Source organism: Crocodylus siamensis, unplaced genomic scaffold (genome assembly GCF_052110815.1).
Source record: "Crocodylus siamensis isolate JL-2025a unplaced genomic scaffold, ASM5211081v1 HiC_scaffold_31, whole genome shotgun sequence".
Classification (NCBI taxonomy): Eukaryota; Metazoa; Chordata; order Crocodylia; family Crocodylidae; genus Crocodylus; species Crocodylus siamensis.
The window spans coordinates 1-119,693 of record NW_028324441.1 but is presented as its reverse complement, the minus strand read 5'-3'; the positions used below and the strand labels follow the sequence as shown (position 1 = coordinate 119,693).

The window sequence follows — 119,693 nt, the reverse complement described above, 5'->3', positions numbered from 1 at the left end:
GAATGCCATTCTGTGCTGAAAAATGCTATGTTTTGGCAAAACTGCTACTAGAATATAATTGCCCAAAACTTCTCTACTGAAAATTTCCATTTGTGGGAAATGCTACAGGGTTTACTTTCTTTTCACATTCCCTGCTGCCTGGGAGAATCTGTTGGACTCAATAAGGAGCATGGTCTCCCCATCTGTGGTGAGTTAGGTGCCTCAGGGTAATCCCCAGTACAGCCAGTCTGCCGAGCCTGGCAGAAGGTGGAGCTTACAACCCCTACTCCTTCTGACTGAGTTACATGCCTCATTCTGATGTGTATGTACAACCCTGGATGCAAAACAAAGAAGGAAACATTACTGTGTCAGTTTATGAATCCAGAATACAGCCACATCTGGGGCACTGCATGCAGCTCTGGTCACCACATCACAAGACGCACAGGGTAGAGCTAGAAAGACAGAGGAGGGCAGCAAAGATGATCATAGCAATAGACCTCCTTCAACATAAGGAGAGACCAGGAAGGCTAGGACATTTCTGGTTGGACCTATGATGGATCCTAGTCACCCAGTGATATCATTTTATGGATGACAGAGATCTATAAAAACAAGAATGATATGAGAAAAGTGGATTGGCAAGCGTCCTTCACTGGATGACCCAGGTGCCATTTAGACATTTTTGGCATTTAGTAGTACAGGTCATTCCCCACAGCACTTGAGATACAGTATGGGCACGTCTCTCCAAGCAGGGCATGAATCCGCATTGCCTTTCTCTGTAGCAGGGTAGGCATGGGCCTCTTCCTTGTAGTCTTATCTGTAGTCTTAACCAACTACTTCCTTTCAGTAGTCATGCACCAACAGTGCCCTCATCCCCTGCTTTACCTATAGTAATTTAAAGAGTGTTTTTGATGTTTGGGGCATTAGGTCTGGAGGTTGCGTATTAGGGTTCTTCAAAAACTTTAAGCACTAGCTATACCAAGGGTCAGCAACCTATGGCATGCTTGCCAAATGTGGCACATGGCATGGTTTTTATTGACATGTGGGCTGCTTCCTGCCCCAAGGGGCGGGAAAAGGCATGCCCAAATTGAGCAGCACATGGCTGCCTGGGAGCAGCCTTGTGCTGCTGCCTGACCCTGTGTTAGATAGACTTGCCACCGCCAGTCCTCAGTCCCAGAACACCCTGACCACGCCGCCAACCCCAGCTAAGTAAGAGCCCCTGGCCCCAACCGTAGCCCGGCACCACCACCAGGCCCAGTCCCACGCTGCTGGCCACGTAGTCCTGGCAGGCCCCAGCCGGCACCACTGCCACCACAGGCCCTGTCCCTGGGCCTGGCCACATGCTGCTGGCAGGCCTGGCTCCAGCCGGCACCATCACTGCTGTGGGCCCCAGCCCAGTGCCAGCACTGGGCCGGGGCCGTCGGCAGTGTTGGGATGGGGCTGGGGCCGGGGACACGGACCTGCATGGGCCCTGGCGCCATACAGACAGCCCAGCCACATGCTCCCAGCACTGGCCGGCACCTGCACTGCCACCTCCCACCCCCAGCCCAGCAACGCTGCTGGGCCGGGGCCATCTGCAGAACCAGGATCAGGACCCGGCCCCAGCCACATGCTGCCAGCAGGCCAGGCCCCGGCCATCACCTACACCGCCACCGCCCACCAGGGCCATCTGCAGCACCAGGATGAGGCCGGGGCCCAGGCCCATGGACGTGCACAGTCCCCAGCCCCATTTTGGTGCTCCAGACAGCTCCAGCCATGTGCTGCCGGCTGGCCTGCCCCAACCAGCACCATCGCCACTGCCTGACCCAGCCCAGTGCCGCTGCTTGGTCAGGGCCATCAGCAGCATCAGGATGGGGCCAGGGATGGGGCCCTGCACGGGACCCAGCCCCATCCCAGCGCTGCCAAAGGCCCCAGCCACATGCTGCCAGCACCAGCCAGCACCACCACCGCCATGTGCCCCAGCCCTGCATGGGCCGCACCTCAGCCCAGTGCATGGGCACAACCCCAGCCCAGCGCTAGCAACAGCCCAGCTGCAGCCCCAGGGTCCAGGCAGCACAGAGCTTGCAGCAGCAGGCAGCCTCCCTGTGCAGCCCCTCTGTGCTGCCAATCTGGGTCGCACACACTGCGCTCGGGAGGGCCCAGGGGAGGGCAGCAGGGCCAGAAGTGCAGCATGTGTGAGGGCAGCACAGCAGGGAGCATCGCCAGTATCTGCTGCCTCTCCAGAGCCCAGGGCTGGGTCTGGGAGGCAGCTAGGGCCAGTTTTACCAGAATTGCCCATCACTTTGGGGTATGCTCATTTATTAGGGATACGTTTCTAGGGTCTTGGTAATTCTGTTAATGTACTGCTTGTGTTACTTGTGTTTCTATATGGAGCTGTACCTCTCCCTTCTGCAAGTCCTCACCCCCAATGGAGCTATCTTGCAGAACTTGGTTTCAGTGGGGCTGCGTTCCTCCAGCCACCACATCAGTCAAATACACATGCACAGATTAACGTGACAAGCCTGACCCGGCTGGGTTGATCAGCATGGGCAGGCTGACACTCTTATATGCCAGGAATCAGTTCATTAAGGTAACAATAAAATGCAGTCAGACACAAGCACACAGGTAAACAGAATGCCTCTGAATCCGGGTGGGTGTCCAGATGACACCCTCATGGGCCAGCATTCAGTTCATTAGGGCACGTCTAAGCCAAACTGGGTCAATCAGCCTGTACAAGCTGATCCCCTTATGTGTCTCAAACTCAGCACAACCCAATCTTTTGCCCTAACCATCCTAGTAGTGGTAACCTCTTGAGGAGTGGACCCCACAGTATTTTTGGGCTTCACTGGGATCTTTGGCTTAGGTAAAAGAAGCGTTACTGCAGAGCAAGTGGGGAAGGAGAAGTAGAGAAGGAAAAATACACCCAGTTACTACCAGTTTAACTATAAAAGTTATTTATTGCTAAGTATATGAAATGTATAATGATACTAGTAGTAATAGACATGCATGGGAAAACAAACAAAACAATTATAATATTACCCTGGTTTCACTGAGTATTTCGGGAAACCTAGCTTAAGCTTAACTAATAAAATTCAGGTTCAGAAATCTATGCCTAGAGAGAAAGAGAGAGAGCTGGGATGTCACCGTTGCAATGCACTCGGGTTGTCTGCTGACAGGTAAAGTTCTTAGCATAATTGTTGAAGGTTAAACAGACAACACAAAGAGACAATCTGTCTCTTCCAGCTTCTCGAGAACAGCAGGGGATGGTGTCAGAGATTTTTCCTTCTTGAAGCGCACTGTTTGCTGCTTTTACAGCTTCTTTCACCCTTAGTCTAGTCTCTTCAAAGCATTCTTTTAATTGTGTAAATTAAGAGGGTCCCAAGCCATAATTGACAGGGAAAATCCTGTTATATAAACAGTTTAAATTCAACTGAATTACCTTTTTCAGTGACAAGGGGTTATCTGGTTTGGAACATCTCAAGAAACTTATTAACAACTAGGAAAAACATTAAGTTTTAGGGAGTAACCAGACACCTAGGAGCCAGCTAGTTCTGGTTAGAGAACTGAGGGGTGCGGGGTGTGAGGGGAGGAGGGGGACATAGGAAAAGTGCTTTGTAAGTCCAGCAAACGGGGTGCCAGGTCTCCCTCAGGAACAGAGCTGACAGGTAACACCGGGGCTGGGGCAGGGAGGCAGCAGCTGTTTGCAGCCTCCTGGCTGCAGCTGACCCAGGTTCTGGGTTGCTGCTGATAGCCACAGAGCCCGGGCTGGGAGGCAAGGGGCAGCAGGCCGGGGGGCAGGGGCAGCAGGGGTATGAGCAGGGCTCGGGGGCAGGGGCTTTGAGAGGGGCAAGGGGCACAAGCAGGGCACCCTGCATAGCAAACATAGGATTGGACCTGCAGTTGCGCGGAGGCTGTACCTGGCTCTCTTTCGGTGCTGGGCCCGGCCTGCCCAGCTGTATCCTGGGCCACTGCCATCGGGGCCTGACTGGCTCCTCTCCCTGCTCTTCCATGGCTGCTGGAGGTGCCCTTCTCCAGCCCACAACACATTGCCACCACCTGCCCTTCTTTGTTGCAGCCTCTGCAGGATGGTGGCTGCCCTGCTTCTCCTCAGGCCTCTTGCCACCCTTTTCTGGTCCTGGGGACGTCCTTGCCGTCCTTTTTCTGAGGATCCGCCTCAGCCTCTCCATCCTGACGCAGGAACAGTCAGAAGTGTGGGTTCAAAGCTGTCTCTCCCTAGTTGTCTTCCTGCCCCTTCCCCGAGCTGGGTGACTCCCCCACATCCCATGCTTTCTCCTCCCCATTCCAGCCCAGCTATTGGGTGCCAGAGGTTTGCAAGCTCTTGAAGCAGAGGTACAGCTATATTAATTCACATACAGATTGCTTTCACATTCATTAACAGATGGGTCAACTCTGAGGGGAGGTTTGTACCACTAAGAGGAGTGGAGATGCTATCTTTTTGTCATGCAGTACCAATATGTCAGCAACAAAGTCCAATCTTTTGAGTGGTCATTGGAACTATGTATTGGGTACGGTGCTTGAAAACCCAGTTATTGTTAATAGAGTCTATCAGAAATCTGAAAACAAGCCTCCTTATTTATTAAAAAGAGCTAGGATCGGTTGATATCTGAAGGCTTAACCACCCAGAGGTGAGAGACTACACCTGTTTCTCCTCAGTTCACTTATCGTACTTCAGGATTGATTATTTCCTCATTTCCCAGTCTCTGGTTTCCTGCTTGTTTAGCTGCAGAAATACATAACATGTTAATTTCTGACCCTGCTCCCATTATATATTTATTGCAAAGGTATTTCTTGAAATACAGGATTTTTAGTAATCCTTTGACCAACTACTGCTAAATGATTTCTTTGATCAGCTTCTAAAGGTTTTCTTTCTTCAGCCAATTCCTTTTTTCTCTCGCTTGCGTTTTTCACATTCTGCCATATTCATATTCACTAGATGGACTTCTTTGTGTTGGAGACATTGTAAATGATGTTTTCCAAAATCTTCTTATTCCAAAATTTTCTATTCTAATGACACGCTTATTCTGCCTGTCAGTAATCATTGTGATTGGCTGTTTAGGATTGATAGTCTACTGCAATCTATTACTGGCGGGAACGGTGCATGGGGTGCTGGAAGGCCTCCAAGGCCGAGCTTCCCTGAGCACGCCCGGGCTTTCAGCGCCCCGTGCACCACTGGATCCAGTGGGTGCTGCCTGTGAGCTGGGGCTGCACCAGTGCACCTAGCACCCGGCTGGGTGGCTGCAAGGGAATCGCTGCCACCAAGGGAAGCACCTGGGCCCCCGCAGCACATGTGTTACTTGTTTTGGTGTGGTTTCTTTGGTGTAGTTCTATGACGACATAAAAGGAATCTAGAGTTTTACTTCTGTTCAAATATTGCAGTGAGATCCCCAAGGATGTAAATTAAACTACTAACAATTCAAAACTAGATGAAACCAACAAAAGATTTGCGATTAAATTTTTATTGCAAACTTATTACTTTAAATGCAGGATTTTAGGATATTCACTGACCGAATACTTTAACAGAATGAAAACTTTTCACCCTTGAAAAGGCTACATAAAGCTGTCCATGTGTAAACACAGGCTTAAGAATACACATACATATTTTGTCTGAACTTGTGACTCGGTTATAGTCATAGAATAAGAGGGCCCTTGTACACGTGACTAAGGGCTCTTGTATATGTGAGGAAATCGCCCCTTTGAGAGTTTCATTGCCCTTTTTTAACCATTTAATTGCATAAGAGTGTACAGGTTCGGCGGCATTTTACAATTTAAATGAGTTTTTACATAGCAAAGTAAAACATATCCCGTGTGTATTAGTTTTGCGCATAACAAATTACAGCGCTATTCCTCACGTGTACAAGGGCCCTATCCAGGGAAGGCGATAGGGATGGTACATGAGGTGTTGGAAGCCCAGGCTCTGGCAAAAAAAAAAGGATTGGGCCCCTCACCACTTTATTCCCCCGCTCCCACCCACCTTTGGCGGACCCTGCCCACTTCACGGCACAGGGCCCCAGTCCTTCATTCTGTCTCTGAGTTGCCTACACATCTGTTTGAAGCGGTCTTATTCTGTGTGTCCACAGCACTTTTGGTGTTTCAGTTGCACCACTGTGATTGGCTGCCGAGACAACCAATCAGAGTGCTCCAAACAGACAGAACAAGCCTTTTATGATTATACATGAACATCTTAACATGAGATTGCATTTCAGCTCAAGAGAGTTCACATGATTATAAGTGGCATGACAAGGCAGGTAAGGTATTGGCTAGAAGACTTTAGGGAGAGGCATCAAAGAGTCAGATGTCTGCAATAAATACCTCCAATGATATGACACTATTCGATTAAAAGCTATATAAATTAGATTTTAATATGTCAACATTCAGTCAGTTCCTGGATAAAATTAACCTTCCAAAACGATCACCAACAAGCAACTGAAGTGGAGAAGGAGATCACGTTACAGGAAGTTATGGAAGAGATGCATTCCTCTGGGGCCTGACAGTTTTCCATCTAAATTTTTGAAACCTTTCCTGAAAAGTCTGGCAACAATTATTATAAGCTATGTACAATGAACTAGTTGAAGATGGAATTTTATCTAGAGAAGCAAGAACAGCTTTAGCTATTTTTCTACTCAAGAAGTGAAAGGAAAGCTTAACATGTGGAGCCTACCGCCCAATCTCATTATTGAATGTTGATAACCAGTTTCTCACAACATTATGAGCTCTAAGGCATCATAAGATGATTCCATTCTTGATACATGCTGTTCAGGTAGGTTTTAAAACAGCCCCTGACCCCCTCCCCAAGCACATGTATAGGCATCCTGTGTCTTTAAGCATATATGCTGAGCAGTCTACAAATGGCCTCAGACAGGAAAAAAATACAATAAAATCTATCATTAAGGATGGTAGCCTTGCATCTTGTTTCTACATGTGATATGTTTCAGTTACGTAATGAAAAGGAGAGACTCTACAAAAACAGCGCTCAGGTGAATAAGACATGTAGGACTATATGGAGTAATTTATCATAGGGGATCTGGGTTTTCCATTTGCTATAGAAAAACAGAGAAAAAGTGGATTTCCCTCTTTACTGGCATACCGCATCCACCCAGGAGTGCGCGCAGTGGTGGGGATCTGCCCCCCTCCCCCGACCCCCCTCCTGCCTGAGCACGCAGCAGGCAGCAAGGGGGAGCTGGGCTCTGCTCCACTGCAGCAGCCACTGCCTTCTGTTGGGGCAGGGGCTATGAACCGGGGTCCCTTGCACAGGAGCTCTGGCAGCTGGTGGCCCCTCTGCCAGGGCCAGGGTCAGGGGTTCTGGATGGGGGTGAGGGACACCAGCAGGACAGGGAGTGGGGAGGGGGAGGTTGCAGCGGGGCCTTAAATTTTAATCATGCTTTTGGAGGAGGGTTTATCATAAAATTTGAATTTTTCCCATCAGGGAAAACCAGAATCCCTGTTTGTCTCATCCCTTTCCAATTGTGTATGTGTTATCTTCTAAGGATAATTCTCACTTTCTTGGTAATACATACAAATACATACAAATAATAATAATAAACTTTAATAAAGTATTATATCCAGCAGTTGTTATCATTCAAGAATTCACAGATATTGCTAACAATTGAGAAGTGAGGGTGCGTACAAAAGTGCTCTGCACATTTTACAACACTGTAATTTAAAGCATTTTTATAGCACTCTAAAGTTACAGCGCTCTTAAACATGACAGACGTGCAGTGTTTGGTGATGGGATCCTCTGAGCTTCTCTGCACTTTACAGACTTAGAGGTGGGAGGTGTTCCACAGCCTCCTGGAGCTTTTCTACTGGTCAAATATTTGACATCAGCATACAAAAGTTATTTAAAGCACTGTAGCTTGTTAAATTGCTGTAAAATACAGGGTTTCAAATTCAGTACCCATTTTTAAAGTGCAGTAAAACCACGCACTTCTGTTAAATGACAGCAATAAAGCACGTTAACTGGCAGAAAAGTAACATCTGTCCACACCCTGGGATAGTATCTGGAACCCCCTTTGTAAAACATTTAATTCATTGCCTTAAGGCGCAGACAGAAGTGACAATTCTTGCCAGAGCAGGCCCCTAAAAGTGCTCTACAGCCATGACCAAGCACAAGTGCACAACTGCAGAGCGCTTTCAAATCAGATCCCGTGAAAATCAGAACCTTCATTGCATGAGGGTTAAGATGGAGATGCTCCAAAATGGAACGCCCTCAGTAACTTCTGTCTGCGCTGCCTCCCAGCCCTGCTGCTGTTTTCAGAAGGGGAGGGGGAAATGGAACACAGGGAGTTTGGTATGGGGGTTTTTCAGGCGATGCTAGAGGATGGGGCAGGTGGATCGGAGCCCCCCTGACGTGTGGGGGCTCCATTCCAACCCCCCAGCCTCCAGCACTGGCTGGGAAACCCCCAAATGATCTTCTCCCTTTCCCCACTCACGTTAAGAAAACAATGCCAGGTCTGGAAAGCAGGGAGGAACGTCATGACGGAAGAGTGGCTGAAGGCTCACAGCCAGCCTAAACAACAGCTGGATTCCCCAACCTCTGGGACCCAACAGTAAACTTCTGTTGGGTCTAAGAGATTGTTGTAACTCATGGCACTTCCTGGAAAACGCCATGAGGTAAAACAAGGGGCTGGTCTTCTGTTTGCACCTCATAAGATGTTTGCAGAAAGGATTGGTTGTTTGCAGAAAATTGATTGTTTCAAGGAAATGGTAAACTCCCAGTGCATCTGCATTCTTGGAATAGTTAAAGAACTTCTGCATGTTGCATAAATGGAAAAGATGACATATGCAAATAGACATAACTGTGCTCAGCATGAAGAAATAGGGTGTAACATGAATCTTCTCTTAAGTTTTTAAGTTGATTTCTTTTGTGGTTTGGTATCCCTGAAAAGCTAGATGTATATTTGTTTGTTAGTTGTATATAATGTGAAGCTCTCCCCTTCCTCTAGTCTCTACTAAATTTATAGCCTGTACGCTTCATTATCTATTTTTGTCATGCTTTTGTTTGGCTTTCTTATTATACTTTATTTATTAGTTTATATTATACTGGGGTTCTTTTGGTTTCATTTCATTCTTATAACAGGGAAATTCATCTTATCATTACAAAAGGAAAGCCTGGGCATGCGCAGAGGGGTCAGAGTGTGTGGCAGGAAACGTATGCGCGAGTTGTGAGGCAAAGGTGAGTGACTGGAGTACGTGACAGGTGAATGTAACAAGTGAATATGAAGATGATTGGAACCGCTGTGATTTAAAGTCATTGACAGCCTTTACCTTGGTTTGATTGGCAAAAGTGCTATGATTGGAGTTAATAAAGACCCACTGTTAGGTGCTCTTCGGGTTCAAGGGAGGGGCAAACGTGGGAGTGTGGCTCAAGCATTGGTGTGTGTGTGCAGTTACTGTGTGGTGAGGGTGCGTCTGTGGGACAGCTGTGCCTGGCTGCCTCTGATTCTCTGAGCCTGGTGAGTGTAATTGTCTCTGCTCCCCATGGAGGGTGAGAGGCAATAGTGCTGAATAACCCAGTCCCAGGTGACCTTCCTGCCTTCCAACATATTTGAACCACCTTGGATTGACGGACTGGTTTCATCCTCTAATTTTCTGCCCCTTTCTTAACTCTCTGCTTCCTTGTTGCCATTTGCCATTTTCCTGTTATTTCAACCAGCTCTTCCAATTGATTGTGATATTTAGTAAAGTATTGCATCAGTATTATGTGTGTGCTTCCCATTGTTTACCTGCCATATCATTATCACCCTTTATACTCTCTATTCTCATGTTCCTGTTAATCCTAGAGCAATCCCTTTTCTGTTTTTGAACCGTTAATTTAATTTCAGTGCGTCTCTCTAAAACAAAGTCAGGCTTGTGAGCATCTAGTCTGCTGTCTCACAGGGGTCCGCCTTCTGGACCCTACCCACCCGGTTGTGGGAGCTGGGGTTATTAAGGCGCCCCGACCCGCCTTTCACCAGGGTGGTAACTGGCCTGGCATTTCCTGGGGGCTCCCACGCCACTAGGAGCCCCACCAGGCCACCCATCCCTGGCAGGATGCAGTTTTAGGTCGTGCCCAGGACCAAGAGCCTCCTAGCCATCCCCATAAGCTCTTTCCCTGACCGCCTGGTTGTTCCTGCCGCAGCTCAGCGAGGCGCTGTTTCTGCCTCGGCTGGCAGCGGGAGACTGCGGCCTTTATATACTAAGTTCTCAAAATGACTGCTGCCATGGGGCACTTGCTGGATGCCTGCCCCAGCCCTTCAAGTGGCAGGCACAAGCAGTGCCCTGCCACACGCTGATACCAAGGGCTTATATACACGGCTCCGACCTCCCCTACACCGTGTCCCATGCCTCGCAGATGGCATCCGTGGCCTCACACCCAGCCTTCGCTTGCATCAGGATGGATGGGGCTGCTGCAGAGAGGAGGGGATCCTTGAGGCACTCTCCAGATGACTGTGCCTCTGCAGCTCTTTGGGCAGCTGACGGAAGCATTTCAGGATCAGGAGCTTCCTCAGTACCCTGACGGGAATTTCCTTCTCCTGCAAGGGCACACAAACCAGTCAGGGACTCCAGGGCCACCAGGGACACTCGGGTAATGACACCTGAGTCAGCAGAATCCCAAACCAGCCCAAAGCCATGTCTACCAGACATGCTGTTCCCCGCCAAAAACACACGGTCTTTTGCTTCCCTACCCCGAAATCGCCCTCTCCCCCTGCAGCCTAAGTTCCTAGCCTGCCCCATCATTCCTCGCAGAGAGCTCTCTTTCTCTCACGCATGCAGGGAAGCAGCTCAGGCCCCCATGAACCTCTCACCCACCTCTGTCCTCCCAGGTGGTGCGGGGAGGGGCTGGAACTGAGGGGCTTTGGCAGTCGAGGACTCAAAGCAGGGGTGGCCAAGACGTTCTCTGAGGACCCCCCCTGCCTCATGCTGAAGACAGGAGGAGGCAGCCCTGTGGAATGGGGCTGATCGGCAGCCCAAGCTAGCTAAATGCTCCCCTCTCATGCACAGCAATGACAGGCTGGGGAGCAGCAGTGGACATGCCCCCTTGAGCTGTGGGCTTGGGCTCAGGAAGTCAGTCTTGGTGGCCCATCCCGCCCTCTACTTGCAAGCTGCTATTGGTGCTGATGTGAGGAGGTGGACACTGGGCCAAGTGCAGCAACCTGGGACCCAGTGTCCCATCACGGCACATGGGGCTCCCGTGGTGCAGAGCTCAGTGGGGCGCATGTGACAGAACTTGGCTCCAAGTGAGAGGGTGTGTCCTGCCACTGATCTCCTGAGTCCAACCATGCTGCTCACCTCTGCCCCCGTCAGGTGGCCAGCTTGCCCCAGGATGGCATAGAGCAGAACCACCCCAGCCTGGCTCACGTGCAGCGTGACGTGGTGGATCCCCAGCAGCGCCCTCCCTGCAAACGCTCTCCTCTGGTCTTCGGAGAGAATCTTCCTGAAGGCCTGAAACCCACAGGACACAAGGCATTGGCGCCTGATCCCGGAGCCAGGCTCCCCGTCAAGGAACTGGGAATGCGTTGCCCTTCTGATGGGCTGTGAGGCGAGCGAGAGCCTGGTTGGAGCCATGGCAGGTCACTCTGCTTGAGAGCCTTTCAAATCCTTCAGCGGATGCAAAGTCCAGATAAGCAGAGGCGGACTCAGGTCTCCTGCCCTGGCTTTCCTGCCCTGCCTTTCACACCGGGCTGTCAAGTAGCCTGGGATGGGAGCTCACAATGCCGCCTGCAGAAAGCCAAGGCGATTGCCGGCCACAGCTCAGGGATGCCCAGCTCGGGGCCTCCAGTGTCAGTCAGGGAGGGACGGTGGGATCCTGCGGTAACTCCCCCTCCCAGGGGCTTGTTGTCAGGCCACGTCAGTGTGACACCATGCAAGACGTACAAACCGCTAGGACTTGGACCTACGACCATGCACCCTTGCCCCTCGCTCTCAGTCTGGGGGAGGGTAGAACCTTCCTCCTGAAGGCAGGAGGTAGGTATTGCAGGAAAAGAGCCCCTCCCCCTCCCCCGAGAGCATCCTTACCTCTCCCATGGTGGCCAGATGGATGTAGAGGAGGATTCGGCGGGGCCGGTTCTGGTCCTGGCTGATGTGCCACAGGTCCTGTGCCTCTTGGCTGTCTTGCCCTAGGACAGAGAGAGGCTGGTCAGAGCTGTTGTTTTGGCTTCAGAACTGACAACATGTGAGCGCTCTGATCTGCAGAGCCTGGGTCGGTGCCATGGTACGGGTGATGTCTAAGAGGGGAACTTCCCCATCTCACTGAACCAGGTGATAGCCCAAGGGTTGCATAAGAACCGACAGTCCCTCCCCTGAGCTCTAGGCTACTGGCCCTGCCCTCCCTGAGGCCACTTTGCCTTCACACCTCTGTGAACTCTCGCCCTATGTCACGTTCCCAGCTTGCAGCCCCTGGACAGGCTGATTGTCTCAGGAGATTCCCCCAGCTGGACTCCAGGCTTCCATACCCTGCTGATGCAGCAAGATCTTGTAGAGGTGGGAGAGGCCGTCCTTGGCCTGGCGGCTGATCTCCTCCACTGGGTCGCTGATGCACAGACCCAGCAGGGCCACCAGGTCACCCACCTGGGGCACCTTGGGTGAGTCCTAAGGAAAGGCAGAGGAGAGGGCAGTCCATCTCTGTCTGACGGGCAATCCCCTCCGGCTCTCTGGGCCATGCGCATCTCCTGGAGCCAGACAACTCAATCCCTCTGCCTGTCACGCGGGAGGGAGCCGAGGGTCTAGGAGCGGGGCCCCATAAGGACTCCTTGCACCTGTTGCTCCAGGAGGAGCAGCAGGGCTCCTGACACAGGCACGAATCTGCCTGGAGCATGCTCTTGCAGCTCCTGTGCTCTACTGAGACAGGGGCTCTTAGCCAGGAGCACAAGCCCTTGAATCAAACCCAGCCACTTCCCAGCCCTCACTCTGGCACGCAGGGATCCTCTCTCCAATCCCACCCTTACTGCTGCCACTGCTATCCCACAGTCTTTTTCGCCAGCCCTGCCTCTGCCTGGAGTCAGGCCCTGACACAAGGGTCGTTTACCTCAAACTGTGGGAGGAGGGAGACTGCAAAGCAGAGCAGGGCGGTGGTGATCTTGATGGCGGTGGCTCTGTCCCTCTCGTCTTCCAGCTGGAGCCACAAGGTCAAGTGCTGCGGGAGGAAGAAGTCCATGGCAGTGGACACGTGCCCCTGTTGTACCGATGATCCCCAGCCCTGCCCCCTCCTGAGTGCTGACCCTTTAAGGCCAGGGTAGAACATCAGCCTCAGGGGGCCAAATGCTTTGGGAGGGGATTGTTGCACCCAGCATGGCCCTGCCCCAAACCCCCTTTCCCAGCCCCGACCCCTCCCTCTGCAGCTCAGAGCTGGTTCTTGTCTCTTCAAGCTGGGACCAGATTCTGGCTCAGGGCTGCTCCTTGCCTCCCTGACCGTAGACAGCACGACAGGAAGGAGACAAAATCCCAGACCCCTGCCAGGTTCCAAAGCCAATATCCAAAGCGGCATCTACCCCTCGCTGGCTAATCCCTGAGGGATCGGCATGCTGAACTCGCAGCAGACTCCTGTCTCAAGGAAGGAGCCAGGGATTCTTCTCTGAGGACCAGGTCCTGCAGCGCACAGGCCATTGAAGCTGCCCCCGCCCCAAACCCAGCCTCTCCCCATGGTGCTCACCTGCCCGATGAACTGCAGCCTGGCCAAGCTGGGCGCAGTTGCCAGCAGGCACCTCAGCGTGGCCTCCAGGTAGTCCACGCTGATCTGCTGCATGCCCTGGAAGAGGACAGAGAGCCAAGAGGGTCAGTGCTGGAAAGCCCTGTGCCATGTCTGCCAGGGGATGGCTGGTGGGACTGTGCGGTGAGAAAAGGAGGTACCTGGATGTGCTGGCTGTTGTGCCCTACGGCCATCAGGAAGGTCTTGTGGAGGGCCGTGTAGAGGAGGCGCGATTCCAGGGCAGGCTCCAGGGCTGGCTTCAGTTTGCTGTCAGGAAAGACGAGCTTGTGGGGCTGGGAGTGGCTCTGATGTGGGCAGGTCTCCACAGGGAAATAGGCACCCGGAGGCGAGACCATGAATTGAAACCTCAAGGAAGGCTGAAGTGTGCCAGCACCCAAGGATCAGGGTTGGCCCACTGACCCCTCTGCTGCCCTGCCCACTGATCCTTGACCCTCCTAAAGCATCCCCGCGGACGGCCTTTTGCTCAAGGCCCTTGTGTCATCGCTACAGGGCAACTCAGTACCCAACGCGGGGAAAGGACACATTCCCACGCCATCGGCAAAGCGGAGGAACTAGTTTAGGTGGGGTCGGGCCGGGGAGCATATCTCTGGGGCTGAGCAGTGCTGCGCTTAGGGCAGTTGGGCAAAGGACCAAGTACCTGAGGATGCAAACAGCAGCCATGCTGTAGGGCAGGATGGTGCTGGGCTCTTCTTCGCACTGGGCCAGCTTGTCAATCAGCACCTGAGCGACACATGGGGGAGTGTGAGAAGGAGACCTCACAGTGCTCCTGGTGCACCTGGATCCCACCGCCTACCTGGGCCCCCTCTGCCAGTTCCCCCCCACCCACCGAACACAGCTCTCCTCCTCCCTCCCACATGCTCACAGACACCCTGCTGGCCACCCAGTTTCCCCACCCGCTCCCACATCTGTCCTCCAGCCCTCTCACTCCCCTCCTGCCCTGTACCCATTCACCCCACAATGTCCCCCTTCTCTACTCCCTATCCACACAGCTGCCCTCTCTTCCCTCAAGCCCCCAGTCACACACCACTGGGCCAGGGGAGGCCTTTCCTCTCCTGGCTCCTTAACTTCTGACCCAAAGAGCCAGTGCTCTTTGTAGCTCACCACAATCCTCTCCACAAGTGCCGCTTTGCAGCAGGCCGGCTCCAGGGTGTCCTCGCCCCTCTCCATTGTAGCCAGGCACAGCGTGGGGATGGCACGGAGGAAAGCGAGCCCCGCGTTCACAGTCTACATGCACCATAAGTTGCATTGGGAAAAGGTAGGTTCTTAGTCAGGGACCTGCCTGCCCTCCCAAGGGGAGCGTGGGGCTCAGATCTGTTGGTATGCCCTGTTCTCAATGCACGCCTCGTCCTGGGCAAATGGGGTCTGGCACTGGGGTGGGGTCTCTGTGGGGAGGGGTCCCCAGGTTTTTTGAGACCTAGGCACCCCAGGCGAGGGTCCCAGCCCATGTGGGCTGCACGTGCCCTTCAAAGGCTGTGGCTCCTCCCCAGAGGGCCAGCTGGTGGGAGGGTGGACGGGCTGGTGCTGGTCCAGCTCTGGGATGTTCCTACCTGGTCCGTGCTCTGGAGGTGCCGTAGGATGACTGAGAGGGCGGCTTCCTCCAGGTAGGTGAAGTCCTCCCTCTGCTCTTGCTCTGCCTTGTAGAAGGGCAGGACTGTTGTATCTACAGGGAGAGGGAGAGACACTGATGCCTGCTGCTGCTGAGGGCAAAGAGGGGGGCAATGTGGAGGAGAGGTGTGTCCACGTTCCTGCAGCCCAAGAAATGGCAACATGCCTGCCCGAGTGCTGGATGGCCCCTCTCTATCCAGCGCGTCAGGCCCCGCCTGTCTCAGCACCTCGGGGAGGTGCCTGCCTCTCTGGGAGATTGGGGGACCCTGACGTCCAAGGCTCCCTCTTCCCGCTCCCCACCCAGAACCATGCGTGTGGCCGACACTGGGGGTGCGAGGCCTCCTGTCCCTCAGGCTGTTGCTCTGCCTGGGATCCCCTGGTCCCATCACGGAGCGATTCACTGCCCTCAGGGCTCACTGCCCTGTTTGCACAGCACGTCTGGATGTCACCTCACCCCTGATGGTGGCAGCAGGTTGCTGGGGGCCCACAGCCTCCTGAGAGCTGTCGCTGTCCTCGCTGGAGGAGCTGGAGCCGAGTGTGAAACAGGGCCTGTCCAGCTCCTGCCCTGGGGAGCCTGTCTTCTCCTCCCAGGCCACGTGTGGAGTGGCCTTCTGCTGGGCTTCAGGGCTGGGGTCCTGGCTCCTGCGTGTGGGGCTGGAGCTGCGCGGGGGCTGTGCCTGGCTCTCTTTAGGCCCTGCCTGCCCAGCTGTATTCTGCGCCACCTGCTCTTCCGTGGCTGCTGGAGGTGCCCTTCTCGTCCAGCCCACAAGGCAGTGCCACCACCTGCCCTTTGTTGTTGCAGGCTCTGCGTGGTGGTGGCCGCCCTGCTCCTCCTCTTCAGGCTTCTTGCCATCCTTCTCCCGTCCTGGGGCCACCCTCGCCGTCCTCTGCCTGAAGATCCGCCTCAGCCTCTCCATCCTGACACAGGAACAGTCAGGAGTGTGGGTTCAAAGCTGCCTCTCCCTAGTTGGCTGTCTGCCCCTACCTCGAGCTGGGTGACTCCCCACATCCCATGCTTTCCCCTCCCTATTGAGTGCCAGCTATTGGGTGCCAGAGGTTTGCAAGCTGTTGGCTCATGAACAAAGGCCTTCAGTTAGTTGGGGCTAACAACTCCCTCCTCCTGCCCGTGCCTGCTCTCCTCATTCAAGTCAGGGGGGCTGAACATTGGGACTCAGGATACACCCTGGGCTGGATCCTGGGACCGGGGTCCAAAAGTCCGATGAGAAGTAGGGCACCTTTTCTGGGAGCTGGGAGCGCTCAGCAGCTCCACAGCTTTGGGCTCCCTGGGACACGTGGCCGGGGGAATGGCCCCTGACAAGGGAGGTGTTAGGAACTCCACGCCTTGGGGGTGTTTGCAAACACACTGATGATGGTGCTGGAGAGCCGCAGAGGACATGTCACCACTTCCGGGGTTACGGTTTCCCGCCCACAGCTGCTCCTCCCTGGCCAGAAATGGGAAGGCGGCTGGGACAGGCAGCGGCCCACTCACTCGCCCTGAAAAAGACCGTTGGTTCCCTGCCAGCTTCACAACCACCTGAGCCTGAGGGTGAATTGTCTCATTACCTGATCCTCAGCTGCTTGTGCAGGGGAAAGGTGACAGGAAAGAAATCCTCCTGTGGAACAGGCTCTCCTGGGACTCTGCGACGGTCACCAAGACAATCACTACCAAGAACAAAAGGTGTCTTTCATTCTCATGGATTTGTCCAAAAGAGTTGCATCTCTTGACTGTGGGGCAACTAAGGAAGTGAACCTTCAAGGGGCTCAGTGAAGTGCCGGGATTGAGCGACACCTCTGTGGGTTTCAGTGTTAGGAGCTGTCTACGCTGTTTGCTACTAGTTTGATTGGTGAGTTTGAGGATGCGAGAGGCAAAAGGAGGAAGGAATACAAACGTTTCCCAGACGAAACTGCATCCTTTTGCGCCACAGCCTGGTAATCTGAGGTGTGATCCTAACGTGGCGCTCGTGTTTGGCTGCCCTTTTTTACCACGGGGGGCATGGCCCGCTACGACAGACCTCTCGAGCGTACGTTGACAACATTTCATAGAAGCAGGACATTGAGTGCTGTGCTTCCCCTCTTTCACCTCTGGCAAGGTTCGGGTGTCAGGTATGTGTTGTGGCAGGGGTGGGAGCAGTCTGATACACGGCTCCGCTAATGGTGTGTGTGGGCTGGTGGGAACAGGGAGGATGCTGCCTGAGGAAGGGGGTTGTTGACTCCTCTCTGCAAGCCCTGCTGACCTCATGTCGGGGCAGAAGAGGGGGCAGCTTTCCCCATCCCTCGCTTACCGCGCCTCTCCCGATGGAGGACAGCCGTCAGCACCGCTCCAGCCACTGACTGCAACTGGCTGCGGTTCCCCGGCGCCGGCTCTATGATCCAAACGCTGCCGCGGCAACGCCCAGGCACGAGTTGCGCCAGGCCCCTCCCCCTCCCCCACACCAGTGAGGGCCAGCTTTTTGTCAGACTTTCCGTAAAGCAGCCCCATGCCCTGAGTGCCACTCTTATTCCCATTCCCTGCCTGATCTGCTACTCTGCTTTCTGCTCCCTGCCTAATCTGTCATTGTGCTGCCTCTGCCCTCCCAATGGGCACAGAAAGGTTGCCCATGCCACTCAGGCCATGTGAGCTGCGCCTTTGCCACCACTGGTGGCCTACCATCAGCATCAGGGGTATCAGCAGGCCGGCCCCCACCCACCTAAGTCCTCAAGGGACTTCACCCCAAGAGGTTTGCAATGATACTACTTCTGGCACACCCCAGACCTTATTCTGATGCTTCTTTAGCTCCAGAGCTTGAGAACAGGCCCTGAGCGATGAGCCAAAAGAGGCTCACTGATGTGCTCACAATCAGGTCTGCTAGGCACGGGCACAGCAGGGTAGACCCTCTGCCCGATATGCAGGGAGATAGCAACACTAAGGTACAGACAAGCTCTTCAGCGCCCTGGAATGGGATCCCAAACACTCAGTGATGTGCATTTGAGAGCCCGTCATGAACACTAACCAGCTCAGACTGTAACGAAGTCAGGAAATGGTTGGACAGGATCCTTTGAGAGGTGAGTCTGAGGAGAAAAAAAGTTCAGAAAAGCTGGTGTCAGAGACACACCCAGAGTGGGTACAGGGGTGCAGTCACAGCCTGCTTTCAGGCCATGCCACAGGGGCAGCCTCTGGGGAACTGAAGTCTCCAAGTCAGGCACAAATTCCCCGCTCTTCTCCGTCCATGTTCAGTGGCATATCCCCTCCGCCCCCACTGCCCCTCTCTCCCACCCACCGCTGCTGCTGAAGGCTGAAGCAGAGATGTCTACTGTGCTGCTTGGGACACTGCCACTCATCCTCTCCTTCCCCCAACCACCCCTCTTGAGGAAGAGCCAGGATGTTGAAGCCAGAGGTTTGTCCTTGAGAAGACAGACCAACACTGGGTGAAGGGGGTCCTGCAGGACAGAGACCGCACAAGCCTTTTTGGGGGAAGGCTACAGGCAGAGCTTCCCTGGAAAGAGCAAGTACCAAGACACACCTCTGCTAAAAATTCCCAGCCTCCTCGCTGTCCACATGGGACTTCAATGAAGTAAGGAGCCCAGAGCAGCTTAGACAGAAGATAGGTGCAGACATGCTCCACGCTTTGAAGACTGAGGCTTTTTGGCATTTAGGCACTTGAGGAGCTTTCAGGTCAAACCTGAGGTGCTGGTGGGGTTTAGCAGGTAGCTGAGTAGGCATTTCCAGGATGTCCAGCTTTGTACAGAGGCACCTCAGTGATCCTTTGTCCCACAGCAAGTGCCTCGGCCCTCTTATGGACTGACTCCCTCACTGACCAACTCTCCCATTATATCGTGCAACTTGTTGAGGTTTCTAACTCCTTCCTGCAAATGGTACTTGGTGCCAGGGCTCCCAAGTCATCCCTGTTGCCTTCCTGCCTCAGGCTGCTTGGAAAAAAAATCCACCTTCATACATACAAGCTTAAGTAAAAGCTCAATTTCTGGAGTGCAGGGCTGCTGTCAGTGACCACAGACATCTTGCCAGATATCAGCTTCTACTTGCTGCCCCCTCTCCATAACCAAAGCCTGATTTTCTCACCATGTTCTCATCAGGCAGAGCTTTGAAAAGGGCCTAGCTAGAGAGAAAATAAGACTAGCTTTTCACAACAGTAACTTTCCCCTGCTTTGTTCAGATTCAGAAGTCATAAAACCAGAAAGTTTTCCTTCCATAACACAAGCTAGAGGACTCCCTTGAGCAAGGTCTTCCTCAAATGCCATGAAGCAGAGCACAAACTTACCAGATTTCCAGCTTATGCCAAACTGTGATGGGTGTCATGCACTTCAGAGGACAGAATCGCTATTGCTGGTTCGTTACAGCACCAACTATGCTGACAAGAATGACACTGAGCAGATCAGGACACAAGGCTCTTGGCAGTAGAATTGAGGAGCTTGGAGCACAAGTGTTGCTGTCATCAATCCTCCCCGTGGGAGGCCAGGGCCCAGGCAGGTGCCATTGTTTCTTGGAAGTAAACGTATGTGGAAAATGGTGGTGATGACATGAAGGCTCTGGATTTGTGGACAATGGACAAATGGGCTGCACATGCACATAACTCTGCAAAGAGAAATGAAGGACATGCCCACTCTTACACTCAGTGATTCTCAACCAGGGTACCATAAGCTTCATTTAAGAGAGATGCTCAATATTAGCACTGTGAGGTGTGCAAACACCTAGACATGATTCACAAGAAAAAACAGAGACTTCAACTAGTTTCAGAAACAGAATGACTACAACGGGTCATCACAAGTTTTGCAACTGAATAATTTCTCTATTCTTTATCCATAGCGGAGAAACAAGCTAAACTATTTTTTAATGAGCTGCCACTAAAGTCAGAAAACTCTGGAAGGCACCTTGAATCTAAAATAGTTGAAAACTCTGCTCAACTGTCTGTTAGTTAGGGCACTTCCCAGGGAGCAGGAGCTCTGCTTTCTCATCAGCTCTCATCCCACAGGGGTGTGAACCTGCATCTCCTACTTTTCAGTCCAAAGTTCTTATCACAAGGCCATTGGCTGAAAATATACAAAAGCAGGAGTACATGTGCCATAAGTGTCATGGGGAATAAATTATAAAGAAACAAATAGGCAAGCATCTGGGGGAGAAAAAGCTGATTTCAGCCAGCATGACTGGCCAAACCAGGCCAATCTCTTTCTTAGACAAAGTATCAAACTGAGCAGATGAAGAGAACACAGTAGAGCTAGCGTACTTGGATTTGGTAAAGCTTTTGATAAAGTCCCACATTAACTTCTTTGAAGCATTTTGGAGAAGCATGGGCTCGATACAAATAAAACAATGTGGCTAGATAACTACGTAATAAGCACAAGCCAACATTAACTTAAAATGGGTCAATGCTAGCACAGGAGGAGTTTTCACCACCACAAAGTAGGTGTACCAATGGCAGGTATGTCAATGGTCATGAACTGTGGGACAAAGCCCATGCAATTCCTGGCCAGTCCCAGGAATGACTTCACTTAATGCTTCGTTCTAGTTAATGCACAGCCAGTGCCCCTACTTTGTTGACTAGGGTTTAAATCTCCTATTCCCCAGGGTTTATCTCAGGTATTTAGTCTTGGTGCAACCAAGCCAGCACTTATCTGGGATTTAGCAAGGAACCCCCAGGGCAGCTGGGTGTGGTGGGGCACCAGACTGAGAAGCAGGGTAGGACTCCAACCCGAGGACTAGATGGGACCTGGGGAGTGGCCAGAGAGTAGGTATGAACATATTCTGCATCCTGTGGTGTTGGGCACCTGGCAGTTCTTCACTGTTCAGGCAGATGCTAGCTGAAGCCAGGCCTGACAGCAGTCCCTAGCCCATGTGGACCTGAGCCTGAATGACCAGGTCTTCATACAGCAGTACCAGCTCCCAGTAGACACCAGCTAGCACCTCTGTGACCTTCTCTGAGGCAGCCTGGATGCATCTTATCCCACCAATTCCTGCCTCTCAGTATCCACAAGATCAGTACTTCCCTTGCTTTTCTGAAACTTGGGCTCCTTCCAGAGAGTCAACTATTTCTTGCCCTATATGATCCTAGGCCAGTTTGTAGACATCCTTATCACACACACCCTGGATTGTCTCATCTTCCTGGTTGACCCCAGTACTCTGGGACAGAATGTGTAGGAGTTTCTTGTTTTTGCGCCTGGTGTATTCATACAGACACACATGCACAGACACAAATATATATGCATACTTACATTGGACATACAGCAATCCATCACTGCCATTAAGGAATGGGATTTTCAGGAAGAACCTACAGAAGCTACAGGAGAGACCTACAGAAGGACTTTGGCACTGCAGTGATGCAGACACAGGAGCCAGCCGCTGTACTGTTCCACCCTCTCAGTTCCACCCCCTTAATATTTTCTACTTTCACTTTGTTCACATTCAAGCAGCTGCAGAGAAGTTGTGAGGACAACTGGGGCAAGACAAAGGCCATTGCTTCCCTGCCAGCTTCACAACCACCTGAGCCTCAGGGTGCATTGTCTCATTACCTGATACTCAGCTGCTTGTGCAGGGGAAAGGTGACAGGAAAGAAATCCTGCTCTGGTACAGGCTCTCCTTGCAAAGAAATCTAGTATAGCATGGCTTGATCAGCCCAGAAAAAAAGAAGGCTGTGAGATGCCAGCATTGCTCTACATGTGTATCAGCAGAAGAACAAATGGATTGCAGCAGCCAGGGAAAGATGAGATGGTTTCTAACCATGACAGAAGGGAGTATCAGAACCACCTTCTACTAGGACTATGGAGACAAATCCCTCTCACCTCTGGGTTAGGGCAGCCCCCGGGGAGGTTGCCCAGACACATTCCAGTCCCTGCTCTGCTGCCTCTTTAATTAAAGATACCAAAAGAAGCAGCAGCAACAATGGAGGTTGAACACCTCCATCCCAGACTATCCCATAGTAGCCAGCATGTGTGCAGGCATGGGCCTGGGAAGTAACAGATCCTTTCAGAGGAAAGAGCTAATCCTGATTTCCCACCTCCTACCTGGGTGACTGTTCTAGTCCCTGGCATCTTGCATCAAATGGTGACCCCACTTCTGGCATCAGCATCATTAGGCTAGCCCTGTATTTACTACTTTCTCTCAGCCTCCAATATTCAGGTAACTTCACCAAAACCAGTGAAAACTTTCATGACAGCTGAAACCACATTTATCTGTGAAGATATGGGCCACCAATTTAAACCCCCCAGTTCCTGGGAAAGGAGATTGCCACAGTGGAAGGAAAATCCACCCAGATTGGTGCATCCAACCATCTAAGGGGGACCTCCTCTTCCCCCTGCCTCTCCTGCCGCAGGAACACAGCCAAGGCTCCAGAATAGCCTGGGCCTTGGGGGTTCCAAGAAGAGCTAATTATATTAAAGGGTATTGTGCCTTATGTTTTATGAGTGGGCGCCGAATGTTTTGTGGTTTATATTTCATGTATTATAAGTGTAAGTGGAAAAAGTCTAAAATTATTAACTTATATTGAAACCTTTAATCTGATATTATGAGGCTAAGTATTTGATAGATTTATCAAATATATATTGGTAGATTTATATTTAATATCTAAGTAGATTTCAATTTTGATAAAGTTTAAGGTTATAAAATACTTGTTGAAACTTAGGTTAGAATTTTATTGTAATAGTTAACTGTATCCTGAGAGAGGTATACAACTGTGTAAATATTGCCTATAATCCTTGTTATTATAAATGTTATTGTGTATATGTCTTGTATATTTTATTCTATAATTGTTAATCTGTAGTTTTTCATAAATTCATAGATGTTTGGGTCGGAAGGGACCTCAGCAGATCATTGAGACCGACCCCCTGCCCTGGGCAGCAAAGAGCACTGGGGTCAAATGACCCCAGCCAGGTGCCTGTCTTGCCTCCTCTTAAAGACCCCCAAGGTAGGGGAGAGCACCACCTCCCTTGGAAACCCATTCCAGATTTTGACAACCCTTACCATAAAGAAGTTCTTCCTGATGTCTACCCTAAATCTTCTCTCCGTTAGTTTGTGGCTGTTGTTCCTAGTTACACCAAGGGGTGCCCTGGTAAACAGCATCACCTATTCCTTGCTGTCTTCCCCTGATGAATTTTTAGGCAGCCACATGATCACCGCTCAGCCTTCTCTTGCAGAGGCTGAAGAGATCCAGGGCCCTCAATCTCTTCTCGCAGGGTTTTGCCTGCAGGCCCCTAACCATACAAGTGGCCCTTCTCTGAGCCCTCTCAAGGTTGTCCACATCCCTCTTGAAGTGTGGCACCCAAAACTGGATGCAGTACTCCAACTGCACCCTGATGAGTGCTGCATAAAGGGGAAGTATCACATCCCTGGACCTGTTTATCATGCTAATACATGAGAAAGTGCAGTTGGCCTTACTGATCACTTAGTCACATTGACGACTCATGTTCATCTTGGAGTCAACAGTGACTCCAAGATCCCTTTCTGCTGCTGTACTGCTGAGAAGGTCCTCCCCCAGCCTATAAGCATGCTGGTGATTCCTTCTTCCTAGGTGCAGCACCTTGCATTTGTCCTTGTTAAACTGCACCTATTCTGTTCCGTCCACTTTTCCAACCTGTCCAGATCTGCCTGGATTCATTCCCTACCCTCTGGTGGTGCTAACTTTGCCCCATAATTTGGTATCATCTGCAAATTTGGACAGAGTAGTGCTTTCCACGCCCTCATCCAACTCACTAATAAAGACACTGGACAGCACAGGTCCCAGGACTGAGCCCTGTGGGACTCCACTGCCCACATCTTTCCAGGTCGATACCGACCCATCCATCACCACACTTTGGGTGCAGCCTCCAAGCCAATTTGCCACCCACCTGACTATGTAATCACCTATGTCACAATCGCTCAGTTTATCTATAAGACTATAAGACGATACCATATTGAAGGCCTTTTTAAAATTCAAGTAGATGACATCCACCTCAATTTCTGTGTCTAAGCATTTTGTGACCTGGTCATAAAAAGAAACAAGCTTAGTGAGGCAGGATCTACCTGCTATGAATCCATGCTGGTTGCCCTTTAGCATAGCTTTCCCCGCTGGACTTCCACAAATGTGATCCTTAATAATTTTTTCAAAGGTTTTCCTGAGGATAGAGGTGAGACTAACCAGTCTTTAGTTACCCAGATCCTCCTCCTTCCCCTTCTTGAAAATAGGGACCACATTGGCCCTTTTCCAGTCCTCTGGGACCTGACCTGAGCACCAAAAATGCTCAAACAGCTGTGCCAGTGGCTCTGCTATGACACTGGCCAATTCTTTCAGCACCCTTGGATGAAGATTATTTGGGCCTGCTGACTTAAACACATCCAGCCCCTCCAAGTGTCTCTTCACTTAGTCAGTGCTAACAGCTGGGCTGGTTTCCCCTTTATGCTTGTCAATGATCCAATTGGGAGATTTGTCCTGATCTGAGTTCAGGAATACAGAGGCAAAAAACTCATTGAAGAGCTCAGCTATCTGTCACTAATTGCCAGAGTTTGTCTTGTAGGGGACCTATGCTACCCTTCACTTTCTTTTTGCTCCCTATATGCCTGAAGAAGGGACTTTTTTTGTCTTTAATTTTTGTTGCTAGCTAAGTTCCATTTCTACTTTGGCCTTTCTGACTGCCTCCCTGCAAGTGCAGGCCAAGTAGGTATACTCAACCTTGGTAGCTATCCCCTGCTTCTACAGCCTACATGCCTCTTTTTTTGTCCCTAGTCTTTCCTGGACTTCCCTGTTCAGCCAAGAGGATTTCTTGGCCCTTTTGCTCCCTTTCTTGCACAAAGAGATTGTTTCCTTCTGTGCCCATAGGATTCCTCCTTTTAGGAATGACCACCCTTCCTGGACTCCTATTTCACCAATTCTCCTGTTTCTCAGTGCCTCACTAACTAATCTCCTGAGCACACTGAAGTTAGCCTTTCTGAAGTCTAACACTTCTGCCCTACTGGTTATCATTCCCATCCTATGCCAGATAGTGAATTCAATCAAGTCATGGTCACCGTCCCCTAGGTTACCTTGTGTCAGTAGATCCCCCACATCATCCACTGTAGCCAGGACCAAGTCCAGTAAGGCATTTCCCCTACTGGGACCGTATACCTCCTGTATTAGGTGAAGGTCCTGTATGTAGGTTAAGAACCTACATGAACAGTTGGATCTAGCTGACTGCTCCTCCCAGCAGATGTCCAAGTAGTTTAGGTCACCCATGACAACCATGTCCTCTGACCGTATGGCCTCTGAGAGCTGTCTGGAGAATTCCAGGTCCAACACCTCCTTCTGATGCGGCAGCCTGTAGTAGGCCCCCACTACAAATTCCCTTTCCCCCGACCCCCTTGCATTCTGACCCACAATACCTCAATTTGCCCCTCTTATCCCATTTTGATTATGGAAGATGTATATTGTTCCTTCACAGAGACAGCAACACCTCCTCCTTTTCTCCTTACTCTATTTCATCTGTACAGTCTGTAGCCCTCAATGCTTATTGCCCAGTCGCAGGTAGGGTCCCATCAGGTTTCAATCAGCCCAACTAAATTGAAGTTCCTGTTTGCAAGCAGGAGTGCGAGTTCTGCCTGCTTGTTCCCCATGCTGCTAGCACTAGCGTAGAGACATTTGAGCCCCACCGATGGGTGCCCTTGGTGTCCCCCGTCCTGATGCCCATTGGGCCCCTTAGCACTTACATGGGCTGTTCGGCACATGGCTTGTGGTTTGTTGATCCTAGGTTCTCACTGTTGTCTGCATCCCCATCCCCCAATGAACCTAGTTTAAAGCCCTGTGTAGGAGATCAGTCAACCTGTAAGAGAAAGGACTCTTACCTTCTGAAGAAAGATGAAGGCCATCACATCCCAGGGTGCCTATAACAGCTTGCTATCCCCAGGGGCATTCTAGCAGCCTGTGAAGGCCACCCTTGAAGTCCTTGAATACTTCACTCCTGTATTTTGTCCTGTATCCTGCCTTTACTCGTCTGCCACATCTTGATGTAAATATTGTTTAGCTGTTCTTGCAAATGGGAGACTACCTATTGTATGCCCCGATTACTAGGGCTGTCCTTGAACACTCTGACCACCCCCATATGTGCCCCATGCCTTGCAGTTGTTGTTTGTACTTCTGCGTTGGGGTTCTCAGCCACCACGGGCTTCTCACCCCCATCTTTTTCTAGCTAGGCCTACCAGCCTAAACCCATGAGGTAGGGTTTGACTCTGAGGCTCTAACTGCTTAATACCCTCTGGACCCATGGCCCACCTTTTGTGCTCACTATGGCACCAGGCCTTCTGGCCCACCCCTTTCACACTACACCCCTGGGCACCAAGTTGTTGGGTCTTCTGCTTCAGGCTTGGCCCCTTTCTTATAGCTTGGGCTACTAGCCTCAATCTGCCTGCTAGGACCCAACTTCAAAGTCCCATTTTTCTGCAGCCAGCTCTGGGCCCCTGGCCCTGTACAGCTGCACTCACTAGCACACTGGGCCCTTCGGCCCTTCATGACTGTGCCCCATGGCACTAATGAGGTCTCCTCATCCCCTACAGCCTCAGCCACTAACCACTGGATCTAATCAAACACAAACAATAAGCCTATGGGCTATAACCAAAATAAAATTAAGGAAGGCAGTCTACCAGATCATGTTTTCCATGGCTCTGTGCTTCTGCTTCCCACTGTCTGCTGTGCTTCTTCTCGTGGGGCTGCTGCTGCTTCTCTGGGAGTCATCAGGAGTCCAGCCCCTCTGCAGTCAAACCCCCCTTTAGCCACCTCAGCCCAGAGTTTTTATAGTTCTGGCCTTCCCCTTGCAGTCACCTGATTTGCCGGCAAGACTCAGCTTTTAACCCCTACCCTGCCAGCAGGCTGCACCCGGAAAGTTCTGGTCTTAGGGGGGCTGGCCTACTGTCTGGTAACAGCGCTAGGGTTCCCTGTTACAGTGTCCCTTTCATGGAAGTGTGGATAGTGGTTAAAGAAGCCAAAAACTAACTCTGGAGCTACAGGTTGACTTCTCTAATGCGGGTGTTGTGATGCTGACCATGTCCACTGACTGGGAGAATCGATGCAAAGACCACCTGTGCTCCCATTTTCCTAATCCTGGCCTCCAGAGCCCTGTAGTCACATATGGTTTGGATTACTCCTGGCCACATCATTTGTTCCCACATGAATAAGGACCATGAGATAGTAACTGCAGGGCAGATGAGTTTGGGGACCTTCGCAGTGATGTCCTGGATCTGGGCTCCAGGCAGGCAACACACGTCCTGCACCATGGGATCTGGGTGACAGTGGGTCCCTCTGTTCCTCTCAGGAGGGAGTCACCCATCCAATGTTCCCTCTAAGGAGTAGCAGTCCATAAGCGCGCTGCTTCAGTCCATGAGCGCGCTGCTTCAATCCATGAGCGCGCTGCTTCAATCCCACCTCACCCTTTTGGCACGGTCTAGCAGTAAGTGTCCCAAAGTAAGTGTCCAGGTGGGAGTGGGCAGGGTTTGGGCACTACCCTTCTCCATACTAAATGCAGCCCAGAGCAGCACAGTGGAGTGCTGTGGGGCAGCCATGGGCAGGACACAATCAATTGTAGCTTAACACCTAAAAGCTTAAAATATAAGAATCTATTGTGATCATAACTGAGAAACCTATTTCTGATTTACTAGATGCTGAATATCTTACTACAGTTTTATCAAGGTGATTTTGAATGAAAATTCGAAGCTATTTAAATGCACAACAGTATTTAATTTTTTCATTAATGCCCTTCTGTTTAAACTTTAAATGAAGTAATAATTGATCAGAACTATCTGAATCAAGTAAAATACAGAAAATCTCTCTCTGCACTTGCAAAAGAGGTTAATATTGACAAAAGGTGCTTGAGAACTTCATACAACTCTGGTTCCATATTTTTATCAACAAAGTTTTACCAGTTCAATGGTTTGGTACTTTTTAAATTTTTGGTGAAAGCATTTTATCCAAATGTGCTCCCTGAGGTGAGGCAAGGCAGGCTGGGGGCGGGGGCTGGGGGCTGGTGCGGACTCCGCTGGCTCCAGGGACCTGCTCCACACCCCAGCCCTGATGCCATGTGCCTTCTCACTCCCTGAGGTGATGCAGGGGAGTGAAGCAGTTCCCTGGAACCAGTGGAGCCTGCACCAGCCCCCATCCCTGCCTCGCCTCGCCTCGGGGAGGAGCCGCTGCCTGCCTTGTATGAGGAGTGAGGAGGTTAGCTTCAGTGAGTGTCCCACACCAGCCCCGGTGCCTCCACCGCACTAAGTGCCCAGCTCTTCTTCGGGTGGGTGCATGGCCTTAAAATGTTTGTGCACAGCAGGATTTTTACTTGCGTGTGGCCATGCATGAAAGCAGTTTAGAGGGAACACTGCAACCACCACAATATCTCTTCCTTCGGCTCCCCAGCTGACCCTCATCCTGCATCGTGGTGGCTGTGGCTGTGGCTTCCTCCGTTGCGCTCTCCTCCAGTGCTGCCTGGGCCTCGTATATGTTCCCCAGTTGCACTGGGGAAGCTGTTTCAGAAGCACGATATCTGACTCTGGAGGTGGCCATCTTCCATTCCTCTGCATCAGTTCCCTCCTGTGTAGGCTCTCCACCAGATGACTGATCCTTCAGAGAATGAAAGTACCCATCAATTTCATCCTCTGCAGCCCTAATCCCCTGCGGCATCCTAACTTCTGCCTGGAGTTCCCTCACCTGCCCCTCCAGGGCCTCAAGCAGGGCACATTTGGGACAGGTGAGGGGACTCCTGGCCCTCTCCCATCACCCCCAGGAACCAGAGGCCTGCCAGGCAACCCCTGCAGACAGGAGGCAGAGTGCCAGCGACCCATCCAAGGGCCCTGTCTTGGAGGAGGCTTCAGCGGAGCCCCAAGCCGGAGGCATCACTGGGGCAGGATCCCTGGCTGCATGCCGTGTCATAACCCCCATTGAAAGACTCCTTCTCTTTTACTCACCTGAGGTCTCTGTCCAAAGCTGCAGACTCTTGGAGTTCAGGCCCCTCCTGTACACCCTCCTGCTTGAACTCCTGTACAAACTCCAGCGCACCCCTGAAAAGCGTGCCTGTTTGCCCGGCCTGTTCACACAGCTCCCATCTGGCTCAGCTATATGGGGACAGGAAAGTGGGAAAAAAAAACATTCCTGATCACCTACAGCTGGCTGCTCCCCCTCACTCTTTCCAGCTTACCTAATTGTTGCCTCCACATCTGTCGGTCAGGCCACTCCGCTTCGCTCGGTGTGGTCGGGGGAAGCCAAGAGCACACGTGTGACTGTGTCAGTCTCCAGGCCCAACTGGCACGGTTTGAATTTCCCACGCCAATCAATGGCTGCTCAGATCATTCTGATAGATACATAGATAGATAGGGTTTAAAGTTTAGTATATGTAAAAGATATATTGGTGTTTATGTTTATATTTATCTTTCAATTTCATTGTAAATAAATGTGTACATAGTTAAGTTTATATAGTGTCCTGGCTTGGCTTTCAATAGGGAAAGCAGGGAAACTGCATGTAGCCAGCAGTTGTTCCCCCACAGCACACCTGCCCTGCTGACATTTCTCTTAAATTGGAGAAGGGAGTACATACCTGAGTACACCCGGGTTACACAGCCCACGTCTCATGTGAAATAAGGGATTTCCCTGGAGAGAAGAACTTGGGACTCCAATTAAGCACAGTGTTTACAAATTTTGCAGTAAAAACATTACACAATTCCCTTGGTCTTTCATTTAAAGACCAGCAGCAGCAAAGCAAAGGCTGTTGGACACCCTGCTAATCAAGCCCTTGGTGCTTTGTTCACGAGAAGCCTGAGAGCAGATACACAATCAGTTTCCAGGGAATGACGCACTGAAGCTCAAGGTAAAACCAGCATTTCCATTCCAGCTAATTTTTCATGGTATAGGAGCGCTACATAAATGCAGTCCTGGATATTGTTTTCTTGTACATACCTGTGTCAAGGCAGGGTGTTTCTTTTTTTATTATTGTCTATTTCCACTGCTGTTTTCCTGGATATATTGAATTAGCAAAAAGGCGATCTTCTAAAATTCTATTCAGAAAAAAAGTCTCTCTTTCCTAGAGTGAGTACTGGTTTAAATTAGTCTGGTAATTGCTATGTTGCTATAATAGCTGCCTAAATATATTAATTAGTGGAAAAACAAAAACTTTTATGTATTTGTTTAGAAAAATATCAAAAAAGCATTTTTTTATTCAACATTTTAGCAGCCATTTTTAATCTACATTCTGAGGGTTTTCTTTTCCTCCTTTAACATTTTGCCACTGCTGAAAGGGATGTCAGAATTCGAGAAAGGCAGAGAGGAGAAAACAGAACTAAAAACTGGAAATTGTTGTTTAGCTGTAAAAATAGATATTAAAAAAACCCCATGAAAATGAGGTTATTTGTATCAAGCAACTCAGTTTACCAAGCTCTTTAACATTCAGAAATATAGGAAAAAATTCTTTTCTCTGTTGCTTTTGAATGTCTTAGCAAAGCATCTTCCAAAACTAGCAAGACATGGAATAAAATGCTTAACAGCAGAGTTAGAGCGACAAGGTAATTTTGTGATCTTTTCTAGAAACTACATTCCTAAAAATTACTCAAATTGTCAAAATGTTTAACATTTAAAGTGTTATGAGCTTGATAGAGTAGATTTCCAGAATGACTAGCTACCATTCAGGGGAGCTGCATCCTCAGCAAGAGAGATCCTTCTTAGTCTGACCCATCTCTTGCACCAAGATGTAGGTAACTAAACCGCTTGTAAAAACAGTTTAAAAGAATATAGGTGGAAGAAACAGTGTTTATTCACAGGCTTATGAGTCATAAAGCTTAGCAATAATGACCTCATCTCCAGTCCTTGTTCTGCTACTAGATGCATTGGTTTGAACTCCATGTAACTCCATTGATTCCACTGGAGTTTTCCTTCCTGATTCCCACCCCAGTGATCCAGAGAAGAGTCAACCGTCTTAAATCTCCAGTAGCAAATACTGATTTTCACAGAGCTAAGACAAAGGTAATTCAGACTTGTTAACGCCAGTGAGAATACTCGCAATTTAATCAGGGCTTCATTAGAAAATCCCATTGTTGAAGACAATGGGTGAGACTGTCTTGCAGGGCAGAGGGGTGAGGGGACATAGAACATAGGACAGCCATTGAATTAGAATCCTGAAAAAGCAAGCAATTCCCCCAAATCTTCATGCGCAGCTACCAGGTAAAATACCCAAAGCACCAAAAACATCATGTAACCTGCCAGAGGAAAAAGCAGAGGAGGAGAGAGCACTGCTAATGCCTTAATAATGCAACAGAGAAGTGGTATCTAATGTATGCTTGGCAGATCATGAGAAAATGACTGTGCCCCGTGATACAAAGGAAAGCAGTTTTCTGTCAGTGATTGATCTGTATGGAAATCAAACCATTTTACAAGTCCATTTCTATTTCATTGTTTGTTTTTTTTAATTGAGAAAAGTGAAAATATTTTTTTGAACTGATGATGCTGCAACCTCTCCGTGATGCAGAAACATTTGGCTTTGGTAATGTTCTTATGAGTCATTTCATTTGAACTTTTACAATCTATTAGTGGGACACTATTATATTTTATAAGTATATTGTATTTAGTAACTATAAGTTACAGGAATAAAACAACCCAGCATTTAATTGACTTCATGGAACCAACTCTTTAGGACAGCACAGAAACACATATCAAGAGACCTTTCATTTCACACGAAATTTTGAAAATATCACATTTCATTCTCATAACATCAGTAAAAAATGAAAATATAGGAAGTTTAGAGTGCTCACGTGCTGTAGAGATTCAGTGATACTGCAGCTGACTCCTGAAATAGTGCACAGGCATGAATACTACCCCGCTTCTCAATATTTGTGCTATGATGACTTATTTTAGGCCCACCACATGGCAAACACAGAAATGAGAAATCAAACCGTCGTCACAGAATTTATCCTCCTTGGATTTGGGAATCTACCATTACTGCGCTTTCCGCTCTTCCTGCTGTTTCTCCTGATCTACATTGTGACCATGGCCGGGAACCTCCTCATCATTGTGCTGGTTGTGGCTGATCACCACCTGCACACCCCTATGTACTTCTTCCTGGGGAACTTGTCCTGCCTGGAGACCTGCTACAGCTCGGCCATCCTGCCCAAGATGCTTTCAGGTCTTCTTACCAATAACAAAACCATTTCTTTTCTTGGCTGTTCCCTTCAGTTTTACATCTTTGGGTGCCTGGCCTGCACCGAATGTGTCCTCTTGTCCGTCATGTCCTATGACCGGTATTTAGCAATATGCGATCCACTGCATTATGCAACTGCGATGAACTCAAGTATCTGTGCTAAATTAGCTTCAGGTTCTTGGATAATGGGTCTCCTGGTTCTCACCATGACACTAAGCTTAATGTCAATGTTGACTTTCTGTGGCCCTAATAAAATTGACCATTTCTTCTGTGATCTGACACCCCTCCTACAGCTCTCTTGTACAGACACCCGCTTGGTCCGACTGGTAATTTTTGCCATTACATCCATAGGGTCATTGCTACCATTTCTACTGACTGTAGCATCCTATGCTTGTATCATTGCCACGATCCTGAAAATCCCATCTACCACTGGGAGGAAAAAGGCATTTTCCACCTGCTCCTCCCACCTCATTGTGGTAGCAATTTTCTATGGGACCCTAATCGCTGTGTATCTCACCCCAACGGTGGATACTTGGAGAGCCCTGAACAAAGTCCTGTCTGTCTTCTACACTGTCCTCACCCCAATGATCAACCCCCTCATCTACAGCCTGAGAAACAGGGAGGTAATGAAGGCACTGAGCCGGGCTCTTGGTCCGTGGGGAATTTTCAGAAGGACTCGGGATGCTGCAGGTGTGTTTCAGAGACTTTCATGCTGAGAACGAATGATGATTTTAAGATTCACTTATGAAGACAATAAAAAGGTAGTTTCTTTGGTCATTTATTACAGTTCCTGGCTTTCCTTTCTATTAATTAAAAGGCATAGAAAACCAAACGCAGCATTTCTCAACCCAAAAAGTGGGTCACAAAAATATCTGAAAGGCTTGTGAACCATCTTTAAAAATTGATTCTCCTTTAAAGGAGAAAAACATGGGAAACTGTGAGTTTTCCCTTGCAGGCTAACAGAGCTCCAGGCTGCAATGGGGTGCTTGGGCCCCACCATTCCCCATATACCCACCCCCTGCCCCACACACTGGGGTCTGAGATTGGGGACAGTGGGTTGGGAGTGAGGGGCACTGGCAAGGCCAGGGAGCTGTTTTCGACGAAAACTATTTCCTGGGTTGGGACTGGCCATTAACGCTTACAAATGGGTCCTGCTACAAAAAAGGTTGAGAACCACTGCCCTAGGGTAAAACTGCTTGCAGTGACTACTGGGTCATATGATTTATAGTATTTATTGCCTATATCTAGTGCCTATGAGTTCCTACTGGGATGGGACTAACCAGCAAGCTCACACAGTGAGAAACAGTCACCCTTTTCCCAAAGACCTTGGCATCAACATGGACTTGGACAAGGCAGTTGGTGGTTAATCCTCCAAGCAACCAGAACCCAGGTATGCAGTTCCCTATCAATTAAATTTCCCTGCCTCCCTTCGTATTATTCCCTTCTCAGAAGTGAAGCTGAGTGAACATTGTTCCCTCATGGGTTGTCTTTCTTTGTAAGATGCAGATTGAAGAATTCTACAGGGAAAGGTCAACTTTTTGATACTGTTTCAGATGCTTTTCTGACCAATACAGAATGTGTCAAACAGAGCGCTCCTCACTCCCAATGCCATTTTGTGCTGAAATGTGCCATGTTTGGACAAAAGCTAACAGAGAAAAAAAGTCCCCAAGATCATCTCTATTAAAAATTTCCTCCCATGGGCAGTGCTGCAGGGCCTGTCCTTTACATCCCCTGTTTCCTGGGGGAATCCATAGACCTAAATAAGGAGATTGGCCTCCCCATACAGTGCATAGGGAATGTTTGGGGCTTCAAGATAGTCTCCACAATGGCCAGTTTGGCAGAAGATGGGTCTTAAAATCACTACTCTTAAAATTTACCTGTCACAAATTTGCAAACCTCAGTCTGATAAGGATTCACAATCCTGAATGAAAATAAAACAGAAAACATCTTTGTGACAGTATATGAATCCAAAATACAGCCACATTTGTGGCACTCTGTGCAGTTCTGGTTACCCCATCCCAAGAAGGATGGGGTAGAAGCAGGTTGATCGGGTTTGCCCATAACTGCCCACAGAAAAATGGAGTAGATCCACCAACCTTTTCCAGCAAAAGCCTAGACTTTCACGTCCTTCCTCATGGAACTGGACATACACATTCTAGACACATCTCTTCCAGCAGGGCACAAACCTGCATTGCATTCCTCTACAGCAGGGTAGATGTGGTCCTCTTCCTTGGACCTCTCAAGTGTACTTTTAACCAACTTCTTCCTTTTGGTAACACTGGCAGTGCCTTCATCCTTCTGCTTTACCTGTGGCAACATAAAGTGTGTTTAGGGCATTAGACCTGGAGATTGTGTGTTAGAGTCCTTCAGAAAGTTGAAGAACAGCTTAGACTAACAGTACTTTTGGATGAGTTAGATAGGATGATTCTGCCAAGAGCACCATTTGGACTAGATGGCTCCCTGGAGGTCCCTTCTAGTCTGACTTTTTTACAATTCTACAATTCCACTTCTCATCGCAGGGCAGCTAAGAGGGAAAGATATGCTGGGACAGGGAGAGAACAAAGCAAAACAACCATGGTGCAGTGACAAGGATACTGTCCTAGGTGTGAGGTGGCTATGAGCTACAGCCCTAGTCCCAAATGTCAATGAAGAAAACATAAAGGAGCAGAAAAACCACTGAGGCAGAGAGCAGAACCCATGGCCCTCTCCTTTCAAGGGCCTCAAGGGGAGGATGCAAGAGGCAATGCCAGGCCATGGCAGATTCCAAGCCCTGATGGGTGAGGTTAGAACAGGCTCTGGTTTTGTTGTAATTTTTCTCCTTTAAATGTGTTCACATTACAATAATACTGCATGCCTTATTTTTTCTGACCAGCTTTTATGCAGGGGAAGAAGTAGATAATTATGTTGACATGCAGAACTGGAGAGATCAGCCTCTGTGCTCTGTTAGTGGGTCTTGGGCCATGAAGCAAGAAAAAACTAATGGGCTTCTGTTGACACATCAAGGGAGTTCCAGTCAAACAGCTGAAGAGACTCCCAGCCATTTCTCATCTCGAGGGGGGGCACTCTAGAGAAGTCCTGAAACACGAGGCACCCAGGGACAAGGGGGAGAGAGACAGAGACAGGACACGAGCAGAACTGAGAGGCAAGAGAAAGAAAAGCCAGACAACTCCACCATCTTGCTCAAGATACTTTCAGGTTTCTTTACCGGGAACAAAACAATTTCCTCCCTTGGCTGCCTTCTTCAGTTTTACATCTTAATTACCTTGCCTGTACTGAATGTGTCTTCTTGTCAGTCATGTCCTGTGACCTGTACTTAACAACATGCAACCCCCTGCATTATGGAGCTGCAATGAACTTAAGGATCTGTGCTAAATTAGCATCAGGTTTCTGGATAACTGGCTACCTGGTTTCTACCATAACAATAAGCTTAATGCCAGTGTTCATTTCCTGTGGCCCCAATGAAATTGAACATTTCTTATCTTATCTGACACCCCTGCTACAACTGTCCTGTGCACACACCCACCTGGTCCGACTGGCAATTTTTGCCTTTACTTGCTTACGGGCATTTCCCCCATTTCTACTCACTGTGGCATCCTATGCTTGTACCTTCCCACCATCCTGAGAATCCCATCTACCACTGGGAGACAAAAGACATTTTCCACCTGCTCCTCCCACCTCATTGTGGTAACCGTCTTTTTTGGGACCCTAATCACTGTGCATCTCACCCCAGCAGTGGATACTTGGAAAGCCCTGAACAAAGTGCTGGCTGTCTTCTATACTGTCCTCGCGCCAATGATCAACCCCCCCGCCCATCAACAGCCTGAGAAACAGGGAAGTAATGAAGGCACTGGGCAGGGCTCTTAATCTGTGAGGGTCTTTGAGAAGGACTCAGGATGCTGGACATGTGTTTTAGAGACTTTCATACTGAGAAAAAAATATCAATTTAAAATTCACTTACAAAGACAATAAAAAGGTACAGTAAAAGTTCTGTTATCCGGCATCTTACAAGACAGCATGTTCCAATAACCGGCATGCCGGCTTGTAAGATAAAATGAAACCGGAAGTGCCCACCATGGCACTTTGGGTTTCTCTGAGCCCCATGGCTCAGGGCAAAACAGCCTGTGCTGCCGAGCGCCTATGGCCCGGGGACATAACAGGCTGTGTGGGGCTGTGCAGGACCCATCTCCCTGTCCCACAGGAGGGGCAGCGATGCCACGGGAAGGGTGGAGGGATGCCAGGATGTGGCATGAGAAGTGGCAGCTGGGGCCAATTAACCAGCATATCAATTAACCAGCATATTTTTTTATTCAGCATCCCCCAGGAACGGGGGATAGAGGTAACAGAGTTTTACTGTAGTTTCTTTGCTCATTTATTAAAGGCATGGAAAGACTAGGATAAAACTAGTTATATGTCTACTGAATCATATAAATTAATAGTATTTATTGCCTATATCTAGTAGGCCTGTGCAAAGTGGCTAGTATTCACTTCAGATTCGGATTTGGCCGATTTGGGGGACAGTGATTAGATTTGGTGATTCAAATCTCTGTCCCAAATCGATTCAGCCAAATCTTCCTGCAGGAAGAAGCCTTGCAGGCTGAGGAGCTGCCAGTCGTATCAGAGGCCTCGGAAGTGGTGGAGGAAAGCACACCCCAGGTGGCCCCATGCCGCGTGGCTACTGACACCATATAGCAGTCGTTGCAGGTCCTGAAGGTGGAATGCCAAGACCTGGCTCCGCAGGCAAATCAGGCCCTGGCCGCCCTCCCACAAGGGGAGGCTCAGGACCTCTGCAGTGCCATCCCAGCCAGAAAAACTGCAGCGCTCATCTCTGGAGTCCCGCTAGGACCTCAGGGGGCTTAGGCAGGGTGTGTCCGAGCATGGACAGGACCAGCTGGCTCAGCACCGCCACTCTCCCACGCAGGGAGGTACATCACAGGAGCCCTGCCCATGCACGGAGCCACTCCACCACCCTTGCCTCCAGCTGGTGCCAGTTCTCTGGTGGGGAGGGGTCTGTGCGGGACAGGTAGACCCCCCAAATAAAGCAACGAGCCCACGCCTCAGCGGATCCCACAGAGTGCGGGTGGGAGTGAGCCCACCTGCCACCTGTCACTCACCACCAGGCCAAAGCTCTTGACCCAGTTGACCCGGCCAGAGGAGGCCGCTGAGTACAATGCCTGGCAGGCCTCCACCCATGCCAGGTCACCTGGGTCCTGGACCATGAGGAGTACATCATCAGCATACGCTGACAGGACCAGCTGCACTGCCGGCTCCTGGAGCATCAACCCTGCCATCCACTTCCGCAGGAGAACGAGAAAGGGCTCCAGGGCCAAGGCGTACAGCTGGCCTGACAGTGGGCAGCCTTGACGCACCCCTCTGCTGAATGGGATGGGCTCTGTCAGGGTCCAGTAGAGCTTGACCAAACATTCAACAGAGGTGTACAGCACCTGGAGAGCCCACATGAAGCAGGGCCCAAAGCCAAAGGGCTTCAGCGTGCCAAATGCCTGTCAAATGCCTTCTTCTTCTCCAGGGATAGGAGGGTGAAAGACAGGCCCTCCTGGTGTACTAGCTTCAGGAGGTCCTGAACCAGGTACAGGTTGTCAAAGATGGAACATCTGGGCACTGTGTACATCTGGTCAGGATAGATCGTGTCTGTCAGCATGGCGTAGTGAGATGGCTTTCACTACCACCTTGTAGTCTGTGCAGAGGAGGGACATGGGATGCCAATTCCTTAGGTCACGGGGATCTCCCTTCTTTGGCAGAAGGGTCAGCACAGCCCTCCAACATAACAGGAGGAGCTTCCCACTTCCCTCAGATTTGGCCCAGACCACAGCAAGAGCCGGGACGAGGATGTCCCAGAAAGCCCGGTAGAACTCTGAGGTCAGCCCGTCGATGCCCAGAGCCTTGTTGCCACGCATCAGGCAAAGGGGGACCAAAAATTCAGCCAGAGTGAGAGGACCTTCCAACCAGTCCTCGTCACCCATGCTGACCTGCAGGAGTCCCTCCCACAGGGTCTGCCAGGCCTCAGCATCGATCGGATCCAGGGAGAAGAGGTCTTCAGGAAGGCCCGTGTGCGCTGGCACATCTCACCTGGATCCGTGAGGGGGGTGCGTCACCCACCAGAAGGCAGGTGATGTATTTCTTGGCCCCCCGCCTCCTCTCCAGGGCATACAAGAAGAGGGATCTGCGGTCCATCTTCCAAAGGAGCTGGACTCATGAGCGGACAAATGCACCACAGGTGCGGTGGTCATCCAGAGCACAAAGCTCTTCCCGCCTCTCATAGATTTCATAGATTTCATAGACATTAGGGCTGGAAGGGACCTCAGAAGATCATCGAGTCCAGCCCCCCGCCCAAAGGCAGGAAGTCAGCTGGGGTCATAGGATCCCAGCAAGATAAGCATCCAATTTGCTCTTGAAGGTGTTCAAGGTAGGTGCTTGAACCACCTCCAATGGCAAGCTGTTCCAGACCTTGGGGCTCGGACAGTAAAGAAATTCTTCCTTATGTCCAGCCTGAAACGGTCTCGCAGTAGTTTATGACTGTTTGACCTCATTATCCCTTGGGACGCTCTGGTGAACAAACATTCCCCAGATCCTGGTGGTCACCCCTGATAAACTTATAGGTGGCCATCAGATCACCCCGAGCCTGTGCTTTTCCAGGCTAAAGAGCCCCATGGATCCCAGCCTGTTGTTGTAAGGTCTGTCTGCTGACACTCTCCACAGAGGGACGGGTTGGTTGAGTTGATGGCCAGGCGCCTCTCCATCTCTAGCACTTCCTGCTCAAGCTGCTTCTGAACCGCCTCCCTCTGCTGAGTGTGCCCCTGAGTGTAGCCACAATGAGATGAGCTCAGCCCATTGATTGGGGACCCTATCACAACCCCCTCTGGTGCAGGACTATGGAGCAGGCTGCAGGTGAGGTTTTCCTGGGAGGGGGAGGGAAGAGACCCACCAGGCACTGGGGTGGCTCTGGCATCTGCCTCGGGGTCCTGGGAAAGGGGACCTCCTCCCTCAGAATTAACTGGGGTGAACCCCAGGGCCTTTGTATCCCCTAGATCAGAGGGAGGAGGCTCTGCCGCCAGGTCTTCCTTTGGGCATGCCTCAGGGCCTGTGGTTTCAGGGGGACAGGCCTTTATCTGTGCCAGCAGAATGAAGGGCTTCCCCCATGGGCTCCTGTTTGGGACTATCTAGCAGCCCTGAAACCTCCTCTGTGGGGATCACCTGTTTGATCTTTCCTGGGGGTGGCATGTCAGGCACAGATGGGAATTCCCCTGGAGGCTGGGCCACTCCTTCCCCCCATGTGGTGGTCTTGGGAGAAGGAGAAGAGTCCTCCATGTCAGAGGGTTCCAGCTGTGGCTGGGACTTCCTCTTGATTTTAGACCCGGAAGGGACCTGCACCCACTCGCCAATGGAGGTATGACTAGGGGCAGGGGGGTTCTTCTCCCTCTCTGCCCCAGTTGCTGGTGCCCTTCCTGGGACTCCACTAGACTTGGTTGGGGGGCAGGGTCCCTTGAGCTCATGGATGGGCTCATAGTTGTGGCTGGGGTGCCAGGGGGACCTAAGGGGGGTGGGGTATTGGTGGTATGGGCACCCCTTTTTCCAGTGGGACCCACAGATTCCCTCCCTGCCTGGCCCATGGGGCACTCATGATGCGAGTGCCCCAGGGCTTCTGGTGAAAGTGGAGGTGAAGGTGGGGGTCCTGCCAAGGCAGCTGGGGCAGGTAAGGCTCCTTTAGGTTCCAGCAGTGATGGTGGGGGAGGGGCACACAGGCAGCGCAGTCTCCCTCCCCAGGCTGTCCCCCAACCGCAGCTTGGTGGCAGGCTGGGCAGCAGACCAGGACAGGGGTGTAGAAGCTGGGGTGCGGTGCTGGGGTGCAGTACAGTGGGCCCCTCCCTGAGGGGGGTAGCAGCATGCAGCAGAGGACCCCCCACTGGCGGGGGAAGCAACAGCAGCAGCCGCGCAAGGCAGGAAGGGGTGTGGCAAACTTACTCCAAAGGCTGTGAGACCAAGCCAGCAGCTAATAGTAGCCAGAGGCAGGAAAGGGCCTGGCCATCTTCTCCCCAGAAGCTCCTGAGACCAGGCTTCCAGCAGCCAGCCACAGCAGCAGCAGCCTGGGACAGCCTTCTCCTAGAGGCTCCTCCCCCAGAAGCTCCTGAGAGCAAATTGTCCTGAGTTACCTGACAGAGCAGCTTTTTGTAGGATGGGGACAGCACAGGTACTGGCCCCAGGCTCTAGCTCCCCCTGGCTGCAGGTCCAGGGGGAGCCAGGCAGGGTTATTTTGCCCCAAGTGGCACAATTTGCTCCACAACAAAGTGTATGTCCAAGCACGTGTGCTGAGGCAAAAAGCCCTGGCTCAAATTTGCACCACTTCTATTTGAGCTGCTGCAAGTTCATGTGCTTGCATGTGTGGATGCACCCTATGAGTTCCAACTGGGATGGGGGCTCTTTTATACTAAATACAAAGTAAACATAGTAAGAATCATCCTTTTCCCAAAGACCTTGGTATTGACATGGACAAGACAATCAGTGGTTCATCATCGGAGGAACCAGAATCCTGGTTCCCAGTGCCCCATCAATTACATTTTCCTCCCTCCCTTCGTATTATGCCTTGCTTACAAGTGTCGCTGAGTGAACTTTCCTTCATGGGATGCCTTTCTTTGTACTATACAGAATGAATAATTCCACAGGGAAGGGTCAACTTTCTAATACTCCTTCAGATGCTTTTCTGAGCAATATAGAGCATCAAAATGGAGGGCTCCTCACTCCAAATGCCATTTTGTGCTGCAACACGCCATGTTTGGACAAAAACTATCATAGAAAAAAATTGCCCAAAAATCTTCTCTATTGAAAATTTCCTCCCATGCAAAATACTGCAGGGCCTGTCCTTTACATTTGCTGCTTCCTCAGGGAATCCATAGGCCTGAATAATGAGCTTGGTTCCCCTATGTCAGGGGTAGGCAACATTTTTTGGCTGGACTGCCAAAAAAGACACAATGTCTACCTTGGCAGGTGCCGGAGAGCTGACATGCCAGAGCCCGGAGCAGCTGTTTGCAGCCTCCCAGCTGCAGCTGAGCCATGGAGCCTGGTCTGCTTGCAGCAGGGCTTGCAGCCTCCCAGCTTCCTGCTGGGAGCAGCCTGGGCTCTGTGGCTGGCAGCAGCTGCTTAGAGCCCGGGCTGACGGTGGTGTGCCGAGCAAAATGGCCTGGGGTTGCTGACCCCTGCCCTATGTAGTGCATGGGGAGAGTTCAGTGCTTCAAGGTTGTCCCCACAATAGCCAGTCTGCTGCACCTGGCAGAAGGTGAACCTTACAACCCCTACTCCTTCTCATCAACTCACGCACCACACTCTGATGAGGATTCACAACCCTAAATAAAACAAAGAAGAAAACATCACTTTGCCAGTATATCAATCTAGAATACAGCCACATCTGGGACACTTGTGTGCAGTTCTCATCACCCCATCCCAGGAAGGACAGGGTGGAACTAGAAATACAGAGGAGGGCTGTAAAGATGATAAGAGCCATAGTATAGCTTCAACATAAGAAGAAACCAAAAAGACTAGGGAGTTTCTGTTTGGAGAAAAGATGATTTATGAGGGATCCTAGCTGCCCTGTGCTATCATTTTAACTGAGATCCATACAAACAAGAATGGTGCGGAAAAAGTGGATAGAGAACTGTCCTTCACTATGTGACCGAGATGCCACTTAGCCCCTTTTGGCATTTTCCCAGATTTTAGTTTCTAATTTCACCCATGGCAAGTTGACTGGGTTTGCTCATAATCGCCCACAGAAAAAAGGAGGAGGACCAACTATTTTTTTCCAACAAAAGTAGGTCAGGCTCTTCCCCACGAACTGAAGACACAGATATGTTCTAGACATGTATTTTCCAGCATGGTACAAATCTGCATTGCCTTCCTCTGTAGCAGGGTAGGTGTGGGCCTCTTCCTTTGAACTCTCAACTGTACTTTTAATCCCCTAACTCCTTTCAGCAGCAGGATGTGACCATGCCCTCATCCTACTACTTTACCTGTAGCAAGATAAAGGGTCTTTTTTATTTTTGAAGCATTGGGTCTGGAGGTTGTGTGTTCAGAAAGTTAAAGCGCTGGTTGCACAAACGCTGTTCTTGAACATCTTAGATTCAATGATTCTACCTTGAGCAGGGCTTGGACTAGATGAATCCCTAGAGGTCCCTTTCAGCCATATTTTTCTATAATTCTGTCATTCCACTTCTCAGCAAATTGCTCTCATCAGCAGGCCATGAGATAAAAATGGCTTTCAACATCCTCCAGCCCTCCTCCAGGAAGGTGACCACAGAGCAGCTCAGAGGAAAATATATTTGGTACATGAGGATAAAAAGACAAAAGAAGCATGGGGCAGTGACAGAGATACTGTCCTAGGTACAAGCTGGCTATGAGCTACAGCCCTAATTCCTTATGTCAATAAAGAAGAAGTAAAGGAGCAAAAAGGCCAATGAGGCTGCAATCCATGGCCCTCTCCTTTTAAGGGCTTCAAAGGGAGGGCAATGCCAGAGCTATGGTGCAGTGACAGTGATATTGTCCTAGGTGTGAGGTGGCTATGAGCTACAGCCCTAGTCCCAGATGTCAATGAAGAAGAAATAAAGTTGCATAAAAACTATTGAGGCACAGACCAGAACCTATGGCCCTCTCCATTCAAGGGTCTTAAACAAATGGCACAAGGGGCAATGTCAAGCCATAGCAGATTCCAAGCCCTAGTGCATGAGGTTAGAACAGACTCCAGTTTTGTTTTAATCTTTATGGTTGAAACATGTTCATGTTACAATAATGGGCCAGATCCCAGCTGGCGTAAATTGTCTGAAGCTCCATCCTACTCAAAGAAGCCAGGTCCTCTGTCATGTAAACCAGCAGAGCTCTGCTCATACTATAGATAACTGCTGCTAAGGATGCAGGTTGCATGTCTGACAAAGCCTCTGCATGTCTAACAAATGGCTTTCTGGGGGGGATCTTTCTCCTAATGAATCTCCCTGTTGGGTACTGTAACCACCAACAGGTGAGGCGGGAGCCTGCTCTGTGCCATGTGAAGGCTGGATCCTACATAATAAATAGAGATGCAGACTTGTCTACACCAGTGGGGGCCAAACATTTTGGCAGGCATGCCACAAATTATCCCCATACCCTGCCAAGTGCCACTCTGATTCCCTTCCCATACCTGATCTGCCTCTCAGCTTTCTGCTCCCTGCCCTGTCTGTTGCTGTGCTTCCTGTGCCTTCCCCAATCAGCTTTGTGCCAGCCAGTCAGGCTACCCAAGCTGTAGCTTGGCCACCTCTAGGCCACACCATGCAGCTCATCCCAGTACTGAGGGGCCACAGCAGGCCCCACCTACCTAGGTCCTCAAGATGCTTCATCCCCAGAGGTTTGCAGTAAGACTACTCCTGGCACATCCCCAGGCCTTTTTCTGATGCTACTGTAGTTCCAGGGCTTGAGAACAGGCCTCAAGTGATGAGCCAAAACAGACTCACTGTGGTACTCAAAATCAGGTGGATTACACATGAGCGAGGCACGGTTGTCCCCCTGCCCCATATGCCAGGAGATATCAACACTGAGGTACAGACAAGCTCTTCAGCAGCCTGGAATGGGATCCCAAACACTCAGTGATGTGTCATTACACTCAGTGAAATGAGGGCCAGAAGAGCTGGTGTCAAGGACAGATCCAGAGGGGGTACAGGGCACATCCCTTCCACCCCCACTGCCCCTCTCTCCCACCCACCACTGCTGAAGGCTGAAGCAGAGCTGTCTGCTGCACTGTTTGGGACACTGGCTCTCTCACCTCCTCCTTCCCCCCCCCCTCCGAAGAAGAGCCAGGATCTTGAAGCCAGAAGTTTCTCCTCCAGAAGCCAGGTTATGGCTGGGTGATGGGGGTCCTTCAGGAAGGAGACCAGACAAGCCGTTTTAGGGGAAGGCTGCAGGCAGAGCTTCCCTGGAAAGAGCAAGATCCAGGACAGACACTACTAAGAATACCCAGCTCCTCTCTACCCACATGGGACTTCAATGAAGTAAGGATCCCAGAGCAGCTTAGACAGGAGATAAGTGCAGAGATGCTCCATGCTGTGAAGACTGAGGCTCTTTGGCACAGGCCCCGCAACAGGCTTTTAGGCACTTGAGGAGCTTTAAGGTCAAACCTGAGGTATTGATGGGCTTTAAGCAACTCTGGGATTAGGGGGCAGGCATTTCTGAGTAGGCATTTCCAGGATGACAGTTTTGGACAGAGGCACCTCAGTGCTTCGTTTCCACAACAAGTGCCTTGGTCCTCTTTTGGACTAACTGCTTTTGTAAGTCAGAGGTTCCCAACTGCAGGGCCGTGGCCCAACACCAGTCCTTGACAGGCTGACTGGTGGGTTGTGGCATAAGCCCCTGGCTCAGACCGCCATCTGTCCACCCAGGCAGTGGCTTCTGGGGTTAAAGCTGTGTGACAGTGCAGTCCCAGCAGGGAGGCAGCTGGCTCCAGGTACCCCATCCCTTTCCCACTGGGCCACAGTATAAAAAAATTGGGAACCACTTTGGTAGGTCACCAACTCTCCCGTCATACTCTATAATTTGTTAGGGTGCCTAACTCCTTCCTGCACATGACACTTGGTGCCAGGGCTCCCAAGTTATCCTGTGACTACAGCCCTCAGCTCCCCCTGCTGCCTTCCTTTCAGGGAAGAAAACGCCACCTACATACATACAAGCTTAAATAAAAGCTCAATTTCTGGGGTGCAGCACTCCAGGTCAGTGACCAGGGCGATCTAGCCCAATCTCAGCTTCCACTAGCTGCCTGCTCTGCTAAACCAAATCCTGATGTTCTCACCCTGTACTTATCAGGCAAGGCTTTGAAAAGGTCATAGTTAGGGAGAAAATAAGACTAGCCTATCATAACACTGACCTCTCCTCACTTTGACAATCCTCATGCTCAGATTCAGATGTTATAAAACCAAAAAGTTTGCCTTCCATAACACAATCTAGACAACTCCCCTGAGCAAGTTCTTCCTCTAAAACAATGGAACAGAGAGGAAAATTATAGGATTTCCAGGGGGCTAGATGGGGCCTCGAGAGTGGTCAGAGAGTAAGCGTGGACACCTTCTGCATGCTGTGGCATTGGGCATTGGGCACCTGGCAGCTCCCCATTCTTCAGGCAAATTCTGCTGGCAACAAAGCACCCACTCACGGCATCATAATACATTCTAGTTTATTGGATGGGATGTAAACTTACCAATAAAATCATAAATGCAAACTTTGAGTTATGGGTGGTACTGGTCACCTTAGCGCATGCACACACACACACATGCACTCACAAATTCAAACTCAAGTCATTTAAACCCATGTAGTATAGTGTATAGTAGCTGCTGTAGTGATTGTGAGAGCACTGGTGTCAGTCTATCTACCTAGCCAAGGCCATGGAGTCTGCTGTCGATGGTCAGCTTCCTTTAAGGCAACGTCTTCTCCAGAAGGGGGTCTCCTGCTTGTCCTTCTGTCTCAGTAGGTCAGGTCCTGGATGAGAGGGCACCACTGAGGGCCACACTTAACTGCCTTTTATCCCTTTATGGCAGACTTGTTAACCCCCAGCATCATCTTGGCCGACCAATCCGGAGGTCGCTATCCCACGTGGGTTTTAAGCAGTACATAACAGCTGTTAGTCTCAGAGGTCTCTGCCTGCTGGTACCTGAAGTTTCGGGAGTCCACCCTTGATTTATTGACTTAATGGCTGTATTGTCATGGATTACAGGAATAGGAAATAGGGTGGGTGCTCACTTCCAGGAATCAGTTCTTTGGCTTGATTAGCTTAAAATGGGTTGTACAATAGAGTTTTGTTATGGTAGGTTTCTCAGGCTAAGCTATTGTCAACTGACAGCCAGAGGTACTCGATTTATCATTCATACTCGTAGTCATTCAAGGAACTGCCCAATTTAGCATATTTTATCACTTTACAATTACAATTTGAATGCAGGTTTTAACAACGGTCCAGGGTGTAACTTCATTCTACAGAAAGTACATTATTTAAGGGTTTAAAGTATAAAATATAAAATAAAAAATGCCATAGTTAAGATGAGACAGATAAAATATAAAAATGCACTGTGAGAAATATATAAAAGTGCAATGTGAGGTAGTGAGGATAAAAGGCTACTGGGGACAATAAGTGACTTAGGTTAGCACCAGAATATATTTACAGTCTTTGAAGTGGATATTTTAATTCGTTTTCTTTAGTGACACTGAGTTTAACTGATATGTAGATGTAGTTTCTAGGTTTCTCCTACAGAAGGCCACTTCAGTTTTCTGGCTTGCTCTGAGTCTTGCCATACCCGTGCAATAAGTGTGCTAGGTCTCTGCCAATACTTATCCCACACACCCCAGATTGTGTTGTCCTCCCTCTGGAACCCCAGTACTTTGTGACAAAATGTGGGAGTTTCTTGAGTGGCATGCATATGTACACATGAACATCAAAAAGCCAGCATTGGACTCCCATGTGTTCACAAGCAGACATCACACCTGGATGGTCAGCAGCACCCATGTCTTATCCACTGAAGTTGCCGGAAAGTTTCCTCCTCCCAGCTCTGATGCCTCCATCATACAATTAGTTCTGTCTTGAATTCCTTCCTATTCATCCCCTTTCACAATTCTCCCCTGAATCACCTTCTCCTCTCTTTCCCTCTCTATATTCTCCCTACCCTTTCCCACTCACATATTCTCTGCATCTACATATATCTCTGCCCATCCCACATCAGGTCAGGCAGCCTGTGAAGCCACCAGCAGTTGTGGGCCAGAGCTAAATGAGGAAGCAGCTGACTCAGGGAGCCACAGGTGAGGCTTGATTGGGTGGAGCGACTTGCTTGACTGAGGAGGGAGTCATCTGCCCCAGAAGGAGGGCTAGGTTTACAGCAGTTGTAATCCCAGGCTCTGAGAGAAGCCCAGCAATAAGATCTGGAGCCTGTTGAGAGGACAATGCCTCAGCATCATAGTTGCAGCTCCCGAAGGTAGCACCTAACGCAGCCTGGAGGTTTGGTAGGAACTAAGGGGCTGCAGGAGGTTCCTAGGGAATCAGGTCAGGGATCTGGGTAAGCCCAGAGAGAGAAGGTTAACACAGAAGACATGTTGTGAGGCTTGGGGGAGGACAGAGGGAGGTTCTCAGCCTACAAGACTGATTGTGGGGTCCAAGTGAAGCCCAAAGACAGGGGATGAGTGCCCTAAGTGACCTGCTGAGCAGCCTGAGAGAGTAGACCTGTGAGTGAATGCAGACTGGTAGGCTGGAGAGCTAAATTCGGTACAATCTTGCTGGATGGCTAGCATGGCCAGGACCCAGAGAGGATGGAGAGGCTACAGCGATAGACTGCCAGAGCCAGAGAGGCACCCAGCATTCTCAACTGGCCTAACGCAGAGCTAGTACCTCGCATGGGCCAAAGTCCCAGGTGTGGCCACAACCAGAAAGGAAGAGTTCAAAATAACTGAGGCTCAGAATGACAATGGCAGTGACAGGACCACTGGATGTAAATGAGGGTCCGAGACCGCACTGAGACCAGAGGATCCAGAGTTTGGAGAGCCATGGCCAGAGGCATCCTGGAAGAAGGTGAAAGCTGAGCCCCAGAAGGGGGCTGCACTGGAGCCAGTGAATCCAGGGGCTGAGAGAGATACAGAGATAGCCAGCCAGGCCCAAAGGAGTCCAGAGGGGTGACATCAGGAAGGGACCAAAGGGTGTGTAGCCAGAGTTTCTGGCCAGGGACAGTATGATTGTTGGGACAGAGGCAAGGTCCTAAGCTGGTCTTGAGTATGACCAAAAACTGTACCCTCAGTGGGTTTGCAGCCACTGTAGTTAAATTGACTGTGGCAGAGCAGCCCCTAGAAAGTGGCAGATAAACCCTAGGGAGCGACAAATCTGGGGAGCCCCAAAACTCCACCCCCACTTGCCTTGCACTTCTTGGTGGGAAAAGGCTAGGGGGCACATCTCAGTATAAATGCAAGAGTAGGACTAGATAGTCCAGAGGCCCAGCCAGGGGGCCAAGAATAACGCAGTCAGACCAGAAGCATCCAGCAGTCCAGTAAGGAATGGAGAGAGGTCAAGTGAGGGGCCAGGAATAGAGAGAGACCATGTAAAGACACCAAAGCAACTGGAAGTCCACAGAAGGAATGACTGAGGGACCAAGAGGTTGGAGGATGCAGGAAGGGGCTGTGTGAGAGATGGAGGGACATGAGGGCCCAGGAGAGGTGTGCATCAGTGTAGGTGTGTGCCAAGGAAAATGTCCAGAATGATGCCATGTGCAAGGCATGGGGCATGGTGAAGTGAAGGTGCAGAGCCAAGCAATTAGCCATTAAAGCAAAGGACTGCAGCCCCCATGCAGTCATTAAAACAAGACCAGGTCTGGGAAGCCATGGGGCAGCCTCCCTTTTATAACCATAAAAGACATCAAGGTATGGCAAGCAAAGAACGGGAAGAGTGTTTCCTTAGTGAGCAGGTCAAAAAGGGAATCTTTTTGCTCTTCCAGGGCCTTCCAGCCACTCCCGGGAAGGGCATCCAGCTTCACACTCTCTGTTCCACCCTCTTAATACTTTCTACCATCAGTACCTTTGCACTTAAGGAGCCGCAGAGAAGTTGTAAAGACAATTAGGAAAAGGGTAGTGTGTCCTTGTGTAGCAAAACCCCCAGTTTTTCTTTTCTTTTTTTTATTGCATTTGCTCCCATTCCCCAACCATTTCTGACTTTTTATCTCCCTCCCTATTCCCTATAAGTAAGCTCAAATGTAGGTTAAGCTTTAAACATTTTTATTTTTGTAGCAAGTTTTTGTATCCACTGTTTTATATTGTATTTTTATTAAGTTTGCGTTGATTTTTATTGTTTCATATGGATATTGTATGGTTTAGGCCTGTGTTTGTAAGTGAACCAAAGTCATGTCAAGTTTCCATTTTATATGTCAAGTCTCCATCTTGTATCCTCTGCCCGGGCATCCCCTGTGTGTCGCAACTGTATGAGTCACGTATCTCTCCCATGTAAATTGGTTCCCAGGTGAATGAGTGTGATTAGGAATGATTGAAATACAATGGTAGCAGGCCTCTACTGAATGGCCTTTAACAACTGGGCCATCACCTCGCATTGATTCATCCAGGAACCACAGACCTCACCCAGGAGCAGAGACAAGACCAGCATTTGAAAGACAAAAGACCCTGCAGAACCAGCAACTCTCACCATTACAGACACCCAAAACTGCACATCCCTGCATGGAGCACACATGCTCAGTACGCCAGGGGATGACCCTTGCCTGGGCATGCCTTCTGTCACTAGTGTCACACAAGGTCTGCCCCTATAAAAAGGGGCAGTGAAGACAGACCCAGTGGGACGCACTCTCCATCTGGACTAGCACCATACCACCTCGCCTATCCACCCAAAGCCCCTGCCAGCGACCCCGCTCTGGACAACATCTACTGGACAAGGACCCCTTTCCAGCCTGGATAAGTAGATATTACCTGCACACCTCCTTCTACAATTTAGACTCTCATTCCCCCCCCCCCCCTCTCTCTCTCCTCCTGGACTTCAGTGGACTTCAGCCCCTGCACCAAGCCTCTCTAACCCCTGCTGCCATTGTGGGGGGGGGGTACAAGGGAACCAATAAGACACCGTCACCATCTCCCCTGTTCAATAAAACCACTGTCATTTGCAACCCTGAGTTGGGTCATGTTTTACTAAATCCCAGTCCCTTCCTTATCTTAAATTACAGCCTCATTCTCTTTCTCTCTCTCTCTCGACTCTAGTCCCCACACTCTCTGCTAATTTCCCAATCTCCTTCCAATTCCATCTCCCTTTTTCTGCCACCTCTCAGCCTCCCCTGCTCCTACTGCCTTTTCCCTGTGACTTTCTGCTGTCTTTCTCTGCTTTCTTGCTGCTCTGCCACCTGCTGCTTTTCCTGTGATTTTCTGCTGTCCCTCTCTCTGTTTTCAGGCTTCCCCGGCACCTTCTGTAACCCCGCCCCCTCCTCCTGCAGCTTCCCAACTTCTCTTATCTGTCCTGCAATTTCCTCCAGCATCTGGAGCCTTTTTCCAGCTTCCAGCACCTATATGTGTATTGAATGTGCAGGTGTTGGTAACTGGTAACTGATTCTGTCTAAATTTGGTGTGTGTAGCATGTATGGGCTTTAACTGGTGATAAGTGTGCATGAACCTAAACTAGTTATTTTGAACGTGCGTGTACCTGAGTTGCTAGTGTAAGTGGGGGTGTGTGTGTGTGTATATATATATATGGCATTGTGTGCATATGAATTAGTGATCTGTGTCTAACCTCTGAGGTGTATAGTTTATGTGCTTGAATTGGTATTAGGTATGCATGTGCCTAGGCTGGTTTGGATGTGTATGTGCCTGAGCTGGTAGTGTGTGTATGTATGTATGTACCTAATTGATTTGTGTGTTTGGATATGTGCAATTGTGTTACACCCTCCTGTCTAACAGCGTAATATTGAGATCCTGAGAGTTGCCATGACCCCACAGGGCAACACTTGCACAGAAATCTTAAATAGCATGGCTTGTTCAACCAAGTAAAATGAAGGTTGGGAGGGGTCAGTATTGCTCTACACATGTGTCAGCACAAGAACAAATGGGTTGAAGCATCCAGGGAAAGATGAGATGGTTTCTACCCATCACAGAAGGAAGTATCAGTTCCAGCTTCCACTAGCACTATGGAGACAAATCCCTCTCACCTTTGGGTTAGGACAGCTACCTGCAGGGGTCCCCAGACACATTGCAGTCCCTGATCTGCTGCCTATTTAGTCACACATGCCAGAAGGAGCTGCACCAACAATGGAGGTTGAGCACCTCCATCCCCGACTATCCCATAGCAGCTGGCATACATGCAGGCATAGGCCTGGGAGGCTGTAAATTCCTTTAGAGGAAAGAGCTCATCCTGATTGCCCACCTCCTTCCTGGGTGACTGCTGTAGTCCCCTGGATCCTGGATCAAAGGGCGACCCCACCTCTGGCCTCAACATCATTAATCTGGCCCTGTATTTACTACTTTCCCTTAGCCTTGAACGTTCAGGTAACTTCACCAAAGCCTATGAAAACCTTCAAAACACCTGGAACCACATTTATCTGTGAAGAAATGGGCCACCAATTTAAACTCCCCCAGCCCCAAACAAATTTGTATGAGGAATCTGCCTGCTGCATCCAAACCTGGAGTAAGTGGCCAAAGTGGTCCCATCCAGCCCTGCGCCCTCGCTTTTCTGTGTTCTACCCATTCATTTGGGGCATTAGGCCATCAACTGCAGAGTTGAACTGAAGACCTGAAACTTTCCAGTACCTGCAGCCCACATCTCATGTGAAATGAGGGATTTCCCTGGAGACAACAGCTTGGATTCCAATTAAGCACAGTGTTTACAAATTTTGCAATACAACCATTACACAAATCCCCTGGTTTTTCATTTAAAGAGCAGCAGCAGCAAAGCAAAGCCTGTTGGACGCCCTGCCAACCGAGCCCCTGGTGCCTTGTTCATGGGAATCATGAGAGCAGATACAGAATCAGTTTCCAGGGAATGACACAGTGAAGTTCAAGGTAAAACCAACATTTCCATTTCAGGTAATTTTTCATAGTGTAGGAGATCTATGTTAACAAAGTCCTGGATATTCTTATACCTTCCTGTCTCAATGCAGGGGGGGCGGTTTCTGTTTCCCTGGATACACTGAATTAGGGGAAAGGAGGTCTTCTAAAATTCTGATCAGGGGAAAAAAAGAGGCCTCTCTCTCCCTTCTCTCTCTGTCTCATACTGGTATAAATTAGTCTGGTAATTGCTATGCTCCTATAATAACTGCCTATAAAATAATTAATGGACAAACCAAAAATTTCTATTTTCACTTACCAAATATCAAAAGAGCAATTTTTAATTCAACATTTTGGCAGCCAATTTTATCTACTTTTTGAGGGTTTTCTTTCTCCCCTTTCACATTTTACCACTGCTGAAAGGGTTGACAGAATCTGAGAAAGGAGACGAGAAAGGACAAAGCACAACTCAAACATGGAAATTACTGATTAGCTGTCAAAACAGAAATTTTCCAAAAAACATGAAAACTAGGTTATTTTTTTCTTGAAGCTCAGTTTACCAAGCTCTTTAATATTAAGACATATGAAGCATTTCTTTTCTCTGTTGCTTTTTAATATCTTAGTCAAGCATCTGCCCAAACTAGAAAAAAACAGGGTAAAACACTTATCAGCAGAGTTAGTCAGACAAGGTAATCTTATGGTTCCTTCTAGAAACGGACTATCCAAAAATTACCCAAATTCTCCAAATGTTTCAAATTTAAAGGGTTATCAGCTTCATAAACTAATTTCCAGAATGACTAGCTACCACTCAGTGGAGCTGCATCCTCTGCAAAAGAGAATCCTTCTTAGCCTGACCCGTTGTTTTCAAACAGTATTTACCTTCAAAGACTTGCAATATGTAGCTTTGCAAATACTCCCTCGGGTAACTTCATTTTGTTACAATGCTCAACTGCAGATGTTTCAGCTTTACAATCTATTGAAACCTATCAGTTTCTGTTGGGTTCAGCTGTAGCTGGCAAAATTCAGAAATAAAAAAGCCAGTAATAAAAAAGGAAGTAGCTCTGGAACTATCTGGGCACTGAGACATAGATCAATATCCTGCTTGTCAAAAGAGTTTCAAAGAATATACTTGGAAGATGCAGTATTTTTACACAGGTTATGAACTAAACTCATCAAGTCCATAAATCCATAGCAACAACGCACTTCTCTCCAGTCCTCCTTCTGCTGCTACGTGCACTGGTTTGAACTCTATTTAATTCCATTCATTCCAGTGGAGTCTTGTTTCCTGGTTCCCACCCAGGGGATCCAGAGAAGAATCAACCTCCCTAACTGTAAAGTAGCAAATAATGACTTTTTATAAAGCTAAGTGAGAGATGCTTCAGACCTGTTGACTCCAGTTAGAGTGCACCTGATTTATTTAACAAGGGCTCCATTACCAAGCCCCAACCTCACTGCTTAAGAGAACTGGTAAGACAGCCATGCAGGAGTTGTACGGATGTAAAGCACAGGACAGGAAGGAACTCCTGGACAGTCAGTCAAGGCAGAATCCTGCAAATGCAAGGAGTCCCTCAAGACTTTCACCTGTAGCTACCAGGAAAAACACCAGTTACAGCCTGTAACATGCCAGAGGCAAAAGCAGAGGATGAGGGGCACTGCCAATGTCCTGACACTGCAACAAAGAAGTAGTATCTAATGTAGGCTCAGCAGATCCTAAGGAAAAGACCATGCCCTGTGCTGCAAAGAAAGGTAGTTTTCCATCAGTTACGATGTTTTATGAAAATCAAACCATTTCACAACGCTGTCTCTATATCACATTTCTTGTTGGGGAAAATTTAGAACATTTCTTGAATTGAGGGTGTTGCCATCTCTCAGTCCCTTGGAAATTTTTGCTTTCATAACTTATTATGATTCTTCCCATTTGGACTTCTACAATATATTCATGGGATTCTCTGTATATTGTTTTGACAATCCATTATACTTACTATTTCTATGACATAGGAATAAAAAAGCCAAGACTATAAATAACTTCATAGAGCCAGCTCTTTAGGACAGCACAGAAACACATTTCAAGAGACTTTTCATTTCACATGAAATTTTGAAATATTGACTTTCCATTCTAATGAAGGGAGAAAAACCTGAAAATATAGGAAGTTTAGAGTGCTCACGTGCTGTAGAGATTCAGTGATACTGCAGCTGACTCCTGAAATAGTGCACAGACATGAATACTACCCTGCTTCTCAATATTTGTGCTATGATGACTTATTTTAGGCCCACCACATGGCAAACACAGAATGGAGAAATCAAACCGTCGTCACAGAGTTCATCCTCCTTGGATTTGGTAATCTACCAGAACTGCACGTGCCGCTCTTCCTGCTGTTTCTCCTGATCTACATTGTGACCATGGCCGGGAACATCCTTATCATCGTGCTGGTTGTGGCTGATCACCACCTGCACACCCCCATGTACTTCTTCCTGGGGAACTTGTCCTGCCTGGAGACCTGCTACAGCTCCACCATCCTGCCCAAGATGCTTTCAGGTTTACTTAACAATAACAAAACCATTTCTTTCTTTGGCTGCTTTCTTCAGTATTACACCTTTGGGAGTTTACTCTGTACTGAGTGCATCCTCTTGTCAGTCATGTCCTATGACCGGTACTTAGCAATATGTGACCCACTGCATTATGCAAATGCAATGAACCCCCGGATCTGTGCTAAATTAGCTTCAAGTTCTTGGGTAACCGGCCTCCTGGTACTCACCATAACAGTAAGTCTAATGTCAACATTGACTTTCTGTGGCCCCAATGAAGTTGACCATTTCTTCTGTGATTTGGCACCCCTGCTACAACTCTCCTGTACAGACACCCACCTGGTCCACCTGGCAATTTCTGCCTTTAGTTCCTTAGCGACATTTCCCCCATTTCTACTGACTGTTGTATCATATGGTTGTATCATTACCACCATCCTGAGAATCCCATCTACCACAGGGAGGCAAAAGACCTTTTCCACCTGCTCCTCCCACCTCATTGTGGTAACAGTCTTTTTTGGGACCCTAATTGCTGTGTATCTCACCCCAACAGTGGATACTTGGAGAGACCTGAACAAAGTGCTGTCTGTCTTCTACACTGTCCTCACCCCAATGATCAACCCCCTCATCTACAGCCTGAGAAACAGGGAGGTAATGAAGGCACTGGGCAGAGCTCTTAGTCAGTGAAGAATTTTCAGAATTTGGGATGTTGCCGATGCGTTTCAGAGACTTTCATGCTGAGAAATAATGATCACTTTAGGACTCACTGATGAAGATAATAAAAAGGTCATTTCTTTTGTCATTTATTACAATTCCTCACTTTCCTTTCTATTAATTAAAAGGTACAAAAAGGCCAGGGTAAAACTTACTGCAGTGCCACCTGGTCTGTGTAATTAATAATACTGATGTTATAGCAGTGCCCATGAGTTCCAACTGGGATGGGGGCTCTTTTACACTAAGCAGCGAGCACATCCAGTGAGAAATGGTCACCCTCTTCTCAGAGATCTTGGCATGACCAAGGACAAGACAATCAGGGGTTTATCATCAGAGGAACCAGAACCCAGGTAAGCAGTGCCAATCAGTTGAATTTCCCTCCCCCCTTTGTATTATTCACTTCTCACAACTGAAGCTGACTGACCATTCTCTCACGGGATGCCTTTCTTTCAAAAGGCAGATTAAAGAATTCAAGTGGGAAGGGTCAACTTTGTGATGTTCTTGCAGATGTTTTTCTAAGAAATATGGAAGGTGTCAAAAAAGAGAGCTCGTCTCTCCAAATGCTATTTTGTGCTGAAACATGCCATTACTTGGAGAAAACAATATCCTAGAAAATAATTGCCCCAAATCTTCTCCATTGAACATTTTCTTGCATGGGAGGTACCACAGGGTCTGTCCTTGACATTGCCCTCTGCCTCAGGGAATGCATAGGCTTGCATACAGAACTTGGTTCCCCTAAGCAGTATATGGGAAGTGTTTGCTGCTTGAAAGTAGCACCCAGAATAACAAGTATGCTGCACCTTCCTCTGTAGTCCCTGTCCCTGGGCTTCACTTGCACCCCACAGTTGTTCTTCTCTGTCAATCCCCTTGCTCTGGGCTCCCCCAAGCCTCACAGTAAGTCTTCAGTGCTGAGCCCCTTGCTCTGGGCTCACCCAGACCCCCAGCCTGGGTTCCTATGGACCTCCTGCAGCCCCCTTAGTTTCTAGCAAACCTCCAGGCATCTTTAAGTGCTATATTTGGGAGCTGCAGCCATGCTGCTGAGGCAGCGCCCTCTCAACAGACTCCAGATCTTACTGCTGGGCTTCTCTCTGGGCCTGGACTTATACCTGCTCAAAGCCCAGCCCTCCTTCTGGGGCAGATGACTCCCTCCCAAGTCAGGTGAGTCCTTCTACCTGGCATAGCCTCACCTGCTGCCTCCCAAGGTCAGCTGACTCCCCATTTAGCCCCAGCCAACAACTTCATAGACTTCATAGACATTAGGGCTGAAAGGGACCTTGCAAAATCATTGCGTCCAGCCCCCCTGCCACAATCAGGAAATCCGCTAGGGTAAAATGATCCCAGCAAGTTAAACATCCCAGTTGCCTTTTGAATGAGTCCACAGTAGGAGCTTGCACCACCTCTGTGGGGAGTCTTTTCCATTTCTAGCTATGATTTATATGAAAAGAGCAATCCCTGCTTGCATTGTGCCTTAATGTCCACCTTCAGGGCTGTGGGTGGATCCCAGGTAGGGAGTGCTCCTTCCTGGTATGCCTAAGTCAGGTATGTAAGGTCCAGAGGAGGACATTTTGACACAACCCCCATTCTCAGGGTTTCCTAGTAGTTAGCCCTAGTCCTCTGTACGCTCTGTGTACTTGCTGTTTGGGATTCAGGTTGGGGTGCCTGATTCTCCATGATCTCCGCAGGCAGCTTTGCCACCTAAGAGGGTTCTGGCTTCCATCTGGAGTGCCAGACCCTACACACTAGACTTTGCAGTCCATCTTCAGTCTATCCTGTACCTTCAACAGGTCCCTCCTGAAAATCCCATTCCTTAACAGCAGTGACAGATTGCTGTATGTTTAATGTGGGGTGTGGCAGGGCACTGTGTGTGCTTGCCACTTTTAGAGTTTGGAGCCGGCAACAGGACAGCCCACAGTTGTGTGTGGCAGTCATATGACCACAAGAGGGCCCTGGGATTGAAGGACAGGGCTGAGCAGAATTCATTTTAGATCTGGGCCCTCAGGGCTGACCTGGCAGTCTGCTGCTGGCAGCCCAAAGAATAACACTTGCCTGAAGCAGCTGCTCACAACACCGTGGAGCATGCTTGGAGGTATATGGGCTGGGACTTTGGAGGAGGAGGAGGCCCCTGGTTCTGGGTATTACCAGAAACTGCACCCTGCTGAAGCAGAGTGGTGTGGAGGAGCTACCCGTGGCAGCGTCATCCCAAGAAATGCCAGGCCAGTCACTTTCCCATTGAAAGGTGGGTAAGGGCGTCTTCAAGACCCTGGAGCTGGGTAGATATGGGCAGGGAGATCCCGGAACAGAGTTGCTATGCTCAGGGATCCTGAGATGAGTTAGGACGGGCAGGGAGCTCAGAGTTGAGGAGGGACTGAGAAGGCAGAGGCTCAACTGATAGAGAAGTCCAGCGATGGGGCAGCAGAGCTGTGAGGAAGAGAAGGCAAGTTTGAGTTCAACCTGACCAGATGGACCCTCAAACTGGTCAATGCTGGGGCCAGGACCCAGGGGATCAAAAGGGCCAGGGGCCCACCGTGAGGGACACCCAGATCCAGGGGCATGCAGTCCAACTGGCTTGTGACGGCAGGGCCAGAGCCTGTGTGACCAAAGGTCCCAGAGAGGGGATTGACACTGAGAGGGTGAAGGGTACAGGAGAGCTTGGCAACCTGAGTGTCTTGGACTGGTGAGATCCCAGCTCTCTCTCTTTTCTCTCTAGGTGTACATTTCTGAACCTGAACTGTATTAGTTGAGCTTGAGCTAAGTTTCCCCAAATACTTAGTGAAACCAGGGTAATACTGTAACTGTTTGTGTTTGTTTTTCCTTTGCATGTCTATTGCTACTAGTGCCATTATATATTTCATGTACTTAACAATAAATAACTTTTATAGTCAAACTGGTGGTAACTAGGTATATTTTTCCTTCGCTACTTCTCCTTTCCCACTTACTCTGCAGCAACGCTTCTTTTACCTAAACTAAAGATCTCTGTGAAGCCCAAAAATACTGTGGGGTCTGCTCACCAAGAAGCTAAAAGATTGGGACATGCTGAGTTTGAAACACATAAGGGGATCAGCTTGTACAGGCTGATTGACCCAGTTTGGCTCAGATGTGCCCTAATGAACTGAATGCTGGCCCATGAGGGTGTCATCTGGACACCCAGCTGGATTCAGAGGTATTCTGTTTAACTGTGTGCTTGTGTCTGACTGAGTTATTGTTGCTCTGATGAACTGATTCTTGGCCTATGAGGGTGTCAGCCTGTCCATGGTGATCAACCCAGCCAGGTCAGGCGTGTCATGTTAATCCATGTGTATTTGTGTGTGTGCCCACCGGGCTTCGTTCACTTCCGAGGGTACAGCCTTCCTGCCGTCGCCCAGCCCCAAGACCTTTGAGGGCAATGCGGTTGTTCTTTCGCTGCGTCACCACCCCCGCTCTCGCCTGCCACGTCTTGGTGTACCGTCAATGGGGGCGGGGGGTCGCTCCCCAGGTCCGACCCGGAGGATGTACATGGGGCTCCACCACCCCTGCACCCCAGCCTCACGCCACCTTCTTGAGCCGGCCCTGTGGAGTCGCGTGGCTCGTCTTGGCCGTCCACCTTCTTCCCTGGTCCCTACCCCTTATACCTAACGGGCCGAGCCCCTCTGGATTTAGAGTTGGCTCCTGACCCCTATCCCTAGGATCCTAACTCCAATCAGTCCAGATGCCCGTGTCCCTGGTGGCGATCCCCCTCGATCATGATCCTCCCTTGGGATCCTCACCACCCTTCCGAGCCGGGCTTTCACCTGGTCCCAATGCTCCATCTGCGATGGCTCCTCTTCACCTTCGTCCTATCCAGGCACTTCCCGTCTGTCACTGGCTCCCTGGGGCTGCCATGGGCTCCTTCTCCCTGGCTTCTCATGTTCCTGGTCCCTGTTCCTCTCTGGACGTTGCTGGACCCCACAAGCCTCTTCTGCTGCCAACGGATTCCCCACTCCGGGGCCATCCGCCCCTTCCGTTGCCGCCGCCGCCGCTTATATTCTCGCCGTCCGGCATTTGGTGCTGACGTCACCAGCCGGCCACAGCTGTATGAAAACCCAGCTCACGAGCCACGCAGGTTCTCCGGGAGCATCATCCCCTGCCACAGGTGAGTTGCCGGCGTCACCCCAGTCTCCGGGACAGTATGTATGACTGATTTGGAGACTGGAGGAACCCAGCCCCACTAAAACTGAGTCCTGCAAGATAACTCCATTGGGGGTGAGGGCTTGCAGAAGGGAGAGATACAGCTCCATATAGAAACACAAGTAACACAAGCAGCACATTAATAGAATTACCAAGACCCTAGAAACGTATCCCTAATAAATGAGCATACGCCAAAGTAATGGGCAAATCTGGCAACACTATGGACTCCTATTTCAAATCTCTGATTTTTCTTGTTAATTCTATTTAGGTGTTTGCACACCTCAGTGCTAATATTGAGCATCACCTTTAAATGAATCTTACAGGACCCTGCATGGTGAGAATCACCTAGCTCACCTAGCTGAGAATCAGTGACCACCAAAGTGGGCATATCCTTCATTTCTCTTTGGGGAGTTATGTGTATGTGCAGTCCATCTGTCCATTGTCCAAGAATTCAGAGCCTTCACATCAGCACCACCATCTTCAACATGCATTTACTTCCATAAGACTATGGCCCCTGCCTTTCACAAGAAGGATTGATGACAACACCACTTCTGCTCCAAGCTCTTTCATCTGCCTGCTAGGAGCCTTGTGTCCTCATCTGCCCAGTGTCATCCCTGGAAGTATAGCTGGTGCTCACATGGACAAACAATAGTGAGTCAGTCCCCTGAAGTGCAGGAAACCTCAGAATCAGGTTGGTTAGAAACTGGCGTGGCATGGCTGTCCCCCTGCCAGATATGCCAGGAGATACCAATACTCTTCAGCGCCACAGATTGGGATCCCAAGCACTCAGTGATGTTAATCTGAGTGGCAGTCCTGAACAATAACCACCTCAGCCTGTTACAGAGTCAGGAATCGGTTGGGTAGGATCCTTTGGGAGGCAAATCTGAAGAGAAATGAAGGGCAGAAGAGCTGGTGTCAAGGACAGGTCCAGAATGGGAACGGGGCACATCCCTTTCATCCCCACTGTCCCTCTTCCCCCAACCACCGCTGCTGCCGAAAGCTGAAGCAGAGCTGTCCTGCTTGGCAAACTGGCACTCTCATCCCCTCCTTTCCACAGCAACCCTTATTTGAAGAGGAACCAGGATGTTGAAGCCACAAGTTAGTGCTCCAGACACCAGGCCAGGACTGGGTGATGGGGGTCCTGCAGGATGGAGACCAGACAAGACTTTTTGGGGGAAGACTGTGGGCAGGGCTCCCCCTGAAAGAGCAGAATACCAAACACCCCTGCTAAGAATACCCAGCATCCTCTCTACCCATTTGGGACTTCACTGGAGTATTGATCCCAGAGCAGCTTAGATAGAAGACAGGTGCAGAGATGCTCCATGCTTTGAACATTAAGGTCCTTCATCACATGCCTCAGCACAGGCTTTTAGGCACTTGAGGAGCTTTAAGGTCAAACCTGAGGCACTGATGGGGTTTAAGCAACTCTGGATTAAGGAGCATCTAATTCTCCAAGCTGTGAAGACCGAAGCCCTTTGGCACAGACCCTGCCACAGCTGTTTAGGCACTCAAGGAGCTTTAAGGTCAAACCTGAGGCCTGATGGGGTTCAGTGGGCACCTGAATAGCCATTTCCAGGATGGCAGCTTTGGAAGGATGCACCTCTGTGATCCTTGTTTCCCACAGCAAGTGCCTCAGTCCCTTTTTAGACTAACTGCCTAACTCTCACTGTAGGTGACCAACTCTCCCATCATGCTGTATAACTTGTTGGGGTGCCTAACTCCTTCCTCCCCCCTCCAGGGGCTCCTAAGTCATCCTGTGACTTCAGTCCTCAGCTCACCCTGCTGCCTTCCTTCCATGGGCCCTTTAGAAAAATGTGCCTTTGTATGTACAAGTTTTAATAAAAGATTGATTTCTGGGGTGCAGGGCTCCTGTCGGTGACTAGGGCCATGTAGCTCCATCTTAGCTTCCACTAGCTGCCCCCTCTCCTAAACCAAATCCTGATGTTCTCACCCTGTATTTATCAGGCATTGCTATGAAAAGGGCCTACTTTGGGAGATAAGCTTAGCTTTTCGTAACTGTCACAATATCAGCCTGCCCACCTCTCTAGGGCAGTCCATCCTGATTTGCCCGCTATGCCTCAATGTGTTGGAACCAAAAATGGAAAAATGCAGGAGGCTGCCACACATTTAATGCCCTGATGCCAAGAGCATAATACAGGGCTCTGACCTTCCCTTTACCGTGTCCCATGCCCCGCAGATGGCATCTAAAAATCACTCCCACGGCTCCATAACTGTATCGCACTGGAGCGCAGGCCCAAACTTGGCCTCAGGTGTCTTTAGACATGCCTTGTTGCCATGCCCCCTTACTGAGACCTCTATTCATGCCTGCTTGCTGGGGCCTCTACCCTCCCACACTCTCTGAGCTTCTTGCCTCTCATTAGGCCCCTAGCCCCTCACCCTCTGCCTCCTCACTGGGGCTGCTGGGCCTTGCACCCGGTGGGCCTCAGGTGTCAGTTGACGTGCCTGGACCCCTAACTTGGCCTACAGCCCACTCAGGCCTCAGGCATCTGTTGACGTACCTGGACCTCACTCTTACCCCTTCACTAGGTCTTGTTCTCTCAGGCTTTGGGCCTCGGGCCCTCCTGGCACCTGTGCTGTTCCAAAAGCCTGGTGCTCCCATAGCCTTTCTCCTCCACAGGATCACCACAAGGCAATGGGAGCTAAGGCTTTCGGGCGCTCCATACTCACCTTTCACTAGGGAGGCAACTGGTGTAGCATTTTCTACAGTCTGCCCTGCAGAAGCAGCCCCACCGCTCCATCCTCCTGAGCAGGGTGTAGTATTAGGTCATTCCCCAGGACCATCGCAGGCCAACCTGCCCTGGCCTTTCTTCCCCTCACTGGGATCCTGGTTGTTCTCCCTGCGCTACTCACTCCTGGGTGCTCTGCTGCAGCCTCCATCTCATAGCCTGCTCTCAGTCACTGGCCCCATTTCTCTCATGCCCCGTGTAGGATACCTCCCATCAGGAGTCTGAGCTTCAGCCTCCTTCATACCAGCCTGCTTGCTGGCTGGCCTCCTCTCCTCTCTTGGCACTGGATCCCCCATATCAAGGTGAATTTTTAGGGCCCTATCCCCGCCTCTGGGCCAGTCAGGGTGCCAGTACCTCTCCACATCCCTGGCCTGCCCTCTCCAATAGGCTTACTTGCCCTTCGGCCTGTCAGCCCTAAACCACTTGCATTAACCAGTCAAGATTCAAGGGACTAGTTTGTAAGCAGCTGACCTTCTCCTGCAGCAGGGGTCCAACCCTGGGCCTCACCATACAGCAGTCCTCTCCTGCTGGGCTTTCCTAGAGCCACCAGAGATCTGGGAAATCAAACCATCATCAGAGAATACATCCTCCTTGGATTTGGGAATCTACCAGAACTGCATGTGCCGCTTTTCCTGCTGTTTCTCCTGATCTACATTGTGACCATGGCTGGGAACCTCCCCCTCATCGTGCTGGTTGTGGCTGATCACCACCTGCACACCCCTATGTACTTCTTCCTGGGGAACCTGCCCTGCCTGGAGACATGCTAGTTCTTTGGATCCTGGATCAAAGGGCAACCCCACCTCTGCCCTCGGCATCCTTAATTTAGCCCTGTATTCACTACTCCCCCTCAGCCTCAAATGTTCAGGTAACTTGACCAAAGCCTGGGAAAACCTTCATGACACCTGGAACCACATTTATCTGTGAAGAAATGGGCTACCAATTTAAACTCCCCCACCTCCAACCAAATTTCTATGAGGCATCTGCCTGCTGCATCTGAACCTGGAGTAAGTGGCCAAAGTGGTCCCATCCAGCCCTGCGCCCTCGCTTTTCTGTGTTCTACCCATTCATTTGGGGCATTAGGCCATCAACTGCAGAGTTGAACTGTAGACCTGAATTTTTTCAGTACACATCTCATGTGAAATGAGGGATTTCCCTTGAGACGACAGCTTGGATTCCAATTAAGCACAGTGTTTACAAATTTTGCACTACAACCATTACACAATTCCCCTGGTTTTTCATTTAAAGAGCAGCAGCAGCAAAGCAAAGGCTGTTGGACGCCCTGCAAACCGAGCCCCTGATCCCTTGTTCACGGGAAGCCAGAGAGCAGATACACAATCAGTTTCCAGGGAATGACACAGTGAAGTTCAAGATAAAACTGACATTTCCATTTCAGGTAATATTTCTTGGTGTAGGAAATCTATGTTAACAAAGTCCTGTATATTGTACTCTTCCTGTGTCAATGCATGGGGGGTTTTTAACGGCTATGTGCTCTGCTATTTCCCTGGATACAGTGAATTAGGGAAAAGGAGGTCTTCTAAAATTCTGATCAGGGGAAAAAAAGAGGCCTCTCTCTCTTCTCTTTCTCTGTCTCTCATGCTTGTTTAAATGAGTCTAGTAATTGCTATGTTCCTGTAACACCTGCCTAAAATAATAATTAATGGAAAAACAAAAACATTTCTATTTTCACTTACCAAGTATCTAAAAGAGCAATTTTTTATTCAACATTTTGGCAGCCAATTTTATCTACTTTTTGAGGGTTTTCTTTCTCCCCTTTCACATTTGGCCACTGCAGAAAGGGTTGACAGAACCTGAGGAAGGAGGAGGGAGGACAAAACACAACTCAAACATGGGTATTGTTCACTAGCAGTATATTAATGGGATTCTATACATATATTGTTTTGACAATGCATTATATTTACTATTTCTGACATAGGAATAAAAAAGCTCACAATTTAAATAGCTTCACAAAGCCAACTCTTTAGGACAGCACAGAAACACATTTCAAGAGACTTTTCATTTCACATGAAATTTTGAAATATTGACTTTCCATTCTAATGAAGGGAGAAAAACCTGAAAATATAGGAAGTTTAGAGTGCTCACGTGCTGTAGAGATTCAGTGATACTGCAGCTGACTCCTGAAATAGTGCACAGGCATGAATACTACCCCGCTTCTCAATATTTGTGCTATGATCACTTATTTTAGGCCCACCACATGGCAAACACAGAATGGAGAAATCAAACCGTCGTCACAGAGTTCATCCTCCTTGGATTTGGGAATCTACCAGAACTGCATGTGCTGCTCTTCCTGCTGTTTCTCCTGATCTACATTGTGACCATAGCTGGGAACCTCCTCATCATCGTGCTGGTTGTGGCTGATCACCACCTGCACACCCCCATGTACTTCTTCCTGGGGAACTTGTCCTGTCTAGAGACCTGCTACAGCTCCACCATCCTGCCCAAGATGTTTTCAGGTCTTCTTACCAATAACAAAACCATTTCTTTCCTTGGCTGCTTCCTTCAGTTTTACATCTTTGGGAGCCTACTCTGTACTGAGTGCATCCTCTTGTCAGTCATGTCCTATGACCGGTACTTAGCAATATGTGACCCACTGCATTATGCAAATGCAATGAACCCCCGGATCTGTGCTAAATTAGCTTCAAGTTCTTGGATAACTGGCCCCCTGGTTCTCACCATATCAGTAAGTCTAATGTCAACATTGACTTTCTGTGGCCCCAATGAAGTTGACCATTTCTTCTGTGATTTGGCACCCCTGCTACAACTCTCCTGTACAGACACCCACCTGGTCCACCTGGCAATTTCTGCCTTTAGTTCCTTAGCGACATTTCCCCCCTTTCTACTGACTGTTGTATCATATGGTTGTATCATTACCACCATCCTGAGAATCCCATCTACCACAGGGAGGCAAAAGACCTTTTCCACCTGCTCCTCCCACCTCATTGTGGTAACAGTCTTTTTTGGGACCCTAATTGCTGTGTATCTCACCCCAACAGTGGATACTTGGAGAGACCTGAACAAAGTGCTGTCTGTCTTCTACACTGTCCTCACCCCAATGATCAACCCCCTCATCTACAGCCTGAGAAACAGGGAGGTAATGAAGGCACTGGGCAGGGCTCTTAGTCAGTGAAGAATTTTCAGAATTTGGGATGCTGCCGATGCATTTCAGAGACTTTCATGCTGAGAAATAATGATCACTTTAGGACTCACTGATGAAGATAATAAAAAGGTCATTTCTTTTGTCATTTATTACAATTCCTCACTTTCCTTTCTATTAATTAAAAGGTACAAAAAGGCCAGGGTAAAACTTACTGCAGTGCCACCTGGTCTGTGTAATTAATAATACTGATGTTATAGCAGTGCCCATGAGTTCCAACTGGGATGGGGGCTCTTTTACACTAAGCAGCAAGCACATCCAGTGAGAAATGGTCACCCTCTTCTCAGAGATCTTGGCATGACCAAGGACAAGACAATCAGGGGTTTATCATCAGAGGAACCAGAACCCAGGTAAACAGTGCCAATCAGTTGAATTTCCCTCCCCCCTTTGTATTATTCACTTCTCACAACTGAAGCTGACTGACCATTCTCTCACGGGATGCCTTTCTTTCAAAAGGCAGATTAAAGAATTCAAGTGGGAAGGGTCAACTTTGTGATGTTCTTGCAGATGTTTTTCTAAGAAATATGGAAGGTGTCAAAAAAGAAAGCTCGTCTCTCCAAACGCTATTTTGTGCTGAAACATGCCATTACTTGGAGAAAACAATATCCTAGAAAATAATTGCCCCAAATCTTCTCCATTGAACATTTTCTTGCATGGGAGGTACCACAGGGTCTGTCCTTGACATTGCCCTCTGCCTCAGGGAATGCATAGGCCTGCATACAGAACTTGGTTCCCCTAAGCAGTATATGGGGAGTGTTTGCTGCTTGAAAGTAGCACCCAGAATAACAAGTATGCTGCACCTTCCTCTGTAGTCCCTGTCCCTGGGCTTCACTTGCACCCCACAGTTGTTCTTCTCTGTCAATCCCCTTGCTCTGGGCTCCCCCAAGCCTCACAGTAAGTCTTCAGTGCTGAGCCCCTTGCTCTGGGCTCACCCAGACCCCCAGCCTGGGTTCCTATGGACCTCCTGCAGCCCCCTTAGTTTCTAGCAAACCTCCAGGCATCTTTAAGTGCTATATTTGGGAGCTGCAGCCATGCTGCTGAGGCAGCGCCCTCTCAACAGACTCCAGATCTTACTGCTGGGCTTCTCTCTGGGCCTGGACTTACACCTGCTCAAAGCCCAGCCCTCCTTCTGGGGCAGATGACTCCCTCCCAAGTCAGGTGAGTCCTTCTACCTGGCATAGCCTCACCTGCTGGCTCCCAAGGTCAGCTGACTCCCCATTTAGCTCCAGCCAACAATTGCCACCATCTCCACAGGCTGCCTGGCCTCTTACAGTGGCTGGCAGCCCAAGATCCATGCCAGTATGGAACAGTGCAGCGCCCGGCTCCTGTATCTCAGGATGTGGGGGCAAGTGTGCTCAATGATGTCTGGGTGCTAAATCCCCTCGTCTGTTTGAAGGGATTCACACCCACATCTCTCACACACTGAGTGAGTGCTCTAATGAATATACTGTTATATAAAGGGAAGCAGCACTCCCTTCTCCACCCCAACTTCTGATGTGTTTTAAAAGAAATAATCTCTCTGCTGAGTTCATAGATGCCATAGACATTAGGGGCTGAAAGGGACCTCTGGAGATCATCGAGTCCAGCCCCCTATCACAAGCAGGACATCCAATTGCCCTTTGAATGAGTTCAAAGTAGGTGTTTGTGCCACCTCTTAGAGGAGTCTGTTCTATTTCTAGCCGTGATTTATATGAAAAGAGCAATCCCTGCTTGCAGTGTGCCTTAGCTGTCCCCCTTCAGGCCTGTGACTTGATCCCAGGTAGAGAGTGCTCCTTCCTGGTAGCCCTAAGTCAGGCATGTAAGATCCAGAGGGAACATTTTAGACAAATCCCCCTTTCTCAGTTTTTCCTAGTGGCTGTCTGTAGGCCTCTGTACACTCTGTGTGCCAGCTGTTTGGGATTCATGTTGAGGTGCCTGATTCTCCATGATTTGCGCAGGTAGCTTTGCCACCTCTCAGGGTTCTGGCTTCTACCTTGAGTGCCAGACACCTACACACTAGACTTTGCAGTCCTCAACACTGCGATGCCAAAGTGCATCTTCATTCTATCCTATAGCTCCTGCAGGTCCCTCCTGAAAATCCCATTCCTTAACTGCAATGACAAACTGCTGCACGTCTAATGTGAGGATACACACACACATACATATTTGTGTGTATTTTCCTCAGAGATGTTCATCTGAGGTGGGCAGAGATCTATCCAGATGCAAGCAATATGTGAGTGGGAAAAGGTAGGGATAATAGGGAGAGGGAATTAGAGAAGGTAAATGAGGGAACGATTGTGAAAGGGGATGAGTAGGAGGGAATTAAAGATGGGAGTAGCTGTATGATAGATTCATCAGAGCTGGGAGTAGAAAACTTGCCCAAAACTTCAGTGAACAAGAAGTGGGTGCTGCTGGCCACCCAGCTGCGATGTCTGCTTGTGAACACATGGGAGTCCAATGCTGGCTTTTTGATGTTCATGTGTACATATGCATGCCACTCAAGAAACTCCCACATTTTGTCACAAAGTACTGGGGTTCCACAGGGAGGACAACACAATCTGGGGTGTGTGGGATAAGGTTGTCCAGGAATTGATCCAGGACCATAGAGGCCAAGGAATAGTTGACCCTCTGTATGGAGCCCAAGGTCAGAAAGGCAAGGGCAGTGCTGGTCTCGGGGATACTGACAAGGAAAAATTGGGGTAAGATGCAACCAGGCTGCCTCACAGAAGGTCACAGAGGTGCTGACAGGTGTCTACTGGGAGCTGGTACTGCTGTATGAAGACCTGGTCATTCAAGCCCAGGTACACATGGGCTAGGGACTGCTGTCGGGGCCTGGCTTGGCCTAGAATCTGCCTGAACAATGGAGAGTTGCCAGGTGCCCAACACCACACAGTGCAGAAGGGGTCCTTGCCTATTTTCTGGCCGCTCCCCAGGCCCATCTAGCCCTCAGGTTGGAGTCCCACCCTGCTTCACACTCTGCTGCCCTACCACACCCAGCTGCCCTGTGCATTCCTTCCTATAGTCCATCTCAAGGGCAGGCAACTATTTTGGGCAGAGGGCCGCTTACCGAGTTTTGGCAAGCTGTTCAGGGCTGCATAGGTAGCCCTACCCCTTTACAGGTGCCCTGCCCCCTGCTCACCATCCTGGGGGGGAAAGTCCCACCCCCTAATCCCTGACCTTTGCCACTAGAAGTCCCTCTCCTCGCCCCACAGAAAGACTCCTTTCAGCAAGTGGTTTTGCCACCCATCTCTGAACCAGAAGCATACCAAATCATATTCTAAAAATCAAACATGTACTACAACATTAATTCATTTAATTTCAAAAATATTTTTGCCCTGATTTACATGTGTTTGTATAGTGCACATAGAGGTGATAGTTAATAGCTTAAAATTAAGTCTTGCTCTTGTATATTGTGGGAGGGTGGGTATAGGTTTGTGGGTATGTGAGGTGTGGGGGAGGGTGTGTGTGTGGGATTTGTGCAGGAATGGATAGGTGTGAGGGGTGTGGCTGGGTGTGGGTGTGGGTGCCAGTGGGTATGGGTTTTGTGGAGGGCTGTAAGTGTATGAGGGGGTGACTGGGGAGGGTTGCGGCTTGCGTGGTGGGGGAGGGTTTGGCCACAGTCTGCTCCCTGACCCCCTGCACAGCAGGCAGAGTCCCTGCCAGCACTCCTGCACACCTGGGCTCTGCACTCCTACCACTCCTGGCCCGGGGCACTGGCATGGGCCCTCTGCTCTTGCTCGCTGCCACTTGCCCCCATCTGCCATCTCTGCCCTCCTCCTGCTGCTTTCCTGTTCCCCCCACCACTGCCACTCTGGCACCATGTCCCAACTGCTCCTGCAGTCCCAGAGCTGCAGCTGGGAACCATGTGATGTCAGAGCATGGTGGGCAGGCAGGGGGCAGTGGGGAAATGGCTGTGGCAGCTGGGGGAAGGGGCATTGAACAGGCACGTGGAGCACAGTAACAGCCAGGCAGGAGTGTGGGGCACACACTGGTGCAGTGGGACCAGTGCTGGTGGGGCCCAGAGTAGGGCGGCAGATGTGTGGGGCCAGGCTGCCAGGGGCTCTGTGGAGCCAGGCTGTGCTGCTCAAGCAAGGAGAGGAGGGAGCTGGCCTGGCTCCATAGAACCCCTGACAGCCCAGCTCTGTGCTCCTGCTGCCCCACTCTGGTCCCCAGCAGTGCAGGGCCCACGTGCCTGCTTACTGCCCCTTTGTCCTGCCTACTGCAGCCATTTCCCCGATCCCCCTGCCTGCCCACCAGCACCACGTGGTTCCCAGCTGCAGCACCAGAACTGCAGGAGACAGCCTGGTTGGCCCTGAGGACTGGGGCAATAACCCATGGCCTTCCCCTGTCTCCCTCCCCCCTCCTTATCTGTATTTCCCTCAGCGCAGGGAGGCAGGAACAGCCCCAGGCCAGAAGCCTCCAGAAGCCCCTGCTAGGCAAAGGTTTCCAGTTGGGGTTGGGGTTGGAGTTGGGGTTGGGGTTGGGGCAGGGGCAGGGCTGGACTTGCTGCCAGGGCTGTTTGGTCGTGCTGTCGGCTCCCCCTGGGTCCTACTACCCCTACTCTTGTCATCTTTGACAGGCAGCCAGGGACAGATAAGTATTAATTTTCTAAAAGTTTTAGGGGCCCCGCAGACCAGATAGAATGGCCTGGTAGGCTGGATCTGGCCAACGGGCTTTATTTTGCCCACCCCTGTTCCATCTTATTGCTAGCTTGGGTGCATTGAGTCTAAATATGTGAGATAAGGCCTGGGGAATGGGAGGATTAAACCCCTCGTCAACAAAGTAAGGGCACTGGTTAAATCTGCAGTGACCAGAATGAAGTGTTATGTGAAGACACTCCTAGGACTGGCCAGGAACTGCATGTGCTTTATCCCACAGTTTTGACTATTCACAAACCTAGCATTGGAACACCTACTTGGTGGTGGTGAAACTCCTGCCATCCCAGCACTATCCCATTATAAACTAATGTTGTCTTGTGCCTATTATGCAGTTATCTAGTCACCTTATTGTAAGTTTATGGAAACCATGTTTCTCCAATATGCTTCAGAGAAGGTCACGTGGGACTTTATCAAAAGCCTTACTAAAGCCAGGTATACCATGTGCACTGCATACCATTCATCTACCCTGCTTGATACTTTGTCTAAGAAAGAGATCAGCCTGGTTTGGCAAGTCATACTGGCTGAATGAAATCAGGTTCTTCTCCTCCAGATGCTTGCCAATTTATTTCTTTATAATTTACTCCCAATGACACTTATGACACATGTGCCCCTGGTCTTGTACTTTCTTAGCCCACAAATATGGTAAGAAACTGGACTGAGGAGTAGGAGATACAGGTTCACCCCCCTGTGGGATGAGAGATGCCAAGAACGCTCCCATTCCCTGGGAAGTGCCCCAATCATTAGACTGTTGAGCAGGGTTTTTAACCATTTTAAACACAAGGCACCCTCCGTAACTTTTCTGAATTTAGTGGTACCCCATTTTAAAAAATAATTTTACTTGTTTCTTCACTCTGGAAAGATAATAGAGAAATGTTTCACTTGCAAAGCTCAGAAAGACCACACTAGGTCAGCAAGTATCCGGAACTATGGATTCCTATCTGAAATCTCTGTTTTTTCTTGTAGAACATGTTTACGTGTTTGCATACCTCACAGTGCTAATATTGAGCATCATCCTTAAATGACACCCTTATGACACCCAACATGCTGCAGGACCCTATTTGAGAATCACTGGGCATGGAAGTGGGTATGTCCTTCATTCTCTTTGGGGAGTTACATGCATGTGCAGTCCATCTGTCCATTGTCCAAGAATCCAGAGCCTTCACGTCAGCACCACCATCTTCAACATGCATTTACTTCCAGGAGAGTATGGCCCCTGCCTGCACCCCTGCCTTCCACAAGAAGTATTGATGACAACACCACTTGTGCTCAAAGCTCCTTAATCTGCCTGCAAGAGCCTTGTGTCCTGATCTGCTCAGTGCCAGTCCTGGCAGGATAGTTGGTGCTCACATGGATAAGCAATAGTGATTGTCTTCTGAAGTGCAGGAAACCTCAGAATCAGGGTGGTTAGCAATGGGCACAGCTTAGCTGTCCCCCTGCCAGATATGCCAGGAGATACCAACACTGAGGTACAGACAAGCTCTTCAGCACCCTAGAATGGGATCCCAAACACCCAGTGATGTTTATCTGAGTGGCAGTCCTGAACACTAAAAAGCTCAGGCTGTTACAGTCAGAAAACTGTTGGGCACGATCCCTTGGGAGGCAAATCTGAGGAGAAATGAAGGCCAGAAGAGCTCAGGGACAGCTGTCAGGGACAGGTCCCTAGGGAGTATGGGGCACATCCCTTCCACCCCTCCCCCACCTCCCTCCATCCCTTTCCCACACCCACCACTGCTGCTGAAGACTGAAGCAGAACTGTCTGCTGTGCTGCTTCAGCCACTGGTACTCTGATCCCCTCCTTCCCCCAACCATCCCTCCTTTGAAGATGAGCCAGGATCTTGAAGCCAGAGGTTTTTCCTCCATAAGCCAAGCCAGGGCTGGGTGATGGGGGTCCTGGATGAAGGAAACCAGACAAGCCTTTTTGGGGGAGGGCTGCAGGCAGAGCTTCCCCCAGAAGAGCAGGATCTAGGACACACCTCTGCTAAAAATATCCATCCTCTCTCTACCCACCTGGGACATCAGTGAAGTAAGGATCTCAGAGCAGCTTAGATATGAGATAGGTGCAGAGATGCTGCATGCTGTGAAAACTGAGGGCCTTCAGCACATGCCCCAAAACAGGCTTTTAGGCACTTAAGGAACTTTAAGGTCAAACCTGAGGCACTGATGGGGTTTGAGCAATTTTGGGATTAGAGGGCATCTGAGTAGTCATTTCCAGGATGATGGCTTTGGACAGAGACACCTTAGTGATCCTTGTTTCCCACAGCTAGTGCCTCAGTCCTCTTTTGGACTAACTGGCTCACTGTCGCTGTAGCTAACCAGCTCTCCCATCACACAGTATAACATGTCAGGGTGCCTAACTCCTTCCTGCACATGCCATTTGGTGCCAGGGCCCCCAAGTCATCCTGTGACTTCAGACCTCAGCTCACCCTGATGCCTTCCTTCCATGGGAAAAATGCAGCTTCATATGTACAAGCTAAAATAAAAGCTCAGTTTCTGGGGTTCAGGGCTCCTGGCAGTGACCAGGGCGATCTAGCCCCATCTTAGCTTCCACTAGCAGCCCCCTCTCCTAAACCAAATCCTGATGTTCTCACCTGTGCTCATCAGGCAGGGCTTTGAAAAGGGCATAGTTAGGGAGAAAATAAAACTAGCTTATCATAAGTGTGACAGGGGCCCATCTCAGGGCCAGTCACAATATCGGCCTGCCCACCTCTTCAGGACAGTCCACCCTGACTCGCCCACCATGCCTTGGTGCATCCAAACCATAAATAGAAAATTACAGGAGGCTGCCCATTTATTGCTCTGCTGCTAAGGTTGTAATACAAGGCTCTGACCTTCCCTTTACCGTGTCTCATGCCTCATAGATGACATCCAAAAAATCATACCCCTGGCCCCATAACTGGGCCGCATTTGGCCTCTGGCCCAAACTTGGCCTAAGGCGTCCATAGACATGCCTTCGCCACATGCCCCCTCACTGGCACCTCTACCCTCCCACACTCTCTGCTCCTTGCCTCTCATTAGGCTTCTAGCCCCTCACCCTCTACCCCCTTACTGGGGCTTCTGGGCCTTGTGCCCATGGGCCTCAGGTGTCTGTCGACGTGCCTAGACTCCTCATTTGGCCTACGGTCCACTCAGGCATCAGGCATCTGTCGACATACCTGGACCTCACTCTCAGCCTCTTGCTCCTGTGCTGTTGCCCAAGCCAGGTGCAACAGTTTCAAGTTGCAGCAAAGGGAAGTTTAGGGTAAATATAAGGAAGAATTTTCTCACTCAGAGGGTAGTAAAGCACTGGAACAGGTTACCCAGAGAGGTGGTGGAGTCGCCATCCTTGGAGGTATTTAAGATCAGGCTAGACAGAGCTTTGGCTGGGATGATCTAGTTGGGGCTGGTCCTGCTTTGAGCAGGAGACTGGAGTAGATGACCTCCTCAGGTGCCTTCCAACCCTCATTTTCTATAATTCAGTGATTTCCCACCTCCTTCCTGGGTGACTGCTCTAGTCTCTGGCTTCTTGGATCAAAGGGTGATCCCACCCCTGGCTTCAGCATCATTGATCTAGCCCTGGATTTATTACCTTCCCTCAGGCTCCAATAATCAGGTAACTTGACCAAAGCCTGTGAAAACTTTCATGACAACTGAAACCACATTTATCTATGAAGAAATGGGCCACCAATACAAACTCCCCCAGCTGTAAACAAGTTTATATGAGGCACCTCCCTGCAGAATTAGGAGCCTAGTGTCAATGGTCGATGGGGTCCCTTCCAGCCCTGCAGCCACTCTTTTCTTTTACTACCCATTCATTTGGAGCATTGGATGATCAACTGTAGAGTTGAACTGATACCCTGAAACTTTTCAGTGCCTGCAGCCCAAATCTCATGTGAAAAGAGGGATTTCCCTAGAGAGTAGAACTTAATTCCAATTAAGCACAGTGTTTCCAACGTTTGCATGGCAAACATTACACAGTTCCCTTGGTCTTTCATTTAAAGACCAGCAGAAGCAAAGCAAAGGCTGTTGGACACCCTGCAAACCCAGCCTCCGGTACCTTGTTCACGGGAAGCCTGAGAGCAGATGGACAATCAGTTTCCAGGGAATGACACAGTGAAGCTCAAGGTAAAACCTACATTTCCATTCCAGCTAATTTTCTTGGTGTAGGAGGTCTACATAAACACACGCCAGGATATTGTTTTCTTGTAGATCCCTGTGTCAAGGCAGGATCTTTCTCTTTTTTTTTTCCCTTGTCTATTTCCACTGCTATTTTCCTGGATATATTTAATTAAGAGAAAGGAGGTCTTCTAAAACTCTGTTAAGAAACAAAATAAGACTCTCTCTCTCTCTTCCTCCCTACATTGAGTACTGGTAATTGCTGTGTTCCTATAACAGCTGCCTAAAGAAATAAATTAATTAATGGAAAAACAAAAACATTTATATTTTCATTTAGCAAACGTCAAAAGAGCAATATTTGATTCAACATTTTGGCACCCATTTTTCATCTACATTTTCAGGGTTTTCTTTCCCCCTGTAACATTTTGCCCCTGCAGGAAGGGTTGACAGAATTTGAGAAAGGAGGAGAGCACAAAATTGGAAACTGTTGTTGAGTTTTAAAAAAAGGTATTTTCCCAAAAACAGGAAATCTAGGTTATTTTCTTTCAAGCAACTTAGTTTACTGAGCTCTTTACGTTCAGAAAGATGTGAAAGATTTCTTTTGTCTGTTGCTTTTGAATGTCTTAGTCAAGCAGCTGCCAAAACCAGCAAGACCCAGAGTAAAACACTTAGCAGCAGAGTTCACCAAATAAGGTAACCTTATGATCTCTTCTAGAAATCAAATTTTCTAAAAATTATCCAAATTGCCAAAATATTTAAAATGTAGTGAGTTATCATCTTGATAGGGTACATTTCCAGAATGACTAGCTACCACTCAGCGGAGCTGCATCCTCTGCAAAAGAGGATCCTTCTTAGCCTGACCTGTTCTTTTCAAATACTGTGTACCTTCAAAAGAATTGAAATAGGTAGCTTTGCAAATATTTACTGAAATAGCTTCATCTTGATATCATGTTCGACTCTAAATGTCACTGCTCTACAAGCTATTCATTTCCCTCAGTGTCTCTTGGGTTCTGCTTTAACTGGCAAAACTCAGGAACAAATAGTCAAGATTAAAATAGGAAGTTGTTCTGGATGCTGGCCCCGGGTGCTGAGATGCGGGTAACTTGTCAAAACAGTTTCAAAGGCTATAGAAGAAGCAGTATTTGGTTCACAGGTTTATGAGCTGAACTCATCAGGTCTGTGAACCCTTAGCAACAACACACTTCTCTCCAACCTTGTTCTGCTGCTACTTGCACTGGTTTGAACCCCATGTAACTCCATTGACTCCAGCGGAGTTTTCCTTTCTGGTTCCAGCTCAAGAGATGCAGAGGAATCAGCCTCCTTAACTCTGAAGTACCAAATAATTATTTTTATAGAGCTAAGTCAGAGGTACTTTGGACCTGTTGACTCCAGTGAGAGTACTCCCAATTTAACCAGGGCTCCATTAGAAAATCCCACCTCATTGTTTAAGAGAACTGGTGAGACTGTTTTGCAGGGGGTGAGGACATGTAAAGCAGAGAACAGGAAGGGGCTACTGCATAATGAAGGCAGAATCCAGCAGATTCAAGGAGTCCCCAAAATATTCACGTACAGCTGCCAAGTAACACATCCAAAACACCAAGAACACCCTGTAATGCGTGAAGGATGAAAGCAGAGGAGAGGAGGGAACTGCCCACACCCGGACACGGCAACAGAGCAGTAGTATCTAAGGCATGTTCAGCTGATCGTAAGAATGTGACCATATGCCTTGCTACAAAGGAAGGCAGTCTTCTGCCAGGGGTTGATGTATATGGAAATCAAAGCTTTTCACAAGTCCATGTTTATTTATTTGGGGGTTTTTAATGTGGAAAAATTAGAATTTTTTTTTTTAATTTGGTGATGCCCAAACCTCTCAATCATGTGGAAATATTTGGCTTTGGTAATGTTGTTGCGATTCATTTCATTTGGACTTTTACAATATATTAATGAGATAGTCTATATACTGTTTCCACAATGCATTATATTGACTATTTATATGGTATAAGAATGCAGAAACACACCATTTCAATTACTTGTAGGGAAACAAATCTTTAGGACATCACAGAAACATATTTGAAGACACTTTTCATTTCACAAGAAATTTTGAACGCTGAAAAAAATGAAAATATGGCAAGTCTAATCTCATGTGCTGTAGCGATTCAGTGATACTGCAGCTGAATGCCGGCAAGTGCAGAGGCAGCAATACCACCCCCATCTTAATATTTATTTGGAGATAATTTCTTGTAGCTCCACCACATGGCAAACACAGAAAGTGGAAATCAAACCATCATCACAGAATTCATCCTGCTTGGATTTGGGAATCTACCAGAACTGCACGTGCCGCTCTTCCTGCTGTTTCTCCTGATCTACATTGTGACCATGGCCGGGAACCTCCTCATCATCGTGCTGGTTGTGGCTGATCATCACCTGCACACCCCTATGTACTTCTTTCTGGGGAACTTGTCCTGCCTGGAGACCTGCTACAGCTCCACCATCCTGCCCAAGATGCTTTCAGGGCTCCTTACCAATAACAAAACCATTTCTTTCCTTGGCTGCTTCCTTCAGTTTTACATCTTTGGGAGCCTACTCTGTACTGAGTGCATCCTCTTGTCAGTCATGTCCTATGACCGGTACTTAGCAATATGTGACCCACTGCATTATGCAAATGCAATGAACCCCCGGATCTGTGCTAAATTAGCTTCAAGTTCTTGGATAACCAGCCCCCTGCTTCTCACCATAACACTAAGCTTAATGTCAACATTGACTTTCTGTGGCCCCAATGAAGTTGACCATTTCTTCTGTGATCTGACACCCCTCCTACAACTCTCCTGTACAGATACCCACATGGTCCGACTAGCAATTTTTGCCTTTTCTTCCTTAGGAGCATTGCTACCATTTTTATTGACTGTGGCATCCTATGCTTGTATCATTGCCACCATCCTGAGAATCCCATCTACCACTGTGAGGCAGAAGGCATTTTCCACCTGCTCCTCCCACCTCATTGTGGTAGCAGTCTTTTTTGGGACCATAATAGCTGTGTATCTCACCCCAACAATGGATACTTGGAGAGTCCTGAACAAAGTGCTGTCTGTCTTCTACACTGCCCTCACCCCAATGATCAACCCCCTCATCTACAGCCTGAGAAACAGGGAGGTGAAGGAGGCCCTGGGCAGGGCTTTTAGTCATTGCAGGCTTTCTGAAGAACTCAGGATGCTGCAGGTTTATTTAAGAGATGTTCATACTGAGAAAGACTGATCTATTTAAGATTCAGTTATGAAGACAATAAAAAGGTTGTTTCTTTGGTCATTTAGGACAGTTCCTGGCTCTCCATTCTATTCATTACAAGGCTTAGGAAGACTAAGGTAAAACTTAATGCAGTGATGACTATCAGTGCCTATCCATTCCGAATGGGCTGGAGGCTCCTATATACTAACCACCAAGCAAAGAAAAGAAAGCCAGAGGCAGGTATGCATGCAAAGAAACCAGTGGAAGGTATGCATGCAAGAAAGCCAGTCAGTGAAAATGTAAATTGAGGCATCAGGGGTGAGACACAAGCTTGGAGGGGGCACACTCCAAGTCCTCGGTGAGATAGGTAGCCACCGAGGCCTCCATGCTACCTGCCTCATGGTGGGGTCTGGTGCCTCTGGACCCCAACAGTGAAGCCATGCCCTTGGTCCACATTGGCAGCAGCTGTGGTGGAGGAGAATGGCTCGTGGTTGGACTGGTGGTACGGGAAAGTGGTTCCCCCTCTTCCATGTCCCTCCACCTCTGCCCTTCTGCCTCCCTGACTGTTCACCAGCACCTCCATCCAGTGATCAAGAGTTTTGCTGCTGCAGATGCTCCCTATCACCCTCGGGTTGCACATGGCCACCAGCACATGGACTGTACTGGACCGCAATGGATCCAGCAGTTTTTTGATGCCCACCTTGAGCCGCTCAGTGCCAGCACCTCTGGTGAAAGTGGCTTGCCCCAGTGAGGAGCACTGATCCCCTGGAGCTTCTCCATTTAATTCTCAAGCTCTTTCACTACAGGGATCACCTGGCTAAGGAGGGCATCACTAGCACTGATGCCTTTGGTGGCCTTGAGGGATGGCTTGAGGATCACCAAGAACTGGGATATGGTATGCCACTCCGTTTTGGTAAGGGGGCTGCTTATTTCAATCTCCTGACCAAGGCGATCTCATAAATGGCCTTCTGTTGCTCCACCAGCCTTTCCACAGAGCATTGTGACTGGAAGGAAAGATCACAGTCACTGGCCAGCTACAGATGTTACTATACAAGCAGTCTCCCCACCCCACCCCTTCCCTCTCCCTCTTCTCAGTTTCTGTTTCCTGAAAGCCTGCCTTCCAAATCTCCAAATCCTTCCAAATCTTTTCCAAATCAAGTTGGATGCTTCTGATTCGATTCGGCCCTTTTAATGGGTCTCCTGATTCGATTCAGATACGGAGATTCAGCTGCCCAATCTCCTCTGAATCAAATCAGCTACCGATGCTTCGCACAGCCCTACTGAAAATGGTTTAGACCAGCGTTTCTCAACCCGTGGGTCACAACCCAAAAGGTGATCACAAGAATATATGAAAGGGTTGCAGACAATCATGGAAAAACATTGAAAAAATATGGATTTTCTCCTTTAAAGGAGAAAAAGGTGGGAAATCAAGTTTTCTCTTGCAGGCTGGCTGAGTTCCAGCCTGCAAGGGGCTGCTTGGGACTGAGGGGGCAGGGGGGAGCAGGAGGAGGGTGATCAGGCAGGAGGCACCACATGAATTTGCATGTGACAGCCAGGCAGGCTGGAGAGCAGCTCCCACAATTCCCTGTAGGTAACGGTACTGGGTGGCAAGAGCATAGACAACACATCTGGGGCAGGGGAGGTACAGCAGCTGATGCATCACGGTGACATGGGGGGGAAATGTGCCCCCCATATTTGTGCATCAAGAGGGGGCACAGGGCTGCAGCCCGGCTGGACTGGCATGGGCAGGACCCACCTCAGCAGCCCAGTGGGCAGGACCCAGCACAGGAGGGCAGAGCAAAGCGGTAAGACTCATTGCTGCTGCCGCTGCCACCACCACCACTGGGACCCCTGTGTGACCTGCATTGCCAGCAGAGCAAGGAGTTATGGCTGAGCAGGGAGTAGCAAACTGCCCTCATCTTCTCCCAGAGGTGTTACTAGGGGAAGTTTGACGGGGGCTATAGCCACCACAAAATTTGCCTTAGCACCCCATCATAGCCACCCTTCCCCTCCCTGGCCCTCCCCTCCTGGCCCTCCAAGCGCAGCTGAGCCCACCCTGGTCCCACCTGCAGTGCGGCCTCTGCAATTTTCTGTCTAGCCCACCTCAGCCCCACCACCAGGAAGAGGCTGGCACTGTCCCTGCCTCCTCCCACCACCAGCCTCTCCCCTCAAGCCATGGCTGTACCCCAGAGGGAAGGTGGGATGTGGAGCAATGTAGGTAGCCTGAGGGGAACAGCAGCCAGCGCATGGTGGTGGGGTGGAGCCACAGCCCAGCATGTGAGCAGCTAGTGGTAGGAGAAGGTGAGGGCAGCACACTCACCCCCTGTCCGTTACTCCTCGTGTTGCTGGTGGTGCAGCTGGTGTGGGGGTCCCAGCCTTGGGAGCAACAATTCTCACCACCCCATTCTACCCCCTTGTGCTGGGTCCTGCCTGCTGGGCCACAGAGGTGGTTCCTGCCCATGCCATCCCAGGCAGGCTGCAGCCCCTGCCTGCTGTGGGAACAAAAACCCGGGGGTTATGTGCCACCCTGCCCCACACACCCACCCCCTGCCCCACATACTGGTGGGATGGGTCTGGGCAGGAAGCAGAAGGTTGGGAGTGAGAGGCCTCAGCAGGGCCAGGAGGTTATGAGTCAGGAGTGAGGGGCACTGCCAAATTGCATTGTGCATATCACACAATTATGAGTGTCACTTGGGTGTAATGGGGGGGGCCACATGCTGAGTTTGCTATTAATGTTTTCCTGCCCATTTATGTCTTTAAAATTAAGACTCTTGAGTGGGTTTTACTTGTAGTGTGCAATAAGTATTTTGGAGTCAAAATACTTGTGTGTTTTCTGCTTAAACTATTTACTGAGTCAGGAGTGGCTATCATTGTTTAGTAATGGGTCCTGGCACAAGAAAGGTTGAGAACCAAACGCCTAAATCATCTTCTAGGGAGTAGCCACAGGGCAGCTCCCAGGCAGAAGAAGAAGACAGAAGAAGCATGGGGCAGTGGCAGGGATACTGTCCTAGGTGTGGGGTAGCTATGAGCTACAGCCCTAGTCCCAGATGTCAATGAAGATGAAAAAAGGAGCAGATAAGCCATTGAGGCACAGACCAGAGGCCATGGCCATGGCCTTCTCCTCTCAAGGGCTTCAAGAGGAGATCACAGAAGGCAATGACAGGCCATGGCAGATTCAAAGCCCTGCTGCATGAGGTTACAACAGGCTCCAGTATTGTTGAAATATTTCTGGTTTAAACATGTTCATATTACAATAAAGTTGCATGCCTCACTTCCCCTGACCAGCTTGTACAGGGGGAAGTAGTAGTTAGTTATGTTTAGACCCAGAACTGAAGAGACCAGCCTCAGTGCTCTATTAGTGGGTCTTGGGCCATGAAGAAACAGAACTAATGCAAGGGAGTTGCAGACAAACACCTGAAGAGGCTCTCTGATCTTTCTCCTGTCAGGGCCCCCAAACCCAACAGAGAAGTCCTGAAACATGAGGCACCCAGGGCAAGTGCAGGAGGGAATCAGGGGGCAGAGAGCCAGGACAAGGGCAGGATTGAGAGGCTCAAGAGAGAACAGCCAGGTCTTCTTCTCCCGGCAAAGACTGCTTGGGTTTCAGGGCAGGAGGAAGCTGTCTGTTCCATTGCTGTGGGTCAATAAAGGTTTTTTTAATTTTAAGAAAAGCATCCTGCTTTTTGGCTTGTGACTCCCAGTGCCCTAAATCCCTGGAAGAAGTGCCCTCCATCAAATGGAAGTGGCCAGATCCCAGCTGGTGTACACTGGATAAAGCTGAGTCCCAGTCAAGGGAGCCAGGTCTTCAGTCACGTAAACCAGCAGAGCTGTGCTCATGCCATAGATTACTGCTCCTAAAGATGCAGGTGGCCTGTCTAACAAAGCTGTATCGGGGGGGGGGGGTCTTTCTCCTTCTAAGGGATCTCCCTCTTCAGTACTGTAACCACCAACAGGTGAGGCGGGAGCCTGCTCTGTGCCATGGGGAGGCTGGATCCTACACAAAACTTACAGAGATGTATGTAGGCTTGTCTACACCAGTGAGGACCAGCCCTTTTGGCAGGCATGCCACAAGTTATCCTCCACGCCCTGCCAAGTGCCACTCTGATTCCCTTCCCCTGCCAAATCTGCCACTCATCTTTCTGCTCCCCACCCTGTACTCTCTCCCTGACCACTCTGCTGCTCTGCATCTTACCTATGCTCCCCAACTGCTCTGCTTTCTGCTTCCTTGCCTATTTGTCACTATGCTGCCTGTGCCCTCCCCAGTCAGCTCTATGCCACACACTAAGGCTGCCCATGCCACTCAGGGAACCCCTGCTTCAGCTTGGCCACACCTGAGCTACACCATGGCACCACATCCCGGTACTGAGGGGCCTCAGCAGACCCCACCCACTTAAGTACTCTAGAGGCTTCGTCCCCAGAGGTCTGCAGTGAAACAACCCCTGGCGCATCCCCAGCCCTCACTCTGACACTATGGTAGCTCCAGACCTTGAAAACAATCCCTAGCTGATGAGCCTAAAACAATGGTCTCCAACCTTTTTCAGTAGGAGATCACCTTTGGCATTTAAAAGCAAACCAAGATCTACCGTGCACTGCTGCCACCCCCCACTCCCAAAGCAGGTAAGTCTCATAACACTTCATTCTGGACATTGCAAATTCAACCAGTGCCATTACTTTGTCAACTAGGGGGTTAATCCTCCCATTCTCAGGGTGTATTTTAGCTATTTAGTCTCAGTGAAGCCAAGCCAGCTCTTCGCTGGAATTTAGCAAGGAACCCCCAGGGCAGCCAGGTGTGGTGGGGCACCAGACTGGGGAGCAGGATGGGACTCCAAACCAAGGGCTAGATGGGCCTGGGGAGTGGCCAGAGAGTAGGCGAGGACCCATTCTGCATCCTGTGGCATTGGGCACCTGGCAGCTCCCCATTGTTCGGGTAGATTCTAGCCCAAGCCAGGCCTTGACAGCAGCATGCAGCCCCTGCGTATGGAGGCCTGAATGACCAAGTCTTTATACAGTGGTACCAGCTCACAGTAGACACCGACTAGCACTTCTGCAACCTTCTGTGAGGCAGCAAGGAGTCATCTTACCTCGCCAGTTTCTCACCCTCAGTATCCACAAGTTCAGCACTGCCCTTGCTTTCTGACCCTGGGCTCCTTCCAGAGGGTCAATGATTCCTTGTCCTCTGCCATCCTAGGCCAGTTCGTAGACATCTTTATCCCACATACTCTAGACTGTTGTCTTCCCCGTGGACCTCAGTGCGCTCGGACACAGCACATGGCGGTTTCTTGAATGACATGCATGATGCACATGTGAGCATCAAAGAGCCAGCTTGGGACTGCCATTTGTTCAAGAGCCGCCATAGCGCCTGGATGATCAACTGCACCCACCTCATGTTCACTGAAGTTGTGGTCACGTTTCCTCCTCCTAGCTATAATTCCTCCTTCATACAGTTACTCCCATCGTTGATTCCCTCCTACTCATCCCCTTTCACAATCCTCCCCTGATTCACCTTCTCTATTTCCCTCTGCACATTATCCTTACCCTTTTCCACTTACTTATTGCCCGCATCTAGATATATCTAGATATATCTTTGCATCTAGATATATCTTTGCCCACCCCAGCTGAGGGAAAAAAAACATGTATATCTACTTTGGGCATACAGCAATCCATCACCGCAGTTAAGCAATGGGATTTTTAGCTGGGACCTGCAGAAGCTAATGGATAAACCTAAAGAAAGCCTTTGATACCACAGTGTTGAGCCTGGAGATATCAGTGCCAGCCTTCCACTAGCACTATGGAAACAAATCCCTCTCACCTCCTAGGTAGGACAGCAACCTGGGTGGTCGCCCAGACACATTCCTGTTCCTACTCTGCCAGCTCTACAATTATGGATGCCAAAAGCAGCAGCAGCAGCAGCAATGGAAGTTAAGCATCTCCATCCCAGACTATCCCATAGCAGCCAGCCTACATGCAGGCATGGGCCTGGGAGGCTGCAGATCCTTTCAGAGGAAAGAGCTAATCCTGGTTTCCCACCTCCTTCCTGGGTGACTGCTCTAGTCCCTGGCATCTTGGATGAAAGGGTGACCCCCACCTCTGGCATCAACATCATTAATCTAACCCTGGATTTATTACTTTCCTTCAGCCTCTAATATTGAGAAAACTTGACCAAAGTCTGTGAAAACTTTCAAGACAACTGAAAGCACATTTATCGGTGATATGTGGAGGCCCCGGGAGTGTTTGCTAGGATTTTAGCAAAAGATTTAAAAGATGTTCAGTTACCCTGTGGCTCTACCTTGGTAACTTATGTGAATGATATACTAGTAGCATCAAATACACGGGAGAATAATGAGACTGATTCCATTTACCTGCTCAATCAGCTGGCAATGAAGGGACACAAGGTTAACCCTGCTAAATTGCAATGGGCTAGACAAGAAGTGAAGTATCTAGGGTGCACTCTAGGACCTGGAACTCGCTGCTTAGACCCTAAGTGAGTAAAAGCAATTTTGGATATTCCTTTTCCCATAACCAAACGAGGAATGAGAGGTTTTATTGGAATGACTGGATTTTGCCATTCATGGATAGTGGCTGCTGGTGAATTATTGAAGCCTTTACATGATTTAACTAAAGATGAGGCAGAGGAACCTTTACATCCAAATGCCGAGCAGTTAAAAGTCTTTAAGGCACTCAAGGAGTCCCTTGTTCAGGCCCCTGCCCTGGGGCTCCCTAATTACAACAAGCCCTTTGACTTGTATGTACATGAATCTAAAGGAGTGGTGTCTGGAGTGTTAACACAATTGTTTGGAAACTCCCCTCGACCTGTTGCTTACTTGTCAGGACAATTAGACCCCGTAGCTCGAGGCCATCCAGGCTGTCTGAGAAACGTTGCAGCAGCTGCTCTAATTATAGAAAAAGCTCAAGAAATAGTTCTAGGACATCCTCTCACGGTGCATACGCCTCATGCTGTGGCCAGCTTGTTAAATTCACAACAGCATAAGCATCTAACAAACCAACGATTGTCGAAATATGAAATTGCTCTCCTGATGACACATGGGGTAACCCTCAAACAATGTGCCATGTTAAACCTGGCCTCTTTGATGCCCCAGGAGGAAGGTAGTGGATATGTGCATGACTGTCTGCAGGTCTTAGACTTAATTTCCACTCCTCGCCCTGACCTTTCTGATGTTCCCCTCCAAAACCCTGAAATAGAGTTGTTTGTGGATGGCTCTGCCTTTGTCTGTGAAGGAACCAGACACTCTGGATACGCAGTTACTAATAGCGAGACTATATTAATAGGGGAGGCTCTCTCACCCAGAGTGAGTGCTCAAGCAGCAGAGTTGAAAGCCCTGACTGCAGCCTGTCTCTATGCTAAAGGAAAGAGAGTCAATATTTATACAGATTCGAAATATGCTTTTGGAGTGTGCCACGCCACGGGTGCAATTTGGAAGGAACGAGGTATCATTACCTCATCTGGAGCTCAAATTGCCCACGGAAAAGAAATTGCCGAGCTGCTTCAGGCTATTCAGGCTCGTAAGGAGATTGCAGTGATACACTGCAAAGCTCATACCAAGCAAACTGATCCTGTCGCAATGGGAAATAGCTTGGCCGATAGGGCGGCGAAGGCGGCAGCCCTGCAAGGAGCTCAACTAGACTTAATTTCCCCCCTAGCTCAATGGCAACTACAAGCTTCAGATACTGAAAAGGCAACATGGGAAAAGTGGGGAGCACAACCTAATCCAGTGGGAAGCTGGGAATGTGATGGTCGTCCTATTCTACCTAGAAGCAATCAGCATGAGGTGCTACAAAAGTTCACAATAATGCCCATCTGGGAGCGAATAAAATGGTTCAAGTCATTCTTAGGCAGTTTGTGTCTCCTGGATTAAGTGAAATGGTCAGAAGAGTGGTAGAAAATTGTATTTTGTGTCAGCAATGTAATCCTAAAGGAACACGCCAACAGGCGCCACCTGGTGGGCGCAGATGGGCTCATGGGCCCATGCAGCACATTCAAATTGATTTCACTGAGTTACCCCCCTCAGAAGGAAAAAAACATTTGTTGGTAATTGTAGATCAACTCTCGGGATGGGTAGAAGCCTTCCTCACTACCCAAGCCACTGCTAAAGTAGTTTGCAAAGTGCTTCTTAATGAGATTATGCCAAGATTTGGCCCTCCTGAAAAAATTGATTCGGACCAGGGAATGCATTTTACAGCAAAAATTTGTAAAGAACTTACTGAGGCCGTTGGGACAAAATGGGTTTTTCATCCCCCCTGGCACCCTCAGAGCTCAGGCCAGGTGGAGCGTATGAGCGGACCTCTAAAAGCCACCCTGACTAAGCTGTGTAAGGAACTCAGGATGAAATGGACTCAAGTTCTTCCTTTAGCTTTCTATATTCTTTGGACCACTCCGAATTCTAGGACTAGGTTAGCGCCCTTTGAAATACTTTTTGGACATGTACCCCTTTCCTTTACTTCTTTGATTTCAATACCTAGTGACACTGATCTGACTTGTGAAACAAAGGCTTATGTAAAAGCCTTGCAGCAGCATTTAGCAACATTACAACAGTACTCAGTGCAGTCTCAGTCTTTACCATTGCGGGAAGCTGTTCATTCTATTTTGGCAGGTGACCCGGTGTGGATCAAAACTTACCGAAAGACCCCACTTCAACCTCAGTGGCTAGGACCTTTCGAGACCATCTTGGTAAGCCCCACTGCTATTTGGGTCAAAGAACTTCCCACTTGGGTTCATCCTACCAGAGTCAAAAGGAACCTCGCTAGGGAACCCGACCTGGTAAAGGGTTCCCCAGAAGCAGACGGACTTCTGATCCCACCCCTTGCACTCTGGCCCTGCCCTGCCCTCACCTGCCATTCCTGCAGCCATGTCAAGGCCTCGCAGCCTATCAGTAACCTGAATTTTTAAAGGGCCCAGCGTGGCTATGCAATTAGTGGTCATAAAACACTGCTCCGTCTTTCCAGTAACTCCCATCACGCATTTCTCAATACTTCCCCTTGGGGCCGCTCCCTCAGGAATGGCTGAATGAGTAGCACCAGTACCCACTAACAGTTCTGTTGCCGGCACAAGGTGCCCGAGGGAGGCAACAATTGGGTTCGTTGCCCGGTGTGCGTCGCGCCAAATAGACACACTGCGGGGGAGAAGTAGACAGAGTTTATTTGAGCTCAAGTAAAAGGCGCAGGGAGACTGTTTTGTCTCAAATCCTGCGTGCCTAGCCTTGCAACAGTGTATATTTATACCTTGGTCATTTCTACAGAAGTTTTCCACTAGCTGGCCCCCCCCATCCCCCTTTCCCTCCTCCCTTCTCTCTCTGAGCGATGCCCTTGCATTCCACAGATAACAGTTTCAGCTTGCCTGTTTTCCAGAAGGACAGGAGATTACAGGAGCCAAAGAAAGGGTTACAAAGGTTGGGCAAGGGGGGGCCCTGGCTCGCCTGGGCCGAGAGCAGAGGGGCTTCATCGACACTCGTGGTCTTCCATCCCTCTGAGTTACCTAGGGTTATGCCCAGTGACACCAACAACTCCCCCCTTTGAGAATACTCAACAAAGTTTTGGCTGAGTTTTCTCATATTCTGAAGATAAAAAACGATTGAGTGTTTGGGGATTGGGATCTTCAATGCAGGGGTACAGTGAAGCGCTCGGGGAGGGGGATACACAGATTTTGCGTAGGAGGGCATTACAGCACGCAAATAAGAGGAGGGTAATTAAACACAACACAGCACCGGTGACCAGGAGGTGAAGGATGCCCGTTCCTACGCCTCCGAGGTTGGGCAACCAGCTCCAGAGAGAATTGAAAACAGTGGGTTCACGTTCCTGACTTTTCCCCGGCTCAAAAGCCTGTTCAGCTGACAAAATGTGTTTGTTAATATCTTGGGAATTTTCTGGGATATAAGTACAACATTCGTTCCCAATTAGAGCACATACCCCCTCCCCCCCCCCCCCCCCCCCCCCCCCGAGATGCTAAAACATAATCTAGAGCCTGACAGTTTTGAAGAGATAATAAACTAAGTTGATAAATCTCGGAGTTAAGGCTCTTTTCAATAGCTAAAGTGTCACTGGCAAATTTTGTAAGAAACGCAGAAAGTTGACAATACAGCTTGGCTGACCGGCCCACTCCATACGCCGGGAGAAGGATCATGCCAAATCTGTCTCCCTCACTAAGAGGTGGCGGAGTTGCATAGAGGGATCTTTGTCGTCTTGGGCGGCCAGGTGGGAGGTGGGTTAGAACTCGAAGGGGAGGGGCAAGAAACGCTATGTAGCAACTTCCATACCAGCCATCAGGTAGCCATTTGTAGGCCGAGGTACCACAAATCCAAAAAGTTTCCCCATTTCCCACCATTCCATTAAGCCCTTCTCGCATTTGACTGGATTGATCTGGAGTAAAGAAAAATAAGCCTTCACCGGTGTCATGACCAGAGCTATTATACAAAGGCATAGATACGTTTTGATTAGGAGAGAGATAATATTGGCATGAACTATTGCTGGCGAACCAGGTACGGTTCGGGGTTTCATTTTGAGCATAACAAAGCAGCCCAGGGAGAACTGAACGTAAGCGGATAGGCTGGGGGATATAGGAGTCATTCCACTCTGGCGTCCATGAGGAATTAGAGAGACTGAAAGGAGCCTCTTTGGTACAGTTGTTAGCTAAGTGTGGCCACCCAGGAGCGATTCCAGGTATGGAGGGGTATGCTGAGGGGTTAAAGATAGAGTCATGATATTTCGTAGTATTAATAGCTATTTCTTCCTGACAGATATCTGACCAGTTACTAGGAATGGCTCGCCATGGGAGTCCTGCAGCGTGATAAGGGATTTGGGAACATATCCAACAGTTAGATAGGTTAAACTCACGGGCAAAAGTAACCTTCAATGCTTTCTAGGTGTTTGTAACGAGGTCTGCTGGGTCCCCTCCCCACCCTGCATGTAAGGAGAATGCAGTAGAAGGTAACAGGAAAAGAAAGCCTACAGTGAAAAAGGAAAATGCTACAGTAGTTTTGAAACTTAAACTAGAATTCATACTGTTAATTCTAAACTTTTACCCTTTTAAATAGCAACTTTTGTCCAAGGTCGTCGATGGGCCGGACGGTCCACTGTTCCGTGGGTGGAGTAGGCACCGGTTTCAGACAAGAGTGATGAATCCAATTCTTGTGTCCGTCAACCTTTGCCGCTGTGTGGGAAACTAGTAGGACAGTGTCCACTTCTCTTGAAGGGGCTCATCCTTCCAGGTACGAACGAGCACGGAATCCCCCGGCTGTAACGAGTGGACTGGAGCATCCAGCAGAAGAGGCTGCAAGTCTTTAGTGTACCTATGGAGAGAAGAAAGAACAGCAGACAGAGAGCACATATACCGTGACAAAATATTACATCCTATTTCCCACTCCCCTGCTAGAACCGGCATCCCGTTCATAGGCCATGGGTGTCAGCAGGTACCGGCGTCCTCAGGGTGGCAGCATTTTTAGCTTCTCTGTCCGCCTGGGCGTTACCCCTGGCTACGTCTTGATCCTCTTTCTGATGTGCCTTACAGTGCATTACTGCCACTGCCGAGGGAAGTTGAACAGCTTCCAGGAGTCGGAGAATTTGGGGTCCATGCTTCACTGGGGAGCCTTGGGCTGTCAGCAGTCCCCTTTGTTTCCATAGGCCAGCATGGGCATGCAGTACTCCAAAAGCATACCTAGAGTCGGTATAGATGTTGACCCGTTTCCCTTTTGAGAGTTCTAGCGCCCGGGTCAGGGCTACCAGTTCAGCAAGTTGAGCAGATGTTCCAGCAGGCAAACCCTTGGCCTCAACAACATCATAGAGGGTCACGACAGCATAACCTGCCCTCCTTTGCCCTTCTGCAACAATGCTACTGCCATCAGTGTACCACTCACAATCAGCATTCAGAAGTGGCTGATCCTGTAGGTCTGGACGGCTGGAGTACTGTGCATCTGTGATGTCTAAACAATCATGCTCTTGTTCTTCCGTTTCAGGTAAGAGAGTAGCCAGGTTGAGGGAGGGGCAGGTTTGCAGAGTCACTTCAGGGTTCTCCAACAGCTTAGCCTGGTACCGAGCCACCCGAGCCTGGGTGAGCCAGAGACCCCCCTTCACATCTAGCAGAGCCTGGACCATATGAGGGGTATACACCTGCACAAATCCTTCCAGCGTTAACTTTTCAGCTTCCTCAAGTACTAGGGCAGTTGCCGCAACTGCTCGTAAACACGCTGGCCATCCCTTGGCAACTGGATCAAGCTGTTTGGAGAAATAAGCAACGGGATGTTTCCACGCCCCCAACAATTGAGTAAGCACTCCCAGAGCCATCCCTTTTTGTTCATGCACATACTATTGGAAAGGTTTAGAAAGGTCCTGTAAACCCAGGGTGGGGGGTTCCATTAGTTTCCTTTTTAGTATTTTAAATGCCTTGTCGGCTTCTGAAGTCCAATAAAAGGGGTCATGGTCTGCCCCTTTTACACAGTCATATAGTGGTTTTGCCCATAGTCCAAAATCAGGGATCCATATTCTGCAAAAACCTGCCATGCCGAGAAACGCCCTGAGCCGCTTACAGTTGCTTGGGGTGGGAACCTGGCATATAGCCTCCTTTCGCTCGCTTGAAAGCTGGCGCTCCCCCTGTCTTATGTGAAATCCCAGGTATCGTACTTCGGGGAGAGCAATTTGAGCTTTCTTTCGAGCCACCGGATATCCTCGAAGTCCAATAAAGTTCAGGAGGCTTACAGTGGCATTAATGCAAGAGTTTAAATCTACGGCAGCAATTAATAAATTATCCACATATTGTAACAAGAGAACTTCATGCTCATTTTTCCACTCCTCCAAGTCTTTAGCTAAGGACTGGCCAAAAAGGGTAGGAGAGTTCTTAAATCCCTGGGCTAATACTGTCCAACAAAGTTGTTTCTTAACCCTTTTTCTGTCCTCCCATTCAAAAGAGAATATCTCCTGAGAGGGAGGGTCAACTGGAATCGTAAAGAAAACGTGTTTCAAATCAAGAACTGAGAAATGAGTATACTGCCCCCCTATGGAGGCCAGCAAGGTATACGGGTTTGGGACGAGGGGATGAATAGTTTTAACCCATTCGTTAACCACCCTTAAGTCCTGCATCAGTCGATATGTGCCATCAGGCTTTAGTACAGGCAAGATAGGAGTGTTCCAGGCTGACTGACACTCTTGCAGTATGCCGTACTTTAGGAAACGGTCTATAGTCTCCTGCAGTCCCTCTCTGGCTTCCTTTTTGATTGGGTACTGCTTGATTCGTACTGGACCATTTTCCTGCAGTAGTTGGATATTAATGGGGGTTTGATGTGTAGCCTTTCCGGGAACCCCCCTTGCCCACACCAAAGGGTATACCTGGTCTTCCCACTGGTTCCACTCCTGGGGAGCGTTCATGGCCGAGGGTTCAACCGTGAGGGTCATTATCCATGCATTTTCAGGGGGCAATGCGAGGGTTATTTCATCCTGGGTAAAATGCAGCGATGCACCTAATCGACAAAGCAGGTCTCGTCCTAGCAGGGGTGTTGGGCAATCTGGAAGGTAGACCAATTTGTGAGAAAGAGCCCGGTCTCCCAGAGCACATTCTGCAGGAGCATATACTGTGCACTGAGTCTTTTTTCCCGTGGCACTTACCACGGTGAGAGAATCCGCTACGGGAAGTTGAAGAGGTTGATTTACAGCGGTCCGTGCCACCCCAGAGTCTACCAAAAAATCAATTTCTGAATTCCCCACCCACATTTTTACTTGGGGTTCCGGGGGTGCGGTGGTCCGTTTCCCCGACACCCCTACTCCTGTCCTTCCGCTGCCATTACAGGAGTACAGTCTCTCCCTTTCTCTGGGCATTCATTCTTCCAGTGTCCCTCTTGCCGGCATAAGGCACACTGGTTCCGTCCCAGGCGTCTTTCTTGTGGGCCAGGGCGCCCGCGCCCACGACCCCTTATACCTCTGCCTCTCCCACCTTCTTGTGGCCTTTCTCTGACTCCAGCCTGTACTGCTGTTACTTGCATTCTAACTTGTCTCTTGTCCTTTTCTCCTTCTCTGAGAGTATACGCCCTGTTTGCAGTCTCCAGGATTTGTGCTACAGACATACCCATTAAGTCTTCCTTCTTTTGTAATTTCCTCTTTATATCAGGGGCTGCGCAGCTGGTAAAAATACCCTTTATAATCGCCTCTGTCGCCTGGTCATCAGGGTCTGCATTGGTATTTTGCCAAATGGCGTCCCGGATGTGCTGTAGGAATGCAACTGGACTTTCCTTCGGCTCCTGTACTATTTCATACGGCTTTGCCCAATTATTATGTCGGACAGCCGAGTGCCTGAGTCCATGCATAAGCAGTTCTTTGTAAGAGGTAAGGCGGGTATGATCCACAGGATTGTTAGGGTCCCATCTAGGGTCTGCTAGGGGAACCATATCTGCCGGACCAGGAACATTGACGGGATCCCTTTCATGCCTCCGCTGTGCTTCCTCCCTTGCTTTGGAAATAACTTGATTCTGCTCTACTTCAGATAATAAGGTTCGCATAAGGATATTACAGTCGTCCCAATCAGGCTTGTGACTAGCTAAACATCCCTCAAAGACAGAGATAAACTTACTCGGGCTAGTTGAAAATTCTCCAGCCTGTGCCTTAAAAGCCACCAGGTCCACCGGATTAAAAGGTACATGGGTGTATACTTGCATGGTCTGGGTTGCACGCCCATCTGCCCCAGGCCAGGCTATTACAGTTTCAGTAAGTAAAGGATAAAATCCCACTGAGGGAGGGATCTCTGGAACCGGGGGCATCTGACCTTTATATGGTGGAGGTGTTAAAGCCAAAGGGGACGCTGACTCTGGCATTACAGTGGTTGGGGGGGAATGCTGAGACTCAACACTGACAACTACTGATCCTGTCGGAGTCAAATTACACATCTGCAAAATATCTGTCTTATTTCTTAAAGCCATAAACAATTGCACATACAAATGTTCATTCCACTTACCCGTCCGCTGACAAAACAGGAGTAATTGGAGGATTGTATTGTAGTTAATTGACCCTTCCGGAGGCCACCTTTCCTGATCCTCCGGTTGATATTGAGGCCATTCCACTGTACAGAACCTTTTAAGATTATTTTTAATCATTAAATCTGACTTAAACAGTTTCCAATTAGTCAGAATGCATTCTAAGGGTGTACACCGTGCCCTGCCAACCGTACTTTGTCCCTGCCCATACTCCAGGGAGACACTGGGCATCCCCAGGTCCTACAGGGAGACACTGGGCGTCCCCAGGTCTTAACGGGCAATGCTCAGACTGCTGAGCTTATCCTACCTTGTCCAAGGGACCGGTTCCACACCGTCACCCACGATCGCTTCTCCACTATTTGAGTGCGTTGCACCGTTGTGCCCTCCGGGTTCGATCAAACCACGTCTCCGCCGAGGCCCCCGATGAAACCACCGGTGCGTGCTGGGCATCGGTTGTTGCCGCAAGTCGTCGACCCCAGGAGGGATCCAGGCAAGGTGAAATGTTAGCCTCGAGCCCCACGTTGGGCACCAAAAACTGTTGCCGGCACAAGGTGCCCGAGGGAGGCAACAATTGGGTTCGTTGCCCGGTGTGCGTCGCGCCAAATAGACACACTGCGGGGGAGAAGTAGACAGAGTTTATTTGAGCTCAAGTAAAAGGCGCAGGGAGACTGTTTTGTCTCAAATCCTGCGTGCCTAGCCTTGCAACAGTGTATATTTATACCTTGGTCATTTCTACAGAAGTTTTCCACTAGCTGGCTCCCCCCATCCCCCTTTCCCTCCTCCTTTCTCTCTCTGAGCGATGCCCTTGCATTCCACAGATAACAGTTTCAGCTTGCCTGTTTTCCAGAAGGACAGGAGATTACAGGAGCCAAAGAAAGGGTTACAAAGGTTGGGCAAGGGGGGGCCCTGGCTCGCCTGGGCCGAGAGCAGAGGGGCTTCATCGACACTCGTGGTCTTCCATCCCTCTGAGTTACCTAGGGTTATGCCCAGTGACACCAACAGTTCAAAAGTCTCTTCCCCTATTTTAAGGGGAATAGTAGGGAACCAAGCATCACATTTAAATTGCACAAGTCCAGCCTCAAAGATCTCAGGACCCCATGGGAGCGGCACCTCCCTTCATTCGCTGTCCTCTGCAAACTGCCCTGCTGCCTCTGACTTATACTCCTTCTTCGGATGCAGTGGGCACTCTCTCTTCCAATGTCCTTCCTCACCACAGTAATGACAGCTGTCACACTTGCTTCCAGCTCCGTGTCCTCTGTCTCTCACTGCTCCTCCTCTCCCCCTTGCGTTCCATCCACCTCTACTCCATCCACGACCTCTTCCCCCCTTTCCAGTCATTACTGCAGCCAGCAGCGACACTTGTTCCTTTATATCTTTCTGTCTCTCCTTTCTTCTTTCTTTCTCTTTCTTTTCTTCTCTCCCGTTAAACACTCTAGTAGCGATACTGACTACCTCAGGTAAACTTTTCCCTTGCATGCCATCTGGGTGTTCTCTGAACCTTTTTGCATTGTCTTCAGCACATTGTGACATGAAAACCATTTTGATCATTGCCTTTCCATGATCTGAATCAGGATCCAGGCTGCCATGCTTTCTGATTTCACAAGTCAATTGGGTGCAGAAATCAGAGGGGTGTTCATCTGGGCGTTGTACACAAGCAGTCACTTTACTCCAATTCGGAGTAGCCTCCGCTGCTTCTTTAATGCCATTTAAGACAGCCTCTAAAAATCTATCCAAGTCCAACTTTTGGGGCCGAACGTTAGGGTCCCAATTAGGGTCAGCGGTTGGCCAGTCATTAAGACTCCAATTTCAGGCTCTCAAATAAGCTGTTGCTTTCTCCTTTACCTTCTGCCTCTCATCTTCAGTCATGAGCGTATTTAATAGCTGGTTTACATCTGCCCAAGTGGGCACATGAGTGGAGAAGATTGTACAAAACATTCTTTCCACTGCCTCAGGATTATCCCGCAAGCGCAGCATAGTGTGTTGCCAGTTGAGCTAATCTGAGGTTGCAAACGGGGTATGGGTGAATACCATTTGATGCCCTCCAGGGACCGTCGGAACCGGATAAGTTCTCAATGTGGCTTGTATTACCGGGTGTGTTTTTGGTGCATCCCTCAACCATGTTTCAAGAGGACTGGCTGGTGTTCTTAAAGGTGAGGGAACACTTTCTCCAGCTGCCCCCTCTTTCTCTTCTTTCCCTACTCTTTCCCTGTCCTGTTTGTCTTGCACCCTCTCACTCCGCCGGACAGGTGGGAGAACGGGAACAAATTCATCTTCCTCCCTGTGCGGCTCTAAGGCATAGGGCAGGGGATTTTTACATGAATCTTCCATACAAACAGCTTCAAAAGCCACTCGTCCCTCCATTGGTTTATAATTATACCATTCATACAAATAATTCATTTGTCCTGGTCTGAGATCAACCAAAATATCCCGTAAGAAATTCATTCTCTCTGTGGAAAAGGTTCCACGCTCTGGCCAGTCTCTAGTCGGGGACAAATGAAAAGTAAATGACGGCCATTGGATCCGACACAAATTTTTCATCTTAGCCTTGGACAATCCGGCTGTCCCGGATATATCCTTCCAATCCCTTAGGAGGAGAGACAACGGGGCATCCCCCAGGCATTTACTGCCTCCTTGTCTCATTTCCCTGTACCGAGCGCTCACTTACCTAGTTCCAACCGGGTCCTGCAGGCTGACGTTGCTGGATTTCTATGGGCTTCAGCTGGTTCATGGGACAATGCCTTATCGCCAACGCAGGATCCAGCTACCGGGCAAGGCTCCTCAAAGTCTGAGGATGCGTGCTGCGTTGCTTCGGAGTCCAATCCCACGCCGGAGAGTCAGACATGCCTCATCTGGGGTGCCAAAATTGTCAGGGCCTCTAACCCCAACTTCCCAGGTCCGTTGTCTGACCGCAAGAGACAGGCAACACCAGCAAGGTCTTATCTCAAAGCTCTTTATTGAAGCACGCATACAACGACAAAGAGCAGCCCGTCTCCTCCAAGAACCAGCCCCCCCTTGATAACAAGTAAGCAAGTTTATACAGACAGTTTTGCGTCACAGATTCTACACCTAATTGACTCAACCCCCATGATTAGTTAGAAACTTCTAGTGCGCATGCCTAGCTATGTTGAGGAGTCCGTGACCCCTTGCGGAAGCGATTTATAGTTTACAGACAAGATGCGCGCACAGGTGGGAATTTTCCACTGTGAAAGAAAACAAGATATCTGGTCAGTGTGAGAAACTCCCTATTTAGTTCAAACTGGTTTTTGGCTACATGCTTGTTTTGAAATGCTAACTAATAGGGAGGAGGGCTACATCCTTGATTGCTTCAGACTTCACAGCAACTAGGATTTTGTCATCCCCCAGTCTTATTAGGCTGTGTTCTTTAAGTACTGAGTCTGCTTTGTAGTTAACTTCTACACTATTACCTATGGTCTTGTTAGTTAATTTCTACAGCTACACAATAAGAGGCTTTGGGCAGTTCTTACGCATAAGCATCTTCCTTATCATCAAACATGCAACTTTCTTTTCAGCACTGTTACTTATACTAGTGGGTTTAAGGTTCAGTGACCCACTCTTGCTTATCAGCTCACATTCCTGTCGCTATGTTGTATCCAGAGAGCTTGTGATTATCTTTTTTTTTAGCTTCTCAGCAGTATTTTTCTTTGTGGGCTTTTGGGCCTGCTCCCAAACATCCTATCTATCAAGAACTCCCAGCCAACCTTGGGGATGGTCCAGCCCACCTGGGCTCCTTCCATGCACACGTCCTCTCCCACCATTTCTTTGACCCAGTTCAAGCAGGATTTGTCCCTTGCTCCACTTACTTCCGTCCATCGGGGCCAAATGCAGCTGTATTATAAAGGCCAGGGGTCTTCACTGAAACCAGCAGAGGACAAAACCTGCCACTGAGTTGCTTGAAAGCTTAGAAATGAGAAGATTTGGGTTGATATAGGAGAATTAGGATTCCAGATCGGCAAAAGTTAAGTAGAACAGGGCAAAAAAGTTAGACACACTGATTCTTCAGTTCTCAGGAAGAGTTTTGTGAAATTTATGCTACAAATTTTCACCTTCTGTTTCTCAGGTATTTTTATTTTTTCTTCTTTTAAAAAAAAAACAACCCTTTTCTCTCATGGTCACGACTTCTTTTCTTCCATTTTAAAAAAAATCTTTTTCTGTTGTACCACTAAAAACATGAGTGCAGGAGGGGAAGAAAAAGGCAAATAATAGAATTTCCCAAAGGCTAACTTTCAATTTCTGCTTTTATAGAAAAATAGATATTTTGCTTTGTAAATAATTTTAATGTACTAAAAATTATATTTTTAGTCAAAAATATATATTTTGCTTAAAGAATACTCTTCAGGCTAACCCTTTATTATGCCTTTTCCATATTCCTCTCTGGAAGGCAGTATTCTGGTAGGTAGGTAGGTTAAAAAAAATTAAAGAAAAAGAAAAATTATTTTTTTAAAGTTAGGTAGACAAATAAATGGGTTGCTTTATTCAAAAATATGAACAGATTAGCATTAATGGCCAATTAAGTCAAAATAACTATAAAACGTGGTGTTGATCATTAAAAGAAAATCTAGTTCTCATTCGTTGTTGTAGGGATTGGGCATCTCTTCAAAATATCGCCTTCTTTCAAGGTTAAACCTAAGCTCAGCCCTACCACTTCCCTCTTCACTTCTGGCCCTTCCTCCCCACCCCACAATGCCCAACCACAAAGATGTTCCCACCACATTCACCATTATAGCGCTCACGTATGATTTTCGGGAGGGCCATAGAAGGTTTGGAATGGGCCTTTGCTAACTAGCTGCTGATGATCTTCCCTTTTAAAAAAATGTCAAGAGCAAATTAATTTTATCCCTGCTCTGGTAAGAGAGAAGGCTCGGATGAGGTAGGCTAGAAGAGGCCTGGGAGTCAGGTCTCCTGCATACTATTCCCATTTCTCCCAATAACTTCATCAATAATGCTGAGCCAGTCCCTTTCCCTCTCTGGCTCAGTTTGCCATATGTAATTGCTAGGGGATGGCAAATGGGAATGGTTTGGGCTGGCAGCCCTGTTTGCATGGAGGAAGCAAGACATCCTTTGTGTGACGGGCTGGCTGGCAGTGACTTAGCCCAGGGGTTTTGAAGGGGTAAAAGATGATTGGAGGACTTTCCTCACCAATCAGGCCCCAGAGATTCACCCTCCGGGTCCCCTGATTGGCCCCTTGGGTCACCTGGAGGGGGATAAAAGGGGCAGTGCAGCTGACTCAGGAAAGACCAGCAAGGGACCACAAGGAAGGAGCTTCAAAGAGCTAGTAAGAGCTGGGCTAGTGGGGCAGGAGCAGTTGCCCCAGAAGCACCTGAAGGAGTAGGACCTGCAGGCAGCAGTTGGACCCTCAGCAGCGAGACGTGCAGCCAGAAGGAGAGGCTTCCCGCTGGGCTTCAGGATTGTCTACAAGAGGCTGCAGCCAGCAAGAGAGGCTCCCCAGCTCCAGTAAGGGTCTGAGCAGCAACCTGAGAGGTTCCCAGCTCTGCTTCCAGTGCCTCCAGTAAGAGGCCAGGCAGCTTGACATGAGGCCGGGGCTCTAGGAAGGCCAAGACCCCTTGTAGCTCAGAGTAGTACTAGCATTAATGGCTGTATGGCAGTGTTTCCGCCTACCATCTAGGAAATCTGAGTTCAAGTGCTACCTGGGGGTAACTTGGGGTATGTGAGCTAACTAGGAGTTAATCTTCTTGCAGTGGAAAAGGGCCATTGTGTTTTCCCCCTCCAGGTACCTAGACCCTATATTTCCTTGTCATTTGACATTTTGTATTTTGTGCCTTTTTTCTGTTTCGCCTACTGGTATTATTTGTTCTGCTTTTTGTGTTTTATATCTTGTTAACCCAGTCTTTTGTCAACTGGATGAATATGTCTATGATTGTAAGCATCTAACCTTTGTGAAATCCTGCCCCCTCAGGGCATTGTAGTGTCCCCTGGTTTATGCCTGTTCTGTTCCCAGTACTGTTGTCTCATTAAAAGGTATATGATTAAGTCCCCATCGGCGGTTTGGCTCTGCTCTATAGGGGGAAGAGAGTCCCTACACCTCCTCCAGCACTTGTGCACCTGCTCTGATCCCTTCAATTGGAGAGGGGGTACCTCTTGGAGTACCGCCTAGGTTACATTTGTATTGACTAGGTGCTAAAGTCTGTGGCCCTGTTAAGCTTAGACAACAGACACTTCTCTCACCAGCCTTGACACAGATCTAAGATCAAGTATTTAACCCAGAAACACCGCATTCGACGTCTAAGGCTAGGAAGGATTATTAGGCCAGCCAATCTGACCTTCAGCACACACGTGGCTAGAAAACAACTTCTCTTCTATGAAAAACATCATATTTTCAAAAGGTTTCCTGCCAGATTGAATAAAAAGTGAAAAAATAGATTCCCTGAGCTTCCTGGGTCTCCAACCCTCTTGCCTGATTCCTCCCAGACATTTCAACTCACGTCCATGCCTCTGCAGACCGCTCCATCAGAGCTCTCCAGGGGGACACTCTCTTACCAGGGATTTCTTAAGCTGTACAGCATAGGACAGTACAGTTCACTTAACTTCCCCTGTACTCAGCACAGTGACTTGTGTTTGTCTTTCCCCAGCCCCCAAACCACTTCAGTTGTACTTCTCTGCACACTCCAACTGTTCAATATTTTAAAAATATAATGGCATCCCTCTAGGGCTTAGATCTACTTTCTGGGGCTTCTGCAGACCCTAGCTACCAAGCATGTGCTCAGGCAGGACTCATGTACACTCTCAGTCCCCACTACCCTTGGTCCCTTGTACTTACTCACCTGAGCCCAAGGGAGAAGGGGGAAGACTGTGGGGAGCAAAAGCAGCAACTGCATTGTTGCAGGAAACTGCATTGGCCTCTGTAGAGTTGGGGGTTATATGGCCAGAAGGTGACCTCAGGGTGACATTTGCAATCATGGTGGTGGGGGCAGGGGCCCGAGCACGGGTGGGGCAGGAATCTGCCCCTGCAGGACAGTGATCTTAGATCATAGAAGTCGGGTCGGAAGGGACCTTGTAGATCTTCAAGTCTGACCCCCCGCCTGGGCAGGAGAGAAACTGGGCTCAAATGACTCCAGCCAGGTAGGCATCAAGCTGCTTCTTAAAGACCCCCAGGGTAGGAGCCAGCACCATTTCCCTTGGAAGTTGATTCCAGACCCTAGCCGCCATCACTGAAGTAGCTCCAGATGAAGTGCTGGAGGCAAGACTGACCCTCCGCAGCTGGGGGTGTTCCCCCTACAGCTGGGTAACATGTGATCAGGCTCAGCCTTTTCAGAGTTGCTGGGAGCTGGTGGGCTTGTCAGCAGTAGCTCTTTACCCACATCAGAGCTATTGGGTGGTGGCTGTGGTTAACCCCGAGCTGTTTTAGCTTTGTGTGAGAACATAGCTTTTGATCCTTCTGAACAGACCATCAGAGTGACAGGGGCCTGCACTCTGGTTAATGCAGTGTTGAAAACCATGGTGCAGAAGCTGCTTGCTCTTGGCGTGCAAGTACCTCGGAGCCCCAGCTCAAACCCCAACCCAACTGCACCAAGTGCTGCACAAGCACAAAGAGGGGCAGCCCAGCCACCAAACAAATGCTCCTTAAAGTTCAAAGAAGTTTGTCACCACAGTCTGGGGTGAGATGTGCTTAAAAAAGGAAAGGATTTAGAATTTAAAAGAAAAACTTAAAATATGGGGGTGACTGACTATAATGAAACACTCATGCTTATAATAACACACCATATTGTTAGGAGAGGCCTAAAAACATAGGTAGATAGAAATATAGAGGGAGAGTTGGAGGCTAATGAACATTAGGCAGAGAGATGTGCAGATGCATGCAAATCATTATTCATTATTTCCCACTTTATCACTCTGAACTGTAGTTTAGCTCTATAAACACAGAAGAGGCTTATGGGTACCAATAACTAGCTCTCCTGAGCTGTTGAGTAATGGCCGCATACTTCCATTTGTTTTCCTTCTGTTTGCTATGTACCTAAAGAAGGACTTCTTGTTGTCTTTGATTTCTGTTGCTCATCTAAGTTCAGTCACCACTTTAGCCTGTCTTATCTGTTCCCTGCACATTTGGGCTGTCGTGGAATAGTTCTCCTTGGGGCCCACCCCAAGCTTCCCTTGTTTATAAGCCTCTTTCTTCTTTCTTAAGAGGCCTGTGATTTCCCTGTTTAGCCATGAGGGCTTCCCAGCCCTTCTGTTACCTTTTCTCTGCATGGGAATGGACTTCCTTTGTGCTTCAAGGATTGCGTCCTTAAGGAACAACCACTCTTCATGCACATCTTTTGCCTTCCATCCCTGGTCCTGCAGCACTTGCCCTACTAGTGACCTAAGTTTGTTGAAATTTGCATTTTTCAAGTCCAAGACTTCAATCCTGCTATGCAGTTTGTTTGCCTTATGTTGAACAGTGAACATGATGGTTTCATGGTCGCTGTTGCCCAGACTTCCGTCTATATTTAAGTCAGTCATGAGGTAGACTCCTTTGGCCAGGACCAAGTCTAGCAGAGCATCACCTCTGGTTGGCCTATGCACCTCCTGGGTCAGGAACAGCTCCTCAGCACAGGTCAGGAAGGATCGCAAGCATTCCAGCTTGGCCGAGTGTTCCTCCCAGGAGATATCTGGATAATTTAAACTGCCCATGATGACCATATCATGTGCACATGCAGCATCAGTGAATTCTTGGGTGAACTCCAGATTGAGTTCCTTCCCCTGGTTTGGTGGTCTGTAGTATACACCTACACTTAGGTCTCTCTGCAGTCCCACAGCATCACCCAGTTGTTTCCACAGTGTGCCAATTATGTCATCCCACTAAGTGCTGGAGGGCAGGCATGGACTCAGCGGGTCACGTATGAGCCCTCCAGAAGCTCTAAATTCAGTGGCCCATGATGCCAACAATCACTGGACACAATGCTGGGAGAAATTGGGACTGGCACCGGTATCCTTAATACCATGAACACAGAGGTGCTCCAGAACAGATTGGCAACTGTGGGAAATCTGCTTCACCACTTGGACAGACCTACAAGGGACAATTTTGAAACCTCTATTCAGTTAAGTGTCTCTATTGCCTCCCTTATGCAGTGGATGACTCAAGTAGCTTCCCAGGATTCCCACACCCTAACTGAAGCAATTTTAGCCCTAGGGCACAATTCCATAGGGATTGTGTCATATTAGTCAATAAAGGTTTACTGATATCCTGCTTTACTACAAAAGGTCTGATCTCATGTCTTCTGCTTTGTCATGGATCATGATTTCTGTGGCTAGGATTGGAAGCTTCCCACAATCCGGAGCTGGATAACAAGAAGTCATACACTAGGGTGCCACACCTGGATAGGGGACATTCCTCAGGGCAGCTGATGGCATTGAGGGTAAAGTCTATGGGTACAGATTTTGAATGGGTGACACCCAGTACACCCAGTCAGTCCATCCTGCATCCACCTTGGCATTACCCTTCCTTCTGCTGGAATGGGAATTCTGGCGCTTCTCCAGACCTTACCATCCTGGTAATCCTGGATTTCCCTACCAGGATTCAATCCTACACAAACACGCTGTGCATGGGTATTGTACCTAGACTTCAGAAAAATGACAAGGTGGAAGGAATAATGCAGGTTAAATTCATTTATACCATTCTGAATCCACCAGGAGTGGGCTGCCCAAAGTTTACAGCCTTTCTTCTGAGAGGTCAGCCACTGGAAGTGGCTTTTCTAGGATTTTAGTGTCTACCCCAAAGCCACTCTCAGGGCTCATTGCTGCCTTAATCTCCAGGGTGGCACAAGCCCTTAATAGCCAGTGCCACTCGTGGGTACTCAGGGTTTCACACTCCACTACATTCAGAGATTTCTGCAACCACTGTCCCAATTCCCTAATGTTAGCCGGTCACAGAGATTTACCCAGGGTGGCTAGATCAGCTCCACTAAGGGAAACCATCACTTGTGTGGTCTCCCTAGGGTTACCCTGTGCATCCTGAATAACTGAGGTCCACGTGATTGCACTCACCTCAGGTACCAGGGTGCTCTCCTTTTCAGATTTAGTATCTTTAGAGGAGAGATCCCCTGTGTTGTCTGGGTCTTCCCACATCTCCCCACCCCAAATCTCTCCTGGATTGAAGGGGATGTCTGGATCCCAGGCTTCGTCTCCCTGGATGACAGCTGCTATTTGAGGCTGTGCTCCTGGAGCTCCTTTTTCAAGCGGCTAATTTAGAGAGGGGCCATGGTTTACTTCGGCTACCTTCTCAGCTTGGTCTTTAACCATTGTCTTTACCAAATTTTTGCAAGGCTTCTCAGCTAGCCTTTTCTTGGTCCAATAATTCCAACTGTCGGGCATTGTCTTGATTTCTCTTTTCCAATTGCTCATTCTCATTTTCCAAATTCTGGAATAACTCCTTTAGAGTCTGATTACTGGTTTCCAATTGGACACATTTATCCTTTAGAATTTGGATTTGTTCCTTCTTTCCCTCAATGTCAGAGGCTTGCTGAGCTCTTTCCTCAATTGCTGTTTTTACAGCATGCCACAGTAGCCAGACCAAGGCACTGTGTTGCCTTTGAGTCGAGGGTCTCTCACAAAGGCAGAATTTTTCAAACTGGTCCTCCATGTCCCCTGTGGAAAAGTCTGGGGTGCACACATCCTCCATCCATGGGCTGGGTCCACCCTTCAGAATCTCCTTATGCAGGGGGGAAATTTCCTCCCTCCATATCCACCTAGCCTCTTGGTCTCCCACTTTAGGGGCCCTTTCCCTAAACAGGGACATTTTCCTCAACATACTTAAGACCTTACCCCCAAACAACAAAACAACAATTCCAAGCCCTCATGCTCCCCATGGACTATTTCCAAACAAAGAAAACAAAATGAAACAAAACAACAATCCCCGAGAGTCAGTTTCCTTGAGCCGTCATGCTCCCAAATCTTCACAGGAATCCCCTCATGAGTTCCTACTCCCTCATAGTCATGGCCCTCCCCTGTCCCACAGGTCAGATGTGGGTTCTATCTATTTCTAAATCCTGAGTCCTGCCCTCCCCTGTCCTGCCACTTGCTCCAGGACCATGGTTGTCATGGGTGACTTCGATTACCTGGACATCTCGTGGGAGGATCACTCAGCAAAATCCGAGCGGTTGCAAAGCTTCCTATCATGCATGGATGACCTCTACTTGACTGAAGAAGTCTACGGGCCAATGAGAGTTAAAGTGCTGCTCAACCTGGTACTGGCTACTGGGGATGACCTAATCAGTGACCTAATGACTGATGGGAAGCTGGGTGACAGTGACCATGAGCTGATCACCTTCACCATATGCCGTAAAGCTGGCAAGTCAGTCAGCAACACAAAAGTCCTTGACTTCAGGAAAGCCAACTTTGACAAGCTCAGGAGGCTTGTCAGTGAGGCCCTAAGGGACCACGACCCCAGAGAGGGGGGAGTTCAGGAAGAGTGGTTGCTCCTCAAGGGAGCGATCCTCAATGCACAAGCTAAATCTATTCCATCTCGGAGGAAAGGCAGCAAGAAGGCATAGCAGCCCCCCTAGCTCTCCAGGGACCTAGCAGACCTCCTGAGGCTAAAAAAAAAGGCCTACAAAGGATGGAGGATGGGATTCACCTCCAAGGAGGAATATTCTGCACTGGTCCGGTCCTGCAGGGAGCAAACCAGGAAAGCCCAGGCTGCAGCTGAACTCCAACTAGCTTCGAGCATCAAGGGCAATAAAAAGTCCTTTTTCAGATATGTGGGGAGCTGGAGGAAAAGCAAGGGCAACATTGGACCCCTGCTTAACCAGATGGGCAACTGACAACTGACTACTGATGCCCAGGAAAAAGCCAACCTATTAAATGGGTACTTTGTGTTGGTCTTTCATCAGTCCCATGGGATGCCCATGCCCACTACGGGACAGGGAGGTCCAGGTGGGGGAGATCCCCTGCCCTCCATCAATGCTGACCTCATGAAGGTACACCTTGAGAGGCTGGATACCTTCAAGTCAGCCGGCCCTGACAATCTACACCCCAGGGTACTCAAGGAGCTGGCGAGCGTCACAGCCCAGCCCCTGGCACGGATCTTTGAAAACTCCTGGCGCTCTGGTGTAGTGCCCGAAGACTGGAAGAATGCCAATGTGGTGCCTATCTTCAAGAAAGGGAGGAAAGTGGATCCAGCTAACTATAGGCCCATCAGCCTGACTTCTATCCCGGGGAAGATCTTAGAAAAGTTTATTAAAGAGGCCATCCTTAATGGACTGGCCGATGCCAACATCCTGAGGGATAGCTAGCATGGGTTTGTTGCGGGTAGGTCTTGCTTGACCAATCTCATTTCCTTCTACAACCAGGTGACCTATCACCTGGACAAGGGAGAAGAGATTGATGTCATATATCTTGACTTCAAAAAAGCCTTTGAACTGGTATCCCATGATCACCTCTTGGTGAAACTGGCTAGTTGTGGCCTTGGGTCCACCATGATCTGCTGGCTGGGAAATGGGCTCCGTGGTTGGATCCAGAGGGTAGTGATTGTTGGAAGTCAATCATCATGGTGTCCTGTGACCAGTGGGGTCCCCCAAGGCTCTGTCCTTGGACCCATATTTTTCAACATCTTCATTAATGATGTGGACTTTGGAGTCAGAAGCAGACTGGCCAAGTTCTCTGATAACACCAAACTCTGAGGCAAAGCATCCACACCAGAAGACAGGAGGGTGATCCAGGCTGACCTGGACAGGCTCAGCAAATGGGCAGACGAGAACCTGATGGTGTTTAACATCGAAAAATGCAAGGTTCTTCACTTAGGGAGGCAAAACCTGCAGCATCCTTATAGGCTCAGCAGTGCTATGCTGGCTAGCACTATGGAAGAAAGATACTTGGGGGTCATCGTTGACCACAAGATGAACATGAGCCTGCAATGTGATGCTGTGGCCAGTAAAGTGAGCAAAACGCTGGCTTGCATAGATGCTGCTCAAGCAAATCCCGGGACATCATTCTCCCCTTGTACTTGGCCTTGGTGAGGCCGCAGCTGGAGTACTGCATTCAGTGTTGGGCTCCACAATTCAAAAAGCATGTGGAGAATCTTGAGAGAGTGCAGGGAAGAGCCACGCACATGATCAGAGGTCAGGAAAACAGACCTTACGATGACAGGCTGAGAGCCTTGGGGCTCTTTAGCCTGGAAAAGCGCAGGCTCAGGGGTGATCTGATGGCCACCTGTAAGTTTATCGGGGTGACTACCAGTATCTGGGGAAATGTTTGTTCACCAGAGCGCCCCAAGGGATGACAAGGTCAAATGGTTATAAACTACTGCAAAACCATTTCAAGCTGGACATAAGGAAGAATTTCTTTACTGTCTGAGCCCCCAAGGTCTGGAACAGCCTGCCATTGGAGGTGGTTCAAGCACCTATATTGAACACCTTCAGGAGCAAATTGGATGCTTATCTTCCTGGGATCCTATGAGCCCAGCTGACTTCCTGCTCTTTGCGTGGGGGGCTGGACTTGATGATCTTCTGAGTTCCCTTCCAGCCCTAATGTCTATGAAATCTATGAAACTATGAAACTATAAATCAACAGTGACTTATAAAAGACTAGCAAATTCCTCATCAAGAATGACAGGGGAAGGGGGGCGAGTGGGGACAGGTAGACAAAGGATTGGCTGGGATGAAGTTGGGGACAGTCCTGCTTTGAGCAGGTGACTGGACTAGATGGGGTCCTGAGGTGCCTCCCAACCCTCATTTTTTGTGTTTGTATGATTAAGAGAATGGGTTAACACAGTAAGAGGCATGGATGCGCTTCCTTACCTAAACTGGTTTTCTCTACCCAGAGCTCAGGGACAGATCTCTCTGGGACAGTCCCAGGCCTCCTATTGGTTTCTCTAAATTATAGCTCTTCTCCCCTCTTGAGAAACGTCCTTTCTAGAAAAAAGGAGAAAAATGAGCCAAGAATGATCATCTGAAGAAATAAATGAGATTCCTGGGATATGGGGTTTCACTCCTACCTCCTCAACTTCCAGTTCATTCACTCTGTACCCTCTCTCACCTTGTCCCTCATCCTAAGACCCTGAAAATCTATAAACGCATCCACTTTATTACCATGCTGTTATCCTCAGTCATAAAAAACAGTGAGGAATAGGAGACTGCGTCCATCCTGGAAGGGTTTCAGGGACTCAGGCAAGTTCCTCTCAGAGTCCTGTGGGTTTCTGTTTTATAGAGGGGTGTCTTCTACCTTCTGATAATTCACTCCCTACTCTGCTATCCTCAAGGCAACTTTTTGTAGGTGTTTGATTCCTTCTTAATCTTGGCTTGGCCTTGAAAAGCATAGATCATTCCACCCTGAATGGAGCCAAGCTGGGGCAGTTCCTTAGTAAAGAGTTTTTTCTTTCTGCTGGTGTGTCATCTCCATTTACAGCCTTCTTTGATTTAAATCCTGGTGTGTAATAGTTGTAATATAAATACACACACAGCCTTCCTTCTCCAGATGGGGAAATAGTGCAGTGGCATGGTCCCATCTCCCTTTGGCTGTTTGCTGCATGCACACTGAGCAGACTTTCTGCCGGGAGCTCCACATGTGCTACGAGCTCTGTGAGTGAACTGGCTGGTTGGCTTGGAGTCTTTGCTTTCCAGCTGCTCTGCAGCCACCTGCTGTTTGCTCTTCCTTTCCCTCCTCACCAGATTTGGCAGCAGGAGAAAGAAGGGAATGAGGGGCAGGGGCAGTGATGCTCATCCCATGCTTTCATGGAGCTGTAAGCAGCTGATGCTCACCCCCTCTTTTTCCATCCTGGTGAATTTAGGCTATGGAGGTGTTTTACAACAGGGACTCCAGGGGGCCCTTGCCCAGGGAAGTTCACAGCACATGCAGATCTCCACTGATTTGCTGGTGAGCTCTGAGAGCTCACTGCCATCCCGGATCACAGCAAGGAATGGATCACAGCAAGGAACCATGGCAACACACTACTTGGCTGTGTTTCACAGGTGTAAAGGATTCTCTTCACTGAGCATGCGTCAGCCAAAGGAGCGTGGCTACCAGTGTCTGATCATTTGAACTGGTCTATGTGTAATGTCTGTCCCTAGCCTCAATGTGTAGTAGCTGTCCTGGGTAGCCAGCTGCCTTGCTATGCCTCTGGGATCAGTTTTCCTACAGTTACTAATTCTTGAACAAAGGGCAATTTTTATTTGCCAGCAGCGGTTAGCTTCCATTGAGAACTAACCAACTAATTCCCACAGGGAAACCTGATACTACTAGCTGAAGTGGTCAAATGCTCTTAGTTGACATACCACTGACTCCAATGGCACTGTGTTAAAATTGTAGTTGACAGCAAGGAGGAATGCTTTTGCTAATTTTTTCTTAAGACCTTTATGAAATAGCAGGGTGTTTAGCTGGGGTCAGCTATCAAAAGGAGATGCCAACATGCGCACAAGCACACACAAGCATGGAATGGAAAATACATTTGGATTCCAGAATCTAGATCATCAGTGTCTTGTGACTATTTTGGTTATGAAATGTTTATCAGATAGACAATGTTCCTTAATACTCAAGGAAGTTTGGAACAAGAGATACTCTTAAGACATACAAAAGAGTTAAAATTTGAAAAATATTGAAAAATGTGAGGTGACTGAATGTAATGAGTCGGTCATTTTTATAAAGATATATCATACTGTTAGGAGAGGCCTAAATGCATAGATAGATGTGAATATAGAGGTGGAGATGGTTGCAAGTGAAAATTATGTAGCTAGGTAGACAAATGTATGTAAATAATTATACATTACTTCTCATTTGGTCATGCTGAAGTGTAGCTTACCTGTGTATTCACAGAAAAGGCTTATTTTGAAGTCATTTTCCTACCTATGTTCCTCCTCAAAGCATCTTTCACATCCTTGTTCCTGAGGCTGTACATGAAGGGATTCAACATGGGGATGACAAGGGTATAAAACACAGACACGACCTTGCTCTGATGTGGGGAAGACAAAGAACCTGGCTGGGCATACATAAAGGAAACCGTCCCAAAAAATAAAGCCACAACTAGCATGTGGGAGGAGCAGGTGGATAAGGTCCTGGACCTGCCCTTGGCTGAACGAATCCTGAGAATGGCATTGATGATGTAGGCGTAGGAGACGAGGATGATTCCTGAGGTGATCACAATGATGAGGCCAAATAAAATGAAGAGCACAAGTTCGCTGATGTACATATTGATGCAGGACAGGTTTAGTAGTGGGGGACCATCACAGAAGAAATGGTTGATCTCTTTAGGCCCACAGTAGCTGAGTGCAAAGGTGAAGCTTGTTTGCACCAGCGAATTTGTGCCAACACAGACATAGGATCCCACAATAAGCTGAACACAGACCCCTTTGGACATGGTGACAGGATAGAGGAGTGGGTTGCAGATGGCTATGTATCGATCGTATGCCATTGCTGCCAGGATGAAGGCTTCTGTGGTGACAAAGAGAGCAAAAAAGAACAACTGAGCAGCACATCCATAGTAGGAAATGGCTTTGCTGCCTTGTAGGAAGGTGGCCATGGCTTTGGGGGCAATGGTTGAGGAGTAGCAGAGGTCTAGGAGCAACAGGTTGATGAGGAAGAAATACATGGGGGTGTGAAGGCGAGGGTCAATTTGAATGATGAGAACCATGATAGTGTTCCCTAGCACGGTTACTGTGTAAATCACAACGAACACTACAAAGGGCAACACCTGAGTGCCAGCACCACTCCCGAATCCCAGCAGGATGAATTCTGTCACAGCTGTGTGGTTGTTCTCCCCCATAGACTCCACCATAGCTCATCTGTCCTTTAGGGAAAAAACAGTGCAAGGATGACAGACAAAACAAGTTCTCATCTGCCCACCCCTGTAATCTGTCTAGATCTAGTTGCAGCCTGTCCCTGTCCTCCAGTATGACCACTTCTCCCCACATTTTAGTGTCATTGGCGGATTTGAACAAAGTGCTTTTCACTCCCTCATCCAGGTCACTGATGAAGATGTTGAACAGTGCGGTCCCGAGGACCAAGCCCTGTGGGACTCCACTGCCCACATACATCCCTCCAGGTCCAAAATGACCTGTCCGCCACCATTCTCTGGGTGCGGTCCTCCAGCCAGTTTGTGACCAGAACAGTAATCTATGGCATGAGCAGAGCTCTGCTGGTTTACATGACTGGGGACCTGGCTCCTTTGATTGGGACTGAGCTTCAGGCAATTTATGCCAGCTGGGATCTGGCCCTTTGCATTTGATAGAGAGCACATCTTCACAGGGATGGAGGGCACTGGGAATCACAAGCAGGAAAGCAGGCAGCTTTTCTGAAAATAAACCTTTATTGGCCCACAGCAATGCAACAGATAGTGTCCTTCTGACCAGAAACCCAAGCAGTCTCTGCCAGGAGAAGCCCTGACTGTTCTCTCTAGAGCCTCTTTGTCCTGCCCTTGTCCTGTCTCCTCTCTCCCCCTTGTCCCTGGGTGTCTCCTGTTACCGGGCTTTGATGGGAAGGCGGGGTGGCAAAAAAGAGAAACAGCAGAGAGTCTCTTCAGGTGTTTGTCTGGAACTGCCTTGAGGTGCCAACAGAAGCCCAGTAGCTATTTTTTGCTTCATGGCCCAAGACCCACTAATAGAGCACGGAGGCTGATCTCTCCAGTTCTGGGTCCAAACCTAATTAACTACTTCCCTGTGTACAAGCTGGTCAGGGGAAATGAGGCATGCAAAGTTATTATAATATGAATATATTTAAACCAGAAATATTACAGCAAAACCAGAGCCTGTTCTAACCTCATCCAGCAAGCTTTGAATATGCCATGGCCTATCATTGCCTTTTGTGCCCTCCCTTTGAAGCCCTTGAGAAGAGAGCCATGGGTTCTGGTCTGTGCCTCAGTGGTTTTTCTGCTCCTTTATTTCTTCTTCACTGATATCTAGGACTAGGGCTGTAGCTCATAGCCACCTCATACTTAGGACAGTGTCCCTCTCACTGGACCATGCTGCTTTTGTCTTATTCTTCTCCCTCTAAGCTGTCTTGTGGCTACTCCCTAGAGCAGGGCTGGAGGATAGTCTAGGCAATTTTTAGCTCATGGCCTGCTGGTTAGAGAAACTTGCTGAACATGAAATTACAGAATTTTAGAAAAATAAGACTGGAAGGGACCTCCAGGGGGTCCTCTAGTCCAAACACTGCTCAAGGCAGAATCACCCTATATAAACTGTTCAAAAGAATTGTCTAATCAGTGCTTAAACTTTCTGAAGAACCCTAACACGTACCTCCAGACCCAATGCCCCAAACATCAAAACACTCTTTATGTTGCTACAGGTAAAACAGGAGGATGTGGGCACTGTCAGTGTCCTGCTACCAAATGGAAAGAGTTAAGAGTACCTGTCAGAGGTCCAAGCAAGAGGACCACATTTACCCTGCTACAGAAGAAGGCAATGCAGATCGGGGCCCTACTGGAAGATACCTGCCTATAATGCACGCTTCCAGTTCCACTGGGAAGGGCATGAACTACTGGGCTTTTGCTGGCAAAAGTTAGGGCGTCCTTCATTTTTCTGTGGGCAAACCTGGTCAACCTGCCACAGGTGAAACTAGAACCTTAAAACTGGGTAAATGCCAAAAATGTCTAAGTGAAGCACAGTTCTATTCACTTTTTCTATGCCTTTCTCATTTGTACAGGTCTCCATCATCTATAAAATGAGAGCAGAGGGAAGCTATGATCCATCATCAGTCCAATCAGACATGTCTTAGCCTTCTTGGTCTCTCCTTATGTGGAAACTTTTTTTATTGAGCTAATGGTCTTTGCTGTCTTCCTCTGTATTTCTAGCTCTACCCTGTCCTTCTTGAGATGGGGTAACTAGAACTTCATGCAGTACCCCAGACATAGCTGTATTCTGGATTCATAAACTGGCACAGTGATGTTTTCAGCTTAGTTTTATATTTGTGACTCTGTGGGAGCTCGATGCCGAATTATATAGGACTGAATTAAGCACAGGCTCAGACCTGTTCAATTTAAAGCTTTTATTGTTTCACAAAGTCATAGACTAAAGGAGGTTTGTCCACGGGCATGTGTCGATGAAATGAGGGACATGTGTGCATGACACTTTAAAGCATGTTAAATGCTTTTGCACTGCTTTCATGGTGTTGGTATTTGCCTGGGTCGGCAGCTTACTGTGCATTAATTCCAGCTGCTGCAGACTTATTACAGTTCCTGGCTTTCCTTTCCAGAATATAAAAAGCATAGCAAGACTAGGCCAACACTTACTGCAGTGATATCTGGCTCATATACATAATAGTATTTGGTTATAGCAGTGCCTGTCGGTTCCAGCTGGGATGGGAGCTCTTTTCCACTAAGCACCAAGCATATGTAATGAGAAATGGTCACGCTTTCCCCAAAGACCTTACCATCAACATAGGCGAGGGGTGTCCAACCTTTTTGAACATGGGGCCAGATCACAAACTTTTTACCACCCAGTGGGCTGGCGATCCATCTTCAAAGACCTCACAGGAAGTGGTATCACACCAGGACATGATATCACATGACCTTTGACACCAAAGAAGTTGCAGGAAGTGACAATGAAATGGGTTTGGAAATGTAGTTTCAAATCCAAAATAAAAACAATATGAAAGCAAGAATGAAATAATACCAAACACTTGACTAAAATAAGCACTTTCGCTTCTGCTCACTTCTCAGTGAATGAAAGAAGCATAATGCAAGTCAACAGATCAAATGTGGAAAAGATATCAGCCTAAGTTGGGGGTTCAACTTGTTACTACTTGTTAAAGATGTCTTACTAACAAGTTATGAATTCAATAAAAGTAAATCTTCTTGAAGATGATTCTCCAGAATGCCCAGATTTTGTTGCTTTGATTAGTTTCCACTCTGGCTGATATCTTTTCCACATTTGATCTGTTGACTTGCATTATGCTTCTTTCATTCACTGAGAAGTGAGCAGAAGCGAAAGTGCTTATTTTAGTCAAGTGTTTGGTATTATTTCATTCTTGCTTTCATATTGTTTTTATTTTGGATTTGAAACCACATTTCCAGACCCATTTCATTGTCACTTCCTGCAACTTCTTTGGTGTCAAAGGTCATGTGATATCATGTCCTGGTGTGATACCACTTCCTGTGAGGTCTTTGAAGATGGATCGCCAGCCCACTGGGTGATAAAAAGTTTGTGATCTGGCCCCATGTTCAAAAAGGTTGGACACCCCTCGTCTATGCTGATGGTAAGGTCTTTGGGGAAAGCGTGACCATTTCTCATTACATATGCTTGGTGCTTAGTGGAAAAGAGCTCCCATCCCAGCTGGAACCGATAGGCACTGCTATAACCAAATACTATTATGTATATGAGCCAGATATCACTGCAGTAAGTGTTGGCCTAGTCTTGCTATGCTTTTTATATTCTGGAAAGGAAAGCCAGGAACTGTAATAAATGACCACAGAAACTTTTTATTGTCTTCACAGTTAAATCTTAATTTTGACCTTTTTATTGTTTTCATAAGTATATCTTAAAATGATCATACTTTCTCATCATGAAAGTCTATAGAACATACCTGCAGCATCCTGAGTCCTTCTGAAAGTGCCCCACAGACTAAGAGCCCTGCCCAGGGCCTCCTTCACCTCCCTGTTTCTCAGGCTGTAGATGAGGGGGTTGACCATTGGGGTGAGGACGGTGTAGAAGACAGACAGCACTTTGTTCAGGTCTCTCCAAGTATCCACTGTTGGGGCGAGATACACAACAATTATGGTCCCAAAGAAGACAGTTACTACAGTAAGGTGGGAGGAACAGGTGGAAAATGCCTTTTGTCTCCCAGCAGTAGATGGGGTTCTCAGGATGGTGGCAATGATACAAGCATAGGATGCCACAGTCAGTAGAAATGGTGGCAATGATCCTAAGGAAGAAAAGGCAAAAATTGCCACTCGGACGAGGTGAGTGTCTGTACAGGAGAGTTGTAGCAGGGGTGTCAGATCACAGAAGAAATGGTCAATTTCATTGGGGCCACAGAAAGTCAGCACTGACATTAAGCTTACTATTATGGTGAGTACCAGGTATCCGGTTATCCAAGAACCTGAAGCTAATTTAGCACAGACCCTTGAGTTCATTTCAGCTGCATAATGCAGGGGGTCACATACTGCTAAGTACCGGTCATAGGACATGACTGACAAGAGGATACATTCAGTACAGGCCAGGCACCCAAAGGTGTAAAACTGAAGGAAGCAGCCAAGGAAGGAAATGGTTTTGCTATTGGTAAGGAGCCCTGAAAGCATCTTGGGCAGGATGGTGGAGCTGTAGCAGGTCTCCAGGAAGGACAAATTCCCCAGGAAGAAGTACGTGGGGGTGTGCAGGTGGTGATCAGCCACAACCAGCACGGTGATGAGGAGGTTCCCGGCCATGGTCACAATGTAGATCAGGAGAAACAGCAGGAAGAGCGGCACGTGCAGTTCTGGTAGATTCCCAAATCCAAGGAGGATGAATTCTGTGACGACAGTTTGATTTCCCCTTTCGGTGTTTGCCATGTGGTGAACCTACAAGAAGTTATCACCAGACAAATATTGAGAAGGGGGGTGGTATTCATATCTGTGCACTATAGTAGCGTTCAGCTGCAGTATCACTAAATCTCTATAGCACGTGAGGACACTAAACTTCCTGTATTTTCAATTTTTTCTGCCTTCATCAGAATGAAAAGTAAAAGTTTCAAAATTTCATGTGAAATGAAAAGCCTTTTTAAGGCCAGGGACAGACATTACACTTCTACTGGTATAAGTTATCAGAAACTGGTTTGTATCTAAGAGAAATTTGGCACACGTATCTGGTAGGTATCCATAACAGAATAGAAATATGGTAGGTAGATTGGTTTAAAAATGGTGGAACCATGTCTAAGATTTGCACCCCCAGCAAAGGGCAAAAGACCTGGCTCTCCTTTCCAGAACATAAAAGGCATAGCACAACTAAGCATACTGTTCACTACCAGTCTAAACTATGTGGCTTAAAAAAAGCTGTGCAACTTAGATCGATTACCCCTTGGATTTCTGAATGTCTGTATCTAGTCATATTGTGTTTCTGTGCTGTCCTGAAGATTTGGTTCCAAGAAGTAAACCTAAATGATGGGTTTTCTTATTCCTATATCATATAAATAGTAAATATAATATGTTGTGGAAACAATATATAGAGTATCCCATTAATATATTGTAAACGTCCAAATGAAATGAGGAATAATGTTACCAGTGCAAAATATTTCCACGTGATTGAGAGGTTTCAGCACCATCAGTTCAAGTAATGTTCTACCTTTTCCCTATTAAAAAAAAGAAAAAAGGAATAGACACGGACCTGTGAAATGCTTTGATTTCCATAAAATATCAATAACTGATAGAAAACTGCCTTCTCTTGCAGCACAGGGCACTGTATTTTTCTTAGGACCTGCTGATCATTCATTAGATACTACTTGTCTACTGCCCCTCTTCTCCTTTTGCCCCAGCATGTTATAGCTTTTTTTTTTTTTTTTTTAACCTGTTTTGGGCATTTTGCCTGGCTCCTGAATGTAAAGATTTGGGGGGATTACTTGCATAGCAGGATTTTGCCTCCATTGTCCAAGAGCCAGTTCCTGTCCCATGCTCTTATGTCCCCTCACCCCCTGCAAGGCAGTCCCACCAGTTCTCTTAAACAGTGGGGCTGGGGTTTTCTAATGGAGCTCTGGTTAAATTGACATTATTCTCGCTGGAGTCAACAGGTCTGAAGCACCTCTCACTTAGCTCTATAAAAATCTTTATTTGCTGCTTTAAAGTTAAGGAGGCTTTTTCTTCTTTGGATCATCTGGGCGGGAACCAGGAAACAGAACTTCACTGGAATCGGTGGAGTTACATGGGGTTCAAACCACTGCATGGAGCAGCAGAACAAGGACTGGAGAAAAGTGCATTGCTAAGGATTCACTGACTGCATGAGCTCAGCCCATAAACTTGTGAACGAACACTGCTTCTTCTAACTATGTATTTGGAAACTATTTTGACAAGCAATTTAGTTACCTGTATCTTAGCACCCAGGTAGTTCCAGAACAACTTCCTATTTTATTAATGTATTTTTTGTTTCTGAGTTTTGCCAGTTACAGTTGAACCCAACAGAAACTTACGGGATTCAATAGCTTGTAGAGCTGAGACATTAGAACTGAACACGATATTAAGAGGACGTTATTCCAGGGAATATCTGGAAAGATACCTGGTACAATTCTTTTGAAGGTACAGAATGTTTGAAAACAGTGGGTCAGACAAAGAAGGCTCGTCTTTTGTGGAGGATGCAGCGCCACTGAGTGGGCGTTAGACTTTCTGGATATTTACTCTGTCAAGCTGATAACACTTCAAAACATTTTGACAATCTGGATAATTTTTGGAAATTCAATTTCTAGAAGAGACCATATGATTACCTTGTCTGATGAACTCTGTCCTGAGTGTTTTACTTTGTGTCTTTGTTAGCTTTGATAGATGCTTGACTAAAACATTCAGAAGCGACAGAGAAAAGAAATCTTTCATATATTTCTGAATGTTAAAGAGCTTGGTAACCTGAGTTCCTTGAAAAAAAAAACCAAACAAACTTCATTTTCATGTTTTTTGAAAAATATATGCTAAACAACAGTATTCAATTTTTAGCTCTGTTTTGTCCTCTCTCCTTCGTTCTCAAATTCTGTCAACCCTTCCCGCGGTGGCAAAATGTTAAAGGGAGAAAAGTGAACCCTCAAAATATAGATCAATATTTTTTTCTCCAAAATGTTGAAGAAAGTAGCTCTATTTGAAATATGTTAAATGAAAGTAATACTATTTTTCCATTAATTAATTTATTTCTTTAGGCAGCATTTATAGTAAGAGGAATTACCAGACTAATTGAAATCAGCCTAGGTAGGAAGAGAAAGAAGCTGGAGAAGGAGACAGACTTCCTTTCTTTCTGAACAGAACTTTTTTACTTCCTTTCTGCTAATTAAATATCTCTAGGAAGACAGCAGTGGACATAGACAACTCCCCGTAAAAAATCCACATTAACATAGGAAGGCTCAAAACTATAATATTCAGGAATGCATTTACACAGAGCTCCTATACCATGAAAAATTACCTGGAAGGAACTGCTGGTTTTACCTGGAATTTCCTTGTGTTATTCTCTAGAAACTGATTTTGTATTTTCTCTCAGGCTTTCTGTGTACAAGGCACTGGGGGCTGGGTTTGTAAGGTCACCCAGCCTTTATCTGGCAGCTGCATGTGAAGATTTGGGGGGATTCCTTGTAAAGCAGGATTCTGCCTCAATTGTCCAGGAGCCCCTTCCTGTCCTGTGCTGTGCTTTACATCAGCTCACCCCCAGCAAGGCAATCCCCCCAGTTCTCTGAAACAGCACGGATGGGATTTTCTCATGCAGCCCCATTAAATTGGAAGTACTTTCACTGGAGTCAACAGGTCTGAATCACCTCTCATTTAGCTCTGTGAAAAGCATTATTTGCTGCTGTAGAGTTAAGAAGGCTGATTCTTCCATGGATCACCTGAGTGGGAATCAGGGAGGAAAAACTGCGCTGGAATCAATGGAGTTACATGCAATTCAAACCACTGCACGAAGCAGCAGAACAAGCCCTGGGAAGAAGTGCATTGTTGCTCTGGATTCATTGACCTGATGAGTTTAGCTCATAAACCTGTGAACAACACTGCTTCTTCTACCTATGTTCTTTGAAACTTTTTTGACAAGCAGTTTATCTTAGCATCCAGATAGTTCCAGAACTACTTCCTATTTTATTACAGTAAAACCCCAGTTATCGGGCTTTTTAGTAACTGGTACTCTACTAACCAGAATTTCCAGCCGCCTGGCCAGGTGCAACGGGAGGGCTGGGGAGTGGTAGGAGGCTCGCTTGTTCGGGGCCACCACGGCCACCCACCACCCTGCGATGTCGCCCCTCCGCATGCGGCCAGAAATTCCTGTGCTTCAGGTGACCAGCGTTTCTAGATTACCAGCACCCCAAATTCCCCACTTGTGCTGGTTTACATGGCTATTACTGTATTGTCTTTTTTTGTTTCTGAGTTTTGCCAGTGACAGTTGAACCCAACACAAACTGATGGGATTCAACAGCTTGTAGGGCTGAGCCATTTAGAAGTGATCATTATAGCAAGATAAAGATTTTTCCAAGGAATACCTGCAAATGTCCATATTGCCATTTTTGAAGGTACACAAGGTTTGAAAACAATGGGTCAGGCTACGAAGGATCCTCTTTTGCAGAGGATGCAGCTCCAGTGGTGGTAGCTAGTCATTCTGGAAATTTATTCTATCAAGCTGATAAAACTTTACATTTTAAACTTTCTGACAATGTGGGTTATTTTTGGAAATTCAGTTTCTAGAAGAGACCATGAGTTTACCTTGTCTAACTCAGCTGCTAAATGTTTTACTCCGGGTCTTAGTTTTGATAGATGTTTGACTAAGACTTTCAAAAGCAGCAGAGAAGAGAAACCTTTCATATATTTCTTAACGTTAAATACCTTGGTAAACTGAGTTTCTTGGAAAAGAAATAACCAAGTTTTCATTTTCTTGGGGGGGGGGGAGGAATATCTGTTTTTACAGCTAAACAACAATTTCCTATATTTAATTGTTTTGTCCTCTCATTCTCTCTCAGATTCTGTCAACCCTCCCTGCAGTAGCAACATGGAAATGAAAACCCACAAAATGTCGATAAAAAGTTGTTCCCATATGTTTAATAACAAATTGCTCGTTTTGAAATTTGCTAAATTAACATTTTAGTTCTTGTTTTTCCATTTATAAATTAAGCTCTTTAAGGAGCTATGATAGGAACATACAGATTACCACACTACTTTAAAGCAGTTCTCAGTCTAGATAGAAAGAGAGAGAGACACTGGTTTTGTTTTGTGTTTTTCTGAACAGAATGTTAGAAGGTCTCCTTTCCACTAATTAAATATATCAAGGAAAACAACAGTGGACAAAAGACAACCAAAAAACCCCCAACAACCCTGTGTTGACACAAGAAAGTACAAGAAAACAATATCCAGAACTGCATTTACATAGAGCTCCTATACCATGAAAAATTAGCTGGAATGGAAATGTAGGGTTTACCTTGAGCTTTACTGTGTCATTCCCTGGAAACTGATTGTGTATCTGCTCTCAGGAAGCCTGTGAACAAGGCACCTGGGGCTGGGTTTGCAAGGTGTCCATCCAGCCTTTCCTTTGTTTCTGCAGGTCTTTAAAGGAGAGACAGGGGAACTGTCAAATGCTTGTAATGCAAACTTTGGAAACACTGTGCTTAACTGGAATCCAAGTTCTACTCTCCAGGGAAACCCTTCATTCCACATGAGACGTGGGCTACAGGTACTGAAAAATTTCAGGTCATCAGTTCAACTCCATAGTTGATCATCCAATGCTCCAAATGAATGGGTAGAACAAAGAAATGTGAGGACACGGGGCTGGAGGGGACCCCCTTGGCCACTAACTCCAGGCCCCTGATCCTAAAGGCAAGTGGCCCATATAAATTTGGTTAGAGTTGCGGGAGTTTAAATTGGTGGCCCATTTCTTCACAGATAAATGTAGTTTCAGTTTTCATGAAAGTTTTCACAGGCTTTGGTTAAGTTACCTGAATATAGGAGGCTGAGGGAAAGTAATAAATTCAGAGCTAGATTAATGATGCTGAGGCCAGAGGTGGGGTCACCCTTTGATCCCAGATGCCAGGGATTAGAGCACTCACCAAGGAAGGAGATAGGAATCAGGATTAGCTCTTTCCTCTGAAAGGACTTGCAGACTCACAGGACCAAGACTGAACAGATAGTGGCTACTGTGGGAGGGGTGGGCAAGATTTCTGGGTAGAGTGCCAAAAACACCCACAATCTCAATTTGTAATTTGTTGGCATCCCAGGTGTGGACGGCGGGGGAGCCATGTGGGGCTCAATCCTTATTGGGGCAGTGCAGCCACAGCTCTTTCCCCGTGGTGCATGCTCCAAGCAAAACGCCTTCATATGACATGCTCTGGTATTCGTGCTGGGGGTTGCCTGCCCCTGTGCTATGAGATATTCTGGGATGGAAATGTTCAAACTCCATTGTTCATGCTGCTCCTTTTGGCATAAGTAATTAGAGCCTGCCACTCCACCAGTGTCCCATTCTAAATTCATGTTGGTTTGTGCCTATTAAGCCAGTTAGCTAACCACTTTGTTGCATGTTTATGAAACCCACCTTTCTGCAATATTCTTTGGAGAAGGTCACGGGGGACTTTATCAAAAGCCTTACCAAATCTAAGTGCACTGTGTCCACTGTATTCCCTTCATCTTCAAAGCTGGATATTTTGTCAAAGGAAGAGATCAGTTTGGTTTTGTCATGCTGGCTGACTGAAATCAGCTTTTTCTCCTCCAGATGCTTGTCAATTAACATCCTTATAATATACTCCCCATGACACTTACGACACACATACCCCTCGTCTTGTACATTCTCAGCCCACAGACTTGTGATAAAAACATCTGAGAAATTAGGAGCTGCAAGTTCATACCCCCATGGGATAAGAGATACCTAGAAACACAGCTCCCGTTCTCTGGGAAGTGCCCTAACCACTACGGCTGAGCAGTGGTTCGCAATCTTTTCAGGCTCAAGGCACCCCTCAATAACTTTTCTGCTTCTAGGGAGGCCAGTGGTGTTAGAGCTCACCCTCTGGGGTCTGGAGTCCCACCGACGTGCCCCATTTTCAAAATCCTAGATC

The 119,693-nt window shown here is 48.5% G+C and overlaps 7 protein-coding genes and 1 long non-coding RNA gene across 8 annotated transcripts; 4 read left to right on the top strand and 4 right to left on the bottom strand.

The window, feature by feature from the left end:
• Positions 1-10,343: 10,343 nt before the first annotated feature.
• LOC149851928 (uncharacterized) lies at positions 10,344-16,182 on the bottom strand. Its single transcript, XM_090030208.1, has 11 exons — positions 15,720-16,182; positions 15,208-15,320; positions 14,762-14,884; positions 14,298-14,380; positions 13,801-13,906; positions 13,604-13,699; positions 12,980-13,087; positions 12,408-12,543; positions 11,971-12,071; positions 11,245-11,397; positions 10,344-10,487 (listed from the first exon to the last, which is right to left on the bottom strand). Exons 1-11 carry the CDS (start codon positions 16,180-16,182, stop codon positions 10,344-10,346), a joined length of 1,626 nt encoding a protein of 541 aa, XP_089886334.1.
• A 15,513-nt stretch (positions 16,183-31,695) lies between these two features.
• On the top strand, positions 31,696-33,295 carry LOC149851927 (olfactory receptor 6B1-like). The gene has a single exon (XM_090030209.1). The coding sequence runs from the start codon at positions 32,086-32,088 to the stop codon at positions 33,073-33,075; it is 990 nt and encodes a 329-aa protein (XP_089886335.1). The 5' UTR covers positions 31,696-32,085; the 3' UTR covers positions 33,076-33,295.
• A 1,091-nt stretch (positions 33,296-34,386) lies between these two features.
• Positions 34,387-93,024, bottom strand: LOC149851923 (uncharacterized). The gene is made up of 3 exons (XR_016439496.1): positions 92,386-93,024; positions 88,149-92,175; positions 34,387-34,666 (listed from the first exon to the last, which is right to left on the bottom strand). It is a non-coding gene; the product is annotated as an uncharacterized LOC149851923 (long non-coding RNA).
• LOC149851926 (olfactory receptor 5AP2-like) lies at positions 54,146-55,078 on the top strand. Its single transcript, XM_090030214.1, has one exon. The coding sequence runs from the start codon at positions 54,146-54,148 to the stop codon at positions 55,076-55,078; it is 933 nt and encodes a 310-aa protein (XP_089886340.1).
• On the top strand, positions 64,208-65,140 carry LOC149851925 (olfactory receptor 5AP2-like). The gene has a single exon (XM_090030212.1). The coding sequence runs from the start codon at positions 64,208-64,210 to the stop codon at positions 65,138-65,140; it is 933 nt and encodes a 310-aa protein (XP_089886338.1).
• On the top strand, positions 76,150-77,148 carry LOC149851924 (olfactory receptor 6B1-like). The gene has a single exon (XM_090030211.1). The coding sequence runs from the start codon at positions 76,150-76,152 to the stop codon at positions 77,146-77,148; it is 999 nt and encodes a 332-aa protein (XP_089886337.1).
• A 14,820-nt stretch (positions 93,025-107,844) lies between the features above and the next one.
• On the bottom strand, positions 107,845-108,786 carry LOC149851922 (olfactory receptor OR9H1-like). Its single transcript, XM_090030213.1, has one exon. The coding sequence runs from the start codon at positions 108,781-108,783 to the stop codon at positions 107,845-107,847; it is 939 nt and encodes a 312-aa protein (XP_089886339.1). The 5' UTR covers positions 108,784-108,786.
• Positions 108,787-112,515: 3,729 nt separating this feature from the next.
• On the bottom strand, positions 112,516-113,502 carry LOC149851921 (olfactory receptor 6F1-like). The gene has a single exon (XM_090030207.1). It carries the CDS (start codon positions 113,500-113,502, stop codon positions 112,516-112,518), a length of 987 nt encoding a protein of 328 aa, XP_089886333.1.
• Positions 113,503-119,693: the final 6,191 nt, after the last annotated feature.

Excerpts from the sequence above, each read along its gene's own strand:
- LOC149851928 (XM_090030208.1), bottom strand. The coding sequence starts at position 16,182 with ATGGAGAGGCTGAGGCGGATCTTCAGGCAGAGGACGGCGAGGGTGGCC. Across the intron at positions 12,072-12,407 it reads GATCTTGCTGCATCAGCAGG|GGCAAGACAGCCAAGAGGCA; the intron begins GTATGGAAGCCT and ends TCTCTGTCCTAG. Across the intron at positions 11,398-11,970 it reads ATCTGGCCACCATGGGAGAG|GCCTTCAGGAAGATTCTCTC; the intron begins GTAAGGATGCTC and ends TGTGGGTTTCAG.
- LOC149851927 (XM_090030209.1), top strand. The coding sequence starts at position 32,086 with ATGGCAAACACAGAAATGAGAAATCAAACCGTCGTCACAGAATTTATC.
- LOC149851926 (XM_090030214.1), top strand. The coding sequence starts at position 54,146 with ATGGCAAACACAGAATGGAGAAATCAAACCGTCGTCACAGAGTTCATC.
- LOC149851925 (XM_090030212.1), top strand. The coding sequence starts at position 64,208 with ATGGCAAACACAGAATGGAGAAATCAAACCGTCGTCACAGAGTTCATC.
- LOC149851924 (XM_090030211.1), top strand. The coding sequence starts at position 76,150 with ATGGCAAACACAGAAAGTGGAAATCAAACCATCATCACAGAATTCATC.
- LOC149851922 (XM_090030213.1), bottom strand. The coding sequence starts at position 108,783 with ATGGGGGAGAACAACCACACAGCTGTGACAGAATTCATCCTGCTGGGA.
- LOC149851921 (XM_090030207.1), bottom strand. The coding sequence starts at position 113,502 with ATGGCAAACACCGAAAGGGGAAATCAAACTGTCGTCACAGAATTCATC.